The 139240-nt window shown below is 54.4% G+C and overlaps 4 protein-coding genes across 10 annotated transcripts in view; 3 read left to right on the plus strand and 1 right to left on the minus strand.

Moving 5' to 3' along the window:
* The first annotated feature begins 5846 nt into the window (after positions 1 to 5846).
* LOC101932216 (A.superbus venom factor 1-like) lies at positions 5847 to 49081 on the plus strand. Its single transcript, XM_065576282.1, has 41 exons — positions 5847 to 6086; positions 9616 to 9808; positions 10199 to 10361; positions 11368 to 11438; positions 12053 to 12147; positions 13272 to 13354; positions 14158 to 14245; positions 14680 to 14782; positions 15292 to 15412; positions 16127 to 16242; positions 16749 to 16892; positions 17686 to 17898; positions 18167 to 18361; positions 19548 to 19709; positions 20690 to 20819; positions 21704 to 21772; positions 22012 to 22200; positions 22570 to 22735; positions 23053 to 23138; positions 24249 to 24388; positions 25723 to 25935; positions 26447 to 26513; positions 27128 to 27217; positions 28881 to 29084; positions 30007 to 30082; positions 30858 to 31017; positions 31191 to 31286; positions 31713 to 31863; positions 32618 to 32781; positions 35208 to 35366; positions 35714 to 35773; positions 36132 to 36222; positions 38852 to 38903; positions 39760 to 39847; positions 40563 to 40652; positions 41735 to 41840; positions 43216 to 43305; positions 44072 to 44161; positions 45157 to 45240; positions 47693 to 47828; positions 48180 to 49081. The coding sequence occupies exons 1-41, from the start codon at positions 5980 to 5982 to the stop codon at positions 48319 to 48321; spliced, it is 5043 nt and encodes a 1680-aa protein (XP_065432354.1). The 5' UTR covers positions 5847 to 5979; the 3' UTR covers positions 48322 to 49081.
* Positions 49082 to 53620: 4539 nt separating this feature from the next.
* On the plus strand, positions 53621 to 64333 carry LOC101953301 (retinol dehydrogenase 8-like). 2 transcript variants are annotated; one of them, XM_005312567.4, is made up of 7 exons: positions 53621 to 53824; positions 57536 to 57646; positions 58539 to 58700; positions 59690 to 59869; positions 60412 to 60505; positions 61640 to 61823; positions 62845 to 64333. In XM_005312567.4, exons 2-7 carry the CDS (start codon positions 57550 to 57552, stop codon positions 63073 to 63075), a joined length of 948 nt encoding a protein of 315 aa, XP_005312624.1. In that variant the 5' UTR covers positions 53621 to 53824; positions 57536 to 57549; the 3' UTR covers positions 63076 to 64333. The 2 variants fall into 2 exon arrangements, with proteins under 2 accessions (XP_005312624.1, XP_042708739.1); XM_042852805.2 differs by lacking the exon at positions 53621 to 53824 and adding an exon at positions 56688 to 56989.
* A 1164-nt stretch (positions 64334 to 65497) lies between these two features.
* GPR108 (G protein-coupled receptor 108) lies at positions 65498 to 82436 on the minus strand. 2 transcript variants are annotated; one of them, XM_065576281.1, is made up of 18 exons: positions 82252 to 82436; positions 79293 to 79412; positions 78187 to 78237; positions 77479 to 77561; positions 76568 to 76698; positions 75825 to 75907; positions 75326 to 75397; positions 74534 to 74635; positions 73504 to 73637; positions 73282 to 73357; positions 72313 to 72386; positions 71581 to 71698; positions 70853 to 70983; positions 70299 to 70342; positions 70106 to 70155; positions 69896 to 69979; positions 69027 to 69160; positions 65498 to 67360 (listed from the first exon to the last, which is right to left on the minus strand). In XM_065576281.1, exons 1-18 carry the CDS (start codon positions 82366 to 82368, stop codon positions 67288 to 67290), a joined length of 1677 nt encoding a protein of 558 aa, XP_065432353.1. In that variant the 5' UTR covers positions 82369 to 82436; the 3' UTR covers positions 65498 to 67287. The 2 variants fall into 2 exon arrangements, with proteins under 2 accessions (XP_065432353.1, XP_065432352.1); XM_065576280.1 differs by having other exon boundaries at positions 77479 to 77576.
* Positions 82437 to 94415: 11979 nt separating this feature from the next.
* Positions 94416 to 139240, plus strand: part of TRIP10 (thyroid hormone receptor interactor 10) — a 76573-nt gene continuing 31748 nt past the window's right edge. For 4 of the 5 annotated variants that reach the window (XM_065576204.1, XM_065576206.1, XM_065576205.1 and 1 more), the window contains exons 1-2: positions 94416 to 94568; positions 136280 to 136395. In XM_065576204.1, the coding sequence (XP_065432276.1) occupies positions 94545 to 94568; positions 136280 to 136395 (140 nt within the window). In that variant the 5' untranslated portion in view covers positions 94416 to 94544. Of the gene's footprint in view, positions 94569 to 135339; positions 135431 to 136279; positions 136396 to 139240 lie in introns of those variants that run through there. The other variant, XM_065576208.1, reaches the window with a different exon arrangement.

Here is a 139240-nt window from a genome sequence, read left to right on the forward strand (position 1 = left end):
TGAGATCGGGGGCCCACTGTCCTAGGCGCTGTACCTACACACAGCAAGATGCAGTCCCTGCCCCAAGGGGTTACTTTATACACTCAGGGTCAGATCACAGGCTGGTCTCAGTGGAGTTACTGTATTGAATGAGTAGTGAGTATTGAATGGAACAGATGCTCAGCTGATGTCAAGCCGTTTACCCCCACTCCTGTCAGTGAAACGACACCGATTTACACTGGCCGAGGCAAGATCTGGTCCAAAACGCACAGATTTTCACGAAACCATCTGATCATGGAGTCTGACCTCCTGCAACGCACAGGCTATTGTATTTCACTCAGTTCCCCCTGTATTGAGCCCAATAACTGGTGACCCACTTAAGCATATACCTTCCACAAAGGTATCCGTCTCGATTTGGGGGTGAGTATACAATAATAATCCATAATCCACACACCAGCCTTGCAAATTTATTTTAGCAGGCAGGTAAAATGTCATTAGTTGTCCCACTATCAATGGGCAAGTAGATTTTGTGCTCTCATTAATGCATATTTGTTATTATTTGTATCACTGCAGTGCCTAGAGACCCCAGCTGAGATTAATGCCCTGTTGTGCCAGGCACTGCATAGTAACTTAGTGAGGGACAGCCCCTGCCCCAGCTGAGATCAGGGCCCCGTTGTGCCAGGTGCTGCACGGATTCATGATGAGAGACTGTTTACAATCTGAATAAGGAAGACAGAGAACGGCTGGACCGTGACCACTCTGCCAGGCTGTACTATACTGTAATTCTCTGACTATTCTAGGACTGGTGGGTGATGAGTGGCCCTGCAATGAAAGGGTTAATCTTGCCCTTTCTGTCCTAACGATGACTTCCCAGCAGTGGAAAGAGGATTATCAATGTAAGAACATAAGAACGGCCATACTGGGTCAGACCAATGGTCCTAGCCCAGTATCCTGTCTTCCGACAGTGGCCAACGCCAGGTGTTTCAAAGGGAATGAATAAAACAGGGCAATTATCAAGTGATCCATCCCCTGTCATCCAGTCCCAGTGTCTGGCAGTCAGAGGCTTAAGGACCCCCCAGAGCATGGTGTTGCATCCCTGACCATCTTGGCTGATAGCCATTGATGGATCTATCCTCCATGAACTTATCTAGTTCTTTTTTCGAACTCCATTATAGTTTTGGCCTTCACAACATCCCCTGGCAATGAGTTCCACAGATTAACTGCCTGATGTGTGAAGTACTTCCTTGTGGTTGTTTAAAACCTGCTGCCTATTAATTTCATCGGGTGACCCCAGGTTCTTTTGTTATGTGACGGGGTAAATAACACTTCCTTAGTCACTTTCTCCGAACCAGTCCTGATTCTACACACCTCTGTCATATCCCTCCTTAGTCAGCTCTTTTCCAAGGTGAAGAGCCCCAGACTTTTTAATCTCTTCTCATATGGAAGCTTAATCCCTTAATCATTTTTGTTGCCCTTCTCTGTACCTATTCCATTTCTAATATACCTTTTTTGAGATGGGGTGACCAGAACAGCAAGCAGATTTCAAGGGGTGTATTTCAATTTATGAAATAAAGTATTTGGTTCACTTCAGCGCATACTTCTGAAAGGTCAGGAAAGGAACTCCTGAAAAACGTAGTTGGAAGTCAGGGGGTTAGGTAAGAGGAGGAGCCCAGGCATTTCCCAAAAACTCTTTCTGGGCCCCATTTCACAAAGCCTGCACTCAAGTGCGCTGCTCTTCAACACATGAAAACGAAGCTCTCCGTGAGATCGGAGCGATGATGAAAAATGAAACGTGAAAACACAAAAGCCAAACAGTGCGACGTGGAAAAGAGAAATAAACGTCATAACAGTAAGTTTAGCCTGAGGCGGCCCCCAGGAACTGCACTTTAAGATCTGCACTTTATACTATTTGCCACAAGTTGCTACAGAAAGAACGTAAAAGAAATGCAGCGTGCCCGATATGGGCGATTTGCAGGATTAGCGAGCCACCTTGTAGCTGCTGCGTGAAATATCCGGGGACTCCACGCTGCTGAATTCCACCTTTCACATTGAATAATTTAATATTAGATCGATTCAGATGAACATGGCCCTGACCCTCCAACCCACAGACAACCTGCGCATGTTATTGAACAAACACATGGTGGACTGTGATTTCGGCTGGATAAAGAACTGGGTTCAATACTCGAGCGAGGAAGGATTTATTGGGCAACAGGTCCCTGTTGCAATTTGCAAACAAGGGGGAACATGAGAAGGGGAAACCTATGGGGATTTCAGTAAAAGGCAGTGCCTTCGTATCAGGGGCTAGAAGCTATTACTGCGCTCAGAGTAAAGCTGGAAAAACCCCATTAGCTTTGCTGCATGCTGCTAATTTGCCTACCAGGTTTTTTTTTGGGGGGGGGGGGGTTGCATATTGGTTTATTGGCATGCCATATCATTGTGTTTAATTGCATGCCCCTGTCACGGAGTGTGAGGGGACACAAGGCCTGGCATCCCCGGCTTCCTGCAATTTACCATGGCTCTCAGCCAGCCAGGAAAGCAGAAGGTTTATTTAGACGACAGGAATACAGTCCAAGACAGGTCTTGCAGGCACAGACAACAAGATCCCCCCCCAGTTAGGTCCATCTTGGGGTCCCAGGGCACCACAGCTCCCTTTGGAGGTCAGAGCCCTGACTGCCTCCCAGCCATTCCACCAGCCAGCTCCCGAAACTCTCCCTTCAGCGACCCCTCCCACAGCCTTTGTTCAGTTTCCCGAGCAAAGGTGTCACCTGGCCTCTAACCCCTTCCTGGGTTCTCATGTTACATGCTCAGGGATCTTCCCTCAAGGCCAGTCTCCCATCCCCCAATGCAAACCGTCCTAGGCAACCTCCCCTGCCTTCCCAGCCAACACTCCCCACTCAGCATTCAAAGACCACATTAAGAACAGTCCCAGTTCATCACAGCCCCATTATTTGCAGATGGGATTATTCGCATGCCAGTTTGCTAGCATCTGGACACTTTACAGCTCACCCGCTGTTTTAGCTGCGTCATCTGGGAAACACACATTCTTGTGCGTCTTGATAGTGCTTTAGGGAAGTAATATTGCAAGCTTCTCCCCATACTGTATTTAGCCTCCATGCTTTGGATCCAGTCCTGTAAGAGTAGGGAGCGCCTTCCACCTGGTGAGATTCCAACATGGGACCTGTGAACCAAACACAACATCTCCTGCTACTTGGTCTCACCTTAGCAATGCGTCATGAGCAAGCGATTGTAGTAGTCCTGGGGGTCAGCCACTAGAGAGCGACAGGACCACACCCGCTATCAGGGCCGGCTCCAGGCACCAGCTAAGGAAGCAGGTGCTCGGGGCGGCCAATACCAAGGGGCGGCACTCCGGCCGCTCTTGGGGCGGCACGGACGGGCCTTCGGCGGCGGGTCCCTCGGTCCCTCTCTGAACGAAGGACCCTCCGCCGAAGAGTGGAGCAGCGCGATCGTGCTGCTGTTGTTTTTTTCTTTTTTTCCGCTTGGGGCGGCAGAAAACCTGCAGCCGGCCCTGCCCGCTATACAAGTGTGTTGCATCCTTATTTGTGAGATTGCAGTGGACTGAGAAGGGAATTGACAGCCAGGAGTTCCCCTGATCCGGCCTTCATGTGGCTAGTGGCTTAATACCAATTGGTAGGAACTTAGAAGTCTGCTTATTCCCCTGTCTTCCTCCCAGGGCAGTGACCGTGTTTGTAAAGGGCACTGAACATGCAAAGTGTCTTCCGAGCTACGTAGGTGAAAAGTAAATGAGGAACCACTCCAAATCAAGAGCCGGGGTTAGAACCCAGGAGTCCTGACTCTTCATTTCCCTATTTTAATCACTAGACCCCATTTTCTTCCCTGTGGTGGGGCTAGAACCCAGCCGTCCTGAGTCCCAGTATACACACAGCTCTAACCACTAGACCCAACTCCCCTGCCAGAGCTGGAACAGAACCCAGGAATCCTGACACCCAGCCCTTTTAACATATAGAAGAGCCTTTGTTTTGTTGCTCTTTGCCAGGCAACTGCTGTGTTTTCTTTTCCTGAGGTTTCTTAAGAGGCCGGCATGCCCCGCACCTCACGTCCACAGAGATTACAAGGAAATTCCAACCTGTTGCTACACTGAAAGGTACAAGGCACTTCCCCCACTCTCCCCCAATACCCTCCCATTCCTGAATCCACGTCAGATCTGCGTTGCCAGTTCCTGTCAACCCTGCACAATCTTTGATTTCTTCACTGTTTACCCAGGATTGATGGGAAATAGAGGAATTTTAACTCTCAAACATATTCAGAGATTTCTCCAAATCTGAGGTTCATCGCTTTGGTGAGGAGGATTCTGGGAACCTGTGACCAGGTGGCACCCCCAGCCTGTCCAAACACATTACTCACGGCCAATTGCACTCTCTTCCTGGAAGTTGGCTTTATTAGCAAACTAATAACCAGATACCAGGCTTCCCAGGCCAACTTCCTTTCCCCAGGGTTGGCTGTTTCTCAGGTTCCCCGGTAGGATCGCTGTGTCCTGGGCCGCGCAGACAATGGGCTCTGCGGACTCTGAGCCCCTGTGAAACTCAGGCCTTCATAGCTCACACTGGGCACCCCCAAAAACGGAGGCATTCAGAATTAAAGGCTGCTTTTGCTATTTTGGTTCTGAGCATCTTGGCTAATATCACACAGCAAGCTCATGACAGGAACAGAACCAGGTGTCCTGCCCCGCCCCCTTCTTCTCTAACCAGTCAACCATACTCCCGTAGCGAGGAGTAGAACCCAGAGCCCTGACTACTCATCCTCTTCTTTAACCCATAGATCACAGGCCCCTCTCTAAGCTAGGAGTAGAACCCAGAAGTCCTGACCCTCAGTTCCCTTCTCTAACCATTAGATAACCCTCCCCTCCCTCAGCTAGAATAGACCACAGGCCAGTTCTACCCACTCAATCCCACTCTCCCCCCCCGGAGCTGGAAATAGAACCCAGGAGTCCTGACGCCTTAGTTTTGTGTCTTAACCACAAGATCATCTTTCTTCCCCTTCCTGGTGCTTCCTTGATGTAGAAGGTAAACAAGACCTTATGGCACAGACAGGTTTCTCTTGGCAAGTACGATCTCTGTGGATTGTACAGAGCACAATTGTCCCACCCTGCCTCTGTCCCAGCCTCTCTAAGCCCTGACTCTGCTCCCTCCCCCCCCCCTCACTGCATTGCCAGGGAACGGGCAGGACGTGCAGGTTGTTGAGGGAGTTGTCGTTTGGCTGAATGTCATTAAAAAGGTTTATTTCCCCTCCAAATGTCTGAAAGTCATTCCGGAATGGGGGGGGGCGGGTGTTCCAAACCTCCCAACAGCCCTGGGGTTCATGGGACTGTCCCACTTTCACACACCCCAACCCCCTGCCCTGGTTGGAGTGAACATTTCCTGCACTCTGGGTCGCCCAGAGGGGAGGGACGAAAGGGGCTGTTTGCCTTGGGCCCCCAGTTTGAGGCACTGCGACCTGGTGCACGGGTTTGCAGTCCCGCTCAGGTTTGGCTTCCCTGGCCCTCTGATGCCACCTACGGAGGGGCGGGCGAGCCAAACCTGAGTGGCGCTGCGTCCTGAAATGTTGGGTGGAAGGAGGGGGACTTCTCTGTGCAATACCTAGATAAAACACGCCCATGTTACAAAACCACAGGCACAAGTAGGCAGTGGAATGGACCAGAGAGCTGAAATTGCCCATCCTGCCAATAGAGGGCCTAGATTAGGGGTGGAGGCACATTGCCCAGGGACGTCCTGTACCCCTGGATATAAATAGAGACCATCAATCCATTGGTCTAGTACCTTCCCCCAGCATGAAATTCACTAAAATCATCCTCTTAAAGTAGCCTCTTCTGCTTCCCGACTGAGCAGCGGGGACGCTAACCCACCCCACCTCCCCTGTCCTGAGATCAAGTTAGTGCTGGGGGTCTGGGAGCTTCTGCAATTATATATTAACCACTGCCCGGGGGTTAGCTCACAACAGAAGAGGCATCCGAACGAAAAGCAGATGTTTCTGGGAGAAGTGGTTTCTTCTGGTGCCATGGGAGGATCTGCTGTCTACCTGCTGGCTGTGTTTGCATTCAGCTTATCAGCCCTGTCTCACGGCCAGCCGCTGTAAGTAACCCGGGGATTCTGAAGCAATGATCAGTGGAGAGCACAGTGTATGTGTGGGAATGGGGATTTTCCCTGAAGAGACCCTGGCCAAGATTCACAATAAGGAGTTGGGACGCTGCAGTTTTTAGGCTCCCAACTTGAGGTGCTTTCGAGGCCTGATTTTCAGAGGAGCAGATGATCTATAACCCAAGACCCCTTATAAAGGTGCTGAAAACTCAAGGGCCCCAAATGACTAGCCACTGCTGAAAAGCCTTCAAAAGACAAGTCAGGCCCCCAAAATCACGGGATTGGTTGGACACTCATAAGATTTTTTATAAAAACAACAAACTGGAGGTTCTTTTTATTTATCTTTGGGTTTCTGAGCCTCTTAGGGTCATGCTCAGGCCACGTTTTCAAGCTTTCATCCCCGATCAGCAATGCTAGAAACTTCCATTTGATGTCAACAAAAGCCGAGATCCTCACACATTCACAGGACTCTGGGAAGCTGGAGCTTCAAGGCAAACACCAAATCTTCCGAGCCGTGCAGTCAAATCATGAGAGTTGGCAACACTGGCTGCATGCTGTCAGTTTTGACTCTGCATGTGGGATGGGGCTTGTGGGTGGCTGGCCTGTGAAGGGCTAGAGACCTGGGGCCAGTCAACCCTAATTACTAAGGTGGCTTACCTGATTTCCCTGCAAAGAGCTTAGAGCAGCAGAAATGTGGAGAGAGGGGAATTTCTAGGGAGAAGGAACCTTTTCTCCTATTTAATGTTAATCCTACTTCAGTGGGATCAGCTCTGTCGGCTTCAGTCTCAAGTTCAACAGAGTTATCTCTGTTTGTTCTGGATCTAGAGTTCATAGGAACACGTGAAACCACAGGCAAATAACACCGATAATTACAAGAGCGTCTGTCTTTTAGTAGTTTTATTAAAGTTATCAACAAAGTTATAAATGTCACAGCATATACAATTCCTAGAGATAAGTCCCATGTACTAGTTATACCTATCGACATACTCACATCCTCCTAGATGCTGTTAGGGTCTGTTGGCCGGCTCATGGATGGATCGATACGGGAGTGGTTCCTGCGGGAGTTTCCCATAGGCAGCTCAATTTTCCACTCTGGGCATCCCCAACCCACTCTTTCTTATTGGCCTGTGTCTTCTGGAAACACAAGAGACCCCAAATTCTATAGGCTGTGTAGGTTCTCATTAACATTGGCGTACCACCTTTATCTTGTGGTTAAGGCATGTGTTAGAGACAATATCTGTTGTTACAGCATTTATTATTTAATTTTAAGACCTTATACTTTCCCAATATTACCAGTTGGTTCCTCTTTCCCATAAGTTTTTGGGTTATTTCTCGGTCATGGACTTTCACCATCATTTCTTGTCTCCAAGGCCTAAAATAGCTACGCTAAAGTCTTGCGGGCCTCACTCTACAGGTTCTTGCGTTTCAGCTTGTCTTACTCATGTCTACTACATAGTTCCTCTAAATACTGATCAATCTTATGCTTTTATAGTCCTACAAATCAACTGTGGTGAAAATACAATGAATATATGTACTATAACTAACTGTCAGGGTGGTTAAACACTGGAATAAATTGCCCAGGGAGGTTGTGGAATCTCCATCTCTGGAGATATTTAAGAGTAGGTTAGATAAATGTCTATCAGGGATGGTCTAGACAGTATTTGGTCCTGCCATGCGGGCAGGGGACTGGACTCGATGACCTCTCGAGGTCCCTTCCAGTCCTAGAATCTATGAATCTATGAATCTATGAATAACATACTGATTAATCACACAATAAATGGAAACTAAACTAACATCACTGGCTACAGAGACTAGCACAGAGACTGCAGGGTGTGAGTAGACTCCAATGGAGGCAGCTGTCTGGGGGTGACCTGATAAAGAGGGGCGCATGGATGCACTTGAGGAAGGACTGGCAAACTTTATTTAGAAATACTTGTTAATTTAATAAACCCAAACCTGAGACGGGCTGTGAAAGGGCTTGTGTGTTATTGCCCAAGCCCCTCGAAAGGGGGAAACTGAGGCAGGGGGCTGCCTGCTGGACTGGCTTGAGGCCATGGGGGAGGGCGTGGAAGGAGGCTGCCCCACAACAGGGCTGTTGCAATGGGACAGTTCTAAGCACTGAATGTTTGCAAGGTGGAAAGAAGGTGACCAGAGTTTAGTGTCTGGGGGATGCAGCACTAGCTGCCCGTAACTTACCCCTGAAATTGACAGGAAATTCAAAGCCAAAGCTGAAGCCGAGGTAAACAGCCCTAATACTCAGGCCTTCATTTTGCAAACATTCATTGCTTAACTTTCTAACTCTGACCCGTCCCTCCCCCAGGCTTACGTTGCTCCCTGGGACAGGGACTGTCTCTTTGTTATACGGGTGCACAGCACCTACAGGTACCCCCCATTTTTGATCAGGGCCTCTAGGTGCTCCTGTGATACACGCAATAAATAATCAGACTGTAAGATCTTTGGGGCAGGGACTTTTTGTTTTTTGACCGTACAGCGCCTAGCACAATGAAGGGGGGCAGCTCCTATGTGCCACTGTAATATACCTAATACATAATCTGAATTTGCAGATTGCTGCAATGTGACGCTGGCTTCTCCCGTTTGGAAAAAAAGAAAGAAGATACATTGCAGCCCCTTTCTTGCCTGTGAACGTAACTAAAACAGCTCTGAGAAACAGGCTAGATATAAAAATACAGACACAAAGAATGAGCAAGAAAAGCAAAACATACAGGCCAAGAGAAAAATTGTAAAAACGCAAGAGGTGCAAATTGTCTGATTTATTTGCAAAATCAAGGCAGGAGACAAAGGTCTCCTGGGTTCTGCTCCTGAGTGTGGTAAGGTACATGGGAAGTCTATTGGTTGAAACAGGGAACTAGAGGTCAGGACTCTTGGGTTCTCTTCTCATAACAGCGAGGGAATATTGTCCAGCATTTAGAGCAGAGAACCCAGGAGTCCTAGCTCCTAGCCTGATTCTCAGAACAGCTTGGGAATATTTTCCAGAGTTTAGAGCACAACAACCAGGAATCAGGACTCCTGGGTTTTAACACGCTTAATTCTATCACTGCCCTGTTGTGGGTGAGTCACATGAGCATTCAGTGCCTCAGTTTACCCACCTGGTGGGGTCTGGGTTCAGGGTCTTGGCTGCCCCCCACGGTGGGGGTCAAGGGTCCCCACGCAGCAGGGTCTGGGGTGGGGATCCCTGCCCCATGCCCAGCTCTCCACTCCTGGCCCCACTCTGTGGCGGGGTCTCTGGGCGAAGGAGACTGAGCATAGGGGTTTGTGGGGGGCACTGTGCTTCTCAACCTGTGGCCCACAATGATAAATAGGTTGAGAACCACTCATTTCCTATAGAAACCTGGTAGCTTCTTGGAGGTCTCCTATCCAACATCTGACCACCAGGCCCCAGCTGCTTACCTTCCGATAGCGGCAAAGATCAGTGCTTAAGGTAGCCCAAGCCAAAGGCAACCCAGGTGCAGAGAGATGGAGTTTGGCTGACTTTGCTCTACCATCTCATCCCTTCCCTTACCAGATGCACGTTGATCACCCCAAGCGTCCTGCGTGTGGAGAGCGAAGAGATGGTGACTGTGGAAGCTCATGGCCACCATAGCCCGATCGAGGCGAGGATCACCGTGTACGACTTCCCACAAAAGAAGGGTGCCTTGGTTTCAACCACGGTCAGCCTGAACCCTGGGAACGGCATGATGAACTCTGCCAAAATTAAGGTGGGGCTGTGGGAGGCTATGCTTATCTAGGTGGGGAGGGACCCTGACCTCTGTCTTATAAGATGGTAAATCAGAAGAGAACTGGATGGTTTGAGGGACAGGTCATGGCGTACCAAGCCTTTCCCCCTTAAAACCGGGGGGAACATTTTCCAAAGCACCGAAGTGACTTAGGTGAGGGGAAGGACAGATTGGCTCATGGTGGAGACTGCTCAAGGTAGCCCAAGCCAAAGGCAACCCAGGTGCAGAGAGATGGAGTATCTGTAAGGGCACTGGTATAAGTCAGTGAGTACAGCAGTGACTTCCCAGTTCTACCAATGGCTTTAAAATCTCAGTAGCTGAGAGTTAGGGTCATAATGAAAGATCTTCTCCCATGATATAACGATGCTCCAGGTTCCTGCTCAGCTACTGCCAAAGGACGCCCAGAAGAAGGAATATGTCTACATCGAAGCCAAGAGCAGCCTGTTCACCTTAGAGAAGGTGGTTCTGCTTTCATTCCACAGCGGCTACATCTTCATCCAGACGGATAAGACCATCTACACGCCTGGGTCTACGGGTCAGTTCTTGGCTGGGGCTTTTCTTCTATCTTTATGTCAACATCTACACACATGGGTCAACATTTTCAGAAGTGGCTGCGAATTATGAGCACCTCCGTTTATGGGGTTCCTACTCCCCACCACTCCCTCCACAAGTGCCTGATTTTCAGAGGGACTGAATTCGGTGGGGTGGGGTGGGTGAAGAATGCACAACAAGAAGCCAGAGGAACTAAGCTACATATTCGGGAGTGTCATCTGATCTGTGAACTAACTATATTCATATATACAGACATCTCGCATTTAGAGAGGACTGCCGTAACAGCAAATAACATAAACAAAGACAGAAATTGGCCCTTAGAATTGTAGCGCCAAATCAAAGCCTTTTAAGATTCTTTTTTCAGAATAAGGCCCACACGTTTTTTAACAGTGCGGGTGATTAACTATTGGAAGTGGTAGATTCTCCATCTCTTGATGTCTTCAGAGAGGGTTACCATATTTCAAGTTCCCAAATAGAGGACACTGTTGGGGGGGGGGGAAAGAGTCAGCTGGAGGGGGAGGGGATTATTGCAGCCATTGCTCTCTGGCTGCTCACCTCTGAAGGCAGCGATGCCGTCAGCAGCAGCACAGAAGTAAGCGGGACAAGATCATACCAGGCCACCCTTACGTCTGCTCTGCCTTCACAGCTGGGCGCCCAGCCAGCAGCTGCTGGTGCTGAAAATGCTCTAACAATTTGGAACTGAGGAAATCTGGCTCCTCCATTCCCCGCGCCCCCTTCCCCGTCAAGGTCAGGTGTTCTCTGTCCACCTCTCGAAATACACCCAGTTACACCTCAGTGTTAGCACTGAGCAGCGGTAAATGTAATAGGGTGAGGGTCGTGTGGCGAAACTCTGGACTGGGCGATCACAGTGGTCCCTTCTAGCCTTAACATCTAATAGATGTAGTCGCTAGTTCCTGGGCTAGGTCCCACTATTGCCCCAATTGCCCCCGCCCGTGCCGATTGACTGCCCCATCTTTCTCTTTCTGTAGTGAGGTACCGGCTTTTCACTGTGGGTCACATGTTGGACCCCATCTTGAAGGTGGTATCTGTGGAGCTCATGGTAAGATGCTTTCTGTTTACCCAGCTTTCCTCCTCTGCAGATCTCTCTGCTTCACTTCCTTTCATGGACCAGCAAGCCTAGAGGCCAGGAGATTGTGCTAACCGCTTGTCACGGGGAGTGGCTGGCCCTTTAAGAGGAGTTAGACCCAGTCCTGCCTGTGACTAACCAGCTGTCTCTCAGCTGATACCCTGAGACCCTGCATCAGGTGATAGCTTGACCGTCTTCTGGTCCAATAGAAGCCAGCAAGTAACTCAGTTGAGAGAGAAGACTCTGGGCTGTGTCAGGAGACCCTGGATCAGAGAAGGGACCCAGAACTGGGCTCGCTGCATCCCAGCGAGGTGAAAAACCAGGCTGGGGGTAGCTGCTGTAGAGGCAGTGGGAGGGGACAGGTACCTGTTCTGGTTGGCATTGAACTGTGGATGAAATGTAAACGTGTCCCTGGGAAAAGGGACTGAAATACCTGGGCTGGAGGGAGCTTCCTGGATGTAGCTAGCTGGTGAGTTGGCCTGGTCCGTGACTGGGGCTCCTAGGCACTACAGTAATACACCTAATAAATAATGTACAGCACCTTGCACGGTGGTTTCAGACTGATTCTTTCCGGTGCTTGGTTTCAGAATCCAGATGGGATTATTGTAGAGAAGAATATGGTGTCCTCGATGGACCAAGGCGGCATCATCTCCAGGAGCTACAAGATCCCTGATATCGTGAAGTAAGCTGTAACAACCTGGGGAAGGTGGTTATAATAGGATCTGCATATGTGAGCCTCTACTTCCTGATCTACACAGATCAGTTTTCTTAGCCAAGGCTGTAGCAGGCACCTCAATCTCTGTATGGGCCTTCACCACCACTAGAGGGGGACAGAGTACCACACAGAGTGGGCGTGGCTTAGACCCTAAGTGGGCGTGGCTTACGCACATCAACGTTCCAATGTGTTTTTGTTACACTGCGCCACCAAATTTTCTATACAATAATCGCCCATTTTTTACTTCTGTCTCCCAAGGGTTTTTTCGTTTTTTAATGTCGCAGGGTCCAGTTAAGGAAAGGATGTCTCTATCTATTTACTTGTCAGCTTCCCCCATCCCTAGGATACCTGACTGCATTGTGGTATTCTCACAACACCCCAGGGAGGTGTCAAAATATTAGTATTCCCATTTTGCAGATGGGAAAACTGAGGCCCAGAGAGATTTAAGGTTGAAGTTTTTCAAGCACTTAGTACTCATCTGCTCCCAGTATGGCCAGATTTGTATCAAAAGAGCCCAGGACAAGTTGTGCCTAACTGAGAGCTAAGCTTGAGCTCTGCTGGAAAATCTGCCCCTCGGGAACTTGTCCAAGGTCTCACGTGGTGTCTGCGGCAGGGCTGGGTGTGGGACCCAGAGCTCCTGCTGCTCTAATGCATTGGACCCCACTCCCCTCCCAGACCTAGGACTAGAACCCAGCAGCCCTGGCTCCCAGCCCCACCCCGCTCTAACACACGGAACCCCACTCCCCTCCTAGAGCTGGGACTAGAACCCAGCAGTACTGACTTCCAGCCCCCACTTCTCTAACCACTAGACCCCACTCCCCTCCCTGAGCTAGGATAGAACCCAGGCATCCTGGTGCCCGCCTGCTCTAACCCACTCGACCCCACTCCCCTGCCAGAGCTGAAGACATAACGAAGGAGTCCTGACTCCCAGCCCTAACCACTAGACCCCATTCCCCTCCCAGAACTAGAACCAGAATGCCAATCTCCTGAGTCCTAGCCCAGTGCTTTAGCTCCAATAGCATACCGCACCAGCCTGACTGAGCTAGATAGATCCTCCTCCCCACCGCATGATCTGGGCTTGTGTCTTGCAGCAGCGGAGTGTGGAAGATTGTCTCCAAGTACGAGCATGCCCCTCAGGAGGCCTTCGCCGCGGAGTTTGAAGTCAAGGAATATGGTACCTGCCCTGCCCCTAACAGGAGGGTGTTTCCTTATCACAGCTGAACGGCTGGCTGGTTTTGGGATCCAGGAGGAATTTCTATCCCTTCCACTCCCACCTCCCGGGCATAGTGGGAAGAGCTTTGGGGAGGCCCCTTTCGATGAGGGTCCGTGTGACAGTGGAGCCTCTTAGGGCACTGAGCAGAGGGGGTATGTTGTGGTCCGATACTACAGGGTGAGCAGGGATAGGAGCCCGAAGATTGTCTGAGTTTGGGGGTGAGCTGCAAGCTGTGTAGGGCCTCAGTCCTTCCCACCTTCTAGGTGGTTCTTGAGCCCCATCAACCACCGCTTCAGGAATGAGAGAGAGGACAGGGACATGCCAGGAGCCATAGATGCTTTCCAGCTAGAGCTGCGGCAACTAGAGGTAAAATCCGCCCCCCGGTCGGGCTTGTCTCTCATTGACTGAAGGAGAAGAGCCCGCTGGGAGAAAGGCTGACGTAGCAGCAGAGGACCACAGTCCTAGGGGAAGCACCTCTTAGCAGTGAGGTTCTGCTTCCCAAGGACCAGGGAGAGCATCCCGAGAGACCCAGCACCTGGGGTGTCCGAATCAGTCCCAACCTTCCGATTGCCTTTGTTGATCCATCTCGCCATGGCTTATGGCCATCAGCTGCTTCCTGGGAGAGTCTCTCCCGCTCCCACTGTGTATCTTGGACACCGGTTCCCTTTCGTCTCCTAGGACCCCCTTCCCCTGGGGGTTGTGACCTCCAGCCTGATGGCCCCGGGCCCTCGGGTGACTGTTGCAATGTCTCTGATCTTTTGCAGTGCTGCCTAGTTTCGAAGTGACGCTGGAGCCTTCCCAGAAGTTCTTCCTCGTTGACCAGAATGAGCTTAGTATCGACATTACAGCCAAGTGGGTCCCCCTCTTTCTCTCTCGTGCTTCTGCTGTGGTTCAGTGCTGTGGGGCAGGCTTCTGGGGCTCACGCATGAAGTATAATCACCTGGGCTAATGGTTGGCTCACAGCCTGACCTGTTCTAATCTGCATTCATCGGTGTCTCTAGATACCTGCTGTCACCTTCGTAATCCACTTATTTCTCCTGTTAATGGGCTCAGTGCTGGAGTCCATTGGTTATGTGCTGTGTCTCTCCCTAGGGGCTGCTCCACATAAGTGGATAACAGCCGACTACCGCTACCAGTGAGTGGATTTACTTCTTTAGCTCAAATGGTTCAGGCTTTGTGACCTGGGCCAGGCTCACCAGCCCCTCCGTGCCTCAGTTTCCTCTATCCATTAAATAGGAGTAATGCTGAGTATTTTCTCTCCCTGCCATGGTCTGTTTTCCATGCAGGTTCCTGTATGGGAAGCCAGTTCAAGGCCAAGCCTATGCGCTCTTTGGAGTGATGGTGGATAATGAGAAAAGGAGCATCGTGAACTCACTCAACAAAGTCCCGGTGAGTACGTAGCTTCCTGCCTATGATACACTGATGGGGCTGTAGTGGAGTGGGGTGCTTTTTGGGATACCTGCTGTGCTTTCAGAGTCTGGGATGAGAAGGGGAGCCAAGGATAGAGTTTGGATCCATATCCAAATACACCAAATATCTTGTCTCTGGCAACATATAACAATGGGGATAAAGCGGAAATGGGTAGCAAGCAATATAAATTAGAAGTTATGAAGTATAGAAAATTGATAAGGGAAGCTAAAGACAGCTGGGAAAAATCCATGGCTGGCAGAGCTAAGAACAATAAGGAGTTTTTTTAAGTATATTAAGAACAAAAATATCCTAACAATGGTACAGGCCCATTGCTAGATGGAGACGATAAAATAGAAAGAAAGAAAGAAAGAAAGAAAGAAAGAAAGAAAGAAAGAAAGAAAGAAAGAAAGAAAGAAAGAAAGAAAGAAAGAAAGAAAGAAAGAAAGAGGCCAGGTGATTGACAAGAAAATAACTTGTTTCAATTTCAGATCAAGGGTGGCAAAGGCTGTGCTAAGCTAACCAAAGAAATGTTGCGTAGCAGGTTCCCCAACCCCAGCGAGCTTCTCGGCCACTCAATCTATGTGACTGTGACAGTGCTGACGGACACAGGTAAGGGAGTGGTTCCCTTAGCTAGTTGCTGGGTTTTCAGACCGGAGCAGAGCTTAAGTGATGCATAGCTAACCCCAGCAGGCTTGGCACACGGCTGTGGCCTTCTGATCTTTCCAGTGCCTCTGTAACCGGGGATAGAGGAAGCAAAGGGGTGGGTTTTGCTTTGTATCCTAAAAGCAGCAAAACATGGACTCATCTTCATCGTTGTTGTGTTTCAAACCTCGGAGTTCCTGTTCTCTGTATTACAGCAGACCCCCAGCTGAGATCAGGGCCCCCTGGGCTGGGCACTGCACAGACACACAGGGAGAGACGGTCTCTGCCCCAGCTGAGATCAGCGCCCCTTGTGCGGGGCGCTGCACAGACACACAGGGAGAGACGGTCTCTGCCCCAGCTGAGATCAGGGCCCCTTGTGCGGGGCGCTGCACAGACACACAGGGAGAGACAGTCTCTGCCCCAGCTGAGATCAGGGCTCCCTGTGCCGGGCGCTGCACAGACACACAGTTCCCGCCCTGGATAGCTCACAGTCTAAACAGACAGAGGAACAATCACTATCCCCATTTGATGTATGATGAGCTGAGACACAGAGTGATGAATAACTTGCTCAAGGTCACACACCAGAGTCGGTGACAAAGGCAGGCACTCAACCCAGATCCCCTGAGTCCCAGTCCAGCCATCACCTCAAGACCAAACTTCTTCTTTTTTTTAATCCCCAAGGGAGTGACATGGTGGAGGCTGAGAAATCCGGGATCCGCATTGTGACCTCTCCCTACAAAATCCTCTTCTCCCGATCTGCTACGTACTTCAAACCCGGGCTGCCCTTTAACCTGGTGGTATGTCCAGCCAGCGGGGTTGCCGGCATAGAACCTTTATAGTGTTATCTCACAGCCTGATACGGCTAGCTAACAGATCTGCGTGCCATTGGAGAGCAGGGATGATTCGCTTTCTAATGGTGTTCAGCGTGAGAGCCTGCCTTTAGTAGTTCACGAGAAATCTTACCTGGAAGTGGTCATTGGAGCAGGCAAAAATAGACAGACAGGTGTCTGCATTGCAACCACTACCGGCACAGGCTGGCCTCGCTGGGCATAGCGCAGCATAGAGGCCCAGGGTTGACTGAGCTCCCCTTAAGTGGAGGACGTCAGGGTTATTTGGGCAGTGTTGCTGTCATGGGTACAACCAGGCTTTGTAACTGACCAGATCAGACACGGGGGAGGACGCTGACCTGCAGGTTACATGCCTGGGCTGGGAGTATGTAGAGAAGGCTCCCAGGAGACCTACAGGGCACCTTCAACCATCACTAAGTTCACATCCACCCTCTCTCCTGTCTTCCGATGCCCAGGTCTCCGTGGTGAACGCGGATGGTTCCCCCGCCCCCCAGGTCCCCGTGCGCAGCGGGACAGGCGCCGGTGGTTTGACACAGGCTGACGGGACAGTGCAGCTGGCGATCAACACCCCAGCAGACGCATCTCAGCTCTCGGTGAAGGTGCATGTCGGGTCACTCGGGGCAGGATGCTCCTTGGGTCCTGGTGCTGGTTCCCTACACGTTCTGTTGATATAGGAACTGGACCAGATCGGGGACAGGTCTGATCTAGGACCCTACAGGTCCCAGGCCCCGGACAATGTCAAAGGCAGGAGGCAACTGGGTCTGATTCTCTATTGCTCATCCTACCTAAGACCCACCCGCAGAGCAATGGGCCTTCCTGGCTGACATAGCCCTGCCTTCTCCCCGCTAGACCCCAGGGCCAGGGGCACACTGGAGAAGCGAGATGCCCCAGCTGCTGCACTCTGGCTAGACTCTGCTCCTCGTGGCCCAGAGGGGCTGGGTTGGGAGCAGAGGGTAGGTCAGGGCAGCTCTAATCTGATGATGGGGGAGGGATAACTCAGTGGTTTGAGCATTGGCCTGTTAAACCTGGGGTTGTGAGTTCAATCCTTGAGGGGGCCACTTGGGGATCTAGGGCAAAATCAGTACTTGGTCCTGCTAGTGAAGGCAGGGGGCTGGACTTGATGACCTTTCAAGGTCCCTTCCAGTTCTAGGAGATGGGATATCTCCATTAATTATTATTAAACTGAAGGCTGGGGTCTGGGCCCAAGATGCAGGGGGCACAAAGATGGCTTAATTCCGGCAAGGCCCCAACTATCTAGGGCTGGGCCCATGTAAGTCAGTGGGAATTTTGCCCTTGACTCCAGCGGTGTCAGGATCTGGCCCCTTTTAGACCTGATCCTTAGCTGTCTCTGATGAAGAAAGTCCGTTAACCGTCCCCCCTATCGTCCCCCAGGTGGAAACTGTGGTTGCCAACCTCCGGCAGGAGCATCAGAGCTCGGCGGTCTGGGCCGCGGTCGCCTACGGGTCGCAAGGGGGCTCGAGGAACTACCTGCACATCTCGGTGCCGGCCACTCAGCTCCAGCCGGGGAACGCCCTGCCTGTGAGCTTCAGTTTGCGGAACAGTAACGCTGACGTTCAGCGGCAGATCCACTATTTCACCTACCTGGTAAGAGGCAGCCTCGCTGTGTGCGCAGCAGGGGAGGAGACGGTGACAGGGGGCTGGGAGTCGGGACTCCTGGGGTCCCAGCACTGGGAGGGGAGTGGAATCTAATAGAGCAAGGGGCTGGGAGTCAGGACGCCTGGGTTCTATCGCCAGCAGTGGCAGGAGAATGGGGTCTAGGACTCCTGGGTTTCCTTCCTGGCTCTATGTGATTTTGTGCTGTTATCACTGGGACTCATCCAGTGACAGCGAATGCCTTCTGCTTCCCCATCAGATCCTGAACAAAGGGAAGATCATCCGGGCTGGAAGACAGGCCAGGCAGGCGGGACAAACCCTGGTGACCATGTTCCTGCCCATCACTCCAGACCTCATCCCTTCATTCCGCATCGTGGCTTACTACCACGTAGGGCAGAAGGAGATCGTGGCAGACTCGGTCTGGTTGGACGTCCAGGACTCCTGTATGGGAACGGTGGGTTGATCTTCTCCCTGGCACTTACGTCAATATATTTAAATAACCTGATGGATTCTGGCTGAGAGGAGAGCAGGTTCCCAGTGGGAAAATTACTCCCAGGGTAGATCTGACTCAGTCCTTACTCGCTGATTAAACCTAAGATAGATAGGGACAGTCTCGCCTCATGCTTACACCAGGGTATAACTCCACTGACTTCAGCGGAGTGACTCCTGATTTACCCCAGTGGGAGGACAAGTGAGGCCATTAGGTGGGATCTTCAGCTGACATAAATCATCTAAGCGCACTTCAGAGTGACATCCATTTACACTAGCTGAGGATCTGGCCCATTGGGTTATTACTGATTTACACCAGTGGGAGAAGAATTGGGTCCATTCACTTCAGTGGAGTTACTCCTGATTTACACCCTATGGACGCAAAAGGAGAATCAGGCCCTCAGGCAAAGCTCTCCCTGATGATAGGAGCAGAACTGTCAAAAAGGTTCCCGTTCTGCTCAGGCACAAAACAGAGACCTTGCAAAGTCTTTCACAAAAAAGATCAGAGCGAGACCACCCCATGCTGGCATCCAGGGCGCTCGCCTGGGCTGTGGGGGGCATGGGAACCTGGGGTTTCCATATCCCAATGGGCTGGTCTCAGCTCTGAGATAACTAAATCTTCACTGGAGGAGAGCAAAAGATGCTGACTGTCTAGCCCAATGGTTAGGGCACCCGCCTGGTATATTGGAGACCCACTTCAAGCCCCTCCTCCAACTTGGACAGAGCAGTGATTTGAACTTTAGTCGCTGTTTTGGGGTCTCTCTCACTGTCTCATTTTGAGCAGAACTTCCACGCCAGCTGAGAATCTTTCCCCGCAGAAAGGACCCGCCCCTGGCCCAAGAGATGGTTTGCCTTTGAGAGATCAGGGTTGGTTTTTGATGAAAAACTGTTTCATTGAAAAATTCCTGTTCGGCGCTGCCTGAGAAAGGGATTGGCTCAAGTCTCCTCTACTTCTAGCTGCTAGGGGAGCGCTTCTTTAGCTCCAGTGGGCGACGCCGGTGTTTCTACAGCCCAAGGAGAGGGGTTCAAATCCCAAGGGGCAGCATGGGGATTCCATACCCCTGGGAGCCCCATGGTCATGGGGGGGGTCTCCTCATTCAGCAGTCACCCCCACGTGGCTGATCCATTCTTTCCTCTCATCTCCATGAAAGCTGAAGGTAACAGGCGCGACGGAGCAAGACAATGATGTCCAGGTGCCAGGTGGGCAGATGAATCTCCGAGTGAAGGGAGATCCCGGAGCCAGGGTCGGGCTGGTGGCTGTGGATAAAGCTGTTTATGTGTTAAACAGGAAATATAAGTTCTCCCAAGCCAAGGTGAGCGTAACGGCAGGGGGTGGTCAGGTGTGGGGACCGAACCGGGGTCCTCTGTGTCTTGAAGCAGGAGCCACCCTGCTGCCTGAGTGAAAAAAAGGTAATCTTGCAGTAGCCTCTATGTATGTTACAGCCACCCCCGGAGGAGGACAGAGTCCTACCTGCAGTGGGGTTGGGTTATATGAGAAGCTGAGGTCTCTATACCTCTGGTGATAGAGGGAAGTGGGGTCTAGTGGTTAGAGCAGAGGAGCTGGGAGTCAGGACTCCTGGGTTCTGTTCCTGGCTCTGGGTGAGGAGTGGTGCCTAGTAGTTAGAATGGGGCAAGGCTGGGGACAGGGCTGGGAGGCAGGACTCCTGGGTTCCACTCCCAGCTCTGACACTGATGCCCGTCGGGGAGAGGGTGTCGACGGCAGGAGGAGATTAGGGCAGGCGTGACCTGTGAGGCTGGATTCCCCACTACACCCACGATGGGTTTGAGGGAGGACGCCTTCCCAGTTTCATCCACGGGAGGGTCAAATTGAACAGATGGGGGAGAGGCCTAAAAGAAGGTCGTGAGCTGGCTTTGTGCGTGCGCGTGAGCATTGCTGCCCCCTGCTGTCTGGACTTGGAGCTGCTCCACCATGTGTTCTCGACCTACAAGCGTGCTCGTGTGATAGCATGGCCCCAGTGGGCCCAGGTGCTGCATTAAAGTGCTGGTTTCTTTGGGAGAGGTTGAATCCTACTGCTGCCAGTCTGCTTCTTGGGCTCAAGGTCTGACTAGCTGATCGAACGTCCCTTCTGATCTGAACCTCTATGAATCCACCCTAGGTACTTACAGGGCCACCATTACTGTAGGACCCAAGCATCTCACAATCCTGTGCTGTTATCCCCATGGTACGGATGGGGAAACTGAGGCCCAGAGAGGCTAAGTGACTTACCCAAGGTCACCCAGGGTGTCTGGGGCAGAGCAGGGAATGGCATCGTGTCCCCTCTTGTCTCTCCAGATCTGGGACGCAGTGGAGAAGAGCGACATTGGCTGCACTCCCGGCAGCGGCAAGGACCACGTGGGGGTGTTTGCGGACGCTGGGCTGCTGCTTCAGACCAACGTTGGCATTGAGACGCCCCAGCGGGCAGGTGACCCGGTGGTGCCACAGGGCTCTCCAGTGCAGGGCAGCACAGGATCGAGCCCGCTGCTCATACCACATGGGAACAGGGCGAACACAGCCCTGGAAGTCCCTCCCTTTATCAAGCCCCCCTCCCCTGCAGTACAACCCATCCTGGTCTTCTAGGGCAGCGGTTCTCAACCAGGGGCCCCCTGGGGGGGGCCACGAGCAGGTTTCAGGGGGGCTGCCAAGTAGGGCCAGTGTTAGATTTGCTGGGGTCCAGGACAGAAAGCCAAAGCCTCACTGCATGGGACTGAAGCCCGGGGCCCTAAATCCCGCCACCTGGGGCTGACGCCGAAGCCTGAGCAATGTAGCTTTGTGGGGGCCCCTGTGGCGTGGGGCCCTGGGCAACTTCCCTGCTTGCTACCCCCTAACGCCGGCCCTGGCTTTTATATGCAGATAATCAATTATTGTGACACAGGTGGGCCGTGGAGTTTTTCTAGCACGCTGGGGGGGCAGGGGGAGGGGCTCAGAAAGAAAAAGGTTGAGAACCCCTGGTCTAGGGGGTGCTGGTTTGCATGGAGCAGGACAGGGGCTAAGCAGGGGGCGCTTTCCCATGCTAGTCAGCGCTGACCCCAGTACCACAGTGTGGTGCTTGGGGGTGCTGTGTTGCAGGGAGCAGGGTGGAGAATCAGTAGGAGGCGCTCTTCCCTCTTAATCAGTACTGACCCCAGTGCTCCAGCACTGTGCTACCAGAGGTGGGATCCTTTTCAGGGACAACTGTGAAACCAAGACCAGGAAAGGGCCACAGCGTTTCTCCCCTGAGCCCTAGTGTTTAGTCTGACTAATGCCATCTCCCCACGGAGATGCTGCCACACCCCCACGACACTGACGTGTGTTACTCTCTCTTGCCAGAGTCCCGCTGCTCCCAGCCCACTCGGCTTCGGCGCTCGCCCCTGATCTCGGAGAGAAAAGCTGCCAAAGGTAGGTGCCCCTCTGCACGGCCTCGTGCTTGCACGCACTCTTGCACGGCCTCGTGCAGGCACGCACTCTTGCACGCCCTCTCGCACGCCCTCTGCTTGCACGCCCTCTCGCATGCCCTCTGCTTGCACGCCCTCTCGCACGCCCTCTGCGCGTGCCCCCTTCACGCTGCTGCTCTCGCACGTGCCCTCTCCCTCTCTCATGCCCGTGCCGGGCGCTGAGGGGGCCCTGCTTTCCTGCAGCGAGGCAGTATCCAAGCCAGCGCTTGCGGAAGTGCTGTCAGGACGGCATGCAAGAGAACCCCATGGGCTACTCCTGCGACCGACGAGCCAAGTACGTCCTGGAGGGCGGCGAGTGCGTCCAAGCCTTTCTCGACTGCTGCAAGCACATCTTCGAGAGGCTCCCCAAGGTCCACAGAAAGTTCCTGTTAGGTAAGACTCCGTCTGCACTAGGGGAAATGGGTTGCACCAGTGATTAGTATCACCTGCACTAGGAGAGCTGGGCTCCAGGGGCAGGTCCTTGCAAGAAGGTTGAAGCTGCCGTATCCACCAGCTAACGGTCTCAAACAGCAGCCTAAGGGACTTGCTGTAACAGAATATTAGCACCAGGGGTCAAAGCTCACATTTTTAGCTCCGTTGGTCCAGGGTTCAAACCCCCGGTCGGGCCTATTATATTAGCCTGGTTGTAACCCACCAGGCATGCGGGCCCTGTAGCTCCCAGGGAAACACAGGCATTCCCACCCATCACTGGGCTCGCCCTGGCTCAGGGCAGGGCTGACCCCCTGTTTCGCTCCCCCTCAGCAGCATCCGTTCATCGGATGGCCCCCGGGAGGAGCCGGGAGCCTATGGATGAAGTCGCAGAGGACGGGGAGTACCTGGCGGACGAGGACATCGTCTCCAGGAGCCAGTTTGCTGAGAGCTGGCTCTGGCAAATGGAGCTGCTGCCGCAGGAGGCCGATCTGGACGGGTACAGGTCACCCCACTCGAGGGCGAAGGAGAAACACTGAGGGGCAGATTCATCCTGGCGCAGGCTGGGCTTCCCGTATTCCACGTGGCCCCCTCCGGGGCTTTGCAGGGGCACCAGATACCCAGAGCACTGGTGTTCTCTGGCCCCGCCCCTTTCCTCTCCCAGTCTGGCCCCGCCCCTTTCCTCTCCCAGTCTGGCCCCTCCCCATGCCCTGCCTCCACTCGCACTCGGACCCAGGTCTGTTCCACAGGGGGGTTCTTCTCTCAGCAGCCAGAAGGGTCCCCCAACCTGATCAATTCCGCTCCCATCTCTTCCAGGCTGGCTTCCAGAACGGTGCCGGTGTACCTGGAGGACTCCATCACCACCTGGGAGGTGCTGGCCGTGAGCCTCTCCGGCACAAGGGGTAAGAGTGGGAGCCGTGTGTTCACCTTGGACTGGTGACGTGGCCAAGCGGGGAAGGACGGGCATGTGGTTAAAGCACGGGACTGGGAGTCAGGTCTCCTGCCTTTGGGAGGAAGTAGTGGCTAGTGGCTAGAGCAGGTTGGGATCCAAGACAGCTGGGCCCGATCCCCAGCTCTGGGAGGGGAGTGTGGGCTAGTGGTTACAGCAGACTGGGCCTCAGGACTCCTGGCTTTTATTCCCAGCTCGGACATTGACATGCCGTCCGACTCCTGCACGTCATCACTCCCTCGTTCTGTGCCTCAGTTTCCCTCTCTCTGAAACACAGTTAATCCTGTGGAGCATCTTGTGATTTATAACACCCTGATTCCCTTTGCTATGAGGCCAGACGCCTGGGGAGCCGGGGCTAGAACCTGCTACTGCAAAGACAGAATGCTGCCCCTGGAGCAAACAGAAATTCCCTTGCTTGGTAGAAGATGCTGCGGGCAGGTCAGGCCTAAATTGTAGGCCCAACCCAGACCTGAACTGGAGCCAAGCCCGAGCGGGTCGAGCGGTTTTCCAACCCAAGCCCGACTCAGCACCGTTGCCTCCTGCCCAGGGGGTTGGTGTGGCAGCAGCTCTGAGCGACAGCAGCCCGGAACGCTGCTCCTGCCGGCCGCCACGCCCTGCTGCACTGTGTGTGTGTCAGCGGCCCTGTGACTCCTCAGGGCGCTCACTCCGCAGCACAGGGAGGGGGTGGTGGCTCGTGTCGCCACGGACAGGAGAGGGGGAGCCGACCCGAGCCCACCCTGGGAGGGTCTGGATGTTTTCCCACCTAACCCAACGTGGACCTGATACCTGTAGCTGGGTTTGGGTCGGGTTGCAGGGCTCGAACCAGTAGCATCTCCTCTTTGGCCCACTAGATGGCAACATCATACACACCCAGAGTGAGCACGCCCCCAGCGGGGGAGGACAGCCCGATTCCACCCCAGAGGTGGCTGCACTTCGGTGGTGTGATCCTCATATACGCAGAGCTCCCGGACCCTCGCTGCGGGTGATACCTGCAGAGGAGGCTGTGGAAGGTGCCCGCTGCCGAGGAGGGGTGGGCTTTGACTGGACTCCCTTCCCATTGCAGGGATCTGCGTGGCCGACCCTTATGAAATAACGGTGATGAAGCAGTTCTTCATTGATCTCCGGCTGCCCTACTCCGTGGTGCGGAACGAGCAGGTGGCCATCCGGGCTGTGCTGTACAACTACGCCCCCCGGGCTCTCCAGGCGAGTATTGCTCAGCCCTGCCCTGGCGGATGGGTGGAAGATGCCTGTTGGTAACGGGAGTGGTGTCTAGTGGTTAGAGCAGGGGAGGGTGGGAATTATTACTCCTGGGTTCTGGTCCCAGCTTTGGGAGGGGAGTGGTGTCCAATGGTTAGAGCAGGGCGCTGGGCGTTAGGATTCCTGGGTTCTGGTCCCAGCTCTGGGAGGAGAGTGGTGTCCAGTGGTTAGAGCAGGGCACTGGGAGTTAGGACTCCTGGGTTCCGGTCCCAGCTCTGGGAGGGGAGTGGTGTCCAGTGGTTAGAGCAGGGCGCTGGGAGTTAGGACTCCTGGGTTCTGGTCCCAGCTCTGGGAGGAGAGTGGTGTCTAGTGGTTAGAGCAGGGGAGGGTGGGAGTCAGGATTCCTGGGATCTATTCTTATCTTGAAGAAGTGAGAGCAGTGTAACCATTAGCAAAGAGGAGCCCAAGACTTCTGGGTTCTGTTGCTAAAGGTGGGCTGGAGCGTGATCTAGTGGTTGGTGCTGGGAATTAGGGCAGCTGGGTTCTCATCGTGAACAGCTTGCTTCATCTGTCTGTGACTCAGTTTCTCTGTCTATAAAAGGGGGCTAATTATATTTACTCACTTCCGGGATGGGGGGGGGTTAATTAACATACACTTGTGAAGTGAGCCAAGGTTTTTACATGAGGAGGGTGAATGGTTAATCGGCTATGGATGAAAACGAGATTTGTTGCGGAGAATATCACTGCCTGGACTGAGGTTACCAGTGACATACTGAGGTGAACATAAGAACGGTCACAGGGGTCAGACCACAGGTCCATCTAGCCCAGTGTCCCGTCTTCCAGCAGTGGCCAATGCCAGGTGCTTCAGAGGGTGGAGGGGTAGACTGGGGTGAAGAACACAGTGGGGGCCTGGAGGGTAAGACACTTAGAGGTGAGACCCCAGCCACCAAGTTTGCAGTGTGGATCAGAACTCTCCTCTACCTACCCCCACTTCTGGAGTGTCCTGGTTCTGATCCACAGTGGAGACCGGAGCCAGACACGCAGTTTGGATCTGGATCAGAACTTTCCCATAGCTTGCGGAGTATTTGGATCCAGGCTTCTGGTTCTGACCCATAATGGAGACCGGGGCCAGACACGCAGTTTGGATCTGGATCAGAACTTCCCTAGAATGTGCAGGTATTTGGATCCGGGGTTTTGGATTCTGGGTCTCACAAGGCCTAGGGCGGCACTTAGCCTTACTTTGAGGGCTTAGGTGGTTCCTGGAGCGGTGCCAGCCGAACCCACAGGATGGTTTCCCCCTGTGTGGCTGTTACCGAGGCTGCTTGGCTTGTGGTTCGCAGGTCCGGGTAGAGCTGATGTACAACGAGAAGATCTGCAGCTCCAGCAGGCGCGACAGCCGGTTCCAGCAGGAGCTGGTGATCCAAGCCGGAGCCTCTCGAGCCGTCTCCTACGTGATCATCCCCCTGGAGGTGGGGGAGGTGGAGATGGAGGTGAGAGCGGCCGTCCATGGGCTCCCCATCGCAGACGGCGTGAAGAAGAAGCTCAGGGTGGTGGTAAGTGTCAGAGACGGCTGGCTACAGGTCGCGGCATCAGCTGACTGGCTCGTGCTGCTGATTTTAAGCTAAGCATGGGTAGGCTTGTTCAGAAGTTAGCTGAGACCTCCAGGGAAGAAGTGGGGGTAACTCAGTAGGGGATGGTGCAAAGGGCAGTTGCGCTGTAATGAACAAAGCGTCTGGCTCAGCTGGGGGCGCTTGTCCCTTGGAATCGTCCCTGGTGCTAGGGGGAGGAGGGGGGTATTGTGCCCCTGGGGTGCTGGAGCTCAGTAGGGGATCGACTTGGGGGTCCTACTAGCTGATGCCAGTGTGGGAGGGTGGCTGGGAGATGCCCACCAGCCTGCAGGGTCAGTTCTCTGCCGTTGGTCGTTAGTGGCTGGTGCTCAAATGTTCCCAGCGCTGGGGCTTGGTATACGGAGGATCAGGGGGTGGGTTAGGCAGAGACCTCGCCCAGTGTGCCCCCGCTCCTCAATGAGCCATTTGGCTCCTGTCTGGCTTTTCTCTCCTGCAGCCTGAGGGCATGAAAATCTTTAAGAACATCAAGAGCGTCCTGTTGGATCCGACTGCCCGCGGCTCAGGTAGGACCTGTTGGGGCGTCGCCCCCTGTGGGCCCGAGGCTCTGCTTCGAAATCCGCCGCCCCCCTCCCCGGAGAGTTGGTCGCTTATCAAACGTGTTGGGAGGAGCTGGTGGCTTTATGGGGCTGGTTCCACCTCCCCCCCAGAGTCACAAGGCACCGTGCTGTGCTGAGTGGGAAATGGCTGCCTTTAGAGGCTGAGCGGCAACTGATAACAGCCTACCACTGCAGCCAGCTAATGGAGCTAATCCTTTAGCTCAAGTGTGCCTCTGGGGATCCAGCCCAGCTAGCGTGAGGGGTGTTCGGGGCAAAATACAAATGAAATGAGAGCAGTTTAAGGAGGTGGGATGTTTCTGAAGATTCCCCCCATAATCAAACGCCCCCCGGCCCCCACCCCAAGCAGCTTGTATGTTTCATGGCAATGCGGGAGGCCCCAAAATTGCACACGGGAAGATAAACCTCTGTTCCTAAAGTGCCCTAAATTGGGAGCCTTCTTTGGACACTGCAGGGCTCTGGGTGGAAGAGCCGCTCTAGACGCTCTGGTCTCAATTGCTCACCACGCCAACACTGATACGTTCCGGGGGTGCTTCCTTCTGTGATCTGTGTGTTTCTTGCAGCCTCTGGGGAGCAGCTGGAGACAATCGGGCCCGTGGACATGAGTAATGTGGTCCCCAACACGGAGCCAGTGACCTTCGTCAGCGTGAAGGGTAAGGACTGGGGTGGAGGGGGGTAGGCAGAGATGGGTGCAAGAGAGAGCTGGTAGTGGGGTAGGGAAGATGGCAGCAAGAGGTCCCCATCCACCTCGTTTTAACCCGTTAGCACCAGGATCAAGGGCTTTTTCGCCCGGCTGTGGGCACTTAAGCTGTTTCTGATCAGCCCTCGAATCCCCCCACTGTGTGGCTAGGGAGAGAACACTCCCTAGCTTTCATCAGTAGCTCTCCAGGCGCTTTACAAGGGCGGGCAGTCTCATTAGTCCAGGAGCGATAGGCGGCAGGAGCGGCAGACGCTCTAGGGTGACCAGGTATCCGGTTTTCGACTAGAACACCTGGTTGAAAAGGGTCCCTGGCGGCTCCGGTCAGCACTGCCGACCGGGCCATTAAAAGTCCGGTTGGCCGTGTTGCGGGGCTAAGGCAGGCTAGTCCCTACCTGTCCTGGTACCACACTGTGCCCTGGAAACAGCCAGCAGGTCCGGCTCCTAGGCGGGGGGGCCATGGGGCTCTGCACGCTGCGCCCACCCTGAGCAACGGCTCCACACTCCCATTGGCTGGGAACCACGGCCAATGGGAGCTGGGGGTCGGTGCCTGCGGGTGAGAGCAGCGCGCGGAGCCTCCTGGCCCCCCCGTCTAGATACCAGACCGGCTGGCTGCTTCCGGGGAACGCGCAGCGTGGGGCCAGGACAGACAGGGAGCCTGCTTTAGCCCCACTGCACCGCTGACTGGGGGTCACCCGAGGTAAGCCCACGCCCCAACCCCAAGTCTCAACCCCCTGCCCCAGCCCTAAGCCCCCCAAACCTGGAGCCCCCTCCTGAATCCCATACCCCTCATCCCAGCCTCATACCAGAGACCACATCCCCAGCCCAGAGCCCGTACCCCGTCCCGCACCCCAACCCCCTGCCTCAACCCACAGCCCCCTCCTAAATTCTGAATCCCTTGGCCCCACCCCCCAGCCTGGAGTCCCCTCCTGCACCCCAAACCCCTCATCCCCAGAGCCCACACCCCTAGCTGGAGCCCTCACCCCATCCTGCACCCCAACTCCCTGCCCCAGCCCAGTGAAAGTGAGTGAGGGTGGGGGAGAGCGAGCCACCGAGGGAGGGGGAATGTAGTGAGTGGGGGCGGGGCCTAGGGGAAGGGGCGGGGCTAGGGTGTTCGGTTTTGAGAGATTAGAAAGTTGGCAACCCTAAGATGCTCCTAAAAGTTAGGGGGCCACTGGCATCCAAACTATGCCCCCACCTCTCACACTGCCCCTTCCTCCGAGGCCCCGCCCCCTCTTCCCCCCCAAGACCCCGCCGCCCGCTCGCTCCTCTCTTTCCCCTCCCCATCGCTCGCCCTTACGGACAGTAAAAAGTGATGTGGCCATGGTGCCCCCTGTTCTGGCACCCCTGGTTGGAGGGTGCAGCGCCCAACAAGGTGGGGAGGGGCCTGGACTTGGTGTTGGGGGGTAATGGGAGGAGGGGGCGGGACTGAGGGCATTGGGGGGGAAGCAGCTGAGAAGGGGGCTGGCTTTGAGGGGTGGGTGTGGGGCTTGATGCCCACCAGGACAAAGGAGGGAAGAGGTTGGCCTGGGCGGGTGAGGACTGGGTAGCAGGGGGTGGGGAGGGCCCGGTATAACAAGCTCTGCCCAGCTCTCACCCTCTCCCACCGGCCTGCCCAGGGGACATTGTGGGTGACACGGTGGAGAACTCCATCGACGGCGCCAACTTGAAACACCTGATCCAGGTCCCGGCGGGCTGCGGGGAACAGAACATGATCGGCATGACCCCCGCTGTCATCGCCACCCACTACCTGGACAGCAGCCGGCAATGGGAGAGGCTCGGGGTGGATCGCAGGGCGGAGGCCGTCAAGTTCATCACTCGGGGTGAATCTCTCTCTGGGTCGGGGGGGGGGAGGAGTTGGGCCGGGCACCAAGCAATAGCGCCGGGGCTCTTGCTGCCCTGCCCTGCCCCCGGACACTGAGCCGCCCTGGCCGAATTGTCTGAGTAGAGCGGAGCTGGCTGGGAGCCTGGGGTCTGTAAGGGAGCCGGGTCCCAGTCCCTTGAGGAACCTGGTGGATTAGACGCAGGGGCCTGATTCCCAGTTCCCGTGCGTGGGGCAGGGCTTTAAACCCCCTTGGTGCTCTCCCTGTTCTAGGATTGTGCAGGGCCTTTCCTGGCCCCTGGAGTGAGCAACAGCAGCCTTGGGGCTGCTCTGATTTACTCTGGTATGGGAATCGGGGACTAACCGTAGTGCAGCATGCTCTGGCCATGCCCACAATCTGCCCCCTCCACCAGGAGGCTGGGAACCAGCTGGGATCACCCCTTCACGAGGGGAGTCTTGGCAGTGTCTGGGAAGCACCGAGGTAACACACTCATCCTGGCCTGTGCTGCTTACGACATGCGTTGCACCAGCAGCCGTCGCCTTGTGGCAGTATCGCTCAGTGTCAGGGAGACTGAGATGCAGCGTCTAACCCAAAGGGGATGGGAATGTGGGTACGTGGGGCTAGGTCCTCGTCCCTGGGGGGTGGAGATGCTGTGGCAATCTGTACTTTCCTTGGCTAGCAAGGAGCCCCGGGAGATCATGAGATGAAAGAGCTACAGAGGGGTCTAGTGGTATCAGTGGGGACTGGGAGTCGAAATGGGGACTAGTGGGCTAGAGCAGTGCGGGGGTGGGCCTCAGGACGCCTGGGTTCCATGCCCAGCTGCAGGAGCAGAGCGTGTTACAGCTGGGCTGAGCACCTCAAACTGGGAATCCAGATCTTAACTTCTGCAGCTCAGGCCCCATCTCTGATCTCTCGATTTCAGGGTACACCCAGCAGCTGGCTTACCGGAAAGCAGATAACTCCTACGCAGCCTTCACAAACAGACCAGCGAGCACCTGGTAAAGCGCGGGGGGCAGACACCTGGGGGGAACTGTGGCTGAGTTGTTGTCCTAACACACATCTGACTCCAGAGACTCTCTGCTAAAGTCTCCTGTTGCTGGCCTTGTCACGGGGGGGACTGGAGTGGGACCCAGAACACCTGGGTTCAATTCTGCCTCTTCCGCTGACATCTCCGTGTGGGACCGTGGGCAAGTCCCTTTGTCGCTCTGGCCCTCAGGTTCCCCATCAGTAAAATGGGGTTAAAGGCCGTTCCTTTTGTCTGGTTTGATTGTGAGCCCTTTGGAGCAGGGACTGCCGCTGGCTGTGGGTCTGCGCAGCGCCCGGCACAACGGGGCCCTGATCTCAGTCGGTGTCTGGGCACCACCTGAAACAACGAAGCCCCCCATCTCGGTCGGGGTCTGTGCAGTGTGCCCATTACAACGTGGCTGGGGGGCCCAGTCTTGGTTGGGATCCCGGGCAGTCCCCAGCATGACAGTGAGGTAGGGGTAGGATGTGATCTCAGTTGGGGGCCTCTAGGTTCAACCATAAGACAGCTTATGGTCACTCTTTAGATTAACAAATGGTTAAGAGCTGTTGCAAGAACTGGTTAAGAGATTGTTCGAGTCTCCAGCTCTTATACCCGGCTGATAGCAATCGATATGGCTGCGACTCGTCTCCGGGGCATATTAACCCGTTACAAATGTACCCTTCGTTTAAAGAGAGACCCACATTAATACGGGGTCGGGGCGGCTGGCTGCTCCTCCCCCGCTCACCCCTGCCTTTCCTCCCTGGCAGGCTGACGGCCTACGTGGTGAAGGTCTTTGCCCTGGCCTACGAACTGATCGCTATCGACCCCGAGGTGCTGTGCGGGGCTGTGAAGTGGCTGATTCTGCACAAGCAGAAGCCTGACGGGGCGTTCCAGGAGGATGCCCCCGTGATCCACGGGGAGATGGTGGTGAGCTGCTCGCCCTGGGGGGCTGGATCTGGGGCTGGTGTCACTTTGCTCCAGCAGCTTGGGAGCTCGGGAGCTGGGTTCCGAGTTCGGGCAGCGCCTGAGAACGGGGCCCACAGGGCATAGGATGCGGAGCCTTCCGGAAACCCAGCCTTTCCTCTCCCTCCTCTCCCTAGGGAGGGTACCAAGGTTCAGAGCCGGATGCTTCTCTGACGGCCTTCGTTGTCATCGCTATGGTGGAGGCCAGAGACGCCTGTCAGCGGTATGTGGAGGTGAGTCATGCAGCCCGCGAGGCCACCGAGTCTAGCACGTGGCATTTTTTCATCTAGTGACAAGAATGTAGGACTGGGGGCTAGCGACCAGGGGACTGGGTGTCAGGACTCCTGGGGTCTATTCCCAACTCTGGGGTGAGAAGAGACGGGGCAACAGGACTCCTGGGTTCTATCCCAGGATGATCTGGGAGGAGAGTGGGGGTCTAGTAGTCAGGACAAGGGGCTGGGAGTCAAGATTCGTGGGGTCTAGTAGTTGGAGCAGGGGGGTTGGGAGTCAGGACCCCTGGGTTCTATTCTAGTTCTGCTGCAGATTCACCATTTAACCTTGGAAAATATGACTTCCCCTCCCCGTGCCTCAGTTTCCCCAGTTGACACTGTCTCCCCTCTGGGCTCTAATGTGGGCTCCGGGGTCTCGGTGTCTTCCAGAGCTTGGATAGAAGCATCACGAAGGCTGGAGATTACTTGGCAAGGCGCCTGAAAGACCTGAAGAAACCCTACTCCGTGGCCATCACGTCCTATGCGCTGGCGCTGCTGGGCCACGCCGGAGCAGGAGAGAGGCTCATGGCGCTTTCCACGGGTGAGCGAGTCTCTGGCTCCAGAACCCACGTCTGCATCTCAGCCGGGCAGCAGGAGAGACGCTGAGCCAGAGCAAGCCATTGGGCTGCCTAGCCTCGTATCCCCCCTCGCCTTCGCTGTGCGGATCAGACCCACGGGCCCAGCTGGGCTGAGATCTCCCCCAGCGCTGCATTGGGTCAGAGCCATGGGCCTGGTATCTCCTGCTACCTCAGCATAGGTGCTGAGTTTTTCTTTTCCCCCGGGTGCTTCACCCCCCGCTCTGCCCCAGGCCCTGCCCCCACCCTCCCCTTCCCCCGAGGCCCCACCCTCACTCTGCCTCTTTCCGCCCCCTCCCCAAGGCGCCCGCCCGCCCGCTGCATGCTGCTCTCTGCCCCCTCCCAGCCACCAAACAGCTGTTTGGCAGCACCCCCGATCAGCTGTTCGGGAACGCTTCCGATCAGCTGATCGGGGGTGCCGCCGAACAGCTGTGGCTCGTGGGTGCTAAGCACCCACTTTTTTTTCCAGGGGTGCTCCAGGGCTGTCAGCGCCTGTGCACCTCAGATCAGACCAATAGCCCCACCTTGCCTTGTGTCTCTCCCCGATACACCATCAGATCACACCAATGGGCCCATCCAACCTGGTATCCTGCCTCCCTGCCCCCAAAATCAGGACAACGGGCCCACCCGATACCCCTCCCTGCTCCCAGCCACACCGGGCTATTCCGCGCTAGCTGCCGGCTGTGGAGGTGACGGGGCGGGTCCCTCGCTGCTCCGCAGGGGGAACACACTGGGCCGACCCCCAGTCCCGGCTCTACTCCATCGAATCCACCTCTTATGCCCTGCTGGCCTTGCTGAAGCAGCAGAGGTTGGAGCTGACGGGGCCCATTGTCCGGTGGCTGACGGAGCAGCGGTACTACGGAGGAGGCTACGGCTCGACCCAGGTAAATATCACGACTGCAGAGCCCCGACCCAGGCCGGAGGCGGCCCACGTGTGACGTGAGAAATGGCAGGTGAGGAGCATATTGCCTAGGTCCAGGGCATCATCCCATCTCTGGGGACATCTCCTGGCATGGGGCTTGTATTTGTCCCAGGGGAGACTATGCCACATCCTAGGGAGGCTTATGTACTGGGGTGGCCTGGCCCCGCGGATAGGGCATAGGACTTGGAGGCAGGATTCCTGGGTTCCCTTCCCAGCTCTGGGAGGGGAATGGGCTACAGTGTTAGAGCAGGGGGCCTGGGATCCTTCCCAGCTTTTCCATTGTGTTACTCCACAACCTCGGACACGCCCCTTTCCTGCTCCGTGCCTCAGTTTCCCCCTCTGAAAAGCACAGTGATTTCCCCCCTTTGTAAAGCATTCCCCTCCCCTCTGGGGAGCTCCTTGCTGAAACCCCATGGCCAGATTGACGTGAGGTGTGGGTCATTGCTCTGCTGCTGGGGGTTGGGCCTTCCCCCCCCCTTCCAGCTCCCAGAAGTAGGATACACCCCCTCCTCCTGCCCCCCCACGGATTACCACCCTCAGACCCGTTGCCACCACTGCCTCTAGGAGAGAATACATCTCCTTTGGTATTCCTCCCCACCCCCAGTCCCCATGAGGAGATATGTTACCCCCTTCCAGAGCCTTTACCCCCCCGAAGGGAATATGCCCCCCAACATTGCCCCCTCCAGAGCCTTGCCTCCTCCCCAAGGAGGGGTTATGCCCCCGCCCCAGGATTATCCCCTTTCCAAAGCCTTCGACTCACACCCCCATTCCTTGCCAGCCTCCAGCGCTAGCTGTGCCCCTCCCAGTTCCTAGGAAAGCCCCTCCCACAGCCGCTTGCCAAGGCCGTTTGCTCTCAGCCCTTTGTTCTGCATGGCAGACAGAGGGTTCTTTGTTCCAAGGGGGAAGCGCAGCCCGGCTGCCCTGGGTTAATCACAGACTGAGGGGGCAGCTGCTGTGGGAGCCTCTTGTTAAAATCTTGCCAGCGGCTCAGTGAACACGTTGGTCGGTCTGGTGAGATTGAGCTGGTCTGTGTCTGAAACACCTGCCTCTTGGGTCAGGTCTCACCCCACAATGCGCAAGCAGGGCCCAGCGGATCCCATGAAGCCCCAGACTCTGCCCCATGGTCACAGAATCGTGCCACGGAATCTCCGCTTCTAGCCTTTTATGGAAGCTGCCAGCCAAGGGTCACCCAGGCAGCGCTACCTGCCTGAGTCTGCAGACAGTCTGACTTGGCTGTGGGAGAAAGCTGTTAGCCCCTGGCTAGCCCACTGCAGTGTTCGAACCCTCCGGAGCTAATGCTGGTGGTGGAGTATTATTTGCTCCTTTTTTGCTGTGGCTCATCAGAAGTATGTGTTCACTCTGGTCCCTACTGATGACAGCCCGCTGTGCTCAGTGGCGAGAATGACTAAAGCAGGCAGTCTACGGAGCACGTCGCAGAGTGCAGAGAATGACTAAAGTATCTTCCAGGAAGGACTTCTGTAGCCTAGCAGAGTGATAGGGCTCAATGCCGGGATAACTGGGTGACATTCCCTGGCCTGTGAAATCCAGCAGGTCAGACTAGATGGTCTAATGGTCCTGTCTGGCCTTATTGTTTGTTCTTGTTCTGCGTTCCTGCACTAGATCAAAGCACCCTTTAGAACCCGGGGTTCCCCCACCCCCACCCCACGAAGGGTGTCAGCAAGTCACCTCTTGATCTCTTTGAGAAACTGATTCAGCTCCTTCTGTGTCTCACTAAAGGCATTTTCTCCAGCCCCTCGAATCATGTTCGTGGCTCTTTTCTACCCACTCCAATATTGCCACGTCCTTTGTTGCACACACCAGAACTAGGCGCAGCCTCCCCCCCGTGCCGCCCCTTCCCCCGATGCCCCGCCCCTGTGCTGCCCCTTCCCCTAAGGCCCCACCCCTGTGCTGCCTCTTCCCCCCAAGACCCCGCCCCCCATTCACTCCTCTCTGCCCCCTCCCTGTTGTCGCTTGCCCGGTAAAAAGTTATGGGGCCATGGGCCCCCCCCCATTCCAGCGCCCCCGGCCCAGCGTTTCAGTCTCACCAATGCCGTACACAGAGGAAAACTCCCCTCCCTGCTCTTAGTCACCGCTCCGCGGAGTAGCACAATTCCCCTTTGTGGCCGTGGCGTAAGATTTTCTCTCTTTCATTGATGAGCCTCGTTTAGCGCAAATCACCAGCTGATGAGTCGAGCCCACACCCCCATCCACCTCCTCGGGGCCCATCTCCCCAAAGCTGCAGTTTCCACTGGCCTCCCTGGGGCTGCCACTGAATTTCTAGCCTCCCTGCGCCCCATCCGCCCCGGCTGCAGGGGTCTTGCTGCCGGGTTTGCTGGGCGTTCCTCTGAGTCCCTGTGTATTAACCCCCGCGCCCCTTCCTCGCGACAGGCCACGATCATGGTCTTCCAGGCTCTGGCCCAGTACCAGATGGATGTGTCGGAAACCAAGGACATGGCCCTGGATGTTTCCATTAACCTGCCGGGTCGGAGCAGGCCACTGCTCTGGAGGATCAACAGGGACAATGCCATGGTGGCCCGGACGGAGCGAGTAAGTCCCAGGGCCGTGGAGAGGGGGGACAGGGCTGAGTGCCCCGCCAGGGTGAGGGTGGCACAAGGGTGAATGGCAGCAGACGCAGGCATGGGGGGTCGGTGGAATGGCAGGGGGCTCGCCTGCGTGGGCGGGGATGGCCTGGTCACCCTGGAGAGAGGCCATGGGGAGGGTGGGAAATCGGCCATGTGTGAAGAGGCGGGGAGGGGGATGGCCCTAGGGTGAGGAGGTGCCATGGGCAGGGGGCAGTGCCTTCCCCCTACAGAAAGTGGGGAAACCCAGCCTTGCCCGGGAACAAACCACTTGTGTCTCGGACAACGTGGACGCTAACCTACCCTCTCCCACAGACCAAGCTGACCGATGGCTTCACCATCTCGGCCAAGGGACACGGCAAAGGGACCCTGTCGGTACGTAGGGGCCGCTGAGAACCCTCCCATCGGCCTAGGGGGCTCCTGGAAGAAAGCCCATTTCCCCAGTTGGCAGGGGTCCTCCTGGTTCTGAGGGGGCAGCAACCCCCCATCTCAGCACTGCCCCCTGCTGGATGGATCTGAGCAGGGCTGCCGGGCAATGACATGATTTGGGGAGGCCACGTCCCTCGTGCCATCCCTCTCTCCCCCATCCCGAGCTTCTCTCAGGTCTGGTCATTTCTATCTGCCCTGGGAATCCTGCGACAGCCTGGCTTTCCCTGAGACCCCTCCCCATAGACCCCCTGGGCCGGAGCAGCCTGGTCAATATCCCTCCGCTCATTGCCCCTTTCTTTCCCAGGTGATGACGGTTTATTACACGCCCCTGACGGAGGGGGCGGCAGCCTGCAAGAAGTTTGACTTTAGCGTCTCTGTACAAAGGGCACCTGATGGTAAAGAGCTGGGATTCCTGATCGGGGGAGGGGGGCTGGTTTGAGGGGTGCCAGGCCGCAAGCCCCCGGTGAGAAAGGGGTTAACCTCCATGCAGCTTACCCCTTTTCTGAGCTGGCTGAGGAACAGAGCTCTGTCACCAGGCCTCAATGGGGCACAGCTGAGAACGCCAAATTCAGGACAAACTGGTGAAGAACAGAGCAGACTCACCCCCCACCGGTGGTTATTCTGTCACGAGATTATAGCAAGCCAGTAAGACAAGTAAAACTTCTGGCTCACCACCCAGGCACTAGACTTTATGATGAGCGGTTACGGAAAACCAATTTAATCCAATTGTAGGGGCCTTCCCATCCCAAGAGAATCAGCCACTTAGCCGGGTCAATCTACAACTCGGATTTTACCCAATAATCATCTTGATGCCAATCCTGTAGTAACTAAAACTAAAGGGTTAATAAGAAAAGAAAAGAAGAGATAATAATGGTTAATAGATTATATACACCTCTACCCTGATATAACGCGACCGGATATAACACAAATTTGGATATAACGCAGGGGGCGGGGCGCACACTCTGGTGGATCAAAGCAAGTTCAATATAACGCGGTTTCACCTATGACACAAAGATTTGTTGGCTCCCGAGGACAGCGTTATATCGAGGTAGAGGTGTACATACAAATAATTGCAAAGTCCTGTAGCAATGATGGAATAGACGGCTGGCTTGTAAAGTCTCTCTGGGAACTTCCAAAAGACTGGAAGGTCCTCCGTCCATAGTTCAAAATGCTCCTTCTAATTGTAAATCCACAGGCCAGAGAATCAGGGCAGGAAAGTGGCAAAATGAAGCCATCTCAGGGGTCTTTTATCTCCTCTACCATGTGCCCGGAGACGTACGGTCTCTGTTTGGGCAAAGTTACTGGCCTGAGATGGAGTCCAGGTCACATGGGCATATCACCCCTCCTTGGCAAGTTTGATAATTCACAGGGCAGCCATTGTCTGTGGCCCATTGTTAGAGTGAAGTGTCCTTAATGGGCCATCACCCCACAGCTGTCTAGCCTTGATGTAAATCTTATCTGATGGGTGTTACCCGGGAATACAGCACAGGTGTAAGATACAAGTCCCTGGGCAATAGTCATCACTTTAGGTACACAGCTGATACATGCATATAAACAGGACAATCCTACTTAGCAAATCATCACTTTTCCATGACACGCTTTGACAAGACTTGTTGCAATTGTATAACAGTGGCATTATCGGTCATCAGTTCAATCCCACAGCCTGAGGCTGTTTCAGAACCGGGTTCCAGCTGCTTGCTTGGGGCTTGCTTGGAGCAGGGGTGCACAGACAAGGTTTGAGCACGGGGTTCTCCCAGAAATGGTCCCCTTGGCTCATGATTAGCCAGGAGCCGCAAGGGGCTGGGGAAGCAGGTTGGGGTGTGGATGAATTTCCCCACTGAAAAAAAAGTTGCTTCCTCTACAGGCTTTGATCTCAGAACCTAACTACGCCCCAGTGCGGTGAGGGACGCATTAGCCACTTCAGAGATGGGGAAACTAAGGCACGGGTCACTCAGCAGCACGGTGGGGTATAGAACCCTGGTTCCCATTCCCCACCTAGATCGTTAAACCCCATTCCCCTCCCAGAGGCAAGGCTAGAACCTAGGAGTTTTGATTTCTAGCCCCCCTGCTCTAACCATTAGACCTCACCCCTCTCCCACAGCTGGGACTACTGGACCCTAGGGCTCCTGATTGGCATGCCAGTAACCACTAGATCCTTTTTCTTCCCGTGAAGGAAGCAGCCACACTTGGCAAACAAACTAGTCACAACTGACACTTCCCTGGAAACCGCTATCAGAGATCGAAAAGATTAGGGTTGTTTACAAGAAGGGAGGAACTGAAGGGATGGGATAGAGCTGCATACAGAGGAAGGTGAACAGTCAAGAACCCGCGGTTCAATTCTGCTCTGCCACAGATTCCTGTCACACCTTGGGCCAGTCATTTAGTCTCTCTGTGCCTCAGTTTCCCTATCGGGAAATGGGGGGAAATGGGACTTCCCTCCCCCACAACGAGGACAGACTGTGAGGTGCTCAGATACTAGGGCAATGGGGCCCGGAGAAATACTTTGGAGAGAGAGGAGAAGTCCTGTCTCTTATCTAGTGCTTTTCATCAGTGGCTCTCAAAGGGACAGATCTTTAAAGGTATTTAGGCTCCTAGCTCCTATTGAAATCAATGAGAGTTAGACACCAACGTACCTTTAACTGTCTGGCCCCAAGCACTTCCCAGAGGAGATACAAGGACAAAGAGGCACTGAAAGAGAGACAAGGAACCACACAGGACAGATGAGAATCCAATCGCTTAAATGAGCGACTGGAAGGCGCCCAGACACTGCGGTGATGGGAGCAGGATAAGGACCAGTGTAGAACAGGCTGGGATAGTTTGGTACCCATCTTGTGTGACTGTGTCTGTAAGTGGGGTGGGGGAATCCCTGAGGAGCTGGGAGTCCTCCCCTCGGAATAAATTTGGGACGATCCTGGTGCATTTCCTTTCCGGAACCATTTTTAAATGCTCGGGGGGGGGTTGGGGGACGACACATTGATGAGACAGGAATGTGACCCCCCCTGCTGTGCTGATGGGTCTTTGCAGCCAAGAAGCCAGAAGGAGCCCTGGACTCTGTGTTCATCCAGATCTGCATGCGGTGAGTCAGACCAGGTGGGAGCTGCACCGGGCCCCCCTGCCGTCTCCCCCCACCCTAGAATGGCGGAGAGCGTGTCAGATCCTGGCTTGAGGCGTGCGTCCACGTCTCCGTTTAGTGCAGCGGTTCTCAAGCGGTAGGTCGCGGCCCCGCTTTAATGGGGTCGCCAGGGCTGGCATTAGACTTGCTGGGACCTGGGGCTGAAGCGGTGGGGCTCAGGCTTTGGCCCCCCATGCTGGGTGTGGGGCTTGGGCAGACTCAGGCTTCAGTCCCCCCTCCTGGGGTCGTGTAGTCACTTTTCTTGTCCGAAGGGGGTCGCGACGCAATGACGTTTGAGACCCCTGCTCTAGTGGTTAGTGTCCCTGTAGCAATGATAACCAATGGGAGTTAGGCACCTAAATACCTTGGAGGATCTGGGCCCTGGGGCCTGCAGCAGCCAGCGTGATTTCCAGGCCCACCCTCTCCCCCCGCCCCATTCAGCTTTCTTTTCCTGGCTATGGAGCCCACCGCCAGGCCGGCCGATCTCCTTGACTGTACCCCGGCTGTTTTGGGTACAAGCTCTAGATTGCCCCCTAAAGGGATACGACACCCTCCACAGCCCCTCCAGGATCTGCTTTCCGCTCCCCACAGAGGTCTGTCTAGCAGCCATCGACACCCAAATTTGTGCTACTCGGGACCCACGCCTCCCCTCTCCCGCGGCAGCCAGGAAGGGCCGTGGAGACAGCCTGCTGGGCTAGCAGCCTCCCCGGTGGCTTCGTCCAGCCAGCGTCCACTGGTCAGTGCCAGTGCCCTCCATAGAGGGATCCGCTTCGTTGCCTGGCGGGTGTTTTCCTAGCCAAATCCTCTCTGCGTCCTCCAGGTTCCTGGGAGGGGTGGACTCCACCATGACCATCCTGGACGTCTCCATGCCCACAGGCTTCTCTCCAGACATGGACGACTTGGATAAGGTGAGTCCCACCCCCTCAACGTGCAGGGAGTCGACTGCTCCCCTGGGACCAACCTAAGAGTGGTGGCGGTGGTGGTGGTTCAGGCAGGGGGGTTAAACTCTTCCATGCCAGGATCACACACACACAAACTTAGCCATCTGGGAAGGGCATCACAACCTCCTGATGCTGGCTGGGTCAGGAAACAGGGGCTTGGTGCCTTTCACCTCTTGGTCACCCTCGGTCACAGACTCCGACCCAGCTTGGGGCAACAGTAGTTGTTCTCGGCTGGTGGCTGTTTGGTGGGTTCTCAGCCCGGTTCCTAGCGGGACAGGAATGTCACTGTGTCACTGGCACGAACCAGCCCCCTCGTTGGCAGCCCCGGTGTTGGACGGGCCAAGGAGATGGTGCTCCCCTCTCGTTCCTAAGGCGGGGTCCCTCCCAGGCAGGGTTGAACCACTTCCAGAGAGGGTGAGAAGCGCAGGAGGACTCACACTGTCGATGCCCTGACCAGGGTGTCACGAGAGGAATCAGATCCTGGGGATGTCAGTCGGCCAAGCCTTGTTCATGGGATCAGAGTGGAGAGCAAGACGCAGATAGTAGGGGGTGGGGAAGGGGGTACGAAGCCAGGAGGGGCAGAGCTGGGCACCCCCAAAGCTTTGGCAGAGGTGGGGGGCTGAAGTGGGCACCATCCAGCTTGCGGATTCTACCGGCTGATCCGTTTGGTTTCCATGCCCAGCTCACGAACCGTGTGGACAAATACATCTCCAAGTTTGAACTGGACACGGACCTGTCTGAGAGAGGCTCCCTCATCCTCTATCTAGACAAGGTACGGCTTGGCCATCGCCCGCTTCTTTCTTTCCCCACCTTTCTCTCTCTCTCTGTCTCTCTCTCTTTCTTTCAGTCACACTTCATATTAAGGTCCGACTGATAATGGATTAATAAATGCTTGAGAGCGACTGATAAATGGCCAATCAATTGTTATGGAGCCCAGCAGATCAGTAGGTTTCTGAACCCATCTCTGGGTACGTCTACACGGCAGCTGAAGGTGTGATTCCCAGCTCGGGTAGACCGATGCATGCTAGCTCCGCGCGAGCTAGTGCGCTAAAGATAGCAGTGTGACTGCAGCGGCTAGCCACCCTCGGATCTCAGACCCTAGCCACCCTCGGATCTCAGACCAGACTTTAGTTGGGCAACCAGCCTGAGCTGCTGTCACTCGTGAGGTATGATGCTTCTGTTTTCAGGCACTAGCTCACAGGTGCATCTACCCAAGCTGGGGATGACGCCTCCCAATTGCTGTGTAGACACAGCCTAGAACACCTTCTGCTGATAGCCGTCTGCAGCACATCCTGCTCCCGGCTGACATGGGGACAGCCTCCATTCATCATGCATTAACCCTTCAGACCAAGGCTCCCATTACAAAGTGTGACCGATATTTGGGTGGCTCCCAGAAGCCCCTGATTGGGGGTGGGGGGCAATGTTCCCTCTAATTTCTTCTAATTTGGGGAGGGGGGGGTCTCCTCAAACTGCGTAAGGATCCAGCATCCACCGTGCTCCCAGTTCCCAGTGTAGGGGGCAGATCAGGCACCTGGCCAGAAGATGACCTCCTGAGGTCCCTTCCAACCCTGATAGTCTATGATTCTATGAATGAACACGCTGTGCTGCGGCTATTCGCTAGTCAGAGCGGCCCTGAAGCGGCTCTAATCTATACTGGGGCCCTGCACAGTCACATGAGATGGGGAGCACAAAGGGGGGTGGCGTTTAAAGCCCCTGCCACCCCGTTATGCCCCCTGTGCCAAGTGCAGAGTGGAGTAACTGGGAATCGGGCCCTTTGCCCCCTTATTGGTGTTCTCTCCTGCCTGCAATGACTGGGCCATTCCAGCGCCTAAGGGCCTTTCTCTTCCTCCCTAGGTGTCCAGCAAAGAGACAGATTGTCTGAAGTTTAAAGCTCACCAGCACTTCGAAGTGGGTCTGATCCAGCCGGCAGCCGTGACGGTGTACGAGTACTACTCCCTGGGTTAGAGCATTCATCACTCGCTCGTCTCAGCACGCTAGCCCCCGCGAACAGTCAGACAGAGCCCTGGTGTAGCGCGTTACCGAATCAGAACAGGGTTGATCCTTATCACCCCACTAGCTCTTCAGGAAGGCAAGACAGTGAGGTGCCTAGGGCACTAGCCTGTGAGGCAGGAGATCTGGGTTTGATTCCCCAGCTCTGCTTTTGACCTTGTCGCTCTGTGACTCAGTTTCCCCCTTCATAACATAGGGAGAATAGCTCTGTCCCAAAAACAGCTGTAAAGCTCACGCGGTGCTCAGCTACACGGATAGCTCTTCTCTTGAGCTGCCTTCAGAGTCTTGCGGCCGGGACTCGGGGAAACCTGGGTTCTGTTCCCAGCTCTGGTTAGAGCAGTGGGGGCTGGGAGTCAGGACTCCTGGGTTCCTTTGCCACTGACTCCCTGGGTGACCTTGGACAAGTCACTTCATTGCTCTATGCCTCAGTTTCCTTTCTGGAAAAAGCCTTTCCACCATAAGACTAACACCTCCACCCCCTTCTAGCCCCCCCCCCCCCCAAAAAAAGAAATGATCACTAGTTTGCTGGCCTCTTTAAACCAGAGCATCCAGACCTGAGAGGAGCTAATTTAAGGGGAATGAGCCCACCTGGGTAGTTAATTGACTAACGAGCACCTGGGCATGATAAAAGCCCATCATTAGGTGATAGTGCTGAGAGAGAAGCTCTCCTAAGGGTGAGGTGCTCTGGGAGAAATGCAGGCCCCATAGAGGCAGGTGGCTGTGCAACCCCCCCCCCCCCCCCCGACCATAAGGGGAAAGCCTTTAATTCAATGTTATTTGTATTTAGTAAAGAAGAACCCTGGCAGGGGAATTTGGACATATACTTTTTTGCAGTGTGTGGCGTTCTAAAGGGAAACTGAAGCAGACTGTGCTTGCAGTACCACCCTAAGCCAGGAGGGGGCAGTACAGGATGGGCCACAGAAATAAAAGTTCAACAATAAAATCAAACCCCAAACTCCTTCCCCAGCTGCGTTTTAGCTCCAAAAAGGGAGAAGAGCCAGAGACTCCATTAAGTTCACAAAGGACTTCGCTGGTGATTTTACATGGAAGATGCCTAGATACTATGGTGACAGGCAGCTAGATAAAATCCTAAAGTACACAGAGATTCCCCAGGGAATTGAAGCCAGATTTTCCAGACAGAATAACCCGTCCTTAACTCATAGCTCTTTGTGGCAGGGACTGTCTCTCGCTGTTTGTGCAGCATCCGGCATCAGGGGGCCCTGATCACAGGGGTCTGTCTCTCACTGTGTGTCTGTGCACAATGGGGACGCTGATTCTAGGCGTTACCATTATACACCTAGTAACAACCCTTTTCTCTCTCTCAGAAAACCGCTGCACAAAATTTTACCACCCAACCCAAGACAGCGGCTTGCTGAAGGTGCTGTGTGAGGGAGACGCCTGCCGTTGCATGGAAGGTAAAGGGAGACCGAAGGGAGGGGAAAATTTCTCTGCTCTGTCCCTTCGCTGGCGTCTATGTTACAGGCTGGAACTGCAACTGACCTGGTGGGCTTGGGCCAGTGCGAGCACCGGGGATACAGCGCCAATGCGCTAGCCCTGCCAGGTGCCGGCCCGTGGCAGCTCAGGGATCAGCAGCCCTCAGCATGGAGCGAGCTTGGGGGATCTGGGTCCAGATTGTGCTCCTAGAACGCTCCCTCTGTGATTCTCTGGTGGGGAGAATCTGTGGATGCTTCCAGCTCCTACCTTGGCACAGATAACATGCAAAGCGACCTCTCCTCCTTGGCCAGGCCCTGATCTCTGGCTGCCTCTGGGACCTTTCCACGTGGAGGGGGCGTCAGGACTCCGGGGTTCTATTCCTCGCTCTGGGAAGCGAGCGGGGACTAGTGGTCAGAGCAGTGGAGGGCTGGGCGTCAGAACTCCGGGGTTCTATTCCTCGCTCTGGGAAGCGAGCGGGGACTAGTGGTCAGAGCAGTGGAGGGCTGGGCGTCAGGACTCCTGGTTCTATTCCCACCTCTGCCATTGATTCATCCTGTGACCTAGGGCAAACTCATTGGCCTGTTTATGCCACAGCTTCCTTGTCTGGGCAATGAGGGTGACACCCACCCATCACCCAGGGGGGCTGTGAAGCTGAATTCATTCATGTCCATAAAGGACGTCGAAAGCCTGGTGTGAAAGGGGCTGTCAACCTGCCACTTCACTAGGATCATCTGCTTGCGTCCCCAGAGAAATGCAGCCTGATCAAGAAATTTAAACAGGCCCCCGCTGACATCTCCGTCCGCATCGAAGCCGCGTGCGAGGCTGGGGTGGATTATGGTAAGACAGGCCCTATGTTCTGGTTTCATTTCTCCTGATCGGCTGTTGTCCAGGGGAGGGCCAAAGCTGGGGGGTGGCAGAGTGAGATCTGCTAGTGATCCCAGAGGCAATGAACTCCTGATCTGGGCAGAGATCATTGCAATGAGCGTAGCGGCAGCAGAGAAGAAGCAGGCCACATAACGGGGTATGTGTGAACTCCACCACGTTCCTTGGCTAATACAGAGATGGGGGCTCTGGGCTGGGAGTCAGCGGATCTGGGATTTATTACTGCCTCTGACCTGCTGGGTGACCTTGGGCAGGTCGTAGCCCTTCTGTGCCTCGGTTTCCCCAATTATAAAATGGGGATAACGATACTGACCTAATTTGAGATCTACTGATAAGAACTAGGTACAATTATTTCTCTGCAATGGGTGGCTGAACTTTTTTAATGAGTGTTTTTTTCCCACCTGTTGCTCAGCCATTCTGAGTTAAATATTTAAAATCCCCTGAGTTTTAAACAGTCTGAATAAAACCCACTCCCGCTTCCCAGTTAGACTGAGGACAGCCATGCCTGGGAGATCTGCTCTCCGGGCAACCACAGAGGTCTCCGGTGGGGGGAAAAAGAGTCTGAATTTATCATACATCTTCCCCCAGACCTTTTACACAGCAAGAAAACCTGGGTCAAGCCTATTCCCACCCCCACCTGAGACCCATTGATGTAGAACCCTACATCCCACGCCCCCACTGATCTAGGAAGCAGCCAAGCACTGAGCAAGTGAAGTGGGATTCTAGATGATGACTGGTGTGGTCCCTTTGCCCCAATGGGTGGGATTTGATTCTATTCTATATAAGTTCTTGTCCCATAAGACACAGATCTGGAAGGGACCCTCTGGGTTATCAAGTCCAGGCACCCCCGTCATCATGGGTGTCTGGCCTGTATTCTGTAGAGCAGCCTAGACGGTCACGCTGGCCCCTTCGGGCTTCAACAGATCTCTGACTCCCATCTTCTCCCCCAGTCTATACAGCTCAGCTGGTGAAGGTGGAGCAGAACGGGATGTACAATTACTTCACCATGAGGATTGTGCAGGTCATTAAGGAAGGTAACGGTGCTTGCTGTGAACGTCTGCCCACGTCTCACCCTATGTGCCGGCTGTCCTCGTTACGGGGTGCAATGCTGCTCTCTCCCCCTCCTCCCCCCCGCGCTCAGGGGCTTTTCACCTGCGTTTTATTTCTGTACATCTGGGAGGTGAATTTAGTGCTCCTTGAAAACGACGGAGTACATAGCACCAGCTGTGAACCGCACAGTTCAGGAGGGTTCCATTGAAGTCAGTCCATGCAGCTGATGCCCCTCAGTCCCGACCCACAGCCCCCTGCAATCCCAGCCCTGGGCTTCCCCCTCCCCCAGCTCTGTCAGTGCCCCTCCATCCTGACCCACAGCCCCCTGCTAGCCCAGCCCTGGGCTTCCCCCCCTCCAGCTCTGTCAGTGCCCCTCCATCCTGACCCACAGCCCCCTGCTAGCCCAGCCCTGGGCTTCCCCCCACTCCAGCTCTGCCAGTGCCCCTCCATCCTGACCCACAGCCCCCTGCTAGCCCAGCCCTGGGTTCCCCTTTCACCTTCAGTCATGTCCCTTAGACCCCCTGCTTGCTATCCCCAGGGCCGGATTAATCTTTTGTGGGCCCCGGCACCCAGACCTTGGCCCTGTCCCCTGCTCCATCCTGAGGCTCCGCCCCCGCTCGGCTCCTTCCCACTGAGACCCCTCCCATGCTCCGCCCTGAGGCCCCACCCCTGCTCGATCTCTTCCCTCCAAGGCCCCGCCCACCGCTTGCACAGGGGAGGGGGCAGAGAGGAGCAAGTGGTGGGTGGGGCCACAGGGGGCGGGGCCATGGTGCGGGCACCAGGGCCCCCTCTGAGTGTGAGCCCAGCGTCATTGTAAACCCAGTACTGGCCATGCCACACCTCGCCTTCCCTCTAAGTAGCTCTGCTGATGCACCTTAATCCCATCCCAAGCCCCCCTGCTATTCCAGCCCTGTGTTCCCCCCCTTCAGCTCTGCCAGTGCCCATCATGTCATCAGAGACGTTGTGAAAAACGGCCTTGCTTGTCCCCGAGAGCACGTCACGCTGAGGTGTGCAGCTGGAAAACGCTCCAGACTGATCAATGGTCCAGTTATCTCCAGGGTGGGCACTGGCCCCGCATCCCCCCCCCGGTGGCTTCAACCTTGGTCGTCTCATAACAGCTCCCCGCACCCTGAGCCTACCAGAGGCTCCGCGGGAGAGGCCAACGTTTCCAAACACTGTCTTTGTTCTAGATCAGAACAAAGCCAAAAATCGAACCTTCCTGCGGGTCAGTGGAAACGTTCCTTTGCGATCAAATCAAACTCTTCCATTCTGATCTCGACTTTTCCAAATGTTCTAGTAGAAAAGAAAATCATTTTCTAACCAAAAATATTCCAGTCTCCGATGGTCAAAGTGGAGGATATTGGCTGTATCAAAAGGCTTTTTTCAATTTTTTTTTAAAACAAAGTTTTGTCCGTATCAATACGTTCCTCCTGATTTCTACAAAACGGTATTTTGCAACAGAAAAATGTTCTGTTCAAAAAATGTTGATCAGCGTTACCCCTGCCTGAGAGGCAGCCAGCCTCCTTTCTGATGCAGGCTCTGAACTGGCTGCTTCTTTCATCCCATTTAGCTGCATGTTTTCAAAGATGACTAGGAGAGTTAGACACTCAATTCAGTGTGATTTGGGCTCCTAAATCCCTTTGGCTCTTTTGAAAATCCCAGACTAAATTTCAAACCTGCAGCATGTTTACTTGCCGTATATATTTCAGTCGCTCGCTGTCGCTGTGCACTGAAGAGTCCCAGACAGCATGTGGTCCCTGGTAAACAAGAGAGACAAAGCTGTGTGTCAAGCTCTGTGGAAGCCAGTTTTTTAGAGCCTGTGATTGTTTCCTTTAATAAACGCCCCCTATTTAAAGGACTGTGATTCCACGTCTTGTGACCATGGGAGTCCTTTTCCAACAAGACGCAGGAGGCCAGATTCTGATCTGATTTACACCAGCATAAATCCGGAGTGAGTCTATTGACAGGGATTTTGAGCTCACCTGGCCTGATGTCATAAGAACTGAGCCGTACTGGGTTAGACCAATGGTCCATCTAGCCCAATAGCCTCTCTTCCGACAGTGGCCAATGCCAGGTGCTCCAGAGGGACTAAATCATCGAGTGATCCATCCCCTGTTGTCCACTCCCGGCTTCTGGCAGTCAGAGGCTAGGCACACCCACAGCATGGGATTGTATCCCGGACCATTTTGGCTAACAGCCATTGATGGACCTATCTTCCAAATGTCAAGCCAGAGAGACCCCGCGGAGACAGATTCTGAGCACATGTCAAACTAAAAGAGACCCTCTTTGAAATCAAGAGTCACTCTGGATTGGCACCTGTTTAACTGAGATCAGACTCTTCTGCAACGGGTCTGACTCCTGTTCGCTGATCCATCGCCAGCGATCAGTCTGTTCCCCGTGCTCATAGGGCATCCCTGGCTTTTTTTTTTTTTAAAGGGACAGAGCAAAGCATCCAGGGGAAGACCCGTCGATTTATCAGCCCAGTGGCTTGCAAGGCGACCCTGAACCTGCTGGAGAACAGGAGCTACTTGATCTGGGGCCTCAGCAGTGACCTGTGGGACCTGAAGACCGAGTGAGTCTCCAGCAAGCTCCTGGAGAGGCAGGAGGATTATGAGGCGGGTGGGTGGGTGGTTAATGCACTAGGCTGGGACTCAGGAGAAGTGGGTTCTATTCCCAGCACTGCCACTGACCCCATGTGATCTTGGGTAAGTCATGTCATCTCTGTGCCTCAGTTCCTGGGCTGTTTGGGGCAGGGATGCAGCCAGCCACAGCGGGGCCCTGAGCCAAGTGCTCCCATACTAACAATGGGGGGTGGTTCTCCTTAGTGCCCTGTGATCTCTGCCAGGCTGTACCCTGGACATGCGGGGTCCCCCCCTCATCCCCCAAGGGCTGTGTTAATGTTTCCTCCTGCTTTCTTTCCCAGGACAGCGTACTTGCTCGGGAGTGGCTCCTGGGTGGAGCTGTGGCCAACCCCCCTGGAATGCCAGCAGGGACATTTCCAGGCCCTCTGCAAGGGGCTGGAGGCGTTTGCCCAGCACATGGTGACAAACGGCTGCCCTTCATAGACCGAGAAGAAGAGGACCCAGGAACGTCACCAGCTGTCACCCTTTCTGTGGGGAGGTCTCCCTCATCCCCCATCTCTCGTGTAAATTAGAGTCACGGCAGAACCGTTATACATTTCACAGCAGCAGGGATAGGACTCGCACCCTCCTGCATGCAGTCCCCTACCTCTGAATCTGCAGAGTCACGGCAGAACCGCTATACATTTCACAGCAGCAGGGATAGGACTCACACCCTCCTGCATGCAGTCCCTTACCTCTCAATCTGCAGGAGAATCTCCTTCAACTGCTCGTAGCTTAGGGCTTATGACACCCAGCTATGCAGTTCAAATTCCATCCAGTAGAGGGCAGCAGTGGACACACACACACACACACACACACACACACTCACTCACTCACTCACTCACTGCTGTTTTCCATAACCCTCTCTTATCTTTGTAATACCCCCTGTTCTGCAATTTCTAGAGACATTGATCCAAGCTCTCTGGACACAGAGCACAGAACGGTACTGTGTGTGGGTCGTCCCCACCCCTGAGATACCCAAGGGCTCTGTCATTTTCTTACACCGTGGCACACTTCCCGGTGTAACAGCCCCTGAACTGATTACTCCTTGGTACAGCACCTGTTGCAATGCCCCCCCCCCCCCCCCCGAATCCTCAGTCCAGAAACTTTGTGCCTCCTGGGGCAGCAATTCTAAGGCATCTGTCTGGGTTTGTACCTGTTTTATCCTGAATGTGAATAAAGTTTGGCGGCAGCAGGGAAATGGCGATCAGCACCCAGTAGGGGAGATTTATTTCATGACCTGCTCTAGACTGACTCCAAGCCCCCTATAACACTAGGGAAACTCAATGCCCCGTGTGGATGCTCTAGAGTGTAAGATTTTGGGGCAGGGACTGTCTTTTCATTCTGTGGCTGTACAGCGCCTGGCACGGTGGGGTCCTGGGTGCTGTGATCATACAAATAATTTAAAATTGCCTGGAATAAAGGTGACTATTCCAGAGTGACTCTGCATTAGAAGCACCCTCATACCTGCAGAATAAAGTGACCTGGTTTGGAATTGAGTATCCGCAGGAGAAGCTCCAGTCAGTTTCTCTGTATAGACCAGGAAGGGTGATGATCTAATGGTTAAAGTATTGACCTAGGCTGTCGGAGCCCTGGATTTAATTCCCTCGTCTGTCCTCCTCTGGCCCCTGGGCAAGTCACATGGCCTCTCCGTGCCTCGGTTCCCCCGCTGATCAACAGGGAAGACAGCACTGCCTCCCAGGGGGTCGAGGATAAACCCATTAAAGAGTGTGACGTGTTTGAGTTCCAGTGACGAAAAGCACCATAGAAGAAATAGGGGTTATGTCATTACCAAGTTCGCCCCGTGCCCAGCCCTTCTTACGCAGCAGAAAGACGAAGGGGGAACATTTTGGCTAAGATTCCTGAGCACGGACCCAGCCTCGGTACATCTGTGCGCAATCCAACAACCCTAAGCCATCTCTGTGGTAACAGGCCAAGGACCCTCCCGTGCTGTTTTGCTGAGCAGTCTGGTTGGTTTTTGCTCGGAACGGGCACATCTCAGCAAGTGGCGGTTGGTTTAAAGCCTTCCATGATCCAGAGGCTTGATTCTCACTTGCCCTACTGCCCCTTTGATGCTGCTGTTGCAAAGAAAAGGGACCATAACCCTGAGAGATCTCTCCTGGCAGAGGGCATTCCTTGAGCTGCTAACCCCTTGAAGCTCCTGACACAGGGGATGTGTTCAAGGTGGAGTGGGCATGGCCAGCATGAAAAACTAGTCAAACAGCCGTCCAGATTAGTTAGTGGTGCGTAGCCACGCCCCCTTGGCCCTGGCCACGCCCCTCAGGCCAAGGGCCACATGTGTGCTCCACATCACTGCAGGGAAGCCCTGCTGGCTCTTCAGTGTGTAAATTAGAGTAGCCTCAAGGCTGCTGTAAACTATGCGGGAAGGGACAAAAATGGTGTAAACCCACCGCTGCCCCTGTCCCTGATGCCAGTGGTGAATGGATCTCAGCCAGAGCAGGGAATCAGGGGCCCAGACTGCTGTCTAGCCCACGCCTTCCAGGAATTGTGGGGTACGAAGCCCCCATGTGGGCAGCTCCTCCCTGGGCTGGTTCCGGGCCTTGCCCCAGCCAAATCCCAGAACTGCAGTGAGCAGGGAAATTGTTACTAAGACCATAAGAACGGCCGCACTGGGTCAGACCAATGGTCCATCTAGCCCAGTATCCTGTCTCCGACACGAATCAGAGGGGTGGCCGTGTTAGTCTGGACCTGTTTAAAGCGACAAAGAGTCCTGTGGCACCTTATAGATTCCAAAACGTCTGTTAGTCTATAAGGTGCCACAGGACTCTTTGTCTTCCGACAGCGGCCAATGCCAGATGCTTCCAAGGGCAGGGCCGCCCAGAGGATTCAGGGGGTCTGGGGCAAAGCGGGGGAGCTTGTACTCACCAGGCGGCGCTCCGAGTCTCCGGTGGCGGCGGCATTTCGGCGGCGGGGGGTCCTTCAGTCGCTCTGCGTCTTCGGCAGCACTGAAGGGCCCCCCCGCTGCCGAAATGCCGCCGAAGACCCGGACCGCCGCCGGGTGAGGAAAGGGATTCTCGGCCAGGGCTCGCGGGGGCCCTGCAGGGCCCAAGGCCTGGGGCAAATTGCCCCACTTGCCCCCCCCGGGTGGCCCTGTTCAAGGAAATGAACAGTACAGGGCAATCATCAGGTGATCCATCCTCTGTTGCCCAGTTCCAGCATCTGGCAGTCAGAGGTTTAGGGACACCCTGACTGTCTTGGTTAATAGCTATTGATGGACCTAACCTCCATGCACATATCTAATTCATTTTTGAACCCAGGTATAGTTTTGGCCTTTGCAACCTCCCCTGGCAGCAAGTTCCACAGATTGACTGTGCGTTGTGCGAAGAAATACTTCCTTTTGTTTGTTTTAAGCCTAATGCCTATTAATTTCATTGGGTGACCCCTGAGTCTTGTGTTATGTGAAGGGGTAAATAACACTTCCTTATTCACTGTCTCCACACCATTCCGGATTCTAGAAACCTCTAGTTTATCCCCCCTTAGCTGTCTCTTTTTTTAAGATGAACAATCCCAGACCTTTTAATCTCTCCTCCTATGGAAGCTGTTCCGTACCCCTAATCATTTTTGGTGCCCTTCTCTGCACCTTTTCCATTTCTAATACATCTTTTTTGAGTTGGGGCGACCAGAACTGCACACAGTATTCAAGATGTGGGTGTGCCATGGATTTATGTAGTGGCATTATGATAATTCTGCCTTATTATCTATCCCTTTCCTAATGGTTCCTACCAGTCTGTTCGCTTTTTTGACAGCCCCTGCACGTTGATCAGATGTTTTCAGAAAACGATCAATGATGACACCAAGATCTCTTTCCTGAGAGGTGACAGCTAATTTAGATCCCATCATTTTGTATGTACAGTTGGGATTATATTTTCCAATGTGTTTTACTTTACATTTATCGACATTGAATTTCATCTGCCATTTTGTTGCCCAGTCACCTAGTTTAGTGAGATCCCTTTGTAACTCTTCGCTGTCAGCTTGGGTTTCCAAAATTACTCAAGATTGTTATCATCTGCAAACTTTGCCACCTCACTATGTACAGCTTTCCCCAGATCATTTATGAATACGTTGAACAGCACAGGCACCAGTACAGATCCCTGGGAAACATCACTATTTACCTCTCTCCATTCTGAAAATGACCACTTATTCCTACCCTTTGTTTCCTATCTTCTAACCAGTTCATGGGAGCATTTTCCCTCTTATCCCATGACGGCTTACTTTGCTTAAGAGCCTTTGACGAGGGACCTTGTCAAAGGCTTTCTGAAAGTCCAAGTACACTATATCCACTGGATCCCTCTTGTCCACATGTTCATTGAGCCCCTCAAAGAATTCTAGTAGATTGGTGAGGTATGATTTCCCTTTACAAAAACCGTGTTGACTCTTCCCCAGCAAATTATGCTCATCTATGTGTCCAACAATTCTGTTCTTTACCTTAGTTTCAGCCAATTTGCTGGTACTGACGTTAGGCTTACTGGCCTGTAATTGCCAGGATCGCCTTTGGAGCCTTTTTAAACAATTGGCATCACATTCGCTATCCTCCAGTCATGTGGTCCAGAAGCTGATTTAAGTGGTAGGTGACATACCACAGTTCTGCAGGGTCCCCCTTTATTATTTTAAAGAATTTATAATTGAACTTTTTTTGAATCTCAAAAGCATTTTCGGGGTCAGAACACGGAGGACTGGGGGGGGCTCCCACGACACAATGAGACCCAGCAAGTTGCGTTTGGAAATATATTAGCTGGTCATGGCCAGTACAGGAACATGTCGGCATTGTAATGCTGTGCAATTTCATTCAAGATGCATAAACTGACAGCGGATCAGCCCTGGGGAACAGTTGTTTGGACCTGCACAACAAAATGGCCCAAACCTCAAAAAACACCTCAGACAAATACTTCAAAGCTTGGCTACTTCAAAAGAAAGTGCGTATATAAAAATAAATCAAGGGCAGCAGCAACTCAGCTGTCATGCTCCAACCCTACAATAACAAAGCCCCATGTCCATGCTCCAACCCTACAATAACAAAGCCCCATGTCCATGCTCCAACCCTACAATAACAAAGCCCCATCGGCAGGCTCCAACCCTACAATAACAAGCTACTGCACAGGTGCCCCTACAATAACAAAGGCCCACGTGCATGCTCCAACCCTACAATAACAAAGGCCCACGTGCATGCTCCAAACCTACAATAACAAAGGGCCACGTGCATGTTCCAACCCTGCAATCACAAGCTACTGCATAGGTGCCCCTACAATAACAAAGGCCCATGTGCATCCTCCAACCCTACAATAACAAAGCCCCATCGGCAGGCTCCAACCCTACAATAACAAGCTACTGCACAGGTGACCCTACAATAACAAAGGCCCACGTGCATGCTCCAACCCTACAATAACAAAGGCCCACGTGCATGCTCCAACCCTACAATAACAAGCTACTGCATAGGTGCCCCTACAATAACAAAGGCCCATGTGCATCCTCCAACCCTACAATAACAAAGCCCCATCGGCAGGCTCCAACCCTACAATAACAAGCTACTGCACAGGTGCCCCTACAATAACAAAGGCCCACGTGCATCCTCCAACCCTACAATAACAAAGCCCCATGTCCATGCTCCAACCCTACAATAATAAAGCCCCAGCGGCAGGCTCCAACCCCCCCATAGCAAGCCGCTCTGCACCCCAGGGTTACCTTGCAGTGGGGCGGGGACGGCCAGAGGGTGCCGCCCCCCTCCCGGGGCTGGACAGGCAGGAAGGTCGGGGCATGGGGGAGCGCTGGGCAGGGCTGGGGGAGGCCGGCTTGCAGGGACTACAAGCCCCGGCGTGCTGCGGGCTCGCGGGGCGTTTCCCTCGGCCGCTCGGATGAAGGAGCCGTAGCTGGAGCTGCTGCAAGGCGGGGACTGGCGGAGCCGGTGGCGATCCAGCTCGCAGCGGTGCAGGTAGGCGGGGGGCTGGGCTCCGAGCTCCCGGCTCCAAGGGCAGCTGAATCCCGCAGCAAGGGGGTCCCCCCCCATCTCGGGGGGCAGGGGAGGGGGTAAAGCGGGGCTTCGCCTTGTGCTCAGCCCTCCCCCGATCCTGGGGGGGCTGGGAGATTGGGGTGCATGGGGGGGAGTAAGAAAGGTTGGGGGTGCATTGCGGATCCGAGCCCAGGAGGACCCAGGGGTGCACTGGGAAGAGCTGAGAACTAGGGGGAGCAGGGGGTGCCTTTGGGAAGGGGAAAAGCGGCGGGTGGGGTGCAGGAAAGATCAGGGTGCCATGAGAGCAGGGGTGTATTGGGGAGCAAGATCTGGGAGCTAGGGACCCCGGGGAGGGGGGTGCATTGGGTGGAGCTGGAAGTGGGGTGCAAAGTGCACTGGGGGTGTTGGGAATTGGGTCTGCAGCAGGGACAGGGTGGGGGCGCGGGGCGAGTGTCCATCAGAAGCACAATACAGAGTGGCTCTCTGGGGAGCTGGCCTGAGAACCACCTTCCGTGGTGGGGAGGCCCGGCGGAGACCTTCCTGTGGAGAGAGGAGCCCCGTCTTCTATATATAGCCTGACCCTGCAGGGTCTAGTACCAGAATAAGCCAAGATTAGTCAGGCCGGCTGCAGCTGCTGCCAGGGAAGGACACAGAGCTCGTTATGCTGGTGCCATTTTGAGCATGAATTTCCAGGGAGAGGTTTATTGTACTGAGGGTTCACCCTCTCCCCTCCTTAATCCCACCTGGATCAGACTCCCACAGGCCCGGAGTCCCCCTGAGTCACATGGCCCATAATCCTGGACCATCTCTTCCAGGCGCGGTCAGGTACAGTTTGTATCAGCCCTTGTTGCTCACTGGTTCTGGGGTGACCTACCTGGGTTCTGTGCCTTCTCTGACCCACAGGCCTGGGTGAAACACTGACACCCCCTCTGCATTGCATTAGTGTTGGTATTACAGAAGCACCTAGGTCGGGGCCTTGCACAGAGCCCCAACCATGATCAGGGCCCATCCCGCATCGTGCCGGGTGCTACGCAGGCCCCCGTCATGCCAGATCCTGCACAGACATATAGTGAGAGACAGTCCCAGCCCTGAAGATTGTACAGTATGCACAGAGGAAGGCTGGGTATAAGGAATTATTATTGTACCCATTTTGCAGGCAGCGAAACTGAGGCACGGGTATGCCGTAACTTGCCTCAGGTCTGTGTGTGGCAGAGGTGGAACCTGAGCCCAGTTCTCCTTTGTCTGCCTGTCACTTTAGATTCTTTGGGGCAGGGACCGTCTCTTACTCTGTGCAGCGACCGGTGCGTGACAGGGGACCCCAATCTCAGCTCTGGCTTGTAGGTGCCCCCATAGTCCAAAATTACAGTCCTAGAAGTGACCGGTTTCAGAGTGGTCTGTATCAGCGAAAAGAACGAGGAGTACTTGTGGCATCTTAGAGACTAACAAATTTATTTGAGCATAAGCTTTCATGGGCTAAAACTCTCTTGATCGGATGCATGCAGTGGAAAATACAGAAGGAAGATATATATACACACAGAGGACATGAAAAAATGGGTGTTGCTATACGAACTATAACAAGTAATCAATTAAGGTGGGCTATTATCAGCAGGAAAACACTTCAACCTCCCTGGTCACTCAATTACAGACCTCGAAGTCGCAATACTCCAACAAAAAACTTCAAAAACAGACTCCAACGAGAAACTGCAGAATTGGAATTAATTTGCAAACTGGACACCAGTAAATTAGGTTTGAATAAAGACTGGGAGTGGATGGGTCATTACACAAAGTAAAAACTATTTCCCCATGCAATTTTTTTCCCTACTATTACTCGCACCTTCTTGTCAACTGTTGGAAATGGACCATCCTGATTATCACTAAAAAAGGTTTTTTCCCCTCTCCTGCTGCTAATAGCCCACCGTAATGATTACTCTCATTATAGTTGGTATGGCAACACCAATTTTTCATGTCCTCTGTGTGTATATATATATCTTCCTACTGTATTTTCCACTGCCTGCGTCCGATGAAATGGGTATTAGCCCATGAAAGCTTATGCTCAAATAAATTTGTTAGTCTCTAAGGTGTCACAAGGACTCCTAGTCCTAGAAGTGGTGCATTTAAAAGGCCTTTCATCCTATGAGCGATCGGGCTTGTTTTGTGTCCATCCCACCTACTCAGGAATCGGCTGTGAACTTCTGGCTCCGTTTTTAAAGAGCTTTTATCGCCTCGGTCAATATAAAAGTGGGTTATAACAGAGCGTAACTGAACAGGACGAAATCTGGAGCAGGATCTCCTCCTCGCAGGCCCGACCCCCTCGTTAATTGTCCCGTGGCCCCTTTGCCAGCTCTCTGTACCCGCTTGGGTGCCTGCCTGCGGTGGAATTCTCAGCCGGGTGAGATCAGCAGGGTGGGCCTTTTGTCCCCAAAGAAATCAAAGCTTAGAGCAATAATAACCCAGCTTCCGTCCTTTAATTGGTTATAGTTCTCCCCCCCCCCCCCCCCCCGGTTCTGCGGCCGGCCTGAGAGCAGCCTTGCTGGGTCTGAACTGGGTCAGGGGGAGAGATCCAAGGCGTGGATCCGGCATGAAGAACTTGAGATCGAGGGCAGGCGTTGCCAAGAGGAGCTGGTGCCCGTTAATTATTAATTGCCGACTGCCTTGGCACGGGGCCCTCCTGTTGTGTCCGGCCTGTCAAACGCATCCGCAGATGAAACCTGACGTTTGCCAGCTTGTCGAGTTATTAGGGGTGTTGTGGTATCCCGTAGAGACCTCAGCTGCGATCGGGGCGGGGGGCATCCTGCCGGGTGAGAGCCAGTCCCGTGCTCCAAAGAGCTCACAGCCTAAATAGACCAAAGAGGGGAGGGGAAAAAGAGGCACAGAGCCCCAGTGCTTTGCCCAAGGTCGCCCAGAGGCTGAGCTGGGAAACAGAACCACGGCCCTCATCTGCCCCCTGTGCTCCGGCAGAGCTGGGTCACCAGCAAGCCCTGATTCTCCCCCCAACCCGCGCCCCGTTCCCGAGCATGCTGACACGGCCGCGCCGGAGCCTTGGAGTGTAGACGCCACGTCCAGCGGCAGCAGCGCGTTTCTGGCAACATGAGAACATCCCCTGCCCGGGCGACGGGAGCGTCCGACCTAGCTGCGTCTACACCAGGGGTTAGGGTGGTTAGTTACGGCGCTCGGGGGTTGGGCTCTTCACTCCCCTGAGCTGACAGGCGGAGCCGGCGCTGGCCCCGGCTGCGGGAATAAGAGGCTGAGACGGTTCCAGAATAGAACAACATGTTCTCCCGCGGGAGGGGGATGGGCTCAGGCTGGTGCCGCTTCGACTGGTGGAAATCCTCTCCTAGGAAGAGACTGAGATCAGAGGCTGGCAGGGGCGGGGGCGGGGGGGGGTCACGTAGAGGGCAACCAGATCCATGAAGGGGAAGATGGGTCTGGCACAACTGAGTAGATCAGTGGCCTGACGCCTAACACCCCCAGCCCCCACTCTGCCCTCTAAGCCCCACTCTCCCCCCCCAGAGCTGGGGATAGAACCCAGGAGTCCTGATTCCCAATTCTCCCCCCACCCCCAACCACTAGGCTCTGCTCCCTTCCCAGACTTGCAGCTAGAACCCAGGGGTCCTGAGTTGCAACCCTCCGACTCTAACCACTAGACCCCACTCCCTCCACCCTCTTTGAACCTGACTTCTCTTGCCCGGACAGACAGACAGACAGGGATGTCCTGCAGGAACGTGTTGCTGACTGGCTGCTCCTCCGGGATCGGGCTGGCTCTGGCCGTCCGGCTGGCTAAAGATGAGCTGAAGAGATTCCGAGGTGAGAGGGTCGGGCTGGGGATTATAAAGAGCTGGAGAAGAGGAGGAACATGCCGCAAAGGGCAGGGAAATGATAACGATCTTACAACTTCTATGGCCTTTTGTCCCCAGGAGTTTTATAGCCCTATATACCGAATCACTTCTCCCCCCACTGAGATGCAGCCACCTCTGGGGTGGGATGTGGCCGCTGTTAATACAGAGATCATTCAGCCAGTGCTGAAAGGCAGCCACCTTTGGGTGGGATGGGGCGTGGGAACAGTTTATGCAGGGTTCGCTCACCCACTGCTGAGATGCAGCTGCCTCTGGGGTGGGGCACATCAGCTGTTAATGCAGAGATTGCTCAGCCACTGCAGAGATGCAGCCACCTCTGGAGTAGGGTTTGGCTGGTGTGTAACAGCCGCGCTGCATGGGAGTTTAGGACAAGACGCGCAGAGTGCTTTGTTCACTCGAAGCTGCAGGGAGAGTCTACGGAGGCAGAATGTAATTAGCCAACGGGTGGGGCAGGAAGGGGCATCCAGCATCCTGAATCGCGTGAAAATTGCCCTGTGATCTCTGATGGGGCAGGACCCTGATCAGGTAAACGGCACCATTCTGCCTCACAGCACCCACTGGGGTCACACTGGCATAGCCTGCAAGGGGAGACCGCCCCCTACTGAGCCCCCACCCTGGTTCTGCAGCACAGTTCCCCCTAGTGCATTAGTCTGCGCAGACAGTCCCCCTCCCCCAACCAACCCAGTGCCCCCTACTGAGCCCCTCACCCTGCAGCCCCCATCTTAGCCCTGGGAGTCTCCCATCCAAGCACCAACCAGGCCTGAGCCTGCTTAGCACAGGAGTGGGGCCCTGAGCTTCCTGGCTGGTTTGAACCCCCGTGCCCCCTCCATCTCTCTGCCTAGTTATCGCCACCATGAGGAACCTGGACAAGCGGGAGGCCTTGGAGAAGCAGGCGGGGCCGGCGCTGGACAAGACCCTGGAAATCCGCCAGATGGACGTGACCAGCGAGGAATCCATCCGGCGCTGCGTGGAGGGCATTCCCCAGCGGAGAGTGGACGTGCTGGGTAGGAGAGCCGGCCTGGCCTCTCGGGGCTGCGTGGGATGCCTTCCTTGGAACGCATCCGGTGGTGGGGAGGTTGGGGGACCGCTGCACTCTTCCCTTACTCCCTCACCCCACAGATGCACCGTGGGAGTGGGGGCTGGAGCAGCTGGGGGTTCCTCCAGAGGAGGGAGTCTAAGGAATGTCTTGTCTTGGGTACCTTGGACCCCGCCCACTTAGATGCACCCATTTAGGCCCTGCCCATTTAGACCCCACCCACTTAGACTCCACCCATTTTTCTAGCCTGTAATTTACACAGCCCCTTACAGGTAGCTTCTGCATTTGCCCCCCTGAGTCTCTACTCCCCTCTGCCCCTGACTCCTGGGTGCGTCAGTGGCACGTCCTGAGCTCAAGTAAATGGAGGAGCTAGGTGGCTTCGCCCTGCCCGTTTGCTCCCACTAAAAATCCGGCCACGAGTGCGAGGGCAGGTTCTGGCCCTTCAGCGCGAAGGTTGTTTTGTGGGGTAGGGGGCAGTTGATACTGGAACTCACGACTGGCCTTGCTGGGCGGTGACCCAGCGGCGGGTTCGGCTGAACAGAGAAGGGGCCGCTCTGTAAAGTGGGGATCTCTATGCGTTCCCTGGCAGAGCTGAGCCCCCGCTCAGGGGGAGCGTAGGAATCGTCATATGGGATCAAACCCACGGGCCCATCTAGCCGGATATCCTCCATGTCCTGCTACCTTGGATGGGCCCATCTAGGATGTCCGGCCATGAGGCCTGTGGGGTCGCCCCACCTGAAGGAAAGGATCCGGAGCCCCACGGTGTGGGCCAGCCAGAGAGCCGGATGGGCCATTTGTGCCTCTGCTGGGGGGAAAAGGAGATCCTGGCTCCCCTCCCCCTGTCTCAGTGGGACTCCCCACTCCCAATCGGCGCTCACCCCCCAGTGGAGGAGGGAGCTACAGCAGCTGCCATACCCTGGGGGGTTCCTGGGGCTCACGCGCCCCCCTCCGTTGCAGTGAACAACGCGGGGCTGGGCATGATCGGGCCGGTGGAGAGCCAGAGCATCGCTGCCATGAAGAGTCTCTTTGACACCAACTTCTTCGGGCTGGTGCGGCTGGTGCGCGAAGTTTTCCCCGACATGAAGCGCCGGCGCCGGGGCCACGTCGTGGTGATGAGCAGCGTGCTGGGGCTGCAAGGTGAGACCGGGGCGGGGGGCTGTGGCCCCTGGGGACTGGCTGCACCTTGCTGATTTGGGGGGGGGACGACAGGTCCAGGCTCCTGTTGATGGCCCCTGCTGTGTGGAAACCACCCGGCGCCCCAGCCTGCCCGCCCGTGGGACCCTGCCTCCCCTCTCCTGCTGGGACCCTGAGCCCTGGGCTCTCCCACCCCCCATGAGACACTGACCCCAGTGTGCTGGGTTCTGTATGATATTTATTAGGTGTATTACGGTAGCCCCAGCCAGGGCCCCACTGTGCTAGGCGCTGTACAAACGCAGAGCAAGAAGCTGGTCTCTCTGCCTTGAGATATAAGACAGGAGACAGACGGGGGAGGCCCAGGAGCTGGTGGGACAATTCAGGTCAGTACCACGGGCAGGTGTCTCCACTCCCCAGTGGCCGACCCCTCGTCAAGTTCTGGGCAGGCCCTCCTGGCAGAGCAAAGCCTCACCCTTGTCCAGCCCAGCTTCCCCCGCCCCCGCTTCACCCCGGGGGGCTGAATTGCTCTCCCCTCTGCTCCCCAGGCCTCATCTTCAACGACATCTACTCCGCCTCCAAGTTCGCTGTGGAGGGTTTCTGTGAGAGCTTGGCCCTGCAGGCGCTGAAGTTTGGCGTGAAGTAAGTCCGGGGGGCAGGGCTGTGTAGGGGAGATGAGCCCCAGCGCTACAGGGGGGCAATGGACATTACCAGCCGCCGCCCCGTCTGAAGCTCGGAGGGGTTGCAGGCAGGTGGCTGCAGGGAGTGGATGGGAGGTGCCTGGTTGCTCCATTGATCCATTAGAACGACTTGGCAGCCCCCACCGCTGCTGACTTTGCTGGTGCTCAGATAAGGGGGATGGACCCACCGAGGCTGTGAGGGGTGGGGTCCAGGTGGCCTCTCCCTCCCCTCTGCCCCATGCGCATCCTAGCACTGTTGGCTTAGTTCATCGCGTGTGCACGGAAGGGGAGGTATCGACCGCAGTGCTGGGACCTTAGGCTGGGTGCAGCAGGCGTAAGGATATTGGATTATATGGCCCAGCCATCTGAGACGGCAATGCAGGGAGGTGGGATCCCAGAGTTGGTGGGAGGAAGGGATGGAGGTAGGCGGGTGGCGGAAGGGAGGGAGGGAGGGAACAGTGGGAAGGTAGAGGGAGGAAGGGCCGGAAGGAGGAATGGATGGATGGAGCAGTGGGTGGATAAAAGGAGGAAGGAGGAGAAGGTGGGTGGGTGGAAGGAGGGATGGTTGGATGGAGGGAGCAGTGGGTAGGTAGAGGGAGGAAGGGCTGGAAGGAGGAATGGATGGCTGGAGCAGTGGGTGGATAAAAGGAGGAAGGAGGGGAAGGTGGGTGGGTGGAAGGAGGGATGGTTGGATGGAGGGAGCAGTGGGTAGGTAGAGGGAGAAAGGGCTGGAAGGAGGAATGGATGGCTGGAGCAGTGGGTGGATAAAAGGAGGAAGGAGGGGAAGGTGGGTGGGTGGAAGGAGGGATGGTTGGATGGAGGGAGCAGTGGGTAGGTAGAGGGAGGAATGGATGGAGCAGTGGGTGGATAAAAGGTGGAAGGAGGGAGGGGTGGGTGGTCTGATATGGGAGGGGCAGCAGGTGGGGTGCTAGACTAGAAGGCCCACAGGTCTAAGGAGGTGATACACCAACCTGTGCGACCCAGCACTTTGCCCCTGCATGGCAGCTCCTATCTGCATGTGCCCTAATGAGCCCAGAGCCAGGCCCTGGCCGGGTACATGAGCTGTGACGTGTTACTGTCTCCTGCTCCTCCCCAGCATCAGCCTGATCGAACCTGGGCCGGTGGTGACCGAGTTCGAAAGGAAACTCTACGAAGAAGCCGCCAGCATGGACCTGTCTGCCGTTGACCAGGAGACACTGGATATATTCCAAGGCTTCTACATGGCCTATTCCAAGGAAGTCTTCACGGTGCTGGGGCAGTCGCCGGACGAGGTGGCTGAGGTAGGGAGCCATTTCCCCACCCTCCCGCGCTCACACTGACCTGCGACCCCCTTCCTAGCCCTACAGCGCTCGGCTCTAACCACACTGACACTGGGGACCTAGGGAGGACGGGTGGGTAGTTAGATCCTAGGGGCCTGCTTGCCAGAGGTTCTAAGCACCCCCAAATCTAGTGGTGGCACCTGGAGCGGCCGGGGCTGTCAGCATCATCTCCAGGCTCAACCTTGAGACGCGGCTCGGCCTCTGTCCCAGTCATCTGCCGCGTGGGGTGGGGTGTGGGCCTGTGTAAGGGCAGGGCGCCCAGCGGTGAAGCAAGTATGTTACTGCTCAGCACTTCGAGATCCATAGATAAAAAACATTTTTGTTGAGCTGGGCACAGCTATCCCCATTTTACAGAGGGGGGAAACTGAGGCCTTGAAAAGGGAAGGGACTTGCAGAGCTGGGATTGAATCCAGGAGTCCTGGCTCCCAGCCCCCCTGCTCTAACCACCAGGCCCCACTCCCCTCCCTGAGCTGGGAACAGAACCCAGGAATCCGGGCTCCCAGCCCCCCCCTCCCCCAATCACCTAGGCATTACCGTAATACACCTAATAAATAATATACAGTGGCCCGTGTAGTGGGGCTTGAGCCATGGCTGGGGCTCGTAGGGGCTACCAATACCAACAGTAAGTGGTAATCAGAGTGATACTGATTTACACCAGTTCGTGATCTGGCCCATTGAGTCCAATGGAGCCATGGTTATTTATATTATCGTCGTGCCTAGGAGTCCCCGTCATGGCCCAGGACCCCATTGTGTTAGGTGCTGTATGTTGTTAGGTGTATTACGGTAGTGCCTAGGAGTCCCCGTCATGGCCCAGGACCCCATTGTGTTAGGTGCTGTACAAACACCAGCTGGGGATGCGGCTCATTGACCCCAACGGAGCTGTGCCTGATGTCATATCAACTGGGGATCTGCCCCGGTACGGGTTAAGCCCAGGGCGTCGGTCGAGTGTCTAACAGGCAGGCCCTTCCTCCGCTCTCCCCAGCACACGGTCAAGGTGATCATGGCAGAGAAGCCGCCTTTTCGCTACCAGACCAACAGCCTCTACACGCCCATGACCACCCTGAAACACGCCGACCCCACCGGGAACCTGCCTCTGAACGCCTTCCACCAGATGATCTTCCAGCACGACCGGCTCTTCAAAGCCAGCCTCAGCCTTCTCAAGATGCTGCAGTGGAGGAAGAGGAGGGACGTGTCCTATAACAAGTCTCCTTGAGACGAAGGCACCACTCCCCTTCCTCCTCCTCCTCCCTGGACAACACAGGCAGCTCCAGCTATAGATCTCCCCCCGCCCTCCCCGCCCCACTCCCATGCTCTGTAGCACGACCCTAGCTTCCAGTGTGGACAGCCACTGTAAAAGCACAAAACCTTGGACCGAGGGGAGGTGCTAGCACAGTGGGTGATGTGGGGAGTGGGGAGGAGGCATTGTGTTTAGGAGCATGGATCTACCAGGGGACTAGCAACACCTCCTCTTTGCCCTCTTTTTAACCAGCTGATTCTTTTGTATCATATTTTTTTTAAGTACATTTGGGGTTTTAAAAGGATTTAAAAAAAAAAAAAAACTTTCAAAAAGTAGAGGATTGAGGCCCTGCTGTAGTGTAGGCCCCAGGAGCCCTGACTCACTCCCCTCCCAGGGCTGGGGATAGGAGCCGGAGCCCCGACCTCTCCCAGGGCTGGGGATTGAACCCAAGAGTCCCCGGAGCCCCGTCTCCTCCCAGAGCTGGGGATTGAACCCAGGAGTCTGGATGCCTGGCCCAATGCTCTAACCACTAAGCACCACTCCCCTCCCACAGCTGGGGCTAGATCCCTGGAGGTATTGAGTTGTCTCCCCACCCGAGACCCCCTTGTGGGAGTGGGCCCAGCTGTGCTTCCACCAGGGGGTGTGACAGACATCCCGCATGAGGCGGCAGCCCAGCAGGGCTTGTGCCCTGGCAAAGGGAGCGACGGGGCATCAGACTGTCCCCCCGCCACTACCGGGGAGGCCTGTAGGAAGATGGTGGGGTGGCTGGTTCAGGGAGGGGATGACTACCGTACTTGCTGGAGTTAGGGGCAGCGTGTTTGCCAGCAGGCTACTAATGTAGCCAGACTTGGAAGACACTCAACTAGGGTTTGATGCGGCCCATGGCCCCAGGTTCAAGTGGGTTTAGTGGCGGGGCAGTGAAGCAGTTTAGCTGGCACGTCCCAGGGGGCCGCAACAGCTCCCAAGAGGGGATGAGCATTTAGTCTGCAGCATTTGCCTCAGGGTGCTGCACCCTCTTAAGGCCAGGTTCCTGATCTCCCCCTCTCCTCAATCTCCCCCTTGGGGGGGCAGCTGGCCCCCTGCCCAGCACCTGCGGTAGCGCTGGGACCATGTGCCTGTGTTGTAGTGTGTGCAATGACTCACTCCCCCAGCAGCTGTTCAGGGCCAGGGCCGCCCATCCGATCAACCTGTAGGGGTGCAGGAGTCCCTCTCTCAATAAACAGAAGTGCCCGAGCATGGTGACTGGGGTCAGTTTGTAAGTCCTGGGAACTTTCCACTAGCAGCCACCTGGCAGGGTCGTGGGGAATCTCACATCTCAGCCCACGCAGGGAAGGGCGGAAGCATGATAGCTGGGGGGGAGGCTACATCTGCCTTCAGGAGTCATTGACCTACAGCTGCCCCAGAAGTTATCCCCTCTCCCCCATCCATGGTACTGACAGCCCCCCTTCCCGTAGCAGCTGAGCCCCTCACACCTGCAAGTGTATTTATTCGCCCAACCCCTTGGGGCCATAGGGTATGGCTGTTCACCTTTCATATACAGGAAACTGAGGCAGGGAGTGGATAAGTGAGGTGCCTATGGCCATGCAGAAAGGCTGTGGCAGAGGCAGGATCAGGGCAGCGGTGCCTGAACCCCTACAATATCATGGTAGCCCGGAGAAGCCCTCTTGTGCTTGGGGCTCTACCCCCCAGACGAGAGCACAATCCCTGCCCCCAACAGCCACCCTCCAACCCACCCAGCGAGCGACAGCCTGGAAGCCAGCAACTCACTCTTAGCTGGTGAAATTGACACTGCAAGCTGGGAACCTGTTGGAAACTCCCTGGCCTAGATCAAGGGGAGTGGGGAGAGCCCGGCTCCAGGACTGGAGGCCTCAGGGCCATAACCCGGCACTAGGGCCTGCGCTGTTGTGACATTGTAGATCCTGCAGGGTTACAGTCATCTGTATAATCAATTGCTTCCATGGCACCCCACGGGCACCTTCCTGGGATGCAGCACCACTGCAGGCCAACCTAAGTCCGTTAAATAGCCGACAGCGTTAGCAGTGCCATCGTCTTCCTAGCATATACGCAACATGCCACACACCCAGGTCCACTGGTTGGCTCATTAGCTGCCCCGGCCCAAGCCAGGCACTGGGACGTGAGCGCTGATCCATGCCTGTGCGAGAGAGGTGGGGGCTGAGCCTTTAGTCCTCGTGCCCATGTAGGCACCAGGGATGATGGATCAGGTCCTTCCACTCTAGAGCCCAGATCATAACTGGATACTACGTGCTTTAGGATGAACACTGCTTCAGGATCAAGTCATGACACTCCGCACAGGCCAGGCCCCCACCATCACACGCTCCATGCTCGAAAATCCTCAGATTGATTGATAATCCCCAAATGAATGATAAGCCAGAGCTGAGACAGGGAAAGGGCCATTTATACACCAGCATGGAATGCAGGGCTTTGCCCTCTACACACAGAGCCCACCCACCCCCCTTAAGACAAAGCCGGAGACCCCCCTGCGCCAGGCTGTGCAGAGAGTTACAATTAAGCCAAGGAACTCCTTTCAACGTGGGCATGGTGACCCAACCCTGCTGAGACAACGGGGGATCCACCCAGGCGTAAGAGTGTGATAATCACCGTTCCCAGTAATAATGAGGAATTTAAATCAATAGGTGCAGGGGGGGGAGGGAGGGGTTGAGCCCCCACTTACAAGGGCATCACAACCGAGGGCAGAGTTATTCAGTAGAGCAACAGAGGCAGCCAGAGAGAGGGTGGTGTCACCCAAGGATCTCCCTTGTGGGGAGGTCTCCTCCCCCACCTTGCAGCCCCTGAGCAGGTTGTATAAATGCATTTAAGATCAGGACACTGGCTATTCTACCCCAGCCTGAACTCTGCTAGTGTCACAAGCAGGGGCCTGGTCCCAAAATCATTCCTGGCCTCACACTGTGATCTCCTGCTCCTGCCTTTAGACTGGTGCACAGCAGCTAAGGACCTGCTGTTTCAGGGGTGCTGAGCTGATCGCAGCAGGGATACAGGCCTCCTGCACCAGCGGGTCCCACCTACCCTGTCTCTAGGGTTAAAGAGGCTTGTTCCACTGGAGGAGCAGGTTGGTTGCCCCAGCTCAAAGGGAGCTAAATTAAGCCGGGTTCTCTCCTCCCTCAGTCCCCGTGGCGCAGGCAAGAGCCCAGCGCACTCCCTGTAAAGGCTAAACCCCACGTTCCACAGCGCTGCACCGGTAACCAAGGGCAGGAGCCGAGCCTGCAGGAACGAAGCCAGCTCCCGGGGAGATGGGCAGAGCAGAGGCGGGAGGCAAGTCACAGAGAGGCAACCAAGACGCAAGCCTAGAGGTCCCAGTTGGTGCTAGAATCACACCCTGAACCTACCACCTGACAGGGTCTAGCAAGAAGCCTGGGGCAGCCTGCCCCTGAAAAACTGCTTCTCCCAGGAAGGAGGCACCACTAATGCTAGAGTGAAAACCATGGCCCCCAGGTGAAGGGCACCACACCTTTCGGGGTGCCACCGAGCTCCAGATGAACGTGAGCCAAGCTTCACTGCTCAGATGTTGTCTAGATCCTGGCCTGTTGCTCAGCTCCACCAGCAACACTGGGGCGGGTGAGCTCTTAGTCTCAGCTGAAGATCGCTACGTATTTCTCCTCTGCCCGGGAACGATCTATCGACTCACCCCAGTGGTACAGGACCTCTCTGACCCCAGCCAGATGTTGGTGCTGAACGCCAGCTCCACCTTTGCTGGTCGGCCCCAGCTCGACCATGGAGTGAAGGAGAAGACGGTAGGAGAGCTGGTGAGGGTGGGGGCTACTGGTGGAGGATGCATCTAAACTAGAAGCAGGGATGCATGGATCAGGAAGTGGGTCTGGAAACCACTCTTGAAGGAGAAGGGCGGAGCTTGGCCAAAGTCCCCACCCCCTGCCCCGTACAAGAGACGGCAGCCCTCGGCCATCCAGAGTTCGTCTGAACTTCCTGCAGTCTGGAGAACAGGCCTGGTCCTGCGAACAGCTGCTGGAATTGCACAGGGCCATGCAGTTCTTAGCACTGCCACAAGGTGGGGCAGGGGAGCAGAGAGGCAGGAATTCAACACAAAACCCCCGATTTCTCTGTCCTGCTTGGGAATCTTCGGCTGAGCCGCAGGCTCGGACCCGGCGGCCTCCCCACGGTCCGGGCACTAGCGACAGTCTGGGCGGATAGGCCTCACACCGCCTCGCGGGCAGCCCTGCTCTTCTTCAGCTTGGAGAGACCCTCATGGACACCGGCTTCTGTGATCCTGCAGAGAGAAAGCGAGACAGATGACCCCAGGCGCAGACGGGATGGATCAGATCTGGCTGCTTCTTCTACAGCCCTAGCAAGGGTCCTGCAGCTCCTGGAACTGCAGGGATATCATGGCAGATAGCTAAGATTCGCCCTCCCTTATGGAAAGCAATAACACCCGCTACACCTAACACCTGGAACTTGCCCCGACAAGGAACAGAGGGCTCTGTGGAGCAGGCGCTAGATGACTCAGACTTTAAGGTCAGAAGGGACCCTCATGATCTAGTCGAGTGGTTTTCAAAGTTCGGGTCGTGGAATGCAAGGCACTGGGTCGCCTTGTTCAGCTCCCAGGGACCCTGGCGGCAGGCCAGTAAAAACTAGTAGTCCCTACCTGTTTGACACTGCGCTGCACCCCGGAGGTGGCCAGCAACAGGTCCGGCTCGTAGGCAGGGGGCCACGGGGCTCCATGCGCTGTCCCCGCCCCAAGCACAAGTTCTGCACTTCCGTTGGCCGGGAACCAGCCAATGGGATTCGGGGGCGGGGGGGGCGGTGCCTACGGGCGAGAGCCGCTTGTGCGCCTCCGCCTAGGAGCCGGACCTACTGCTGGCCACTTCTGGGCGCAGCGCGGTCCACGGTGTCAGGACAGGCGAGAAGTCTGCCCCTGCACCGCAGCTGTGCCACTGACCGGAAGCCGCCAGAGGAAAGCCTGTGCTCCAACCCCGTGACCCAATCCCCTGTCCCAGCCCTGAGCCCCCCCCCGAAACCCAGAGCCCCTTCTTGTACCCCAACTCCCTCATCCCTGGCCCCACCCCAGAGCCTGCACCCCCAGCCCAGAGCCCTGATCTCCTCCTGCACCAAAACCCCTTGCCCCAGCCCTGAGCCCCCCCACCCAACCTGGAGCCCCCTCCTGCACCCCAAACCCCTCATTCCCAGCCCCACCCCACAGCCCTCACCCCAACCCCCTGCCCCAGCTCTGGGCCCCATCCCACATCCCAAACCCCTCATCCCCAGCTCCGTTGGGTCGCGGGCATCAACAATTTTCTTCAACTGGGTCACCAGAAAAAACGTTTGAAAACCACTGATCTAGTCTGATCTCCACAGGTGAGCTTGGAAGGATTCGATTTTTACTGGTAAACGTCGAAGGTGGATTTCACCCGACATCCACACACACACACAAATATTTCCATCGATAACTGAGAGGCAATGTAAGAAAAATGCGGCTGAAGACCTCGGAGTTTGATCGAAGGCTATTTACTTGATACATTTTGCCACGGGACTCTGCCAATTGGTGTTTAAAACTTGAATGTCAATTTCAACGGCCACCTCATTAGCTAATTATTGTCTGCCCCGCCTCTAATTTCCTTGTGAAAATTTTAAAAAGTGATAAAATGGGGGGGAAATACTTTAAAATATACATTGCTATTATCAATCAAAACCATGAACATCGAATTCCGCCAAGCCTACTCATCAGGTTCACACACAGGTGGGAAACTGACCCAGAATAACTGGGGCCCAAATAGCTATTCTACGTATGCAAACTGGTTGTAGCCCTCTTGGTCCCAGGACGTTCGAGAGACAAGGCGGGTGAGTCTCCCTGCTCACGGTCTACACCAGCGGAAGTAGCATTGGGAATGAGCAGGACTTCCCTCTTCTCAGCCCCACCCAGAGATCCAGCTGCTTACACCTGATTCATCTGCAGTTCCTCCTCCTCCTCCTCCTCCTCTTGGGGCAGCTGTAGATAAGGGTTGTTCGAAGCCGGGCGGAACTTGTATCCCGTTAGGATGAAGAAAACCAAGGTGGATACTTCAACCAGGAGCTGCAAGGAAGGAAAGAAGGGTCCTTAGCCTAGCGATCGGAGTCCAAGATCTGTGCAGCTGCTGCTGAAATGCAGCTGGTTCTGGGGTGGGACATAACAGCGCACAGCAACAGTTTAGGATGGGAAGGGAAGAATCACACAGTGAGTGATAAGAAAGAAAAAACGAGGCCTGAATGTGTATTGCCCACCCTGGAATTTGGGCAGGAAACTGACCTGGGAAAGGGAGGCTGTTGAAATGGCTGCAGCTCTCTCAGACCCTTGGATTTACATGAAATCTGACCGAGTGCAGCACAGCACCCCCTAGCACCAGCCTGCTGCAGTGGCCAGTGGGAAGAGTGCCACTGCTGACAACATTTCTCCTTGGTGGTCTCCTAGCCAAGTACTGGCCCAGCAGATGTCTACTTAGCACCAGTCCCAGCTGGGTGGGCTGCAGGGTACGCAAAGGCTGGGGACCGGTCAGAGGCACCTGCATTGCAGATCCCCAGTCGCCACTTCCAGTCCAGGGGCAAGACCACCTGGCCTATGACACATGTCGTTACAATACAGCGCCTCACTGATGGATCTCAAAGCACTTCACTATCACTCACATCCAGAGCCCAGCTGGGAGGGAGGGAGATGTCCCCCATCTTGCCAGTAAGGATCTTAGAGTGAATCAGTGACACTGCTGGGAATAGAACCCAGGAATCCTGCTCCCCTTCCCCTTCCCATCCCCATCCCCTTCCCCCTCATCCTCACCTCGTAGAGCCACTGCCACTGGAAGGGGACGGTGAATTTGAGCAGGATGGCAATGACACGGGAGAAGTAAATGTAACACACGACCTGGAAGAGAGAGAGAGAGAGAGAGAGTGTGTGACTGAGGCCGCGGGGGGTCCCAGTCCCGTCACGCAGACAGCGCTGGCGCTGCCAGCATCCCTGAGACAGGGAGCCAGGGCCGGGGGCACCTACCATGACGTAGTAATGTCTGAAAAGCTTCAGTTTCGCCAGGTTTGTGGCAGCTGGAAATACAACAAGGGGAGTTTGTCACACGGCGCTGGGAGCAGGTTCCAGATCAGGGGGGACGGTGGGGACAGAGCCCCCTCAGAACGAGGGGGTGGGGGCAGCAGCTGGGCTTCTCGGGAGGAAGCCGAGACGGACTCACCTTTGCCGTCTGTGCTGGAGGCCTCCTGGAGGTGGCGGATGGACCTGCGGACGGACAAACCAAGCCAAAAGCAATGACTCCCATGGGATTGTGGGAAAATTCGCACCCCCCGCCCCACCCCATGAAGCCTTCAATGGTCCCATCGACCCCCAGCACTGTGTCGGCCCCCCAGGTTAGTGTGCACAGCCAGGACACCCCTCTGCACCGGACACTTCCCATGGGGGCGTATGTGACTGGCACCCCTAGGACTCCAGAGAGACGGACTTCCCTTTAATTTATACCACCCTGGGCTTCTCCAGCATCTTCCACGCATGCATCCGTGACGGTCCCCCATAGCACCGTGGGGGTCAGCGCTGACTCTGAGGGGAGATCAGCCCCCTACTAACTCCCCCATCCTGCAATGCAGCAGCATCGGGGTCACCGCTGACTTGGGAGAGCGCCCCCTTACTGACGCCACCACCCTGCCGTTTTCCTCCATCTCCCATCCAAGCACTGACCCAGCTTAGCTTGCGAGACCTGGCGGGTTCCCAACCCAAGGCGGTACCGGCTCTTACCACACCACGGGGAAGAGGATGGCCCCGCAGCAGAGCAGGTCCACGAGAAAGAGGATCTGCTTCCAGGAGGCGTAATCACTGCTGCCCTCCTCCGAGGACTCGATGATAATGTAAGCGACGTTTGCCAGCACCTGCGCAATGGGAAAGGCGGGTGGTGAAGGGACTTCGCAGCCCTGGGCGGGAATCCTGCAGGCGGGCACGAACCGTCGCTGCCCAAACACCTGCCCCCCCCAGCGTGTGCCCTGTATCTTCTCCCCGCTTGCCAAGACGTGTGTTGTTTGGGGCAGGCTGTTGCCCGGAGGCCAGAGGAGAGCAGGGCGCTACCACCTGGCCCTTATTTAGCCCTTTTCAGCTGGAGATCTCCAAGCGCTTCCGCAAGGAAGGACAGGACCATCACCCCCATCTCGCACATGGGTAAACTGAGGCACGGATGGGGGGGATGGGGGAGGCAACTTGGCTGAAGTCACCCAGCTGACAAGGTGCGGAGCGGGGAGCAGACCCCACGTCTCCCAAGGTCCAGCCCAGGGATCTGTCCATGAGCCAACGGTGCTTCCCCAAGGGAATCGCTTCCCCGAATCGTTTGCTTTCAGCACCGGGAGTCTGAAAGGAGCCTGGACAGAACCAGTTCCGGCAGCCCCACTCCAGCCCAATGTCTCCACCCAGCACGGCTCTGGCTTTGAAGGCAGAATGGCGAGGAGGCGGCTGCCCGCAGCCGTCGCGCTCCTCACCTGCAGGGGGATGACGATCACGAAGAGCTTCTTCTCTTTGTCCGACAGGATGTACTTGATGAAGGCCCAGCCTGTCCCGATCAGCGCAATGGTGATGAAGAGCAGGGCGCCCTTCAGCCTGCAAGGCACCCAGAGGCAACTCAGGCGGGCGCCCTGTTCTGGGAGGCCGGGCTGGCTCAGGGCGAGCCACGGAAGGGCTGTGTGTTTCCTGAGCCACAACATGCTAGGACTCAAGAAACCGGGACACTCTCCCTCCCCTGCGCCACTGCCCTGCTCCCCACAGTGCCCCCTGCTGGGAGAGCTTGGAACTGCAGTATCCAGGAGCTTCCGCCACAGCCAGTGCTCGTGCCCTGCTCTATACAGCGCCCCCTACTGGGAGAGGCTGGGATTGGAGCGGCTAAGAGCTCCGCCCACAGACAGCCCTCCTACACCATCCCCTGCAATTAACAGCTCCATGCAATCAATGTCCTACGACACCCTCCAGGGCGCCTCCTGCTGGGAAGACTGTAGTAGCGAAACCTCCCCAGCAACCCTCCCAGTGGTGGCAAGCACCACCCGCAGCCAGTGCCCCCTGGTGGGAGAAACTGGGACTACAATACTTGCAAGCTCCCCCCCTTATCTGTTGGCTCCTCCAGGGCCCCCACCCTGGACCCAGCCGTGATGCCGGGCTATAGAATATCACAGAATATGTTCCCTCCGCGTAGGCCCCGTAACCAGACGCTCTGCACTTACAGGTGGGTCACGAAGTACATGACGGCCAAGCTCTCGATAGGGTGACCCTCAGTGTTAATGAAATAGTAGTTGATCTGAGAGAGAGAGGACAGAGAAGGGGGTCTCAGTTGGAGCCTCCCGATTCAGGCTAGACAGGCTGGGAGAGCGCCCACCATAGCCACCCAAAGGCCATCTGCCCGTTAGGGAGCTGGCGGCAAAGCCGGGGTGGCTCAGAGCCATTCACCTCCGTGCCAACAGCCCTGCCCAGCAGGGTAACCGCCATCGCGAGATGGCTGTCAGGCAGCCAGTGCATGAGATGAGTTTGACGGGTCTCAGTCCCACATGCCAGAAACACCATTGTCTTCCTGGGGATAGATCAGCCCTTCCCCGAGAAAGGTCAGAGATTCTTAGCAGAGGTGACACAGACATGTGACACAGACACTGTCCCTGCCAGCGTGCTGAGAACAGAGAGCATGTTCAGTTTGCACCGACACTTTTCAAGGGGCGCTGGATTCAGGTTAACACCTTACAGGCTAGTGTCTTCCCCAGCCATACCCAATACCCCGAGCCAGAAGGCCCTGGGCACATTTCACCTCTTAGACAGACACCCCCCGGCTAAGCTGAGGACGAGGCTCACGGGGGTCAGCGGGAGCCCGACTGCAGTGAACCCAGGTACGGCCGCTGTCCAATAATACCAGGCTCTACCGGCTTTCGGCGTGCGTCCCGCACCTAGCACAATGGGGCTTTGGTCCATGGCTGGGGCTCTTAAGAGCGACCATACTACAAACACCTCGCTCAGAGCGCTTTTCATCTATGGGTCTCAAAGCACTTTACAAAGGAACCTTGGCAGCAGCATTCCCATGTCAGAGGGGGAAACTGAGGCAGAGAGGAGCAGCTGGCCCGAGATCAGCCAGCAGGCCAATGGCTAGCGCCCAGGTCTCAAGCCCTTTGTCACTGGGCCCCCCTGCATCGGCATAGCTGGCTACTTACGCTGTGAAAGAGGAGAGAAAGGGCCTTGGTATAGGCTAAGGCAGCCATGAGCCAGTGGATTTTGAACACGCTGAACCTGCGAGTAGAGACACACAATCAGGCTGATGCCCATGGCGGTTCTGGGGGGTGGAAAGGGGGCAGGGTGGGGGACAATAGACAGGAAGGCTGCCTGCCCCGGGGGAAAGCGGTGTGGACACAGCCAATCAGAGGGCCGGGACTCACTTGTGCTGGCAGAGGAAGTAGACCCACACGGTGGCCGCGGCCAGGAAGCAGGCGGACATGACCAGGTAGAGTTTGATGAGGGGGATCTCGGCAGCCGACAGGTACCCATCCGGGTTCTTCTCTCGGATCATCACCTGCAAAGCAGAGCCAGTGTAGAGCGGGAGCTGCGGCCGGGGGAGATGCCACCGCACAGGGATGCCAGGAGATCTGATCCAGGGTAGAGGGGCCCCTTGCTTTGGTCTGGAGTGGTGGGGGAACACCGGATGGACCATTGAGCTGATCCAACATGCAGGGGGGCTAGAGGGGCTCGCTGGTCTGATCTGCCCCAGCAGGGGTGCAGAGGGAGGCTGATGGGACTGGGACCAACAAATACAGACCAAGGATGTATGACAAACTCCCCCGCGTGCTGTGGCTTTGGAAATACACGGCGTGCCCGGTTTGCTCTAGACTAGCTGGGCCTGGTGGAGAAAGCCCTGGACTGGAACACTGGGTTCGAATCCCAGACACTTGTACACCACAGCCCGGTAAGGGCCCCTCGTAACCCATTCATCCCATCTATGGCAGCATGACGGGCGCTTGGGGCTCAGTGTAGAGTATCTGAGCAGAATGGGCTGCTACTTAGGTTGCCAGGTCTTCGGGGCAGGGACTGGCTATGCGTTCTGTGTCTGTACAGCGCCTAGCGTAGGAGGGTCCTGGGCCGTGACTCCTACGCACTACAGCAATACAAATATCTAGCTCATATAGCACTTCCTATCCACAGATCTCAAAGCACTTTGCAGTAGGTCAGTATCATTATCCCCATTTTACAGATGGGGAAACCGAGGCACAGATGGGGGGTGGGGAAAAGTGGCTCACTCAGGGAATAGGACCCAGGTCTCCTGAGTCCCAGACCAGTGCTTTACTCTGCTTTCTAATCCGCCCGGAGGCAGAGAGGGGAAGTCTGTAACACAGGATTAGAACTCTACTGTTTCTGCTGGAGGGGGGACGGGGTGGGGGGGGGGGGATGACCGTCTCCCGCATGCACACTCACGGTGATGTCGTAAGGCATCTGGTTTGCCGGGGCTCTGTTGTGGCAGTTGTGAAAGTTGAGGTTGTACAGACCTTCTGCCTCCGAGCCGATCACTACGTGGAACTGCAAGGACAGAGGGGGAGAGCCCCGAGTTACCAGTCAGGGCTCTGGTCGGCGCTGAACTCGTTGCAGGAGACAGGCTGAGGATACCCCCCTGCTCAGTGGAGTTCCCATTACAGACACGTTAAGACTCCAGGGGCTCTGCCCCTCCCTTCCTGGGCTGCAGCCCATTCATCCCCTGGAAAAGCGGGGAGCAAGTCAACCCAGCCGCGGTTCTAAGGAGCAGTGCGCAGCCCTCATTGGCCAGGACAGGCCTTGTAGTGAGACAGCTGGGTCCAGCCCCATTCAGCAAGGAGGCAGGGATACCAGACTAGACTGACCAATGGCCTCGTCCCACACAGCAGGAAGTGGGATGCCATTGGACCAGGCCACTTATTTGATCTGATGTGGCAGGGAGGGGAGAGGAACAGACTATAGGGAAGCAGAGATACCAGGATAGTCGGGACAGGCTGACCTGCCTTGGAAGTGAGGGTGGGGAGATGCCAGGCCAGATGGGCCCACAGGTCTGACTGGCGGGGGCAGGGAATGCCAGGCCAGATGGGCCCACAGGGCTGACTGGCGGGGGCAGGGAATGCCAGGCCAGATGGGCCCACAGGTCTGAGCTGGCAAGGGGGGAGGGAACACAGGGGAAGAACACGAGCTGTTGGCTTGTTCCAGGAAGGCCTTTCCTCCATCCAGCCGGGCGACACTTACGCTGAAGTTGTAGGAGTCGTTCACGTTCCCTAGATCTAGGACCAGATCTTCCCCTCTGTGGCTGGAATCCGGCTGCACAGGAAAGGCCAGTAAGGATCAAAGCACACAGAGCTGGAGTCGCCTGCCACACGTGGGAGAGGAGGAACGAGCGGGGCTTGCTCTGCCCGGGGATCACCCAGATGCTGGCTTACCGCCACGCCGGTGGCTCAGCCGTGCTACAGTTCCCAGCTGCTGGAGCGGGGGCTAAGGCAGCTTGTCATGCCGGCGCGAGCAACGGCCAGGACTCTATCGCTCCCCGCTTCCCATCCAGCCACTGGCTCCCCAAAGCCCTCTGAAGTCTACCCCTCTCCCCAGCCTCTCTGCTGCACAACGGGCAGTTGACACTCTGCAGAGAGAACGGCGCTGGAATCGGGAGGCGCCGGCTGGGTTGGCGGAAGCCTGGTGATCTGTCACAGCTGCCTGGGAACCGCCCTCGGCTCAGTCCCTGAAGGGCATTTACCTGCTTGGCTTCGCCCTCTGTCTTCTTCTGGGGGTTGGCCGCATCAGGCGCTTTACCGGGCGCTTCCGGCTGTCCTTCTGTGCCTGGAAGAACGAACACACCCCTTCGGCATGGACTAGATGCCGTTAACTCCAGCTCCTGCTGGTGAAGCTCAGGCTGGGAGCCCCCCCAACCCCCCGCCTCCTTTCAGACCCTTGCATCCGCTGCTCCCCAAAAAACCAACACCCAACACAACAGGGCCTCCATCGCAGCTGTGGCTGGGACAGAACTAATATTATTACACGCCACAAACTATGGGATACATGACATTAACTCCAGCCATCTGTTGGGCCAACTCCGACAATGATGACCTGCCTCCTTGGAACGAGGTGGCCTCAACGTCCTGTCCTAAACAGGAGTGCTAGTGCTGGGTGTCTATTAAATAGCTGCCACATTCCACCCCAGAGATGGCTGCATTTCAAGCAGCGGGGTCCTTCTACATCTGTAATCTGGCCACGTTTCCCCCTAGCGCTTTGAGATCCTCGGAACAAAGGTACCCCAGCAGCACACGGAATTACATCCTGAGAGCACGGGGCAACGCTAGCGAGATCAGCTGCGCCTGCCGTGGTAAGCAATTAACTGCAGCGCGCTCGTTAGGAAGAAAACGAGCCCCTTCTCGAGCAGCATGGAGAAGGCTGCTTCACTCCGGGCAAGTAGGAGACAGCCAGACCTGGGTGTCTAAGCCGCGTCCAGTCTCCCCTCACCTTTACTGGGAGCAGCCTGGTCCTTGCTATCGTCGGCTGGTTTCGGATCCGAGCCCCCATTCTGCACCTCGGGGAGCAGACCGGAATAAATCTGCAGCTTCTTCTGCTCTCCCAGCTTCCGCACTTGAACCCTGAAAGGACAGAACCGAGCGTCAGTGCAGGGGGCGTGACACAGCGGAGATGGGTTCGCCGCTGGAGAGAGGGGGCGGGATCAGTTATGCAAAGGGTCATTTAGTCGGTCGCTGGGGGCCAGGACTCCTGGGTTCTGTTCCTAGCTTTGGGAGAGGGATGTGGGGGCTAGTGTGGTTAAAACTGGCAGCCAGGACTCCTGGGTTCTGTTCCTAGCTTTGGGAGAGGGATGTGGGGGCTAGTGTGGTTATAACTGGCAACCAGGACTCCTGGGTTCTGTTCCTAGCTTTGGGAGAGGGATGTGGGGGCTAGTGTGGTTATAACTGGCAACCAGGACTCCTGGGTTCTACTCCCAGCTGGGAGAGGGCTGGGAGGGTCTAATGCTCAGAGCAAAAGTAGCAGTTTGATTTATCTGCTGCATTTTCCATTTCACTGTGTAACCTCCTGTTACACGAGGATACATAGGAGCACCTGACTGATCTTCTGTCTACCATTCACTCCTTAATTTATACACCGTTATCACATCTCCTTATTTATTCCCTCTCTAATCCCAGTCATCTCTCACACGGTTCTCACATACCACCTGATCTCAGGGGTGGTTGCAGGCAGTGCTGGTGACAACATGAGCTGTCTGCATATTGGCTAGGGGGTGCTCTGATCCCTGGACCCAGAAGAGTCTAGGTACGAGGCTAATTTGCCATTAATGGCGCCAGTCGATTGAGCGGGAGGTCAGATGAGGAGTCCAATGAAATATATATAAGCGCAGACAGAATTTCACTTGCTTGTTCTGTTTGACGTCAATGAGGAAGAGGATTCGCGACTCCGCTCCGGTTTGTTCCAAGGTGCAGTTATGAGATTCCTTCCCCTGCAGAGAGGAAAACTGCCCCCCCGTCAGATCAGACAAAAAACACGTGTACAAGCTCTCTTAATTACCACCAGCTGGATTTACAGTAGGCCCCAAATCAGGGCCCTGCCGCGCAAGATGCTGTACATAGTAAGAGACAGTCCCTGCCTCAGAGAGCTTACAATCTAAATAGCCAAGACACAGGGAAGGAGGGGATGTAACACAACAGATCAGTGGCACAGCTGGGAATAGAACTGAGGGCCTATCAACGGCTAGGCCAGAGCTCTACCCACTAGGCCCTGCTGCCTCTCCAAGGGACTGATTCACATTCACTTCCCCTAGAATCAGTCTTTCCAGTGGCTCCCAGAGGTAACTGATGGCAGATTCCAGACATTCCCCCTTCCGGTTTCCTTTGCAACAGCCTAGCCCTAGAGAACCCGCCTGGGTTTCGTGCGGTGAAGCCAGTCAGCAGTGCTCAGGGATCAGCCAGAAGGGGTCACTCAAGAGCAACACATCGCCCATTGAGCAGGACTTCCACACACACGCTGCCTCTCCCCCCGCCCCGAAAACAATCCCCCTCCAGAACACCAGCGCTTCCCAAACAAACTCTGAAGAGTTCCCGCACACACAGAGAATGGCAACTCACTGGGTAGGAGAGGGCCTCGCGAATCCTCGTCCTGGACAAGCTGAAGCCGACCTGGAAAGAAAAAGGATTAATCTGTTATGACCAAGCCTTTCTCTGCACCAGCCAGGGGCCGACCCCTGAGCCTTTGGCAGATGGGGAAGGCTCAGGTGGGGCAGGGCACAGAAGCTCGGCCAGGGGGGCAGCCAGCCACGGTGTCTCCCATACAGGCCATGAAGATGCCCCATGACACAGTTACGGCCCTCCAGGCCAGCTCGCTGATCAGCTCCAACAGGCCCGAAGGTATCCGGCTACTTGGATTTCTTACCAGAGGGACTGAGTGTTGGGGGCTGTCCATAAGTTACTTGACCAACCTCAAAAAACGTGTTAAGACCCACCCACCCCGTGGAACGCTGAAACCCGCCAAATTAAGGACCCACCCAGCCCCTAATGCATTACGGATTTTATGGACAGCCCCTTGGAGGGGGAGCCCTGCTGGCTGGTTCACTGCAGACACAGAGTTAACTCGGGCTCTTATTCGGGTGGTTGCCTCTACCCCCCTCCCATCCACACACAAAACCCTCCCCCAGCTGGCCTGGCCTGGTATAGGCTAGAGCCAGGGATCTGATCTGTCTTAGGTACTTAAATGACCCCCCACACACACACTAACACACACAAACACGCGCGACCTCACAATATTTCATGTATTTAACCTCTCAAGTGCTAGTAATGTCCTTTTTTTTTTTTTTAGTATCTCTCTGGGCCTCTATTCTCCATCTAAGTGACTTGCCCAAGGTCACACGGGAAGTCGGTGGCAGAGCACAGCCCTGATCTCCCAGTTGTAGGCTAGGGACCTGGGCCATTCTTCCTCTGCCTGATTTGAACCCAGGACAGCAGGTGTCTCAGGCCTGAAGTTTAGCTCAACCCAACCATCTCTGCTCCCAGTGGTAAGAATGCTAGATTCATTGCAGGAGCGCCCCACCGGTGTGAAGCACCCTGGCACTGTGCCATTCACACCCACACCCACTGTCCCCTTGGGAATCACAGGGGGGCGGAGGGTGGTCGCTCCCTGGCGCGCACCACGAACTACTATGTGACTGAGTCCTCCTGAGAGGAGCCGCGGTGTTTACCCAAGGCTTGTCCTGCTTGGCGCTGCCAAGGCCAAGATGCAGCCGGCTCACATTCACCTCCAGGGAGCCATTCGCGTAGAAGCCGAAGGTGTTCAAATGGATGTCAGCCCTCTTCTCGCCCTGAAATAGACGAGGCAGGAAGCCATCACACGACCAAGCCCATTAGACTGGCTAGCAACAGCAGCAAAACACAAGGCAGGGCTCCACGCCGCTCCCATGAAGGGAAACAAGGGACAGCCCCACGCAGCAGCCTCCACCCAGGTGGCCAAGCCTTGAGGTGTCCTTTTCAGTCACGCTGGTGCGGCCAGCCAGAGAGATGAGTGGCATGGGTGGGGCCCGGCACGTCTCTTCCACCCTAGGGTGGCCAGATTCATCTCATCTCGCAAGCTGCAGACGCATCAGAATTGCTTCCCTTTCAGAAGAGGAAGTGACTCCAGAGGCGCAGGGTGAGCAGGAGTGAGATGAGCGGTTTTGGGATCCAGATCACGTGTCCGCATCGGCCAAGCGCCATTTCGTCACACAGGGTCACCTGGGACGTGGCAACGTGGTGACCCGTAGGGAGGGGACTGTTCTACATCTAACCCAGCCCACAAACTGCAGCGATGGGCTGCTCCGGTTGACACAGCTGCTTAAAGAAGACGAGTTCATTGCTCAGCCCCAGACAGGCTCAGAGCGGGACTGAGCCCAGGATCTGAGCCATGTTTTTCTTCCGGAGAAGGGAGTCAGCTGTGACGCTGCCTAACTCAAAGCCTGAGAACTGAGCACTCCTCCCAGCCCTTAGGTAAGCTCACACCTGGATCCAAGCTTCCTAGCCGGCGCCGATCTCTGTTAAGGGGGCAAATCAAATCCCAGACACCAGCACCCCCTCCAAGCGCACATGAATGTTAGACCTGAGCTCTGGTCTGTTTGTAATTAAAATAATAGATCTCCTGCCCCAAGGAGATCAGACTGGGTTATGTGAGAGGAGAGGGAGCAGTGGAGGGAGAAGAACAGGTTTGGGGGATGGGGGGAGTAGAACGGGAGGGCAGCCAGTGGGGAATGAGGTGAGAGCAGGACAGTGTCTTCATCCAGCAGATTTGGAAAGAAAGCAACCCCCGCATGTAACCAATGAGTTCATTTGATCATTTAATTGTGTTATCTAGTGTCCGGCTAACACACACGTTATTTGCGTTTCAGTTGCTAAATAAACATCATCCACATACTGAAATAAAACAGAAAGCTTGGAAAACCTGGCTGACACCCTTCTCAGCTGCCCCCGCCTGAGAGTCCAACCCCCTGTTCCTTATCTGGGCTTCCACACCGCAGAAACGTTGGGCTGCCCCGACAGTAACCGCAGCCCAGGCGTTGGACAATCAGCCTGTTATATCTTCATGTGACACTGTTTCAACACCTTGCAAACTCAGATCCGCTCCGGACTTCCCCCAGGCCTCATCTGGTGAGCCTCCAAACACCAATGGCCTTGTCCACATAAGGTCCCCCAGCTACCCAGATCCCCATCTCGCCCACCGCTGCGTTCTCAGAGCATTTCCACCTGGAAGTCCAGGAGCTGCTGCGTTAGGGGTCACCAAGGGAGGAGGTGGTCAGGGGCAGGCGCCGTGGGGAGGAGTGGCAGAGGGGAGAGTGGGGGGAGGCGCGATGATGTGGAAGGGCCCAGGTGGATGATGGGCAAGGAGTAACTGAGGCAGGGAGGGGAGAGATGGAGGCTGGGGGGGATCACGAGGTGCTGGGGAGAACTGGTGGGTCCCAGCCCGGGGCTGGGGAAGGCGAGGGAAGGGAGGGAGGGAGGACTCAGGGAGATTCCCGGGGGTGTTCCCAAGGGTAGTTCAAGCCCCAGCAAGGGGGAGGGGAAATTAGCAGGGGCTTTTAGGGGGATCATGCAGGGAAGGCCCCAGAGTGGGGGGAGGGGAAAGCAAGCAGCTCAAAGCGGGGGGGGGGGGGTATCAGTCCCATGCCAGCTGCGGGTTGTGGGGAGTCCCCAAAGCCCAGGCAGGTCAGTCCCATCCAGGGAGTCCCATCCTGGGATTATGATCCCCCACCCGAGGGGGGTCCGGTCCTGTCCCAGGGGAGGGGGTTCCCAGCTCAGAAGTTGGTCTCATCACGGGTGGGGGAAGGTCAGTCCTTTCCCAGGGGGTGGGAGGGGTCGGTGCTGGTACCCGGGGCAGGGTCCGGTCCGGTCCGATCCCTGGGCGGGGGGAGGGGGCCGGTCCGATCCCTGGGCGGGGGGAGGGGGCCGGTCCGATCCGGTCCCTGGGAAGGGGGGAGGGTCCGGTCCGATCCCTGGGAAGGGGGGAGGGGTCCGGTCCGGTCCGATCCCTGGGAAGGGGGGAGGGGTCCGGTCCGATCCCTGGGAAGGGGGGAGGGGTCCGGTCCGGTCCGATCCCTGGGAAGGGGGGAGGGGTCCGGTCCGGTCCGATCCCTGGGAAGGGGGGAGGGGTCCGGTCCGGTCCGATCCCTGGGAAGGGGGAGGGTCCGGTCCGGTCCCTGGGAAGGGGGGAGGGGTCCGGTCCGGTCCGATCCCTGGGAAGGGGGGAGGGGTCCGGTCCGGTCCGATCCCTGGCCGGGGGGAGGGTCGGGTCGGGTCCGATCCCTGGGAAGGGGGGAGGGTCCGGTCCGGTCCCTGGGCGGGGGAGGGTCCCGTCCGGTCCCTGGGAAGGGGGAGGGTCCGGTCCGGTCCGATCCCTGGGAAGGGGGAGGGTCCGGTCCGGTCCGATCCGATCCCTGGGAAGGGGGAGGGTCCGGTCCGGTCCGATCCCTGGGAAGGGGGGAGGGTCCGGTCCGGTCCCTGGGAAGGGGGAGGGTCCGGTCCGGTCCGGTCCGGTCCCTGGGCGGGGGGAGGGTCCGGTCCGGTCCCTGGGAAGGGGGAGGGTCCGGTCCGGTCCCTGGGCGGGGGGAGGGTCCGGTCCGATCCCTGGGCAGGGGGAGGGTCCGGTCCGGTCCGGTTTCCCCAGGCCGCGCTCACCGTCAGCACCAGGCGGTGGATCCGGCCCGCGGCGCCCCCGAGCAGCAGCAACAGCAGCGGGAGGAGCCGCCCCAGCCCCCCCGAGGCCCCGGGCCGCCCCCGACTCCGGCCGAACATCCCTGGGCACCGGCTGGCCGCCCCGCCGCGTCGCGTCCCGTCCGGTCCCGTTCCGGCCACTCCGACTCCGCCCCCCCGCCCGCCTCCGGGTCCGCCAATCGGCGCGCCGCGACCCCGCCTCGCCGCCAATCATCGCCCACCTCGTCGATTGCGCCCGCCCCCTGCCGGGAAGGTCAACCAATCACAGCGCGACGTCAGTTCTCCCCGCCCACAGGCCTTGAGGCTGACAGCGTTTCCCAGGCTGCCTTGGGCTGGAACTACATTTCCTATGAGGCCTAGCGCTAGAAACGACATTTCCCATCAGCCCGAGCGGCTAACCCTATCTTTCCCATGATGCCTTGCCACAGAGGCGTCCCCTTCCTGGAGATCACCGGCTGGAACTACAATTCCCAGGATGCTCTAGGAACTTTACTTTGCAGCCACCTGTTGGGTGGGGTATAGCCGCTCTGCAGCCACATGGGGCAGAGAATGGCAACATCCCTAAGGCAGTGGTTCTCAAACTGTGGGTCCTGACCCCATTCTAATGGGGTCGCCAGGGGCTGAAGCCTGAGCCCCACAGCCCTGGGTGGCGGGGCTCGGGTTACAGGCCCCCTGCCTGGGGCTGAAGCCCTTGGGATTCTGTTTTAGAGCCCGTCCCTGGGGTGTTGGGGGCTCAGGCTTCAGCCCCCCTCTCTGCAGTCGTGCAGTAATTTTTGTTTTCAGAAGGGGGTCACGGTGCAATGAAGTTTGAGAACCTCTGCCCTAAGAGAATAGAAAGGCTGGACCTGGGAGCCAGGACTCCTGGGTTCTAGGCCCAGCTCTGGGAGCGATTGCGGGGAGGAGTGGTCTAGCAGTTGGAGCCACGACTCCAGGTTCTAGGCCCAGCTCTGGGGGGGATTGGAGGGGGACGGTCTAGCACGGATCGGCAACGTTCGGCACGCGGCTTGCCAGGGTAAGCACCCTGGCGGGGTGGGCCGGTTTGTTTACCTGCCGCGTCCGCAGGTTCGGCCGATCGCGGCTCCCACTGGCCACGGTTCACCGCTCCAGGCCAATGGGGGCTGCAGGAAGCAGCGTGGGCCAAAGGATGTGCTGGCCGCCGCTTCCCACAGCCTCCATTGGCCTGGAGCGGCAAACCACGGCCAGTGGGAGCCGCGATCGGCCAAACCTGCGGACGCGGCAGGTAAACAAACTGGCCCGGCCTGCCAGGGGGCTTACCCTGGTGAGCCGCGTGCCAAAGGTTGCAGATCCCTGGTCTAGCAGTTAGAGCTGGGAGCCAGGACCCCGGGTTCTATCCTGGCTCTAGAAGGTGGTGTAGTCTAGTGGTTAGAGCAGTGGAAAGGTGGGAGTCAGGACCCCTTGGTTCTATTCCCATTAGATTTTCCAAGGGAGGGGTGGGGCTTCCCAGTGGGGTTCTGAGGCTCAGTACGTACGTGCCAGTAAAGATTTTTTTAAGGCCTTGGCATAGACGCTGCTGGAGCCAGGTGAACTATGAACATGAATAATTCATCACAACTTGCCAAAATAGCAGGGGCTTTTCCATAACCACAACTGCTCGGCGTTGCGATTTTATGTCTCATCTCCAAAGCTGCATCTGCACCGCACCCTCCTCACACCACACTGGAGCCTTGGCTTTCAGCTGAGTCACCTCCTACTACAGCCCAACACCTCTGCCTAACCCTCTTTAATTAATTCATGATTATTAGGTGTCTTGCAATAGCATTTGGAGGCCCCAACCCTTTTGCTGGTGCTGTACAAACATATAACAAGGAGACAGTCCCTGCTCCAAAGAGCTTACAGACCAAGACACTAGACAAATAAACGGCTGTCTGGTGAGGGGAGCACAAGGAAACAATGAGATGATACTGATTAGCATGAAAAACTGATCATCTCAAATCGGTAGCCTCATCCCATCAAGCTTTTTATGAGCATCCCAGCAGAGAAGAATTTGAAAGAAGGCTTGGAAGGAGAAAATGCTTGGAGAATGCTCAAAGGTGCTTGTGGGGGGGGGGGGGGGGGGAGTTTAAATGAACATTTAAGACTGCCATCATTTCTGGAAAGAGGATGGACTTGGTGTGGATGTGATACCTTGATACATTATAAGAGGTGATGGGTAGGGTGGGGTTAGGCCATGAAAGGGGTTAAAATGAAGACTAGTAGCTTCGTTTTCTCACTTTGGCAACACTCCTCTCGCTTGTTATGGCAATAAAGCAGCGCTGAGCTGAAAGCCAGTGGGATCACAGCTAGGGTTACCATTCGTCCGGATTCTCCCGGACATGTCCGGCTTTTTGAGTTTAAAAAGAGCGTCCGGGGGGAATTTTTAAATGTCTGGATTTCCCCTCCCCCCCCCCCCCTCCCATGCAGAGCGCGGCGCGGCTGACAGGGCAGTCAGCCGGATCGAGCCACTCGCACGGGACTCCGGCAGCCAGAGCCCCTCCTCCGCTTTCCCCCTCCTCTCCCCTGCAGCTTCAGATCACTCCCCTCCTCGCTCTTCTCCCCCCCTCCCTGCATTCGCAGATCGCCGGCCATTCGCATCATCCTCTTTTTTGATTGTTGAAATATGGTAACCCTAATCACAGCTAGAGCTGGGTGGGAAACTGTCCTGCAAGGGTCTGGTATTTTGAAATTTTTTTCCACATCTTGATCTCGAATCAGGTTAAAAAGTCAAAATATCAAAAATTCATGGGATAATCCAAAAAAAATAGTGAGCCATTGAGTCAATCAGAACATTTTGCTTTGATAATTTAGAAGCGTTGCATCTGAAGAAGTGTTTTTTTACCCACGAAAGCTTATGCCCAAATAATTCTGTTAGTCTTTAAGATGCCACCGGACTCCTTGTTGTTTTTGTGGATGCAGACTAACACGGCTACCCCCTGATACTTGATTCCAATTTTGACCTTTTAAAAATAAATTTGATATTTTTTCTATAAATTCATGAACATTTCAAAATGAGACGTTGCTTGGAACTAAAAAAAAGAAAGTTTCATTTTGAAAATGTGGAAACATCATAGACGCTGAGTTTTTAATCTGCCAGAGAGTGCTCCACCTGGCTCCGCCCAGGCTCCACCCCCACCTCACCCCACCCCTTCCCCCAAGACCCCACCCCACCCTGCATATGCACCTTCATGCCTCGGCCATCATTCCAGAGGACATGCTTTCATGCTGATGACGCTTATTAAAAATATAATGCATGAATTAAATTTGTGACTGAACTCCTTGGGTGAGAATTGTATGTCTCCTGTTCTGTTTTACCACATTTGGCCATATATTTCATATTATAGCAGTCTCGGATGATATTGTTCATTTTAAGCACATATTGTTCATTTTAAGCACACTTTCACAGCAGATGTCACAAAACGCAAAGAAGGTACCAATGTGGGATTTCTAAAGATAGCTACAGCACTCGACCCAAGATTTAAGAATCTGAAGTGGGATGAGGTGTGGCGCATGCTTTCAGAAGTCTTAATAGAGCAACACTCCAGTGCGGAAACTACAGAACCTGAACCACCAAAAAAAGAAAATCAACCTTCTGGTGGTGGCATCTGACTCGGATGATGAAAATGAACATGTGTCGGTCCGCTCTGTTTTGGATTCTTATTGAGCAGAACTTATCATCAGCATGGACGCATGTCCCCTAGAATGGTGGTTGACGCATGAAGGGACATATGAATCTTTAGTGCATCTGGCACATAAATATCTTGCGATTCCAGGGCTACAACGGTGCCATGAGAACGCCTGTTCTCACTGTCAGGTGACATTGCAAGCAAGAACTGGGTAGTATTATTTCCTGCAAATGTAAACAAACTTGTTTGTCTGAGCGATTGGCTTAACAAGAAGTGGGACTTGCAGGCTCTTGAATTTTACCTGGTTTTATTTTTGAATGCAGTTTTTTTGTACCTAATTCTACATTTGTAAGTTCAACTTTCATGGTAAAACAGATTGCACTACAGTACTTGTATTAGGGGAATTGAAAAATACTATTTCTGTTGTTTTTTTACAGTGCAAATAGTTGTAATCAAAAATAAATATAAAGTGAGCCCTGTACACTTTGTATTCTGTGTTGTCATTGAAATCAATATATTTGAAAATGTAGAAAACATCCACAAATATTTAAATAACTGGTATTCTATTATTGTTCAACAGTGTGATTAATCATGATAACAAATTTTAATTGCTTGACAGCCCTATTATTTATTTATTTGTATTACCTTAGCAACTCAGAGACCTAGTTAAGGTTTAATTTAACTCTGTTACGCCACCTAAAAAAAACTCTTCTCCCTCTTTAACCCTTCCCATAAATAAGCCCATTGAAATATATTTAGGATCACAAGGGTAGGGGGACCAGAACGACACAAGAATGGCCATACTGGGTCAGCCCAATGGTCCATCTAGCCCAGAATCCTGTCTTTCAACTGTGGCAGATGCTTCAGAGGGAATGAACAGAACAGGTCATTTTTGAATGATGCATCTCCTGTCATCCAGCCCCAACTTCTGGCAGTCGGAGGTTTAGGGTCACCCAGAGCATGGGGCTGGGTCCCTGACCATCTTGGCTCATAACCATTGATGGAACTGTCCTCCAGGAACTTCTCATTCTTTTCTGAACCCATTTATACTTTTGGCCTTCACAACATCCCCTGGCAATGAGTTCCACAGGTTGGCTGTGTGTTATGTGAAGAAGTACTTCCTTGTTTTGGTTTAAACCTTCTGCCTAATCATTTCATCAGCTGACCCTTAGTTCTTGTGTTATGTGATGGGATAAATGCCACTCCCCTATTCACTCTCTCCACACCAGTTATGATTTTAGAAACCTCTATCATTTATATTGTGGCTTTATGACATTGTCTATCTTATTTTCTATCCCTTTCCTAGTGGTTCCTAACATTCCGTTTGCTTTTTTGACTGAGGCTACACGTTAAGCAGATTTTTTCAGACAACTAGCCATGATGATACCAAGAGCTCTTTCTTAAGAGGTAACAGCTAATTTAGACCCCATCATTTTATATATAGTTGGGATTTCATTTTCCAATGTGCATTACTTTTCACTTATCAAGGTTGAATTTCATCTGCCATTTTCTTGCCCAGTCAGTGAGATCCCTTCGTAACACTTCAGTCAGCTTTGGACTTACCTAGCTTGAATAATTTTGTGCCGCCTGCAAATTTTGACAGCTCACTGTTCATCCCCTTTTTCCAGATCATTTATGAATATGTTGAAGACCACAAGTCCCAGTACAGCTCCCTGGCCCACTATTTCCCTCTCTCCACTGTGAAAACTGACCATTTATCCCTTCCCTTTGTTTCCCATCTTTTAGCCAGTCACTGATCCGCGAGAGGACCTTCCCTCTTATCCCGTGATTGCTTAGTTTGCTTAAGAGTCTTTGCTGAAGGACCTTTGTGACAATCAGGGTCCAAACACCCCAGGGGGACAATTGGGGGTCTGATCCCCAAAGAATAAGCCATTGAGTTATATACACTATTACTGTACTAGAAAAATGTATTGAGGAAAGTCTTTTATGAAAGCTGGTAATTAATATGACAGTGAAATGTCTGTATTAACACTCATGTGACAAATTATGGATACAGACGGATATTAGGCTTTCAAGTCTGTGCCCAAACAAAGAGATACACAGGTTTTCTCCCAGACAGGAGGGAAGGTAGCTACCTACCTGTCTCCAATGTAAATTAAGCATTGTGGAATCAAAACAGTGGTCACACCATCATAGCAGCAGGGTGATGGGAAGGCAACAGGAAGGTCATCCTGACAGTGAGTTTTGGGAAACTTGAACAGAAGTAAAGAGACATTCTGGGATCCCTCAGCTGGGAGAACAAAGAAGCCAGCACTTTGTATCTATGGAAAATGGACCCTTCTGCTAAGGAAGCTGGAGAATGCAGAAGTCGTGTTTAGCCAGAGGCTGCTAGATGGCTAGAACAGGAGGCCAGGTGTCAGAGCGAGGAGGCTGACCTGGAGCAATAGAAACTTTGTTGACCAGGACAAATGCGGGCAGCACGAACAGCAGAAGAGGGTCAAAGCAGGCCCATGGGACCCAGAAGGAGGAGGGCCTAGTGATGTCCTTGATCAGGGGCTAGCCAGCAATCAGATGTGGGAATGCCGGACCCCATCGCTTTGCCTGTAGCCTGGATCATTGTGGGCCCTAAACGTTGTTCTGGGATTCGGAAAGTGGGGAGTGTTTTTTCTTGGTGTTGGTTATTTTCTGTGTTGATATAACAGAGTTGATCCCGAGGGCACTCAGGTACAAGCCTGCCATGGCCAGACTCAGTGCTCGAGGCGGTGAACCCTCACTGGGGAAACTGAGTCGGTGCAGAGTGTGTCTGTGGTGCAGCTAAGAGATACTGTGGGCCAAAATCTGCTTGGAGCGGTGAGTCACTAATACAGCTGTGGGCCAGTCCTTTGCTGAGAGCAGGGAAGACTGCAGAGTGTGGTGAGATTCTGGCACAGCTAGGAAAACTGTGGGCCAGAACACCACTGACAGAAGGGAAACTGAGGCACAGCTAAACAGTGTGATTACTGAAAAACTGCTGGGTGCAGTGAGCTCGGTAAATAGCTGTGAGCCAGTACTCCGCTGAGAGCAGGGCAAACTGCTGGGAGCAGGGAAGAGTCAGGGTGGTATGAGATCTGGAGTCACGCCTTCGGGTGACATATCCCCAGTCAACATGAGGAAATCTCCCATTATTATTGTGTTTTTGTAGCCTCTCTAATCAACCTGAGCATTTCACAATCACCATCAACATCCTGGTCAGGTGGTGGGTAGTATATCCCTACTGTTATACTCTTACTGCTCAAGGAGGTTTCAGAGTAGCAGCCATGTTAGTCTGTATCAGCAAAAAGAACAGGAGTACTTGTGGCACCTTAGAGACTAACAAATTTATTAGAGCATAAGCTTTCGTGGACTACAGCCCACTTCTTCGGATGCATATAGAGTGGAACATATATTGAGGAGATATATATACACACATACAGAGAGCATGAACAGGTGGGAGTTGTCTTACCAACTCTGAGAGACCAATTAAGTAAGAGAAAAAAACTTTTGAAGTGATAATCAAGCTAGCCCAGTACAGACAGTTTGATAAGAAGTGTGAGAATACTTACAAGGGGAGATAGATTCAATGTTTGTAACGGCTCAGCCATTCCCAGTCCTTATTCAATCCTGAGTTGATTGTATTATGATTCCTGATGTCAGATTTGTGTCCATTAATTCTTTTGCGGAGAGACTGTCCGGTTTGGCCAATGTACATGGCAGAGGGGCATTGCTGGCACATGATGGCATATATCACATTGGTAGATGTGCAGGTGAACGAGCCCCTGATGGTATGGCTGATGTGATTAGGTCCTATGATGATGTCACTTGAATAGATATGTGGACAGAGTTGGCATCAGGCTTTGTTACAAGGATAGGTTCCTGGGTCAGTGTTTTTGTTCAGTGATGTGTGGTTGCTGGTGAGTATTTGCTTTAGGTTGGGGGGTTGTCTGTAAGCGAGGACAGGTCTGTCTCGCAAGATCTGTGAGAGTAAAGGATCATCTTTCAGGATAGGTTGTAGATCTCTGATGATGCGCTGGAGAGGTTTTAGTTGGGGGCTGAAGGTGACAGCTAGTGGTGTTCTGTTATTTTCTTTGTTGGGCCTGTCTTGTAGGAGGTGACTTCTGGGTACTCGTCTGGCTCTGTCAATCTGTTTTTTCACTTCAGCAGGTGGGTATTGTAGTTTTAAGAATGCTTGATAGAGATCTTGTAGATGCTTGTCTCTATCTGAGGGATTGGAGCAAATGCGGTTATATCTTAGAGCTTGGACAGTCTCTCCGCAAAAGAATTAATGGACACAAATCTGACATCAGGAATCATAATACTCAAAAACCAGTGGGAGAACACTTTAACCTGTCTGGTCATTCTATGACAGACCTGCGGGTGGCTATTTTACAACATAAAAACTTCAAAAACAGACTCCAACGAGAGACTGCTGAGCTGGAATTGATATGCAAACTAGATACCATCAACTCAGGATTGAATAAGGACTGGGAATGGCTGAGCCATTACAAACATTGAATCTATCTCCCCTTGTAAGTATTCTCACACTTCTTATCAAACTGTCTGTACTGGGCTAGCTTGATTATCACTTCAAAAGTTTTTTTCTCTTACTTAATTGGTCTCTCGGAGTTGGTAAGACAACTCCCACCTGTTCATGCTCTCTGTATGTGTGTATATATATCTCCTCAATATATGTTTCACTCTATATGCATCCAAAGAAGTGGGCTGTAGCCCACGAAAGCTTATGCTCTAATAAATTTGTTAGTCTCTAAGGTGCCACAAGTACTCCTGTTCTTTTTGCTCAAGGAGAGAGTTTCTATCTATAGAGATTCTGTGGCACGGCTTAATTTATTCAAGATTTCTACTTCCTTTGACTCTATGCTTTCTTTCACATATAGTGCCACTCTCCAACTGGCATGAGCTACTCTGTCATTCCTCAAAAAGAAGAACAGGAGGACTTGTGGCACCTTAGAGACTAACAAATTTATTAGAGCATAAGCTTTCGTGGACTACAGCCCACTTCTTCGGATGCATCCGAAGAAGTGGGCTGTAGTCCACGAAAGCTTATGCTCTAATAAATTTGTTAGTCTCTAAGGTGCCACAAGTCCTCCTGTTCTTCTTTTTGCGGATACAGACTAACACGGCTGCTACTCTGAAACTCTGTCATTCCTGTGTATTTTGTACCCTGGTCTTACCATGACCCATTGATTATCCCCATTCCACTAAGTTATTATATCAATAGCCTCATTTAATGCCGGGCACTCTAGTTCACCCATCTTAGTCAAAAAAGTGAACAATGTTAGGAACCATTAGGAAGGAGATAGATAATAAGACAGAAAATATAATGCCACAAATAAACCCTATTTCAGAGAATGCCACCATGGAAGTCCTTGATCTCTGTCCTACCTTTCTCTATATCACTGGTACCTACATGTACCACCAGCACCATCACTGGTGGTCAGCAACCTTTGCACCCAGCAGGCAATTTACCACGTGGTTCTCCTGGCCATCACAAACTCAACTATCTATCAAATCTCTCATTAGGATTACCTGGATCTTCCTAATAACTGGGGTCCCTTCCCCGGAGGGGTACCCTCAGTGCAAGGGGATACCACAACTTCATCTGGAAGAGGGTCCCCACTATGGAATTGTTTCCTTCTGGTCCCGCTTGATGTTCTACTTCCCTGAGACGTTCATTCTCTATAATAGAACAGAAGCTGTCAGACTGGGGGTGGGGCCACTCTATTGTGTCCCTGAAAGTCTCCTCTGGGTGTCTCTCTTTGTCTCCCTTAGCGCCTCCAGTTCAGCCTCGTGGATCTCAAGAGGCCGTCCTGTGTCTCTGTGGGCTGTGAGCTGCTTGTCCCATGTGCACACATACATCACCAGCCCATGCTGCATTCCGTGCAATGAACTGCTCCGTGGCTGGACTTCTCGCTGCATTATTTTTACTCTTGCAGGGTTGTGGTTTTTTTAGGGGAGAACATTATTGGCTGAAGTTTAGCATATGTCTGTTAGGTGGGTTGGGTTTCTCTCTCTCTCCCTACTCCCACCCCCATTTCTTTTTGAGGAGGCTCTGCTAGCACCCTTCTGGTAGTTAGCTTATAGTCTGTCGGCCTCCTCCCCCGGCTGCTAACTTCTCCTTACCTGGGTAGCTCCTTCCATCTTGTGCTCGCTCACTGTCGCAGGGCGTTCTCTGCTCAAGAACCGGACCCGGAAGGAACGCCTCTCATATTCCCTCTCAAAACTCCCTTGTTTACTTCGGTGCTGGCTTTTTAAACCCCCTGTTCTCCCAGAGTTAGCTCCATCTCCTTGTCAAGGGATCCTAAAGGGGTCATGGACCAAGGGGTCGTTAGGATCTCAGCCTAGCCTAGCCGGCTGGTTGACTCAGCACACAGCCCCCAAAACAGACCACGCTATAATCTTCAAGCATGCAAGCAAGCTAGTAGCAGGGGTGGCTCCAGGCACCAGCGCAGCAAGCGCGTGCCTGGGGCGGCAAGCCGCTGGGGATGGCGTGCCAGTTGCCATGAGGGCGGCAGTCAGGCATGCCTGTGGGAGGTCCTCCGGTCCCGCGGCTTCGGCGGCAATACCGAAGTCGCGGGACCGGCAGATCACCCGCAGAAACGTCGCCGAATCCGTGGGACCAGCGGAGCGCCCGCAGGCGTGCCGACGAAGGCCGCCTGACTGCCGCCCTTGGGGCGGCAAAAAACATAGAGCCGCCCCTGGCTAACAGACAAACCCACCCCAAGGATCACAGTCTCTCTTCCTTCACCTGGAGGACTCCCAGGCCAAACCCCTTTGCCGTTTGCCTGCTCCTGTGCCCTAGATCTCCCTCGAGCTGTACAGAGACCATTAACTCCCTGATCTTTGTGGTGATGCTTCTATCTATCTCAGGCCATCAGAATTTGAACCCAGCACCTTTACCTCTAAACAGGTGAACCTGGAGCAGTTGAACGACAACATCGCAGACTCATAAACCTCTTACAAGAACCGGCCACAAGAGGGGGCTACAGACCCACACTGCAGGTTGCATTATACAGCACCGCTCACACTGGTCATTAAATTGCTGCTGTATCACAATGCAAACTCGTGTCTAATTTGCCACCCATAGGTCATTTTACCCTTGGGGGGTGGGCGGGGGCAGTTGGAAGGTGTCTGAGAGTAGGGATGGGGTATATATCTAATTACCTCTAGATCACTGTTAGGAATCGCAGTCCCAAGGAGTTGCGATAATAGATGAAATCCATGGTCTGCCTGTTATGTGTTATTTGTATTATCGTAGTGACCAGCAGCCCCAGTTAGGGACCAGGACACCACAGTGCTAGGTGCGGTAGAGACACAGACTAAGAACACAGTCCCTGCCCTAAAGAGTTCGCAATCCCAAGCCACGTCTACACTCTGGATGCTCTAGTGGCATAGTTATGGTGCCACAGCTATGCTGGCATAACTCCACGGTGTAGAGGCCGACTACGGCAACGGAAGGGGGTTTCCCATTGGGGTAGGGACCCCACGTCCCTGAGTGACAATTGCTAGGTCGACAGAAGCATTCTTCCGTCTACACCTGGGGTTGGGTCGGCCCAGCTACGGCGCGCGGGGGGCGGGTTTATCACCCCCTTAGTGCTGTAGCTATGAAGGGCACAGCGGGCCCAAGTATCAGAGAGGCAAGGACAGATGGACACAGACAGAAGGGGCAGGACAAGGAAAGGGTGAGGCAAACGTGGTCAGCAGGATAGGTGGGTGCTATCCCATGGCCAGAACCAGATGTGTCAGAGGAGGGTGTAGGAAATGCCCTTCCCTATAGGAGGTTGTGTGGGGGTGTCCCGTCTCTCTATAGGGGACAGTGGGGGGGGGGTGCTCTTCTCTATAGGGGCAGTGTGTAGGGTTCCCATCTCTCTATAGGGTCCAGTGGAGGAAATGCCCTTCTTTCTTGGGGACAGTGTGTGTGTGTGTGGGGGGGTCCCCCTCTCTCTATAGGGGCCAGTGGGGAAATTCCCATCTATATAGGGACAGTGTGTGGGGTCCCTGGCTCTTTATAGGGGGTAGTGTGTGGGGTTCCCATCTCTCTATAGGGCACAGTGGGGGACTGCCCTTCTCTATAGGGGCCGTGGGGGAGGTTCCCCTCTCTCTCTGTGAGTCGGTGTGTGGGGTTCCCCTCTCTCCATAGGTGCCAGTGGGGGACTGCCCTTCTCTATAGGGGCCGTGGGGGAGGTTCCCCTCTCTCTGTGAGTCAGTGTGTGGGGTTCCCCTCTCTCTATAGGGGCCTGTGGGGGACTGCCCTTCTCTATAGGGGCCGTGGGGGAGGTTCCCCTCTCTCTGTGAGTCAGTGTGTGGGGTTCCCCTCTCTCTATAGGGGCCTGTGGGGGACTGCCCTTCTCTATAGGGGCCGTGGGGGAGGTTCCCCTCTCTCTCTGTGAGTCGGTGTGTGGGGTTCCCCTCTCTCGAGAGGTGCCAGTGGGGGAATGCCCTTCGCTACGGGCAGTGGGGGTGTCCCCGGCCGGGGCGGGGCGGGGTCCCTGTCCCTTTAAGGAGCAGGGGGCGGGGGCGGCCCGGCCCAGCGGCAGGAGGCAGCGCCGCGCTGGGATGTTGTGAGCCCGGAGCAGGAGGCGGCGGCGGCGGATCCGGGCCCGGCCGCGCTCTGACCGCAGCGGGGGAGCGGGCGCCGCCAGCATGGACTGGGGCACCGAGCTGTGGGTGAGTGGGGCCGGGCCGCGGCACCCCGGGGGCAGACCCCCAACTCCCCTCCCTCCGGGGGGCAGACCCCCAACTCCCCTCCCTCCTCTTCCTCCCCCTGGCCAGCCCTCCAACTCCTCTTACCCCCCCCCGGGGGCAGCCCCCCAACTCCCTCCCCCTGGTCAGCCCCCCAACTCCCCTCCCCCCGGGGGCAGCCCCCCAACTCCCTCCTCTTCCTCCCCCTGGCCAGCCCTCCAACTCCTCTTCTTCCCCCCCCCCCTGGGGGCAGCCCCCCAATTCCCTCCTCTTCCTCCCTCTGGCCAGCCCCCCAATTCCCCTTGCTCCCCCCTCCGGGGGCAGCCCCTCAACTCCCTCCTCTTCCTCCCCCTGGCCAGCCCCCCAATTCCCCTTGCTCCCCCCTCTGGGGGCAGCCCCCCAACTCCCTCCTCTTCCTCCCCCTGGCCAGCCCTCCAACTCCTCTTCTTCCCCCCCCCCCGGGGGCAGCCCCCCAATTCCCTCTTCTTCCTCCCCATGGCCAGCCCCCCAATTCCCCTTCCTCCCCCCTCCGGGGGCAGCCCCCCAACTCCGTTTCCCTGCGACTGCCCCCCAGCTCCCCTCTTTCATTGCCCCCCAACTCCACTCCTTTCCCCCGGGCTGGCTTCCTCCGCTTCCCCCTTCTCCTCCTCCTATGGCTGGGCTCGCCTCAATTCCCTCCCTCTCCCCTGCTTCCTTAGGGCTGGGCGGCCCCCCCAGTTTTATTCCCCCGGGCTTCCTCCCTGCTGCCCAGTCCCCCGTATCCCCTGGGATTGGTTTCCCCCGGATCCTCGGTCTGGGCTCCCCATTATTCCCGTCTCCCTCCAGTTCCGTCCCGTCCCCTGTTCCTGGGTGCTTGTTCCCTCTCGCCTGGTTTTTTCTCCTCCATCTAAGCCCCGTTTCCTTTTCCTTGTGACCATCCCCCAAATCCCTCTTCTTACCTCCCTGTTCCCCTCTCCCCCTTTCCACGGGGGCGCTTCTCTCTCCCCTGGCCCAGCTTAGCTCTGACTTTCTCCCAGCCCTGGTGGGGGGAGGAGGAGGAGGGAGCCTTTATTTCCATCCAGTACTCAGTGTGGGGGTGGGTGTTGCCCCCCTCCTTCCCCCAGTGGATGGACACACTTCCTGGGTATGGATTTCCCCAGCCTTGTAATGGGGCATGTGGGTTGGGGTGTATATGTGATGTCATGTAACTTATCCCCCCAACCCAACCCCCCCCTTAGATCCTCTGGGATGGTGGAGTTGCATGCTGCTGGGGTGCACTTTACCACCTCCCCATGTCTCCTGTATGAACCCCTTTTGTCAGTGCCCCCCAGATCACAAAAATTGAAACTCCCCATGATTTTAAAGCAACATACCTAGTCTGGATCTTAAGTGTTCACACTGATACATTGCTGCAAGCACTTTATTTGTGTGTGGGGGGAGGGTTGTTATGCATTTTTGCACGGGGGGGGGGTACACTTTTGGTTTACCCCTTCCTTGTGATGGGTTTGTAATGGGGCTTCTGTGGCGAGTTGACTTTGAATCTAACTCCGGGCAGAGTTCTTCCTGACCCCGGCCTGTGTGTGTGTCAATTTCTTCTCTGTATGGTCCTTTGGGCTGAGAGTTTGCATGTGTAACTCTACTGGGTAGTTTTCTCTTTGTTGTTAAGCTCCAGAAGTTTCTCTGCTGTTTTGGGATCATGGCTTCCCTTGGGGGGGGGGGGGGGAGGGCAGAGGTGTTGGAACTAGGGGTGCGGTAGCACCCCCTGGCTTTTAGTTTCTATCAATTGTTTTCAGTGCCCCCACTATAAAAATTGTTCAAACGCCACAGTGGGTGGGTGGGTAGGAAGCATTTGAAAAACTGCCCTTGGCCCCTGAAAGTAGTCTGCCTCTAATCTGGTTAATCTCCAATTTTTCTACAGGCAGCAGATCTACTTTGAGCCGGGTCACTTGAGTAAAAAAAAATCTCCTGTGTTGCTTTTTGGTGTGGGGGGGGAGGAGTTCTCAGTGCCCGCCCCTGCCTGGGCAAAAGCAGATGTGGCTGGGCGTGCTTGCCCTGGGCGAGGGGAATATGGAGACTCCCAGATGTTTGTTGCTTTTATCTGTCTGTGGTACAGCTCTTGGCTTGCTCCTGCCTATATGAAATGGGGACTCTTCTATAATGCATGCCTGAGCAGTGCGGGAGTGGTTAGAACAGGACTCCTGGGTTCTATTTCCCAGCTCTGGGAGGTGACGTGCCTAGTGGTGAGCACAGGGGAGGGGACAGCTATGACTCCTGGAGTCCACTGTAAACTTTAGGAGGAGTTGTGGCTAGGGCAGGGGACTGGCAGCATGGACTCCTCCTGGCTTTCCTCCCCAGCCTTGGAAGGGCGTGTGCCTCTAGTAGTGGCTAGCATGGTAGGGCTGTAGCCAGGACTCCTGGGTTCTTTTCCTGACTCTGCCACTTGACTTGCCACATGATTTGGGGAAGGCAAGTCCTTTAACCTCTGTTTGCCTCAGTTTCCCTGTCTCTAATATAGGGCTAATACCTTGGGGAGGAGAGAGGGATGGTGAGGGTTAATTCCTAAAATAACTTTGGTCCCTGTTTGAAAGAGGCTATGGAACCTGTATCTGCTAGCAATAATTGTTTCATATCTGCAAAGCGCTGCGTGATCTGTTAATCCATTGCTCAATTCTATCCAGCGTTTACATAGGGCCTGCTGTATTCTGTTCGGGTTCTTAGTTGTGCTTTGGGTGGGGGAGGAGGAGAAGGGAGCCCATTGCAACCAATGAGTTGAGCGGGATCAAGCGTGTTCCGTGTTTACAGCCTGGCCAGAACTTCTTGTGGAAGAATGTGTAATAATCCAGGCTTTTCTGCCCCCGCCTCCTACACGCACACAGGCTCAACGTTCTCATCTCTTCCCAAAGGAAGCCCTGTCCCATACTCTCCTGCCTGGAATGCCACTTGCAAACAATGCATCTGCGGCATTGTTAACTCTGAGGGTTAACCAAAAAAAAGACTCTTTTAAAAATAACTTTTGGGGCCACTTTATTTGTTTGCCGGTTTCTGAGCCTTTAGGGTGCATTTGCTTCAAATTTCCAAGCTTTTATCTGCAGCTGGGGTCTAGAACCCTTCTCTCTGCAAGTTGGCGATGCTGCATCTGGGTTCACAAGGGGGGAGGGATAGCTCAGTGGTTTGAGCATTGGCCTGCTAAACCCAGGGTTGTGAGTTCAATCCTTGAGGGGGCCACTTGGGGATCTGGGGCAAAATCAGTACTTGGTCCTGCTTGTGAAGGCAGGGGGCTGGACTCGATGACCTTTCAAGGTCCCTTCCAGTTCTAGGAGATGGGATATCTCCATTAATTAAATTAAGCGTGTTATGTTTCTCTCCTTGGAAAGCTGCGGCCCTACGGGGTGTTCTCACGCATCTGTCCATCTTGGCATTATGGAATCTTCTAGAGAAGTTCGCACCCTCAAAGTGTGAGGCGAAGCGGTTAACAAAAGTATTGCCATCCCAGATCTGGGTAGGGATCCATTTAGTTTAGTGTCATGGTGGTTGCTAGCACCAGATGCTTCAGAGGAAGGTCATAGAATCCTAGAATATAAGGGTTGGAAGGGACCACAGGAGGTCATCTAGTCCAACCCCCTGCTCAAAGCAGGACCAATCCCCAACTAAATCATCCCAGCCAGGGCTTTGTCAAGCCTGACCTTAAAAACATCTAAGGAAGGAGAAAGAACAGGAGTACTTGTGGCACCTTAGAGACTAACAAATTTATCAGAACATAAGCTTTCGTGGGCTACAGCCCACTTCTTCGGATGCATATAGAGTGGAATATATATATATATATATATATATATATATATATATATATACACACACACACACACATACAGAGAGCATGAACAGGTGGGAGTTATCTTACCAACTCTGAGAGGCCAATTAAGTAAGAGAAATTTTTTTTGAAGTGATAATCAAGGTAGCCCAGTACAGACAGTTTGAGAAGTGTGAGAATACTTACAAGGGGAGATAGATTCAATGTTTGTAATGGCTCAGCCATTCCCAGTCCTTATTCAATCCTGAGTTGATTGTGTCTAGTTTGCATATCAATTCCAGCTCAGCAGTCTCTCCTTGGAGCCTGTTTTTGAAGTTTTTCTGTTGGTTTTCTGTTGTAAAATAGCCACCCGCAGGTCTGACATTGAATGACCAGACAGGTTAAAGTGTTCTCCCACTGGTTTTTGAGTATTATGATTCCTGATGTCAGATTTGTGTCCATTAATTCTTTTGCGTAGAGACTGTCCGGTTTGGCCAATGTACATGGCAGAGGGGCATTGCTGGCACATGATGGCATATATCGCATTGGTAGATGTGCAGGTGAACGAGCCCCTGATGGTATGGCTGATGTGATTAGGTCCTATGATGATGTCACTTGAATAGATATGTGGACAGAGTTGGCATCGGGCTTTGTTACAAGGATAGGTTCCTGGGTCAGTGTTTTTGTTCAGTGATGTGTGGTTGCTGGTGAGTATTTGCTTTAGGTTGGGGGGTTGTCTGTAAGTGAGGACAGGTCTGTCTCGCAAGATCTGTGAGAGTAAAGGATCATCTTTCAGGATAGTTTGTAGATCTCTGATGATGCGCTGGAGAGGTTTTAGTTGGGGGCTGAAGGTGACAGCTAGTGGTGTTCTGTTATTTTCTTTGTTGGGCCTGTCTTGTAGGAGGTGACTTCTGGGTACTCGTCTGGCTCTGTCAATCTGTTTTTTCACTTCAGCAGGTGGGTATTGTAGTTTTAAGAATGCTTGATAGAGATCTTGTAGGTGCTTGTCTCTATCTGAGGGATTGGAGCAAATGCGGTTATATCTTAGAGCTTGACTGTAGACAATGGATCGTGTGGTGTGTCCTGGATGGAAGCTGGAGGCATGTAGGTAAGGAAGGCAATTCCACCACCTCCCTAGGTAACCTATTCCAGTGCTAAGAAACCCAATTCACCTGCTCTGAATGGAAAAGGTGATGCTTGACTGATGCACCCCTTGGAAATGGTGCATCTCCTCCCTCCGCCTCCTCCCCAGTTCTCTGCTGAAGGAATCCCCCCGACTTGCTTTTCTTATTTATTACATTTGTGAATACATTTGGGGAAATTCCACTCCCAAGTGGGTAAGTAAGTGGGAAATTCTTCTTGAGGAGGATTTGCGGGGTGGGATGGGTGGGAGGTGGAATGACCCTGAGCCATCAACTTTTGCAGAGTTGACGATTTTGATTTAAAAATGTTGTAGCCCAAGGAGACCTGGTGCTGGGTGCAGGGCTGATTTCTGGGTGGGGGAGGGAGGGTGCCTCTGCCCACAGCAGCTGTAATGAAATTAACAAGACTGGTAAGTTTCGCAGCTGCAGTTGGGGAGCCCCTGTGGCCCTCCTCCCTGAAAGGCAATAGTTTCCTCTACTGGGAAAGAGGAGTCTCCCCACACCCCAAACAAGCAGAGGCGGGAAGGAGAGGGTCGCATAGCAAACATGTAATGGGACAGCTCTGTGTTTGAAGGGCGTGAGAGCACCTGTGTTTCCAGCAGATGGGGGGGATGGGGAGGGGTTTTTCCTATTTACTAGGCACTTTTGCAGAGCTCCTCTTCTAAGCTGACATGAGACGAAGTCCTTTTTAACTGGGCCCAGCGGAGGAATCCCGCAAGAGCCCCTTTCCCAGCAGTGTGTGTGTCTTTTGCCAGGGCCCTGCTCTAGATCTTTGCTGGTGACAGTGGAGGGGTTTGCTCCGTGCAAATGGTACATTTTTTTTGCAAGTCTCATGGGCTCTCCTGTGTCTGCAGAACCCACTGAGCTCCCCGCTCCCTTCCCATTCAATCTGGCTTCTGCCAGGAGAAGCCTTTAGCCCGAGTTACCATGGAGACTGACTCACACTTTGGAGGCTCAAGCGGTGGGTGTAGATCAGAGGCTGTGTCTGGGGACAGGCAAACAATGTCTCTGGGAGCGAAGGATGCAAGCCCCCGGGCTTAGTCATTGGTGAAGGAGACAATGTTCGGAGGACAGGCTGTGCATGGGGAAGCTACTGTTGTAACTTGCGGCTGGTAACCTGAGACTGTCCCTGGTGCCCTAGGAGCACAGATACGTGGTTGGGTCTGTTGTCGTTTCCCTTTTAGGAGAGAGTCTCTTTGCTAAGGAGTGAGCTAGCCGTGTGCATGACGATGAAGGGGCGGCTTTCACTGAGGACTAGTAATATCACCTTGCTGGTCTACAGCACTGCCCATCAGCTGACCTCAAAGTGCTTTACAAAGGAAGGGCTGCAGCATTATCCTCATTTTACAGAGGGGCAAACTGAGGCACGGGGCAGGGACACGACTTGTCCGAGGTCACCCAGCAGGCCCGTCTCAGAGCTGATAGCACCCAGCGCTCCTGAGACCTGCACCCACTAGGCCCCACACCTGGGTGGGACTCTGCAAATTGTGTTTTGCGGGAGGTCAGACTGAAAACTCCCCATGGTGCCCCCTAAGTCTATGTGGGGGGTGGGGGGCTTCTGCCCTGTGACTGGGCAAATCGGTTCCATTCCCAGGCAGCAGGTGCTTCATACAACCTCCTCCACCACTTTCCTATTGAACACCATCTCTTGTTGCCTGCCTCAGCAGCGTTTGAATGGCCCATGGGGACTGGCCCCGTCCCTGCAGAGGATCCCAGCTCAGTGAGTGGGCTGTATTTGGTGCTAGCCCTGCTGCTGCGTCTGTTCGCCTCTCTAGCGGGTGCTGGACTGCTGCGTCCTAACGTCCCTTGTTTGTTGTGCAACTTCACGGATGGATAACATTGCTGGCTTCCTCTTCCCTGACTAAGCCCCAGTCCTTGGCCTCCGTGTTGTGTGGCATGTGGGTTGCATTTGACACCAGGGAGGGGCCTTCCCGGAAGGGATTGTATCAAAAACACAACCTACTAACCAGCCCTGCTGAGTGAGGTTAGTACCAGTCTTACGGGGCTTGTGAGGATAGGGGGAGATGGGTGGGGAAGAAGGGTGATTAAGTCATTGGACTGGGATGAGAGAGACCTGGGTTTGATTACTGGCTCTGCCGCATACTGTGTGACCTTAGGCAAGTCATTTAATTGCTCTGTGCATCAGTTTCCCCTCTGTAAAATAAGGATCCTTCTTTTGGTCCTTTGAGAAGCTCTTTGGGGCAGGAACTTTCTCACTAGGTGCATGCATGGTGCCCGGCACAGCGGGGCTTTGATCTGTTCTAAAACTCCTAGGTGCTACTGTAATCTGCTCCTAAAGGCTTGTCTACATGATGAAATTGACGGGAATGGCTAATCTGGATAAACTCCCCATGTGGACGCTCTTATTCCGGAATAGCCAGAGCACTGAAAATCCACATTCTGGATCCCTCCAATGCAGCTGCACCTTCTACAGAGCCTCGGGACAGGGTAAGAAGCCAAATGCTGAGGCTTGTGCCAGTGCTGACGAATCCTTGGTTTTCAAGATGGGGGTCAGCACCCCTGGGCTAATAGCAGTTTTGTCCTGGCAACACCGACGCAGCTCATTCCCGATGCGGCCAAAGCCCGGATTTGAAAGCTAAAGAGAAATCGGGACGTGATTCTCACGCCAAGTTCTCTTAACGTTGACGCCAACTTTAAGGCTTCGTTTGGCTGCCTGAGGGGCGTAAAAGGGACCTTACTGTCAATGAAACTCTGGCCCTTTAAAGTCTGTCCAAGCCCATGGAGCCACCAGGGGAGCATTGCAACACAATATACCCCCACCCCCCCCCCGCCAGGGGGATGCTATTAGGTAGGTTACTTTCCCCAAATGATGCCGTGAGAGGGGATGAGACAAGGAAATGGGGTCACTTCAGTTTGCTGCCATCTGAACAATCAGTTAGAGCAGGGGTAGGCAACCTATGGCACGCGTGCCGAAGGCGGCATGCGAGCTGATTTTCTGTGGCACTGGGTCCTGGCCACCGGTCCGGGGGGCTCTGCATTTTAATTTAATTTTTAAATGAAGCTTCTTAAACATTTGAAAAACCTTATTTACTTTTCATACATCAATAGTTTAGTTCTATATTATAGACTTATAGAAAGAGACCTTCTAAAAACGTTAAAATGTATGACCGGCACGCGGAACCTTAAATTAGAGTGAATAAATGAAGACTCGGCACACCACTTCTGAAAGGTTGCCGATCCCTGAATTAGAGCAACTAATGCAAGCTCTCAGCTTCCAGCGAAGCGGGATCAGTTTTCAGGGAACTTTTTTTTTTTTTTATTTTTATTTTTGTGCTGTGTTGCTTTTGCATTGGCTTCTCCAAATCTTGGCCGGCCCAAGCTGTGCCTAGCAGTTCAAACCTCTCTCTGAGCGTTAGCGTGATGATCCCCCTGGCTTTGAATTTTAAGTCCACCCGGAAACTTTTGAAGTCAGAAATGTGTTGCAATGTTTGTCTCTCCCCCCCCCACCCCCCCCAATGCAAGATCAATCCTGTTCTGAAGCCTGGTTGTCTTATCTTTGATCCGAAATCTTGAAAGTCATTTGGAGGGAGTGGTAAAGGAACCTTCTCGGCTGGCTTTTTGTAAGTATAGTGAAATAGGCGATCCTGAAGGGAAGCAGGAATCTGTAGCAATTGGAGGAGGGGGAAAAACTAGGAGTCGGGATTATGGGCATGTGTGGTTTTGTGCTCCGAGTCAGACTCCTGGGTTCTGGCCTCAGCTCTGCTATAGTCTTGCTGCATGACCTCCGGCAAGTCATTTAATCTTCTCCACCCACCTGTAAAACTAAGTGTGCTAGGGACACCAGAGGTGATTAAACCTGAATCTCTTCCTTAAAATCCGGTTTCTTACAGCTCTAGTTTACATGAGCTCGGCTTGAAGATTGAAGTTGGGTTAGTCAGTTTCACTACTGTTTCTAGTCTGTTTCACTTCCTGGCTAACAGGGCCTGCCGGGATAGCTTGGTTGCAGCCAATGCATGGGAAGAGCCTCCCCCGCCTTCAAAACGCACACAAACTGTCACGAAACTATTGATTTCTGCTAAATTGCTGTGAATTTTTTTAAAGTAGTTATAAATGTTGGCTCTAAACTACTTAGGGGCTTCCCTTTTAAGCGATGTCTTGAAAGGTGGCAAAGTTCAAGCCAATAAAAGGAAGTGTCCCCCCCGCCCGCATTACACACAGCTGGCATGTGGAATTCATGCCACAAGACACTGTTAGCTAAAATCTCAGCAGGGTTTTACAAAAGGCATTTATATAGATGAGCGCATCCTGGCTTATAATAAAACAAAAAACGTAACCCCCAAAGTTTAGGTAGGGCCATGAATCCCCCTGCCTTAGGATGGCTGATACCTTCTTCTCTGCAGAGTTAACTTGGGGTCTTACTTGGGTGTTACCCCCTCACTTTCTTATCCACACACAGTCATCTTGCCTGAGCGTGGTGGTGCTTTCACCACAGGCTAGCTGGTCTGCCTGGTGGTACCCCTTTCACCTGGGCTAGAACCCGTGCAGTGGGACATAGGCTAAAAGTCACACAAGTGCTGCTGGTGCTGCGGTGCCTGCCCACAATTCTCCTGTGTGCCCTGGAGGACCGATGGGTTCTCCCACCATTCGCGGGGGGAAGAAACATGGAGCGTACTGCAGCACAGGATATTGGGATGTGCTTAGGGTGACCAGGCAGCAAGTGTGAAAAATCAGGACAGTGGGTGGGGGCTAATAGGCGCCTATATAAGAAAAAGGCCCCAAAATCAGGACTGTCCCTATAAAATCGGGACATCTGGTCATCCTAGATGTGCTCCAGACGTCCTAGTGACCCAGCAGCAGGGATGACAGTAGGGTTGTGCGGGATGGCTGCTCACGCCAGGCCTGGGCGACCCTGGCTGGCTGCTCAGATCCCGGTGCTGATCACAGTCGTTAACTCTGCAGTAAAGACACCCCCAGGGCCGGGCTCTACCTGACCTCTTGCTCGGGTCCCCAATAACTCTGGGGTTTCTTGCGCCTTCCTCTAAGCATCTGGTGCTGCTGCAGGGACCGCTACTGAGCGAGGGGGATTGTTCATTTTATCCGGCCCGGTGATTCCTGTCCCCAACCTGTAATCGAGGCAATGTTAAGTGTTCACCAAAGCCTCACCTCTTCAGATGCTTGTAAACGCCTCCCTGCTGTCTACTGTGGTTTTGCAATCAGTTTGTTGCCTTCTTTTTTTTAAAAAAAAAAGGAATTTCTCTTCCCCTTGTTGCTGTGTAAAAGACAGCTGCAGGGGAAAACGGGTGAAACTGACCAGATTCAAGTACTCTCAGATGCATCAAGTAGATTTGGGGTGTGTGTGTGTCATTTTCTCCCTTTAAACTGTAATAACTCTTGGGTGTTACTTGTAACAATAGGAGGGTGGAATTCAAATGGAAACGACTCTGCTTTTAGATTGATGGCAGCCCTTTAAGCAAGAAATCCTGTCATTTGTTGTATACCTGAGAGCCTGGTTTTATTATTATTGATTTGTATTACTGTAGCACTTGGAGATCAGAACCCCCGGTAAGGCTGTGTCTACACAGGGAAGAGGTGTGATCCCGGACCGACAGCTGGGCCAGCAGAAGCCCCAAGTGTGGACGCAGCTATATCGGCAAAACTGGCATGGCTTGTTTTCACTCAGGGTGGATTTAATATAGTGGTACCAGGCGCAGCTTGGCTGGTATTGCTGCATCCACACTGGGAGGGCTTTGCCGGTGTAGTATGCCAGTTTCCTAGTGAAGACGCAGCCTAGTTTACAATTTAAATAGATAAGTCAAAAGGGAGGGGAAACTGAGGCCTGGTGAGGGGATGCGACTTTCCCAAGGTCAGTGACAGGGCTGGGAAAAGAACCCAGGAGTCCTGACTCCTTCTGATTTTCTCTACTTGGCTGTGTTGCCTTGGAACCAAACAACTCTTCCCTGCGCCATCTGTCCTCCCCAAGGACAGACGGACCCCCTCTCTCTTCCCCCGCCCCAGTCCAAGGTTCACTCCCTCCGGCAGCCCTGAACCTTTCTATGCCCCCTCCCCCCCCCCATGAGTCTTTTCACCGCCACAGGGCATGTGCTATTTGGCAATCAGTGCTGGGGGGGGGTGGGGCTGACATCTCTCCTGCAGCAGGGTGGACGTTTTTTGATAGCGGCTCGTTTCACCGGCTAGAACAGCTCTGCAGCGCTGACAACAGCGGGAAGTTAATTGTTGCCAATCTAAGCCGGCAAAACTCTGGAGATGTGAGGAGCTGATACGTAAGAGCACAAAAGGGCTGGGGCTTTCTGGGCCTGATCCGTCCTCCTTCCTTTGCTAGGGGCTTTAAACGCCCTCCAGCCAGATAAATGGCTCTCTGATGCAACCCCCATTCCTGTTAAAGGTCCTTTCCTACCCGTGGCTGTGAGGAGGGGCCCATGGGGAATTCCCCCCCCCCCCTTCTCGAGCAGACCTGAGCCATGGAGGCCTGATCTGCAATGGGAATTTGCCCCTCTTCTACAGCCTTCGGTGTCCAGTCCCTCATGTAGATGCACCAAACAAGGGGTTGGTATTAAGATTCTCAGTTCTCTGGGGGCAGGGACTGTCTCTCACTGTGTGTCTAGTATCAGGGGGTAGCCGTGATAGTCTGTATCTACTGTGTATCTGTGCAGCGCCCGGCCCAGGGGGCCCTGATCTCAGCTGGGGCAGGGGCCGTCTCTTGCTGTGTGTCTGTGCAGCACCTGGCACAGCGGGGCCCTGATCTCAGCTGGGGTAGGGGCCGTCTCTCGCTGTGTGTCTGCGCAGCACCTGGCACAACGGGGCCCTGATCTCAGTTGATCCTTAGGCAGTACTATAAGAAACATGATTAGTAATAGTTGTATAGTCACACTCACAGACCCCAACTGAAATCAGGCTCCCATCATACTAGAATCTGCAGAAACAGTCCCTGCCCCACCAAGGAGCTCCCAATTAGATAGAGGGCCGGAGGGGAAACTGAGGCACAGAGAAGGGAAGTGAGTTGCCCATGGGCACCTAGCAAGTCAGTAGCCAAGTCCGGAGTAGAACCTGTCTCTTGAGGTGACGGAAGATACCCACTAGGCCCCACTGCTGGTAGACAGGGTAAGCTGTTCTAAACCTGGCTTTGCAGCACTGCACTTCGCTGCTTCTGCTTTAGTCTCCTCCAGGTCAAAAATCTGCTTTGCCTGTTTGCACTGACGCTGTGTGTGTTTGTGCGGGTGGCCGGCTCCCAGTGCAGAAAAGGGCCTTGGGGGCTAAAACTTCTAGCACCCAAGTAGCCATTGTGCCTCCAGCTCCCACCCTAGAGAAAGCCACCTGTTTAATCGCCCGGCTTTGAGCTGGGGAAAAGGTTTGGCCTGGGCGCTGCCCTGTACCAGCAAAGGCGGCTCTGTCCCGTTAAACAGCCGCTTTTAGTGCAGTAAATAGGATGTGTGTGTTCGGTGCCCCTAATCTCATTATGGGTGGTTTAATCATTGCTTAACCTTGATGTGTGGTTTTTGTTTGTTAAATGGCAGCTTTAAGGTGCTGTCTGGTCTCCTGCCCTCCTGGGTAATGGCCATTAAAAGGGCTATGGAAGATTGCGGTGTTGCCGGAGGGAGAGGGGGCATTTTGTCTGAAGCAGCATAAATAACATCAAGTTTAATGCTGCATCATTCTCCCGTGACACCCCCTTGGACACTGGTCGTGACTGCCGGGGAGAGAAATAAGTAGCGAAAATACCAAGGTCGTTGATTGCTTCGACTCTGAGATTAAAAATCCCACGTCCAGATGATTTAAACCCATTGAATCCTTGTTCCTTTTTCTGCAGAAGTGCTGGGGGATTTTCCTGCTTCCTTTAAAATCCCTTGTGCTGTGTGTTTTTTCTGCTAATGTGATTATTATCGTCATCCCTGATTAGCACTTCCCCGGGGGACTGGGACAGCTAGGTGGGGGCAGATGGGAGCCAACGGCCCCCTTAAATCTCACCAGGATGGATTTCGGAGCTACAGCTCTGTATGTAGGAGTATGGATCTGGCGGTGCTTTGATCCCTTCTGCGTGGGGACAAAATTAAGCCATAATTCCCCCTCTCAAACAATCGTAAAACCAACGCTTGAAAATTAGCGTTTCCGGCTTGTCACAGTAAAAGGAGCACTAACATTTATATCTAACCCCTGCTCTGGGTTGGCTTTCCCCACTCCAGATTTCTCTAGATTCCCAGGGTTTCTACATGTTCCCTTATTTTCTCAGGAAAGGAAACAACTCTCTTCCCCACCCAACTAGCCAGTGGAACTCATGGCCACAAGATTTCATGGAAGCCAGATGCATGAGAATGGAACAAATAACCAGGAGCTTTAGAAGGGCTAGGAAGGTTGCCGTGGTGCATAAATCTCTTGGGCTTAGGTGGAAACTTTTCCTGGGGGGCAAGTTGTCCCTTCACTGCTTAGACTGCAAGCTCTTTGGGGCAGGGAGTGTCTTTGTGTTCTGTGACTAGCCCAGTGGGGTCCTGCTCCATGACCGGGGGCTTTGAGGCACCACAGTAAGACCAAGAATAACGGCAGGGTTTCTTCTTCTGAAGCATCCGGCAAAGGTGGCTTTTGAAATCAGGATGGATAGACTCACTGCTGAATTGATGGAGCCAGGGGTGAAAGTAACTTAGGCCACGTCTACACTACCTGCCGGATTGGCGGGTAGTAATCGATTCCCGAATCGACACCCATACTCCACCTCGCAGGAGGAGTAAGCGGAGTCGACGGGGGAGCTGCGGCGGTCGACCTGCCGCTGTGAGGACGGCCAAGTAAGTCGAACTAAGATACTTCGACTTCAGCAACGCGAATAGTTGCGTATCTTAGATCGATTTTCCTCCCCCCCCACCCCCCCCCACCCCATTGTAGACCAGCCCTTAAAAGACTTACCGGTACGCCGGAGTCTGGAGCAGGGGCGTGGCCTCAACTGGAAGAGGTGTGGCCTTTTAAGATTTAAAGGCCCTGGGGCTCTGGGCTGTGGCTGGGAGCCCCAGGGCATTTAAATCACCCCGGAGCTACCAGCTCGAGAGGCGGCTGGGAGGCCTGGGGCTCGGGCGAATTAAAGGGCCTGGGGCTCTGGCCGCCGCGGAGCTCCGGGCCCTTTAAATCACCTCAGGAGCCCTGCCGCTGCTACCCGGGGCTCCGGCAGCGATTTAAAGGGTCCAAGGCTCTGGCCGCTGCGGGGAGCCCCGGGCCCTTTAAATCACTGCCGGAGAAGCCAGTCCAGTCCGGTACGCCGTGCTGGACTGCTTACTTTCACCTCCGGATGGAGCACAGACTCGCGTCCGTAAAGTGAGTCTCGCGGATCTCTCTGTCTCAGCTGTGGCAGCATGATATCTGATCATCTCCCTTGTTAACGTATTTATCCGCACAACCCTCTTGTGAGGAAGGGACATGCGGTTGTCGCCACATTACGGAGGCCACAGGCTAAGGGGGTGGCTACGCTGCGGTCGGCGGTCTGATTGCGGCCCGTATAGATGTACCCGGGCTAGCTTTACTCCAGCTCGCCTACCAAGAGCGGTGAAGCTGCGGCAGCATGTGCTTAGCTGCTCAAGTGCAAGCCCGCCCGGGATCTTCCTGGGTATAGACTCGGGGAAGAAGGAGCCCAGGCTTAAAGCTAGCCCAGGTGAGCTTGGCAAACCGGTCGATTGACTGGCAAATAATAGGCAATGTCAGATATTCCAGCAAGAATGCCCACATGGTGGGGACATGCATATGGGGTTTTTTTTAGAATTCCTGTCTGTGTTTTGCCTTTTTCTGAGTTAAAATAGTTCAATTGACTCTTTTGTAATTAGGAATAAGTATCTATCGAAAGCTATTGGAGATGAACCAAAAAAAAAGTAAGACTTCCCGTTCTAATCAATCGGTGCTCTAAAATATTTGACCGGCTATCTCTGGACCAGTCACATGGCCAAACCTAAGCTTGGGTATTGCTACACATGCTGCAGGGGCATCTCTTGACTGCAGCCTAGATATATCCAATGTGTCGCCCCAAAATCACATGGGTCATGCCCAAGGCCACACAGGGAGTCTGTGGCAGAGCAGGGGCTGAACCTGGGTGCCCCAAGTCTTAGGTTGTGCCTCTAACCACTGGACCCATCCTTCCTTCCTGTGGAATAGACCAGATCTCATGTAAGGCCTTGTTTATGTTGGGATTTCAGCTACCCCTTAGCGTAGACGTGATTTACGCCAACGCACCATTTTGCACCTAAAATAAACGATGCTGTGGGTTATCCTAGTTGCAGAATGGTGTGTGGGTCATACATTCATAGATCATAACGGTCCCTTCTGGCCTTTGAATCCTCTAATCTGACCTCCTGTAATACACAGGCCATTGACTTTCCCCAAATAATTCCTAGAGCAGAACTTTTAGAAAATATCCAAGCTTGATTTAAAAATGGTCAGTGATGGAGAATTCACCCCGACCCTTGGTGATTGTAGCAGGATAGGAGAGACGAGGCGGGGGAGGTGATATCTTTTATTGGACCACCTGCTGGGGGTGAAAGAGAGAGGCTTTCGAACGTCACAGAGCTCTTCTTCGGGTCTTGTAAGTCACATCTGCGCTAAGGGGTTTGCACTGGTGCAAGTTAAATTGGTACCTAAAATCCCAGTCTGTGCATCCTCCTGGCCATGGCCCTGCCGATTTTCTTCAATTAATCTCTGGGCTTCAACTTAATCTGGACAGACATTGTGTTCCCTGTCGATAACCAACTCCCAACACAATGGCCCAGATTGCCCTGTCTATTGTGAGGCCTAGCGATCTTTGCTGTGTAACAAAGGCTTTATCTGGGAAGATAACAATCCCCGTAAGAGTTTGTGGGCCTGGGCTGTGCAGAAACCATTGGTCCTCGGTGCTGTGCGTGTGAGGCAGCATCTCTGGGTGCAGGGCATTGGGGTGTGGGTGTTTTGGGGGGGGGCGGTCAAGGGGAGTGCACTTACTCAGCCTGATGGGGTCCCCAGTTTGCCATGGGTGAGCCTTAAAATTGATCCTAGGGGAAGAGATTTATTATCTGTGTTGCTTGGAGGCCTCAGCTGGGATCAGGGGCCCGTGGTGCTGGGTGCTGCGCAGACACCAAGTGAGGGACAGTCCCTGCCCCAAAGAGCTCAAAGTCTAAATAGACAAAGGATGGGAGGAGAAACTGAGGCACACAACATGGAAGTGACTTGTTTAACATTCCCAGTTCAGCAGACTTACCTTTGTCATATAGAACCTAGAAGTCCTGACTCCTACTGGTTAGAGCAACAGGTCTGGGAGTCAGGACTGCTGGACTCTATTCCCATCTTGGTGGTCCAGTTGACTTACCTTGCTGTCAGGCCCCACTCCCCTTCCAGAGCTGGGAATAGAACCCAGGAGTCCTGGCTCCCAGCCCCCTGCTCTGACCACTAGACCCTGCCCCTGCTGGAGCCAGGGATAGAACCCAGGAGTTCTGGCTCCCAGCCCCCTGCTGTGACCACTAGACCCCACTCTGCTCCCAGAGCCAGGGATAGAACCCAGGAGTTCTGTTTGCCCCTTCCACATGTTCTAATCCACTAGACTCCTGCATGCTCTTCTCCCACCCCCCACCGCCCCCAAAAAAGAAAAAAGCTGGAAAGAGAACCCAGGAGTCCTGCTTTCCAGGCTCAAGCCTGAATCACAAAGCCGTCCTTATTAACTCCAAGGATGTCTGATCTGGTACGGATCCGCTGTGCGTGGAGGGGTGGGTGGGTGGAACAGTGGCAGAATTGGGCCCCAGCCATGGGAATCAATGATCTTGATACATTTGTGCCTCTGCTAGTGAGTTTGTCTGCGCTCAGGGTTCTGGTTCCCAGCCACCTCAGGTGGGAGGAGGTCAGATCGTAGGACATAGGAGGGGTGGGACCGGAGACCTAGGTTTCCATTCTACAGGCATTTCCTCTAAAGAGCCCTGGAGCTGGGTCTCCTGCCTTGGAAAACAGGAGAGATCAGAGCATTGTCTGGCCTTCGTTCCATCCTCCGCCACCTGTTTTTTAGGAGTAAAGTGGGTGTGTCAACGAGGCGCTGCTCTGCAGTGGCCAGGAGAAGCGGACTCTGTCATGGGCTATTTTTAGGACACAAACAGGTCAGGCAGCTGAGAGGAATTGGGCAGGAGTCCAAGCATAGTTTGCAAAGAGTGGTTTTTGCAGTAGAAGCAGAAGGGTTACGGAAGGAAAGAACGATCAGGGCCTCTAGCTAGATTCTTGTATGCTTCTCCCCATTACTGTTGCATCACCCAACACGCCGGCAAGGTAGGGAAGTTGCTGATGGGGAAACTGAGGCACAGAGTGAGCAGCGTGCCCGAGGTCCCACAGAGCGTGGGAGAGCTAGGAATTGAACCTACGTCTCCCAGGGCCCAGGTTGGTGCCATATTCAAAGCACCTGGAGACCTCAACTGAGACGAGTGGATTTTCAGGCTACAAGGGACCATTATGATCTTATCTGACCCTAGGATAATTTCACCCCAGTGTGCTGTACATACATCTAGCAAGTGACAGTCCCTGCCCCTGAGAGCAGGAAGGATCATCCCTCTTTTACAGTGGGGAAACTGAGGAACAGAGTGAGGCAGTGACTTGCCCATGGTGGCGTTCGGAGCCAAGAGCTGAACCCAGATCTCCTGAGACCCAGCCCGCTGCTATAACCACCGGCCACTCTTCCTGGCCCTGCTCAGAGCGAGACTGTTTGAATACTTGGTCTTGTTTAAGCACCTCGCAGTGATGGAGCGTGCGCGTCTCCCTGTCGCTTTCAGACCAGAGCTTCCCTGGACAGCAAACCTCATCATTTCCCTAGGAGGGAAGATACTTCTCTCATCCTCTGGATGGGGGATGGGTGGGAAACTGAGGCACGGAGCAGGGAAGAAATTTGTACAAAGCCCAATTGACTGGGGCATGAAGGATCTGGTGCTGACACTTCCAGTCTCCCCTGTTTTAGCCACTAGGCCTGATCTGGTCCCTTCTCATCTGAGCCAGCCTGGATCTGCTTCAAGAGCATGCCTTCAGTACCAGCTGACTCCCATCAGTCTCTCCTCGTCATCCACCCCCCCCCCCACCCTCGCCCGGGAGTTGTGACGGATGATTATAAATCCTGTTTCTAATCAGTGTGGCCTGGAGGCCGAATTTCCTCTCCAAGCATCATTGGGGAGGGGGCGGGAGACAGGACAATTCTGCATCTCTCTCTTCCACCCCTCCTGCTGGGGTGCTCTCGCCCCAGTCTAAGCCTTCCTGCCTCTGAGCCCTTAGCGAGCCCCACCCTACCCAGCCCTGCGGGGAGGGGCGGGAGTGGGGGCAATCGCAGAGAAAAGAACCAGGATGCAGCAGGCATTTCGGCGGGTCCCACATCTGGACTGTATTTCCACTTCCTGCCTGTGTTTATTCCTGCTCGGCCAGGGAAGAGAGACAACAGGAAGTTGAGACTGGCCACCCCGGCCCCGGAGGGTGGCGGGGGTGGGGTGGTCCTCTTAAACCAAGCAGGGCGGGGGAAGGACGACAGCTGGCGTGGAACCCGCCGCTTAGACTCGCGAGCCGTCCGGAGATGGCAGCTCGTTGGCGCCCTGCTGCAGAGGTGGAGAGGAGTCAGGATGCCTGCGTTGTGCCCCCCAACTCTGGGAGTGGGGTCTAGTGGTGGGGGTAGTGGGAGTCAAGACTCCCGGGTCTATTCCTGGCTCTGGGAAGGTAGTGAGGTCTGGTAGGTTGGGGAAGGGGGCTGGGTGTCAGGACTCCTGGGTTCTGTTCGTAGCTCCACAACTAACCTGCTGGGTGACCTTAGGCACTTAGGCAAGTCACTTCTCTTCTGCGTCCCCCTGTTTTGGCATCATTAAAATGACACTCGACCATTTCCCCCCTCCTAGCTTTGAGTTCGTTTGTACTTGCACTCTGTGTCCTTGGCTGGAAGGCGTGTATAAATACGGGCCGCTGAAACTCGAGAGCAGCAGAGGGTTACCGATACGCTCGTCCTCTAGCTTATCCCTCTCACAGCGGAGCATCCGGATGCCGACACGCGCCCCGGCCGGGGGCAAGTCGTGTAACCTCTTTGCCTTCTTGTGTTCTCTACCCGCTGCCTCCTGCTGCCCTCCCAGAAGTGCCGATTCCCAGACCGCGTTGCTCGACCCCGCTCGATCCCACTTGTCTCCCAGAGCTGGGAATGGAACCCAGGAGTCCTGACTGCCGACCTCCCTGCTCTCATCACTGAACTTTGTCAACTTAGACTGTAAGCAGGAGACAATCTGCCCCAGAGAGCTAGGGGTACAGACAGCACCTGGCGCAATAGGCCCCTGCTCTCGGGTAGGCGCTGCCGGGCTGAGACCCCCATTCCCGGCTCCGTGCGTCTCGCTGAGAGATCTCCCCATGCTGTCCGGCTGCTGTTTGTCAACCCGGGCGTTCATTGCAGCAGGCTGGCTCGCGTCTCAGGGCCGGGGCAGACGGTCCAGAAACCAACCACGGGTTTGCTGAGCCGATTAGCTCAAACAATGCAGCTCTCTGGCTCTGAACGGGAGTGACTCACTCCTCGTGGCCTCGGTAGAATTCCAGCTCTGTTTATCCGGACTGGAGTTCCCCCAGGCTCCCCTCTTGCTGATCGGGAGACTGGGGGTGGGGGGGGGTCACTTGAGCCGTGGATCTCCCTGGCCGGGCTGCTCTGCAGGTGTGCTTTTAGCGGCATGCGCACACCCCTCCATGGCACCGGGGTTTGGAGCTGGCTTTTGATTTTGCACTCTGGGCTTCAAGCTGGCACGCCACTGTACTGGTTGCATAAACCCTGGGAGTGGCTTGTGGAAGAGCGGGGGGGGCGGGGGGGGGGCTGGCTTGGAAATTGGAGCTGGGAAGGGGCTGGTGACGGAGACCTGGCTGTGTTTATATGGGGGCGGGAGCTCACTAGTTTGGGGGTGGAGGTCAGAGATGTGCCCATTCGCTCTTCTCCCTAGTTCAGATCCAGCCCAGCTGATTGTCCAAGTCTTGCTGCAATCACACCCCGTTCGTGTGTGCTGGAACTGTGCTGAGACTCGACAACTCACTGCACGTGTGGGGTGCCTCCCCCCAACCCCCGCTGCAGATCTCAACAAGACCAAAATGATCCTTGGAGACAGAATTCTCCTTCCACTCCTCCTCCCCCTGTATTGCCCCCAGGGTAGGGCAGAGACTCACTGGTGTGGGGATGGGGGCTGGGGGGTTGTACCTTATTACCTGATCTGTTATCAGGAGGACTGCAGACTCCAGGTCTGACAGGCCAGCTGTAAATCAACTTGTAAAGAGTCCACAGCCCCTTCCACCCAGAGGGCAGGGAGAAAAGTTGATCAGCAGCTGCTGCGAAAATCACTAGATTCTCTAGGAGCGATTTTTGCAGAGATCCTTGTCCCAAGGCCCGTGGTGTAACCTCATCAAAGAGAGAGGGCGGCCTTGTGGTTAGTGGGCCGGGCTTGGGAGGTCTCCGTTCAGTTCCTGCCTCTGCCACTAACTCCTGAATGACCTTGGGCCCATCACGTCCTCTCCGGGGCGGCACTTCCCCAGCTCTAACGTGGGGATCACAGTCCTTCCTTTGTCTTGTGCATTTAGATCATAAACTCTTGGGGGGGGGGGGGCTGCCTTGCACTGTGTCTGTGCACCCAGCGTGATGGGGACGGGGTGCTGGGGGTGCGGCGGCAGCCCCTTGGCTTGAAGTGGTTTCCATCATATACAGCATTGACAGTTTGGTTCAGTGGCTCTCAGCACCTGCTATACACATGGTTTCAACGCCCCTGGACGGGGGCGGTGGAGACACATCTCTGGGTTTGTCTACGTGAGAAAGTTGCGCCAGTTTAATGAAGGTGAGACTCTAAACCGATGTAGTTAAAACCGGTGCAAATTCCCGTGTTGGATGCTTTTATCTCCGTTTAATTTAATCCTGTTCCCAGCTGAATTGTGCTCAAGCCCCCCTCCTCCCCCCCCCCCCCCCAAGCCTGAATCTACTTGAGTGAAACCAAAATTACAGCATGCTGGGGTTCGCACCAGTCAAAGGAGATCTGCTTAAGAACCGAATTAAGGGAAACTTGTGCAACTTCCCCATGTAGACAAGACCTCAGCTGGGGGCCTTTAGGTGCTACCGTAATACGCCTAATAGCCTGCTGATGTGGAAATCTCTCTGCTCTCACTCGCGGCGGGTTGGGCAGTGGGGAGTTTGCCGTGAAGCCCACACGTTTTGCTGAGGACTGATCTATTTTAAAGCCAGAAGGGACTTTGATGGCCTGACCTCTGCAGAGCACAGGCGGGGGATCGATGGTTTCTGTATCAAGCCAGTAACTTCTGTGTGAGCTATTGCTACTTTTTAACCAAAATACCCCACCTTGATTTAATGACTTCAGGTGATGGAGAATCTACTCCGGCCATAGGCAGGTTGTTTCTGTGGTTCATCACCCTCGCTGCTAAAAAAGAGAGAAGCTTGCACCTAGTTTCTACAAACTTGGGCTGAGTATTCCACTCCCAGAACCCCTAGTCCCTGGATTTGAGCGGCGAAGACTGCAGCAGCGTCTCCGATCTCTGCAGACTCCTCGTGCATGGCAAACTGATTTTGTGACCGGCAGTCCAAGGAGCCCAGTGCCAACGTCGGGAGTGCTGCCCATGCGTTGGCTGTCTCCTAGCGGTAATCCTGGGTGACAATCCGTGCCGTGGCTGGAGTCGGGTGGGGGCTGGGCTTCTGGATAATAACCCAGGCCTCTCGCCTCGGGGCGCTCTAGCCTGACTCGTATTCGGCAGCTAAAAACTGAGGCCTGCACCAGAGATTCTTGTGCCTAGGGGGAAGTTTAAGGCAGCAGAATGAATCACCTGAGATGGAATTTGGCCAGCATTATCTGTCCGCTGGTGCTATTTAAACACCCGCTGGGACCACAGTGAATGCCACTAATATCCTTTCAGGTGTCGGTCATCCATCCAAGCACGGACCCGGCCTGACCCTCTTTAGCGTCTGTGATCAGCTGGGATCTTAGTCCAATGTGGTACCAACTTGCAGGTTTCCTGCATTCTCTGGCCTACTCCCACCATTTCCTGCCATGGGGCGGGAGGTCTCCCCACTCGCATGAAATGTTTCTGGCATTGTATACTAAATTTGCATCCATTGCAGCTGGTTAGGAGGGCCGGAGAATTGTTCCGTCTAAGGGGAGAGGCCTCTCTTAAACGTGCCCACTCTGTAGCTCTCTATCCTGGCCTAATGGCAGTGCAGTCTAGTAGTTGGAGCAGGGTGGACAAGGAGTCAGCCCTTTAGGTTAGGGAGGGGAGTAGGGTTAGAGCAGGGTGGGAGTTGGGACCACTTGGGTTCTATTCCCAGCTGTGGTGGTAGTGGGTTAAACGGGGGGCTGGTAGGCAGGACTCCTGGGTTCTATTCCTGGGGAGGGCAGAGGTACCAGCTGCAGAGGGTGACTTTGTGCTGACTCTCTTGTGCTTTTGTGGCAGAATAAATGGGAGGGGGGAGAACTGCAGAGTCAAGTGGCTTTTTGTTCTGGAGTAGTGTGTGCAAATGGGGGGGGGGGGGGCTATTCCGGTCCGTTTCTTCATGTGGATAAATCCTGAGAAGGGACTTCATCTGTTTATCTTGCTGAGGACAGTGTGAGGGGTGTGCGTGGGGAGGGGATTGCAGCTAGATCATGAAATGTACGTGGTCTTTCTGCTTGTGAAGAGCAGAGCTGGGCGGGGGGGGGGGGGAATGTGGCGAGGGGGGGAGGAAAGGGGACAAGATCCAACAGCTGGATGTTGGAGCTAGACAAACTGAGCCCGTAGGGAAGGCGTGCATCTTTAACAGCGAGGGTCACTTACCGGTGGGACTCCTCACTGGGAATTTGAAGGATCTGCTCTAGTTTTAACTAGAAAACACACACACACACACACACACACACACACTTGCCCTTTTCACAGCGTTAACCACAGCCCTGCTGATCCTCCACCTGGCGGGCCGCTGGCTCTACCAGTCTCGCTGCCTGAGCTTCCACTCTGCACCAAAGGCGTTGCCTAGGAAGGAGGCTGTGGCTTCCTTTGAATAGGCAAATAGGCTGATGTGGGGTCACCTGGTTTGAATAATCAAATGATCCTCGTGTGGGTGAGGGTGGTGTGGTGAAGCACCCAGGGAGGAGGGTTGGCCGTGCTGGGCTGCTCTGGGGTTTGGGTTACTGTGTGTGTGTGTGTGTGTGTATTGAGGGGAGTTATTAAAATTTCATTGCGCTAATGAGTGTCTTGGCCACGGCGTTATCCTGCTCTGCTGCCGCTCACCGGAAGAGCTCAAAGAACACTTGTTAGCTAACCCTCTTCTCCCCCCTCCCCCCGCCCCCCATAGGAGTTGCCCCCAGGGGTGCTGGAGCAATTTTTATAGTGCAAATACTTAGAGGAAACCATATATTTGGTTGTTACTACTTCAAGTCAGGGGGTGTTGCCGCACCCCTAGTTCCAGTGCCCCTGGTTACCCCCACTTTAAAGTGGGGACAGTGAGGTTGTTCCTACCCCCCGGTCCCACAGAGAGTCATAGGAACAGAACCCAGGAGTCCTGATGAGCCGCCCCTGCTCTAACCACTAGACTGCACTCCTCTCCCAGAGCTGGGAAGAGAACTAGGAATCCTTCATGCTAGCACTGCCACCCCCTCTCCCCATTCTAACCCACTAGACCCGACTCCTCTCCTAGAGCCAGGTGTAGAACCCAGGAGTCCTGGCTCCCAGCCCCCTCCCCTCCCAGAGCCAGGTGTAGAACCCAGGAGTCCTGAATCCCAGCCCCCTCCCCTCCCAGAGCCAGGTGTAGAACCCAGGAGTCCTGACTCCCAGCCTTGCTGCTCTAACCACAAGACAACATCCTTGGGGTCTGGAGCAGCGCGCGTGTCGATCAGATTCTCCTCCGGGCTCTGGGAGGGGAGTGCGGTCCAATGTGTAGAGCTGAGAGATTGTGCGTGTGTGTATGTGTAGGGGGTGTGTGCACGTAACTTGGGATTCCTTGGTTCTATTCCCAGCCCCCTTTGCTCATCTCCTTTCCATGCCTCCCTTGCTGACACCCCCCCCCCCAAACACCCAAAATCTCCAGACAGTTCTCTGCAGAACAGGGAGACATTCTCCTGTTCGCTGCCTCTGCTCCGCTCCCCTTCGCCCTGAGCCAGGAAAAGCCGCAGTATTCTGCCCTAGTGTGAACTCCAGAAACGCTAGCTGAGGGCTAGGGAGGAATTAACCCTCCGTGAGCCAGCAAGCGGGATCCTTCCTGGGTGCGGTCGCTCGGAGACTCCTTAGCACCCCCCCCCCACCCCGCTGTGGGAAGCTGACAGACAGAAGATCCCCAGGGAGTCTGTTGTGATGCTCCCTTCTGTCTGTTCCCCCAGCTGGTGAACGGCCGCAGGAGTCTGGATCCAGCTTGGGGCGGGGGGGGGGAAGAGAACTCTTTGCCTGACCCAATTAGCAGAGGGGGAGCTCCCGTCTTGGGGCACTGCTTCTTAGAGGGTTGAAGCAGGTGGGGTGGTGGTGGTGTTACACCACAGCTGTGCTCCACTCCAGAGCCAGCTGCATCTTGGCACCAGTAGCTGTGGATTTGATCACTGGGCAAGTGAAAAGGGAATCGCGAAGGCAGGGATTGCTCCGTACCTGCACGCTGCAGGTCGTTGGCACAGTAAACGTTTGGGTAAGGTGTAATACGGTCCAATGGCTGGAGGTTGAAACTAGACAAATTCAGACTGGAAAAAAGGCGAACGTTTCTAATGGTGAGAGTAATTAGCCCCAGGAACAATTTATAAGGGCAGTGGCAGATTAGCCACTGAGCCAACAGGGCCCGTGGGCACAGGCCCTAGCCAGTTGGGGGGCTCCCCCAGAAAAATGGGAGCCCCCATGCCCCAACCTGCTCTGCCCACCCAGCACTCCTGGTGGGGAGCAGGTTAGGGGCACCGGGGCTTGCCCCACTCTGCCTGCCCGGCGTTCCTGGTGGGGAGCGAGGGATCCTGTCAGGAGAATCGGGGGGGGGGGGGGAGGATGCAGCCAGAAGGGGTAGGGAGGGGCACCCACTTGCTCTGGCCCAGGGCCCCACAACCCCCTAATCTGCCTCTGTACCAGGGTCATGATGGATTCTCCATCACTGGTAATTTTTAAATCAAGATGAGAAGGTTTTTCAAGAAGATGTGCCCTTGGAGTTTTTCTGGGGAAGTTTTATGGCCTGCGTTTTACAGGGAGCCACGCTAGATAATTACAGAGCCATCCTACGGGATTCATGGATTTGAAGGGACCAAAATACTTCACAAGCTACGCAGGGATCACTAAGGCCACCCCTGAGCGGCTGCACCCTCTGGGGTGGGGCATGAGGACTGTGCACTTGCCCGGCACAGAGATGCAGCAGGCTCTGGAGTGGAGCATGGGCCGTTCTAGATCTGTTATGGCTCTCATTACCATAGTATCAGAGTGCCTCACAATTTTGAATGCCCTATTCCTAGGCAGTGCCTTGCGCGCACACACCACCTGAGAGAAGGCAGTGGTATTAATCCCCCAGCCATAAAATGGAGATAAGCAACATGCCCGAGGTCACACAAGAAGTCTGTGGCAGGTCTCCCGAGTCCCATATTAATGCCCGAACCACGGAACCGGCTTCTCCTTGCTCCCAGCATTGGGATGCAGCTGTCTCTGGGGTGACGCCTGGCAGCTGTTTGTACGGGGATCGTTCACCTGGCACTGAGATGTAGCTGGCTTTGGAGTGGGGCACACAACCCCATTTGGGAAGTGGTGAAGGTCCTGGAGGAAAGTGATCTGAGCACAGGACTTGGGGGTCAGCGATGCTGCGGGTCAGATTCCAGTTCTAGAGTCTTGGGCATGTTGCTTTGAATCTGTCTGTAAAAGGGGGATGCGCTCTCCCCCCCAGGGCTGAGGATGCCTGCGTTTCAAGTCAGATCTGTAACTCTACATTAGCCAACTGCGGCTGCTCTGGTGATGACACTCGACCCACCCTGGGATCTGGCCAAGATGTTTGGGTGAAAGCCCCTGCTCGGGAGAAGCTGCCCTGGGATCTTTGAGTCAGGTGTGTGCCCCCTTCTTCCTTGTGCTGGGGTCAGCACTGACTGTGAGGGGAGGGTGCCCCCTCCTGAGCCCCGTGGAGCACTGGGGTCAGCACGGATTGCGAGGAGAGAGCTGTCCCTAGTGAGCACCCGCCCTGCTCCCTAGTGCGGCACTGAGATCCGCACTGAATGTAAAGGGAGAGCGCCCTCTCCCGAGCCCTTCTGCAGCACAGCGCCCCGTTAGCCCCAGGAATCCCTGCCATCAGCATGTCTCCAGTGGTGCTCCAGATCCTAACCGAACAGCTGGCGGAGATAGAGATACAATGAACTTAGCTTTGAGCAGAGACTGGGAATGGTTGGGTCATTGCACGAATTGAATCTATTTCTCCATGTTAAAATAGCCTCACACCGTCTATGGGTCATCTCGGTTATCACTTCAAAGGTTTTTTTTCTCCTGCTGATGATAGCTCATCTCAACTGATTGGTCTCTAACAGTCGGTATGGCTACTCCCACCTTTTCATGTTCTCTGTCCGTATAAATATCTTCTTTCTGTGTGTTCCATTCTATGCATCCGATGAATTGGGCTGTAGCCCACGAAAGCTTATGCTCAAATTTGTTAGTCTCTAAGGTGCCACAAGTACTCCTGTTCTTTTAGCTGGCAGAGAGAACCTCTGTTTCCACTGCAAGGCAAGTGGGCCTTGTCCGATCGGCTCCATCTCTCTCGACCTGCGGCCCTTCTCCATCCAACTCCAGGACTTGTCTTAGTTATATCTCCATATATTCTTATATTATTATCTCATAGAACTGGAAGGGACCCCGAAAGGTCATCGAGTCCAGCCCCCTGTTTTCACTAGCTGGTAGCTTTTCTTTTGGACTCTGGAAACGCCTTCTGCAACAAACCTCCCTGAGTTACATTCCTCCTCCGTCTCCCTGAAAGACACCGAAGTCGGTGGGTGGATTGGCATTTCCTCCCATGACAACCCTCGGAGGGTCCGTGCTCCGGGAGGATTGCGGCTGGAGAGCAAGTCTCGGTCTATTACAGCCGAACCTCGGCTGATCTGAGCGAGCCGGCTTCCTGGCCTCTGTCTATCCTCGGCGGCGTATCTCGCCTCAGAGCCTGTTTCAAAACTGGTGGCGTCAGTATCGCTCGGTAGCAAAGGCCAGGTGGGTTTGTAGCGTCTGGCTTTGGCATCTGATTACTGAACGCGCTGGGGCTGTAAGGAGCCTGCCTGCCTTTATGCGTCCTGTTTCCCGCAGAGCGGCCGGGTCAGAACAGTCAACAGGGGCCATATAAGACACGTTGACGCCATTTCTCTGTCATCTGCGGCGGTGGGTGTCTCTTGCACTCCCGTTCAGAGTGGGCCGTGTACCTTGGGGAACATCCCCCTCCAAATCCTGACTCCGAAGCGGGACCACCAGGCAGGAGAATGCTGGCTCTTGGAAAACCCATCCTGGCCCAGTGCCCGCCGGGGACAGGAGTTTGGGGCTGGATAGCTCTTGGTGCAGCATCAACTGGGCTCTTACCTCCATCCTTTGCGAGGGTGTCTTGGCAATTGATTGAGGGAGCTCCCAGGAGAGAAGGATCCATCATTCCTGTCCTGCAGGCCTGGTACTTAACTGTGAATTGCCCTTAAAATTCACACTCCTATTTCCTCTCATCCCCCCCACTGTCAGGGAAGCTGTGATGTGTCTCTGTAGCATGGCACCGTCCTGACTGCAGACATAGCATTGCAACTAGGGACATGAGGATGCATCCTATTGGGGGTCAAAGGTTAAAAGAACTAACCAGCTTGGCTAAGCAAGGAGCTTTGTGTCCTAGGGGACAGAGCACCGAACTGGGAGGTGTGAGTTCTGTTCCTGGTTCTGCCACTGGCCTGCCGGGTGCCCTTGGGCAAGTCATTCTCCTCGTCGTGCCTCAGTGTCCCTACCTAGAACGTGAGGATAATGATACTGGCCCCAGGGGTTTTGAGATCTGTGGATGAACCTGTGCTGTATATAAGAGCTAGTGGGTATTAATGCACGCACTCATGTCTCCCTCTGGTGGCCAGCCTACTGAAAGATAACAGCCTACTGCTGCTGCCTGCTAGTGGAGTTACTCCTTTAGCTCAAAGGGGTCTGTGCAGGGAAGGTCATCTTCCTTCCACAGTGCTTAGGGTGGTCCAGGAGTAGGACACTGGGACTGGTAATCAGGAGACCTCGCTCTGCCACCTGGTGTGACCTGGGGCAAGTCTTTCACCTCTCAGAACTTCCGGGGCAGGGTCTGTCCACGTAGCACCGAGCACAATGGGGGCCCGATCTCAATCTATAGCCGCTAATAGTAAAGGCCTTACCTTAGTGTGTAACCTGGAACGGAGTCTTGGCTGGGTACCAAGGGCAAGAGAGAAGTGAGACCAACAAGATCCTGGCCTCTTGCTGGAAATAATAGTCACTTGGGATGCTCCCCAGTCGGATGGGGGAAACACACAGCAGAGGATGTCCTTTACTCTGACCCCTCCCCCTCCCCCTCCCCCAGGGAGGGATGGAGGCTTGTTCTATGTAAGCAGGTGTCACGAGTTGGGTGGGGGTTCTTCATTAAAGGGAACTTGCCCTCTTTCGCCACCTGTTGCCGCCTCTCACGCCGTTTTAAGAAAAAAGCAGCCATCAAGCCAGAGGCTTCTGGAGTCATGTGAATGTGACAATCTCTGCTACGTTTCTTGGAAGCCAGGAAGTAAATGAAAAAGACCCCCGAACTTTAAAAGCAGTCTCAGGAGTTTTATAGGATCCCGTCGCAAGACTTTTGTACACGCTTTATGGGCTGGTGGGTTTGAGTCAGTAACGAGACTGATCTTCTAGGGTCTTCCATCTATTGGCGTCTGTTGCCTTAGCGCTCAGCTGGGCTGCTCTGTTCTGATACACGTGCCAGGCCCCTGCCCCGTGCCAGATTTCCTGATGTGCTTTATGTTGCTCTTGGTTTGGGGCACCGATGCCTGAAAGTTGGGCCACCAGGAAGCCTCTCTCGTCCAACCCAATCTGCTGCCATCTGTCTCTCATCAGATAACGGGGGTGGGGCGGAAATCTGGGCTGATCTCCGCCATCTCCAGGGATGCAAGGATCAGTGCCGCTGTCACGATGGGGGTCTATCAAGGGGGACACGGCTCTGGCACCCAAGGAGTTAACTCTGCCTGTGGTCATTGTTTCCTGGGTGGGGCAGACTTGGCTGGAGCGGGAGTCCCTAGGATAAATAGTTGGCAGCTTAGATCCTAACCCTCCTGGCTGGGGAGAGACTCAGACAGCGCCATAGAACCAGGCATCTGGAATGGCTGCGGGAGCTCACACGAGGTCCGCTGCGCTGGAAGGAGGCTCCAATCCGGGAACTAGGCTACAGGCCATGTCCTGATCTCTGCTGTGCCAGCGTAGCTCCGGAGTGACTCCCCTCGCCTGCCACCGTCGTGTTTTACGACAGCATAAATGAGAGCAGCGTCTGGCGCGTTGTTTGTGCCGCCGCATCCGTTCCACGCTGCAGTTAGCCTGTGCCAGCTGACTTGGGCTCAGGGTAAGGGGCTGTTTAATTGCAGCGGAGAAGTTTGTGCCCCGGGACCCTCCCTCCTCGCAGGGTCCTAGAACCTGGGCTCCAGCCCGGGTCGGCTGACGTCGAACCGCAGTGTAGACGTAGTTTTAGTGGCTTGCATGTTCACTCAAGAGCTTCTCTTTCACCCGTAGAAGTTGGTCCAGTAAAAGAGATGATCGCACCCACGTTTCAGTTGCTGGAGTGCTTATTGGAGGGTGAGGGGAGGGCAGTCCGACATCATTCTCCACCCTCCCATGCTAATAGAGCTGGGATCAGGCCCTGAGTGACATAGAACGCTGTGCCAAGCTTCTAGGTCTTGTCTGCCGATCGGGCACCAGTCTGGGAGGCAGGCGACTTGGGTTCTATTCCCGGCTCTGCTCTCTGTGTGAGAGCTTGGGCTTGTGTCTCTGTCCCCCTGTTTCCCCATCTGTGAAATGGGAGGGAGGAAGGGAGAATGAGGGTGCCACCTTTTGTAAAGTGCTTTGAGTTGATAGATGGAAGGCACCATAGAAGAGCCACAGGTTCAGTGGTTTCTTCCCCCCCCGCCCCCATAACTCTTTGAACATTGTGGAAGATCTATAAGACTTGAAGAAAGGGTCTATTTGAAGACAGATAAAATATAGGTCTGTCAGCCTGATGTCAATCCCAGGCAAAATAATGGAATAGTTGACACGGGACTCAAGTTAATAAAGAAATAAGGCGGGTAACTCATGCTAATCAAGTGAGTTTATGGAAACTAGATCTGTCAGCAGGGCCAGGGCCTGCTCCAGGCACCAGTGCAGCAAGCAGGTGCTTGGGGCGGCCAATGGGAAGGGGCGGCACCTCCAGCTCTTCGGTGGTGGGTCTCTCAGTCCCTCTCAGAGGGAAGGACCTGCTGCCGAAGAATGAAGTGGCGGCGGTAGAGCTGCTGCCGATCACGGCTTTTTTTTTTTCTTTTCCTGCCGCTTGGGGCGGCAAAAACGCTGGAGCCGGCCCTGGCTGTCAGACTGACGTGATGTGAAACTAACTAGGAACAAAGGACGTCGGCCATACTTACAGGGTGGGGGACTCGCTCCTGAGAAGCAGTGACTGAAAAAGATTAGCTGATCCTGAGCTGCCAGTGTGGTGCTGTGACCAGGACCCTGGGATGTGTAAATGGGAATCTGGAGCAGAGAGGTTCTAGCGACCACTGCTGAAATACTGGGTCCAGTTCTGGTGCCCACAGTTCAAGAAGGATGTTGAGAAATTGACAGAGGTCTATAAAATCCTGAGTGATGTGGAGAAAGTAGATAAGGAAAAGTTATTTACTTATTCCCAGAATACAAAACTAGGGGTCACCAAATGAAATTAATAGGCAGCAGGTTTAAAACAAATAAAAGGAAGTTCTTCTTCACACAGCGCACAGTCAACTTGTGGAACTCCTTGCCTGAGGAGGTTGTGAAGGCTAGGACTATAGCAGCATTTAAAAGAAAACTGGATAAATTCATGGAGGTAAAGTCCATTAATGGCTATTAGCCAGGATGGGTAAGGAATGGTGTCCCTAGCCTCTGTTTGTCAAAGGGTGGAGATGGATGGCGAGAGAGAGATCACTTGATCATTACCTGTTGGGTTCACTCCCTCTGGGGCACCTGGCATTGGCCACTGTCAGACAGCATACTGGGCTAGATGGACCTTTGGTCTGACCCGGTACGGCCGTTCTTATGTTCTTAGGGGTCAGAGAAGAGTCATGAGAATGATTAAAGGATTGGCAAATAGGGACTCAATTTATTTAGGTTAACAAAGAGAAGGTTAAGGGGTGACTTGATCTATAATTACCTACACAGGGAACAGAAACTTGATAATAGAGGGTTCCTCAGTCTAGCAGGGAAAGGTCTAACGTGACCCAATGGCTGGAAGTTGAAGCTAGACAAATTCAGGGAAGAAATAGGATGTAAACTTCCGTCGATGAGTGTAATTAGCTATGGGGGCAACTTGCCAACCACTGTGGTGAATTCTCCATTGCTGACCATATTAAAATCCGGCTTGGATGCGTTTCCAAAAGATCTGCTTTAGTTCAAAGAGGAAGGAATCCAGGCAATTCCTGTGGCCTGTATTGTACCAGGTCAGACTTGAGGGGGGTGGCCTTAGAATCTGAGGGGGGGTTTTTTTTGGACTCCTTCACGACCCTGCGTAACACAAGGAAGTTGAATCCTAGCTGCTGTGCCAGCCCCAGCCTGAAATGTAATAGCTTGTGCTGGTGTTGGATGTAGGGTGACTAGAAAGTGTGAAGAATCAGGACAGGGGTTGGGGGGTAGTCGGCGCCTATGTACGAAAAAGCCCCGAATATCAGGACGGTCCCTATAAAATCGGGACATCTGGTCACCCTATATGGCTGGGACCTGGAGCAAAGGCCACGGCCAGTGGGAGCGGAGAATAGGCACCCTGCTATGCCCAGTACGTAGTGCGCTGACTGATGAGCCCAGGTGCCAGCTCCGCGCTGCTGGAGGTGCCCCTTGGATGGGGAAGATTTGCTGCCTTAACGAAGGCCCTTTTATGGTGCAGAGGGACAGTCCATTAAGGTCAAGGTAACTGAGAACCAGGGTCCTGTGGGTTTTTATGCCGGGTGATACAGAGCTGCATTCGCCTTCACACTCGGGTGCCTCCACCCCCAGGCTGATCTAACCTGGCATGTAGCTCTTTGGCATCTAATTACAATCAACTGCGACGCACGGCAGGAATGCAGGGGAGCTGGTGAGTCACGCTTGGCGCGGGCTGGGGAAGCCTGTGAGTGGTGCTGAGAGAGCTTCAGGGCCCTGGTGTCAAGGCCCCAATTGGACGGCAGTCGGGCCAAGTCCACTCGAAAGTGAGCTAGCTGTCACTGGGGAAGGGGGAGGGGTGCCTGGCTGATTCCTTCGGGGAGGACAGCCTACTAGAAGGCGGTGTGGGGGTCTGGGACTCCTGGGTTCTATCCCCAGCTTTGGGAGGGGGGAGTGTGCTCTGAGTAGAGCAGTGAAGATGGGGAGTTGATACCTGGATTGTATTCAGAAAGTGGGGAGTGAGATCAAGGTGTGGCTGGGAGCCAGGACTCCTGGGTTCTATACCTGGCTCTAGGAGGGGAGTAGGGTCTAGTGGTTAGAGCAGCAGAGGGGCTGGGAGCCAGGACTCCTGGGTTCTGACAATCCTGTGCCAAATGTGTGTTCTAAAAAAAAAAAAAATCTTGTGCTCGCTACAGGAGAAACCAAGGGCTTGTCTACACTGGCACTTTCCAGCACTGCAATTTTCTCGCTCAGGGGTGTGAGAAAACACCCCTGTGAGTGCAGCAATTTTCAGTGCTGTAGTGCGTCAGTGTAGACAGTGCACTAGCGCTGGGAGCTATGTCCCTCGTGGAGTTGGGTTTTTTTTCTTTCCCAGGGCTCTGCTGCAACTACACAAGCCACATTCGTGGCAGTTCTTTAACATTGTCAGTGTAGACTGGCCCTAATATAATGACTTTATCTTGGGTAAATCTTCTACTTCAACTTCCCCTGTAACTCTGATTGCGAACGCTTCCCCTTAGCTGTTAGCCGTCTGTAGCAGATCAGGCCCCTCACTGTTGCTGCGTAACAATTACCACCAGAGCTGGAGTGGGGTCGAAGGCAGGCTGGGAGTCGGGACTCTTGGGTTCTATCCCTAGCTCTGGGGAGGGAGTGGAGTCCAGTGGCTAGAGCATGGGGTGGAGTCTAGTGGAAAGTCAAGACTCCTGGCTTCTTTTCCTGTCTCTGCCGGTAACTCACGCTATGATCACGTGGCAGGTCCTTCTGTGCCTCAGTTTCCCCACTTCTACAAACTTTTAAAAATCCCTCCCAGGGATGCTGCTGAATGTTCTGCAAAGCATTTGAGATCCTTCAGGTGGCAGGCGTGTTGTCCGTTATCTGAGCAGCCCCATTCCCGGCCTGCTCTGAGCTATGCGAGGTGAGGCCCCTAAAGCCACACCCCGTTCTGTCACAGGCAGTCATGCCTTCCCATCTGCGGCGGGCTCTGCTCTCCTTGTTGCATTTGGGGGGAGGGGAGTTACAGAGGTGATTAAATTACTGAAGTTTTCTTTTTATGGGGGCCTTAAATTCTTTAAGCAACATGAGTCACCTTTTCCCCTGCTCTGAACAGCGTGGTGGCACGTGTCCTTATGGTTCCCCAGGCAATGTTACAAGATAATCTCGAAGAGTCATGTTAACTAGCATGACATTAAAACACTCCTGTGTGGACGGGCGCAAGCTGGGTTTAATATCGCGTCAGCTGGTTGGGGTTAGCTCTCCTATTCCATCCCGACCAGCTGACGGGATGTTAAACCCGGCTCGCCCCCGTCTAAGTAGTAGTTTAACATTGTGCTCGTTAAGGTGACTCCAAGGTCCTGTTCTGATGCTGCCTTGTTGTCTAGTGAAGACGTGCCCTGACTCTGGGAATTGACTATTCTAGTCTCAGCCTGTCAGGACTCTGCAAACTGAACCATCTATAAAAACAACGAGGAGTCCTTGTGGCGCCTTAGAGACTAACACATTTATTTGGGCAAAAGCTTTTGTGGCCTAGAACCCACTTCATAAGATGCACGGAGTGAAAAATACAGGAGAAGGTGTCTTGTTAGACTGACCTCACACTGGGTAAAGCAACCCCCATCCTTTCGTGTATTTATACCTGCCCCTGTATTTTTCACTGCATTGTTAGTCTCTAAGATGCCACAAGGACTCCTTGTTGTTTTTGCTGATCCAGACTAACACGGCTACCCCTCTGAAACCTGAACCATCTGTGGCACCTCTCTGGCCCTCATCATCGCTACTAGCTGGGCACCTAACAATGTCGATCCTCCCATTAGTGATGTGCTTCCTTACAGGGGGTATCTCCTTTTTAGGGACCTGAGGCACAGAGAAGCTAAAAGTGACTCTTCCAAGGTCTCTCTGGAAGAGCAGGGTCTTGCACCTGGATCTCCCAAGATCTAGACTAGTGCGCTAACCACTGTGCCAGCCTTCCTCTCTGACAACTCAGCTAGGGAGAATGGTCCATTATTTAAGCTTCAAAGAGTGCAGGCATGAAATCTCAGCCTGTCTCTTTAATCCTCATTTGATTGGGGACGGGGAGGAGGATGATTTTGGGATGGAAGTGCAGGACTCCTGGGTTCTTTCCACCCCCCCAGCTCTGCCACTTCCACCCTCTGGGCCCTCACTACCTATAGATTCATAGACTCCAAGGTTAGAAGGGAACATTGTGATCATCTAGTCTGACCTCTTGTATAACAGGCAACAGAACTTCCCCTAAGGCAAGTTCACTTCCTCGTTCTGGGTCACCCCCCCTCAATGTTACATGTGGATATCTCCCTACTCAACGAATTGTTGGGACGCTTACTGCAAAGTTTCCAAGGAGCTTAGAGAGCCTTTGATGGAAGGAGCTTGTTAAGTGCTTTGTGAAGTATTTCAAATATCCCTCAGCACTGATCTTTCTCCTTCATGCAAGGTGGATTGGATTTAGTCTGCCAGAGACAGCAGCCAAATGTAGGATGTGGGTTTAAAAAGTGGCGTAGTTCTTTCTCTAAATACCCTCTTGCTTTGTACTCCTGTCACCCCTATCGATCTAGAGCAAATCTTCTTGAGAGAGATCTGGGCCTAAAATGAGTCCGTCTCACTTTGTTTCTAGTCAATGTCATGACTTTTCCTTCCTCCCTGCTCCTACCCGTTTGCTGAGCTCTCCTCACCGATGGGCCGGGTTTTAAATCTCTCTCCTCCACCTTTATTTTCGCTTGGAATCTCGCATCTAATATTTTGAATCAAATCTTTCCGTGTTATTTGTTAGAGTTGCACCAAGACAAATGGACGCTGCACAGACACACACACAGAGAGACGGCCGATCAGGCTGACCAGTATTGTCCGTTTCCTTGTGCTAAGGAGGGACAAGTATGTTCTGTCCATATCCAGCTGTCATCTTTTGTTTTCTACCTGGATTGTAAGATCCTTGGGGCAGAGGCCATCTTTTGTATTCTGTTTGTGCAGCGCCTGGCACAGCGGGGCCCTGGTCTGTGACTGGAGCTTAGAGACGCTGTGATAATAATGAAATAGACAGAGAGGTTCTTGATGACACGTGGAGTGTGTGACAGAACTAGGAATTGAGCGACGGTCTCCTGAGTCCCGGTCTGGTCTCTTGATTTGTGTAATGGTGGGAGAAGGGGAGAGCTGGTACAGCAGGGTAAGTGTGCTCTTCTCCATGGGGGAGGGAACTGACTGTGCCCTGCCAGGCTCCCAGTGCCGGCTCCTGTGGGGGAGCGAGGTACCCAGCCTCGTGGGGTGGCTTTGGCAGCCCAAAAGCACAGTGTGTTGTGAGCTGCGCCAAGGACCCAGCAGTGACCTTTGCCGTGAAAATGTTTTGATGTTGAATAAGGAGCTGCCAAGCTGAAAGGACTGAGAAACACTGGCTGAACCCGACCTCCTTTATAACCCAGAGCAGCCTGCCTCCAGCCCACGTCGGGCAGTGGAGCTAGAGAGCGTACCTTGAAATCAAGCCCGGGTTTCTCTTTCTAAAAGCCTTCAAGTAATTGGAGACGCCACCAGGCGCGTGATCTGAGGCTCCTTAAAGAGACGTGGGTCAAAATTCTGAGCACCTGCCCTCCGAGGATCGGGGTCCCCAGAACTGCGCCCAAGCCAACAGAGCGTTAAGGTGGGCCCTAGCTGGGACTCGAATCACTAATTGTTTCTGAAAATCGTGCCCCAGACGCTATGTTCCTCTCCCGTCCTTTTTGGGTCTATTTCATCCTGGTCTGCGCTAGGCAGGAGGTTAGGCTCATTAGATCATAGTGGTTCCTTCTGGCTTTAAAGGGTATGAATCTAGATAGTGTGTAATGTTAGCTGACGCTCACGGGTCTGCTCATTCCTAACGGAGATTGCTTTAAGCCTGAGGTTTTATATCCTTTCAAATACTCCTTTTATGATCGTTAATGCGCAACCCCGGCAGTTCTCGTTCTGCCTGTGTCTTCAGGGCAGGGACTGTCTCTGCAGCACCTGGCGCAACGGGGCTTGGTTGGAGCCTCTCGGCACTGCCATCATGCACAGAGCAATGGAGAGAGAAATGAAGAGGCGTAAGCCGGGGAATGTGCCTTCGTATGAATTGCCACGCCGGATCAGAGCAGGGAGCCCGTCTAGTCCGGCATCCCACCTCTGACGGGCCAGCAACCAGTGCTTCAGAGGACAGTGCAAGAAACTCTGTGGGTGGCAGTTAGAGGCAGGTTTTCCCCCATGGGGGATGTTTTCCTCCTGATCCCTGGTTCTGGAGCATGAGGGTTTTGTCCTTTTTATACTACTGGGTGTCTGGGTTGAGTTGACTTTGCCTTACTACTAATACAACTCAGATGCCTCATCTGAGGCTGAAACCGGGTCCTTGCCCGCGCTGGGATTTTGAAATCAGGGTTGGTAACAGGGCAGCCTTTTGCACCAGGTTGGGGTGGGCGAGGAGGGGGTGTATCCATTTGCACAGGAGCACCAGTGGCTAAAATCCCCTTGCAGACCATGCTTGTGAGGCTGTGCCAACCTGCAGGAGCTACAGTGGGGGAGGGTTGCACCCATGGTGCCAAGGTTGCATGGAGAAAGGACAGAGGAGGCTGGGGGTGGACGACTGGCATAACAGGGTCTGGAGGCCAGGTGGGGAGTGAGGATGCATTTTGACTGGGCTGCAGCCGGGTTGGTGGGTGGCTCTGGCATCGGGGTCGGAAGGGCGCGGGTCCGGTGCCAGGGATTTCCCCTTGCCCAGACGAGTCGTTGGGCAGGGGTATCTGAATCATAGAATCCTAGAATATCAGGGTTGGAAGGGACCTCAAGAGGTCATCTAGTCCAACCCCCTGCTCAAAGCAGGACCAATTCCCAACTAAATCATCCCAGCCAGGGCTTTGTCAAGCTGGGCCTTAAAAACCTCCAAGGAAGGAGACTCCACCACCTCCCTAGGTAACCCATTCCAGTGCTTCACCACCCTCCTAGTGAAATAGTGTTTCCTAATATCCAACCTGGACCTCCCCCACTGCAACTTGAGACCATTGCTCCTTGTTCTGTCATCTGCCACCACTGAGAACAGCCGAGCTCCATCCTCTTTGGAACCCCCCTTCAACTGGAACAGTTGAAGGCTGTTATCAAATCCCCCCTCATTCTTCTCTTCTGGAGACTAAACAATCCCAGTTCCCTCAGCCTCTCCTCATAAGCTCCAGACCCCTAATCATTTTTGTTGCCCTCCGCTGGACTCTCTCCAATTTTTCCACATCCTTCTTGTAGTGGGGGGCCCAAAACTGGACACACTACTCCAGATGAGGCCTCACCAATGTTGAATAAAGGGGAACGATCACGTTCCTCGATCTGCTGGCAATGCCCCTACTTATACAACCCAAAATGCCGTTAGCCTTCTTGGCAACAAGAGCACACTGTTGACTCATATCCAGCTTCTCGTCCACTGTGACCCCTAGGTCCTTTTCTGCAGAACTGCTACCTAGCCATTCGGTCCCTAGTCTGTAGCAGTGCATGGGATTCTTCCGTCCTAAGTGCAGGACTCTGCACTTGTCCTTGTTGAACCTCATCAGGTTTTTTTTTTTTTTTTTGGCCCAATCCTCTAATTTGTCTAGGTCCCTTTGTATCCGATTCCTACCCTCTAGTGTATCTATCACGCCTCCTAGTTTAGTGTCATTTGCAAACTTGCTGAGAGTGCAGTCCACACCATCCTCCAGATCATTAATAAAGATATTAACAAAACCGGCCCCAGGACCGACCCTTGGGGCACTCCGCTTGAAACCAGCTGCCAACTAGACATGGAGCCATTGATCACTACCCGTTGAGCCCGGCGATCTAGCCAGCTTTCTATCCACCTTACAGTCCATTCATCCAGCCCATACTTCTTTAACTTGGCGGCAAGAATACTGTGGGAGACCGTATCAAAAGCTTTGCTAAAGTCAAGGAATAACACATCCACTGCTTTCCCCTCATCCACAGAGCCAGTTATCTCCTCATAGAAGGCAATTAGGTTAGTCAGGCATGACTTCCTCTTCGTGAATCCATGCTGACTGTTCCTGATCACTTTCCTCTCCTCTAAGTGCTTCATAATTGATTCCTTGAGGACCTGCTCCATGATTTTTCCAGGGACTGAGGTGAGGCTGACTGGCCTGTAGTTCCCCGGATCCTCCTTTTTTAAAGATGGGCACTATATTAGCCTTTTTCCAGTCATCTGGGACCTCCCCCAATCGCCATGAGTTTTCAAAAATAATGGCTAATGGCTCTGCAGTCTCATCCGCCAACTCCTTTAGCACTCTCGGATGCAGCACATCCGGCCCCATGGACTTGTGCACATCCAGTTTTTCCAAATAGTCCCGAACTACTACTTTCTCCACAGAGGGCTGGTCACCTTCTCCCCATATTGTGCTGCCCAGTGCAGCAGTCTGGGAGCTGACCTTGTTCGTGAAGACAGAGGCAAAAAAAGCATTGAGTACATTACCTTTTTCCACATCCTCGGTCACTAGGTTGCCTCCCTCATTCAGTAAGGGGCCCACACTTTGTTTGACTTTCTTCTTGTTGCTAACATACCTGAAGAAACCCTTCTTGTTACTCTTAACATCTCTTGCTAGCTGCAACTCCAAGTGTGATTTGGCCTTCCTGATTTCACTCCTGCATGCCTGAGCAATATTTTTATACTCCCCTGGTCATTGGTCCAAGCTTCCACTTCTTGTAAGCTTCTTTTTTGCGTTTAAGATCAGCAAGGATTTCACTGTTTAGCCAAGCTGGTCGCCTGCCATATTTACTATTCTTTCTACACATCAGGATGGTTTGTTCCTGCAACCTCAATAAGGATTCTTTAAAATACAGTCAGCTCTCCTGGACTCTTTTCCCCCTCATGTTATTCTCCCAGGGGATCCTGCCCATCTGTTCCCTGAGGGAGTCAGTCTGCTTTTCTGAAGTCCAGGGTCCGTATTCTGCTGCTCTCCTTTCTTCCTTGTGTCAGGATCCTGAACTCGACCATCTCATGGTCACTGCCTCCCAGGTTCCCATCCACTTTTGCTTCCCCTACTAGTTCTTCCCTGTTTGTGAGCAGCAGGTCTAGAAGAGCTCTGCCCCTAGTTGGTTCCTCCAGCACTTGTACCAGGAAATTGTCCCCTACACTTTCCAAACATTTCCTGGATTGCCTGTGCACCGCTGTATTGTTCTCCCAGCAGATATCAGGGTGATTGAAGTCTCCCATGAGAACCAGGGCCTGCGATCTAGCAACTTCTGCTAGTTGCCAGAAGAAAGCCTCGTCCACCTCATCCCCCTGGTCTGGTGGTCTATAGCAGACTCCAACCACGACATCCCCCTTGTTGCTCACACTTCTTAACTTTATCCAGAGACTCTCAGGTTTTTCTGCAGTTTCATACCGGAGCTCTGAGCAGTCACACTGCTCTCTTACGTACAATGCAACTCCCGCACCTTTTCTGCCCTGCCTGTCCTTCCTGAACAGTTTATATCCATCCATGACAGTACTCCAGTCATGTGAGTTATCTCACCAAGTCTCTGTTATTCCAATCACATCATAGTTCCCTGATTGTGCCAGGACTTCCAGTTCTCCCTGCTTGTTTCTCAGGCTTCTTGCATTTGTGTATAGGCACTTAAGATAACTTGCTGATTGTCCCGCTTTCTCAGTATGAGACAGGAGTCCTCCCCTCTTGCGCTCTCCTGCTTGTGCTTCCTCCCAGGATCCCATTTCCCCACTTACCTCAGGGCTTTGGTCTCCTTCCCCCGGTGAACCTAGTTTAAAGCCCTCCTCACTAGGTTAGCCAGCCTGCTGGCGAAGATGCTCTTCCCTCTCTTCGTTAGGTGGAGCCCGTCTCTGCCTAGCACTCCTCCTTCTTGGAACACCATCCCATGGTCGAAAAATCCAAAGCCTTCTCTCCGACACCACCTGCGTAGCCATTCGTTGACTTCCACGATTCGACGGTCTCTACCCAGGCCTTTTCCTTGCACAGGGAGGATGGACGAGAACCCCACTTGCGCCTCAAACTCCTTTATCCTTCTTCCCAGAGCCACGTAGTCTGCAGTGATCTGCTCAAGGTCATTCTTGGCAGTATCATTGGTGCCCACGTGGAGAAGCAGGAAGGGGTAACGATCCGAGGGCTTGATGAGTCTCGGCAGTCTCTCCGTCACATCGTGAATCCTAGCTCCTGGCAAGCAGCAGACCTCTCGGTCTCCATGTGAAACCTGCCTGAGCCCTGGCAAAAGCTGCTCTCGTAAACAAGGCCGCATTGTGTGGCTGGGTTTATAAACACCCCCCTGCCCTGGCGTCTTTCTCCTCCGAGCTCTGAATGGGCCTGGCTGCCAGCCAGCGGGGCGAGCCTGGGGGGGGGGGGGGGCGGCGGCGGCACGGGAATGGAGGCGCTTCCTCCACTGTCTGCAGAAGACGAGCTGCTGCACTTGGGCTCCTTTCCCAGCCTCTGAGTGTGGGCCGGGGATCAGAGAGGGCAGGAATCGGGATTGGAGATCCTAGGGTGGGCCTTGGGGATTAGGGATGACGGGGATCTGGAGGGGAATGTGTGGGGATGTAGGGGAGCTGGGATCAGTGGGGATCTGGGAGGAGGAGGGGTTGGGGTCCGGGCTGGTGATCTTGGGGAGCATGGGGATCTGGAGGGGAAGGTGTGGGGATGTAGGGGAGCTGGGATCAGTGGGGATCTGGGAGGAGGAGGGGTTGGGGTCTGGGCTGGTGATCTGGGGAGCATGGGGATCTGGGGGAGAAGGCGTGGGGATATGGCAGGGGGCTGGAATGGGGGCAGGGATGTGGAGAGGGGTGGGAGTGGGGAGAGGATGTATGGGGGAGCACTAGGGACTCCTCCCATTGTGTGTTCCTGGTGCCCAGTCTGTAGGGGGCTTGCTCGCAGGAGAGGCCATAGAGGGTGAGTGCCTGTACTGAGGAGTATCTGGGGATAGCCGTGTTAGTCTGAATCTGTAAAAAGCAACAGAGGGTCCTGTGGCACCTTTAAGACTAACAGAAGTATTGGGAGCATAAGCTTTCGTGGGTGAATGCCCACTTCATCAGACGCAAGGCTGTACTGAGGAGGTGGGGGGTGGTCTGAGATTAGTGGACATGGACTGGGGGGCATTCCTGTGACAACAGGAGATTGAGCCCCGTGTTTGGGGGGTCGCCAAGGGTGTGGGTTGGCACAGCCGGGGATTGAACCCGGGGTTCTGCGGGGGCTGGGGGTGGGGACCGCTGGGGTTTGAGCCCACAGCTGTGGGGGGCGTCAGCAGAGTGGGCGGTTGGGCGCGCAGGAAGGATGCTGTATTGTTTCCAGCTGTACCGGTGACACTTCCCCCCTCTCTTCCCCCCCCTTCTCCCCCAGGACCAGTTTGATGACATAGAGCGTCACACCCAGTGGGGGCTGGATCTGCTGGAGAAGTACGTGAAGTTTGTGAAGGAGCGGACGGAGATCGAGCAGGCCTACGCCAAGCAACTCAGGTAGGAGGGCAGGGGACAAAGACCAGAACGGCTGCTTAAGGCACAAGGGCCTAGTGGTCAGGGCGCCTGGGTTCTAGTCACATTCCCTCCCAGACCTAGGGCCGGGCAGGATTCCTGGGTCCCATTCCCTTCATTTGGAGGGGAATGGGGTCTAGTGGTTAGACCTGGGTCTCAGGAATCATGGGTTCTACTCCCAGCTGTGGGAGAAGAGCAGGGTCCAGTGGTTAGAGGCGGGAGCCAGGTTTCAGGACTCCTGGGTTCTTTCTCTTCAGCTCCTCCCTCGGTACTTTTTGGAACAAACCGTTTCCTCTCTCTGGGCATGTCTACACTGCAATAAAACTCCCACGGTCGGCCCGTGTCAGCTGACTCGAGATGTGGGGCTAAAAATGTTCAGTGTCGAGCCCGAGCTGTGTAATGCGGGTCCCAGAGCCCGGCCTCCGGCCTGGCCCAAACGCCTGTACTGCGATCTTAGAGCCCTGCGGCCCGAGCCCTGAATCAGCTGCCACGGGGGTTCGTTGCAGAGTAGACAGACCCTCTGTGCCGCCATTGCTCCATCTGTGAAATGGAAATCGAGGCAAAGGCAGCAGAAGGGATTTGCCCAAAATCGTGCAGAGAACTGGCTGGCAGGATGGCCCGATCCCACGCTTCACCCACAGCTCTGTCCTTCCCTGGTCTCTCCCTCCTCCCTGACCTGTCCGTGCCTTGTGGCAGAGACCACTCGTACCTGCTGATGGGGGGGGGGGGGAGAGAAAGGGGGCAGAGCGAGGGCACCTGGCTTCAGCGATGTTACTGAGCATGCTCAGTACAAGCCAAAGAGCAAATGGGGGGAGAAGGCACATGACCCTGCATCCCCCCCACTCCCATGCATCACGTCTCGTATTATCTGCATTGTGCTCCAAGATCCCTGCTAGGCTTGGCCTGGCCTAGCAGGGAGCAAAGGGTTAACGAGGTGCCACTCGATGTTTCCTAGTTAAATCTCCCACCTCCCCTTTGCGGGGGCTGCTGCTCTCCCAGCAAGGCAGGCAGGCAGCCCCTTGGCGCTTCCAGCCTGGAATACAGCTGAACGGAGCGGGGGGAGTTGGGGGACCTGCCGTCCAAGTGTGTTTGACTCCTCTTGCTCTTCGCCGGGTTGTTGGCCGGATTTTACCAATGACTCCTCACTGTGTGCCCTGGGCCTTGGTTGGCGGGGACGGTTTGTGAATCCAGCTCTGCATTGCCCTGGAGACGGTCTTCTGCCTAGTTACAGAGCAGACACGTGTGTATGCTCGCTGCCTCCCAGATAGCCTGGTGATGGGCACCAGGAGAAACAGGCGCATGGCATGGGCAGTGGCAGGGTAAGCGTGTCCCCTCCCCCCCTTCTGCCCACATTTATAGATTCCCAGGCCAGACGGGACCATTGTGATCATCTAATCTGACCTCCTGGATAACTGCCCCCAAATCATTCCTAGAGCAGAGCTTTTAGAAAAAGAGCCAACTGTGATTTAAAAACTCAGTGATGGAGAATCCACCATGACCCTTGGCAGGTTGTTCCAGTGGTCAGTTACTCTCACTGTTAAAAAATGTGCGCCTTATTTCCGGTCGGAATTGGTCTAGCTTCAGTTCCCGGTTGTCGGATCGTGTTAGACCTTTCGCTGCTAGATTGAAGGGCCCCTTATAAAAGATTTGTCCCTCGTGTAGGTACGTATAGACTGTGATCAAGTCACCCCTTAACCTTCTCTTGGTTACACAAAGAAGTTTGAGTTCCTGGAGTCTCTCGCTGTCAGGCAGGTTTTCTAACCCTTTCAGCATTCTCATGGCTCTTCTTTGACCTCTCTCCGACTTGAATTTGGGCACCAGAACTGGACGCAGGATTCCAGCAGCGGTCGCACCAGTGCCAGGTACAGAGGTAAAAGAACCTCTCTGCCCCTACTCGAGATTTCCCTGTTTACACATCCCACTGCTGCCCTGGGCGACACAGTATGGGGAGGAGGTGAGCAGCCCTCAGTGGTGAAAGAACAGGTTAAGGACTATTTAGAAAAGCTGGACGTGCACAAGTTCCTGGGTCCAGATCTAATGCATCTGACGGTGCTGAGGGAATTGGCTGATGTGATTGCAGAGCTGTTGGCCATTATCTCTGAAAACTCGTGGTGATCGGGGAGGTCCCGGACGATTGGAAAAAGGCAAATATGGTAGTGCCCATCTTTAAAAATGGGAAGGAGAACCCGGGGAACTACAGACCGGTCAGCCTCACCCAGGAGCGCTGCCAACTTTTCCGCCGCCCTAGGTGGCGGAAGGTCCCGCCTTGAAATGCCGCACCCCCACAGAGGCGGCGGAAGGTCCCGCCATGGAAATACCGCCGTGGTCGCCGCCCGCCAAATCACAGTGCCCTAGGCGACCACCTAGGTCGCCTAATGGGTTGCGCCGGCCCTGGCCTCACCTCAGTCCCTGGAAAAATCATGGAGCAGGTCCTCAAGGAAACCATTTTGAAGCACTTGGAGAGGAAGGTGATTAGGAACAGTCAACATGGATTCACCAAGGGCAAGTCATGCCTGACCAACCTGATTGTCTTCTATGATGAGAGAACTGGCTCTGTGGATATAGGGAAAGCAGTGGATGTGACATATCTTGACTTTAGCAAAGCTTTTGATACGGTCTCCCACAATAGTCTTGACAGCAAGTTAAAAACGCATGGATTAAATGAATAGACTATAAGGTGGATAGAAAGCTGGCTAGATTGTCGGTCTCAACGGGTAGTGATCAACAGCTCGGATATCTAGTTGGCCGCTGCTATCAAGTGGAGTGCCCCAGGGGTCGGTCCTGGGGCTGGTTTTGTTCAACATCTTTATTAATGATCTAGATGATGGGA

Source organism: Chrysemys picta, chromosome 22, assembly GCF_011386835.1.
Source record: "Chrysemys picta bellii isolate R12L10 chromosome 22, ASM1138683v2, whole genome shotgun sequence".
NCBI classification, from domain to species: Eukaryota; Metazoa; Chordata; order Testudines; family Emydidae; genus Chrysemys; species Chrysemys picta.

What these genes read in the sequence shown, in the direction of transcription:
- LOC101932216 (XM_065576282.1), top strand. Translation starts at nt 5,980, where the DNA reads ATGTTTCTGGGAGAAGTGGTTTCTTCTGGTGCCATGGGAGGATCTGCT. An exon ending in CTACACGCCTGGGTCTACGG is followed by an intron (nt 10,362 to 11,367) that starts GTCAGTTCTTGG and finishes CTCTTTCTGTAG; the next exon opens with TGAGGTACCGGCTTTTCACT. An exon ending in AGGACTCCTGTATGGGAACG is followed by an intron (nt 18,362 to 19,547) that starts GTGGGTTGATCT and finishes TCTCCATGAAAG; the next exon opens with CTGAAGGTAACAGGCGCGAC.
- LOC101953301 (XM_005312567.4), top strand. Translation starts at nt 57,550, where the DNA reads ATGTCCTGCAGGAACGTGTTGCTGACTGGCTGCTCCTCCGGGATCGGG. An exon ending in GCGCTGAAGTTTGGCGTGAA is followed by an intron (nt 60,506 to 61,639) that starts GTAAGTCCGGGG and finishes GCTCCTCCCCAG; the next exon opens with CATCAGCCTGATCGAACCTG. An exon ending in CGCCGGACGAGGTGGCTGAG is followed by an intron (nt 61,824 to 62,844) that starts GTAGGGAGCCAT and finishes CGCTCTCCCCAG; the next exon opens with CACACGGTCAAGGTGATCAT.
- GPR108 (XM_065576280.1), bottom strand. Translation starts at nt 82,368, where the DNA reads ATGTTCGGCCGGAGTCGGGGGCGGCCCGGGGCCTCGGGGGGGCTGGGG. An exon ending in ATCCTCTTCCCCGTGGTGTG is followed by an intron (nt 70,343 to 70,852) that starts GTAAGAGCCGGT and finishes GTCCGTCCGCAG; the next exon opens with GTCCATCCGCCACCTCCAGG. An exon ending in TCAGACATTACTACGTCATG is followed by an intron (nt 69,980 to 70,105) that starts GTAGGTGCCCCC and finishes TCTCTCTTCCAG; the next exon opens with GTCGTGTGTTACATTTACTT.